At 36.4% G+C, this 144,179-nt stretch overlaps 4 protein-coding genes and 1 long non-coding RNA gene across 7 annotated transcripts; 4 read left to right on the forward strand and 1 right to left on the reverse strand.

Moving 5' to 3' along the window:
* Window positions 1–10,486: 10,486 nt before the first annotated feature.
* Window positions 10,487–14,612, forward strand: LOC109169546 (homeobox protein knotted-1-like 3). Its single transcript, XM_019318408.1, has 6 exons — window positions 10,487–11,971; window positions 12,315–12,435; window positions 13,104–13,300; window positions 13,409–13,540; window positions 13,892–14,028; window positions 14,146–14,612. Exons 1-6 carry the CDS (start codon window positions 11,234–11,236, stop codon window positions 14,147–14,149), a joined length of 1,329 nt encoding a protein of 442 aa, XP_019173953.1. The 5' UTR covers window positions 10,487–11,233; the 3' UTR covers window positions 14,150–14,612.
* Window positions 14,613–26,205: 11,593 nt separating this feature from the next.
* On the forward strand, window positions 26,206–51,123 carry LOC109169577 (neurochondrin). Of its 3 annotated transcripts, none has more exons than XM_019318451.1 (19): window positions 26,206–26,210; window positions 42,988–43,053; window positions 43,164–43,374; window positions 43,465–43,627; window positions 44,115–44,251; window positions 44,382–44,485; window positions 44,662–44,757; window positions 45,308–45,401; window positions 45,510–45,630; window positions 45,750–45,949; window positions 46,808–46,911; window positions 46,981–47,036; window positions 47,732–47,821; window positions 47,943–48,042; window positions 48,714–48,818; window positions 48,901–48,973; window positions 49,552–49,715; window positions 50,281–50,338; window positions 50,472–51,123. In XM_019318451.1, exons 2-19 carry the CDS (start codon window positions 43,051–43,053, stop codon window positions 50,525–50,527), a joined length of 1,935 nt encoding a protein of 644 aa, XP_019173996.1. In that variant the 5' UTR covers window positions 26,206–26,210; window positions 42,988–43,050; the 3' UTR covers window positions 50,528–51,123. The 3 variants fall into 3 exon arrangements, with proteins under 3 accessions (XP_019173996.1, XP_019173994.1, XP_019173995.1); XM_019318449.1 differs by lacking the exon at window positions 26,206–26,210 and adding an exon at window positions 42,266–42,535 and having other exon boundaries at window positions 42,948–43,053; window positions 43,161–43,374; XM_019318450.1 differs by lacking the exon at window positions 26,206–26,210 and adding an exon at window positions 42,266–42,535 and having other exon boundaries at window positions 42,948–43,053.
* Window positions 51,124–54,747: 3,624 nt separating this feature from the next.
* On the forward strand, window positions 54,748–58,346 carry LOC109169579 (hydroxyproline O-arabinosyltransferase 1-like). The gene is made up of 8 exons (XM_019318453.1): window positions 54,748–55,306; window positions 56,286–56,353; window positions 56,450–56,651; window positions 56,759–56,856; window positions 56,968–57,037; window positions 57,691–57,762; window positions 57,828–57,941; window positions 58,062–58,346. Exons 1-8 carry the CDS (start codon window positions 54,887–54,889, stop codon window positions 58,119–58,121), a joined length of 1,104 nt encoding a protein of 367 aa, XP_019173998.1. The 5' UTR covers window positions 54,748–54,886; the 3' UTR covers window positions 58,122–58,346.
* Window positions 58,347–58,915: 569 nt separating this feature from the next.
* LOC109169578 (GDSL esterase/lipase At1g28590-like) lies at window positions 58,916–113,628 on the reverse strand. The gene is made up of 5 exons (XM_019318452.1): window positions 113,334–113,628; window positions 112,479–112,712; window positions 111,830–111,978; window positions 59,840–60,116; window positions 58,916–59,499 (listed from the first exon to the last, which is right to left on the reverse strand). The coding sequence occupies exons 1-5, from the start codon at window positions 113,599–113,601 to the stop codon at window positions 59,285–59,287; spliced, it is 1,143 nt and encodes a 380-aa protein (XP_019173997.1). The 5' UTR covers window positions 113,602–113,628; the 3' UTR covers window positions 58,916–59,284.
* LOC109169580 lies at window positions 107,285–108,660 on the forward strand. Its single transcript, XR_002052270.1, has 2 exons — window positions 107,285–107,401; window positions 108,382–108,660. It is a non-coding gene; the product is annotated as an uncharacterized LOC109169580 (long non-coding RNA).
* Window positions 113,629–144,179: the final 30,551 nt, after the last annotated feature.

Consider the following 144,179-nt stretch of genomic DNA (forward strand, 5'->3'; position numbering starts at 1 on the left):
GACTAACACCTATAAATCTAGGACCAAAAATGGAATGGACTTATCTACGACAGATGTTGGCTTTGCCCAACAATGGATTGATCTGGTACTTTATGTGTTACTACTATTAGGTACACGGTGAATATCAATAGCGTGCTTACTGAACCTATTGTTCCATCCCGTGGTTTGACACAAGGTGATCCTCTCTCGCCATATTTATTCATATTCTGTGCAGAGGGTCTCTCACTTTTATTACACAAAGCGGAATCTCGGGGCTTTATTTGTGGCATTCGGTAGAAAAAAAAGATGGGCACCACCTATTACGCATTTTTTCTTTGCTGACGACAACCTTTTATTTTTCCATGCAAAACAGGAAGAGGCAGAGGACATTGAACAATGCTTGACTGTGTATGAGGTATGTTCTGGTAAAACTATCAATTTCTATAAGTTTGGGATATCTTTTAGTAGAAACACCCCAATAGAGACCATAGATGGACTTGCTAGTTTTTTCTCTATGAATCAGACGGAAGACTTTGGTAAATATTTAGGAGTACCCTCTGTTATTGGATTGAACAAACGACAAATTTTCAAGTTTGTTGAAGATAAGCTACGAAGCAGAATAAGGTGCTGGAATAAGAAATTTTTATTAGAGATAGAGAATAGATAATAATATTTTTACTTTTGGTCTTTCAATTTAATTTACTCCCTTTTATTGTTACTGTTTAAAAATATAAATATCACCAAACTTTATTCTATTACATTTAAGATTATTTTAATTTTTGAATTAAAATTGAAATGTTATTAAAATTAATGACTAAAATAAATAAAACAAAAAATAACAACATCACCTTGATCAAAACTCAAAAGTGAAATAAACTCAAAAATATAACATATTGAGCTTCGGTTTGATCGAAATAGTTTAACTCAAGTGCGTGCTAAAAGACAAAGTAAGATTACCATTTTCAATCTGAAAAAGATGAAAAGTCAAAGGGCGGTACAAATTTATCAAAGCTTGCATCATCTCTTCTATTTTATTACTACCATTTCTAAATTCTAATACATACTTTTCATAAAATTACCGCTTAATGTCAAGATTTTTTTTTTTTTTTTTTTTTTTACAATAGCATTATATATTTTGTAAAATTTTTATTTTATACTTTACAAGTTTTACTCTACTCCTATATACACTTTTTCATACTTTGGAAAAGAAAATAAGTAAATCACATAAATTGATAACGTGATACACAAACTCATTAACAGCACGTTTGGTTCACGGAATGAATTTTGAGGTAATAGGAATGCTATTCCATAAGGAATGGAATATGCAAGGAATAGAATAGGAATTGTATTCTATTGTTTGGTTTGCGGAAGGAATAAACTTTAAGAATTATATTACCGTGTTTGGTTGGTTTAAGGAATAGAAATGGTATATGTTTTAAAAGACATAAATACCCTTTATAAAAATATGTGGTGGCGGTGGTGGCAATGGTGGCGATGGTGGCGGTGGTGGCAATGGTGGCGGTGGTGGCAGTGGCGGCGGTGGTGGTGGCTATGGCGGTGGTGGTGGTGGTGGCGGCGGTGGTGGCGGCGGCGGCGGCGGCGCTAATGGTGATGCCAACGGTGGTGTTGGTGGTGTGTGGTGGTGATATATATATATATATATATATATATATATATATATATATATATATATATATATATATATATATATATATATATATATATATATATATATATATATATATATATATATGGTATTTTCGGTATTAGAGTACAAAAACTATTCCCAAATACTTGAGAATAGCTAATACCAGGGGGTCCCCTAGGAATGGCTATTCCCCCTGCAAAGGGAATAACTCATTCCCGGGAGTGTTATTCCTAGCCATGAAAAGACAAACCAAACAATGTAATAGGTCTATTCCCGGGAACAGTATTCCAATCCCGACCTATTCCATGAACCAAACGCGCCCCGTAAGAGAATATGGAAATCGGAAGGGGGAATATCTAGGAAGTGGATACCAAGATTTATTGAATTTGTTGTCATGTAATTTTATCACTCAAATATCTTGTCCTAATCATAATTTCTCTCATCTCTTGTGAACTCTTTTAATTGAAGAACAAATTACATGTTAATCATATTTATTAAATGATGGAATAAGAAATTTTAAAAGGATTAATTGTGGCAAACAAATGAGAATTAAGTGTGTAATGTGACAAAATTATATATATATATATATATATATATATATATATATATATATATATATATATATATATATACTTAAATGTGACAATACTACAAATTTTTTTGGTATGTCTGCAAACGGAACAAACGTCTAGCCTAAGTGATCCTTCTAGTTATGGCTCCACCAGCATCCGATTGGAGGAGATTATCCATGCCATCGGGGGGGGGGGGGGGGGGGGCTCTAGGACTGTATGCAAGAATGTCACCCACTCCAATTGACCAACCAGCCATCTGCAGTCGTTAATGAGTGGCTCCTCCCTTCACCACTCTTGGGATCGATGTTCATGCAGGAAATGACACCTTCAGAATCCATCTCAATGATGACGTTGTTAAGACGTTTCTCAATAAGAAGTCGGAGGCCCTCCTTGTACCCCATAATTCAGCCTAGAAACTAGTAGTAGCCCCAATCTTGACAACAAAACTTACGATCCAGTTACCCTTGTGATCTCTCACTAACCCTCTTGCACTAGACAGCCCCGAAATTGCTTTCCTAGCTTCGTCAGTGTTGAGCTTGACCCAACCTCTCTCAAGTGGAGTCTAACTCACCCAACGAAGCCCGCCACCCGTGACCACCCCTGATTTCTTAAGGATCATCCCTACCTCCTCTGCCAAGCTAGATGTAGTCTTCAATACTACAATAGTCAAGAACTAAAAGTAAAATTTACTCTTTTTCTTAATTACATTTATGAGTGATATGAGTAGTGTTGTACTTCAATCGAGACATGAAATCCAAATTCTGAATAAGTGTGTATCTATGGCAGAAAATTTTATAACATCAGTTGTATAGAAAAGTAAACAATATATATATATATATATATATATATATATATATATATATATATATATATATATATATATATATATATATAGGGAAGGGTTCATGTGCGGGTATAGCTTCTCGTGCGGTTAGATCTGAGCCGTTGATCTAGATTTGATCAACGGCTCAAATCAATGAAAATTTAAAAAATAAAAAATAAATAAAAAATAAAAAACGCATGTCTGGAAGAAAGCCACACACCTTAAGTGTTAAATCTTAAGCAAAAACTCACGCACATTAAGTACAAAAGCCACGCACATTAAGCACAATTTCACGCACATTAAGCACAATTTCACGCACATTAAACACAAAACTCACGCACTTTAAGTATTAACTCACAGACCTTAAGTTTCATCAACTACTGATATTAAGCACAAACTCACGCACATTAGGTACAAAACCCACGCACATTAAGCACAATCTCACGCACATTAATCACAAAACCCACACACTTTAAGTATTAACTCACAGACTTTAAGTTTCAACAATTACTGACATTAATCACTAACCTCACACACATTAAGCACAAACCCTACGCAAATTAAGCACAAACTTCACTCATATTAAGAACAAATCTCACGCAGCTTAAACACAAAAGCCCACACTTTAAGTTTTACCAACTACTCACATTAAGCACAACCCACGCACATTAAGCACAAAACTCACGCACCTTATGCACAAGACTCACGCAGCTTATATACAAAACTCACTCACATTAATCACAGAACCGCTCACATTAATTTTGACTTAGATGCAAAAATTACAAAATTGTCATCGCATTTTTTTTTTAATTTTGATAATCCTTGACGTTGATTTAAGCGAGATGAATGACCCAAATTAAACCGCACAACCACACCTGAGCACCCTAACCGCACCAAAACCTAATTATATAATATATATATATATATATATATATATATATATATATATATATATATATATATATATATATATATATATATATATATATATATATATATATAAATACAAAACGTGTAAAAAAAGCAAGGTTGCAAAAATCGCGCCTAGGCGTTAGGCGCCCGGCCGCCGCCGCAAAGAAGGCCGGAATCGGCCTCCTCCGCGGCCGGCCGGCTAGGCGGTCTAGGTGGCCGCCTAGACCGCCTAGCCGGCTGAACCGGCGCTTTAATTTTGTTTTTTTTTTTTTTTTTTTTTTAAATTTTTTTTTGCGTTTTAAATTGCGAAAAGTTCAGGAATGCATAACTTTTGACTCGGTTGTCCGTTTTGGATAATTTTTTTTTTCAAATCGCGTATGGTCCACTAACTTCTTTAGCTCTTAATTTTAGTTTTTTATGTACTTAGACGGTTTAAACAATCTTTTGAACACTTTTACAACCACTTTCGTAAATAGTTTCTAAGAAATAACTATGGAAACCTTATATTTTATTACAAAATTTTAATTTTTAATTTTATTTTTAATTAAAAAAAATTTAAAAAAAATTTAAAAAAAATTTAAAAAAAAATAAAAAAATCGGCGCCTAGGCGCCCCCTTGCTGCCTAGGGGGCGCCTAACGTGTTTTGCAACATTGAAAAAAAAGTAATAAATATAATAATTTTAAGCGTGTATTTATAAATATTTTTAATGTATAAATATTAATTATTTACTAATTTCTTTTTAGAAATAAAATGGTCTTAAAACATTTTATAGAGTTTGTTACGGAGTAATATATAAGACGTACTATAGGAGAAAACGTTTCGAAACGCTCAACTAGCACCTAATGTGTACTGCAACCATGCTAAAATCTAAATACTTTATAAATAATTAAATAAATAAAATAATATATTCAAATTCTTATAACAAATTAAAGTCAATAGTACTATAAAAAAAAAAAAAAATCTTATAACAGTTATAAATTATTTTACATGTTACTACTTAACATTAAACGGTACGACTAATGATTTATTCCTTTTAACAAAAACAACTAATATTAATTATTTATTGATTGAAAGCGTTAACACAAGTCATAATTTTCCAATCAAATATCCCTATATTACTGATTCGTAAATAAATAAATGATTAAAAAAATAGCAAGTGTCCTCTTCGACTAATTCTGGTTTGGCAATGTTAAAAAATGCATTATCATCGTCTGCCTTGCTGTTTGGGGATAGTTCCTCGGTGATTACGTCTGATCCACGTAACATGCACCTTCATCAGTATAATAACAATAATAAAAACTAAAAATGTTAATTCTATTTTTTGTCCTAAATTTATTGGTGATAATTTATTTTTAGTCTTTTTTATCAAAATATTCACTTTTGGTCCTAGTATTATTGTAGCATAATTATTTTTGATCCTCCATCAACAATATTGTTGAAATGTCATTAAATACAAGAACATTTCAATCTTTTTAATACAAAGTGCATGATCCATTATATTTTTTATGTTTATCTTTTTGAAAAAATTTATAATTGAAGACTGAAATGCCATTGTATCTAATAGCATTTAAACTAATTTTTTGACAAAGGACCAAAAATGGTCATGGTACAATAATACTAGGACCAAATGATGATGTTTTTTTTTAAAAAAAAAAATTACTAAAAGTGGACGATCATCTATAAATAAAATAAAAAATGGAATTAACTCAAAACTAAAAACAATATTAATAGTATCAGTAACAACAACAACAACAACAACAACAATAATAATAATAATAGGTACTCCGTGTGAAAAAAAAAAATGGAAGATGGAACCCACGTGCCTCGCACGATCCGCCTATACTTTAAGAGGACATTTGATTCGCGAAATGTTAGATTGCGTTAGGGGAATGTTAGGTTCCTATTTGTGGTTTAAAACTGAGGTATGTAATATAATTATGTTTGGTTGAAGAGTTATTCATTTTATGTTATGATGATTATTTCACTTGAATACCGTTAACCTATTTTATATATTTTAATAAATTTTAAAATTTTAAAATAAATAAATAAGGCAGGGAGATCCCTTGTCTCCATATCTGTTTATTATTTGTGCAGAAGGGCTCTCCTTGTTATTAAAACAAGCACATGCTCAGGGAACAATCCATGGGTGTAGAGTTGCGAGAGGTGCACCCTCTATTTCTCATTTATTTTTTGCTGATGACAGTTTATTATTCTTTAAAGCAAATACGCAGGAAGTAAATGCAGTGAAACATTGTTTGACGCGATATGAAAAGTTGTCTGGTCAGGTGGTAAATTATCATAAATCCAGCATATGTTATAGCAAGAACACTCGAGGCGAAGATAGAGATGATGTGGCACAAATTCTGGGGGTTACTCAGGCACCAAATTTTGGAAAATATTTGGGACTCCCCTCATTTATAGGAAGGAATAAGAAGACAGCATTTTCCTATATTGAAGATAAGATAAGACAAAGAATTGTTTCCTGGAATAAAAAGTTGTTATCACAAGCTGGTAAGGAAGTCTTGTTGAAGAGTGTGGCTCAAGCTATGCCCACGTTTTCAATGAGTGTTTTCTTGTTACCTATGGGGATCTGTACAGCAATAGAGCGAACTATGAACCAGTACTGGTGGGGGACGAGAAATGATTGTGGGATCCATTGGAAAGCCTGGGACAAATTGTGTACACCAAAGAAGTATGGGGGCTTGAGTTTCAAAGAGTTGCATGCGTTTAACATAGCAATGTTGGGTAAACAGGCATGGCGATTTCTGTCTAAACCTGACTCATTGGTTTCAAAAGTCTATAAAGCCAGATATTACCCGAAAGGAACTTTCTATGAGGCCACCATAGGAAATAATCCCAGTTTTTGTTGGCGCAGTATTATGGCAGCTCATGACATGGTTTGTTGTGGTGTTAGACGCAGAATTGGAAATGGAAAAACAACCCAGATTTGGGATCATCCATGGTTACAGGACAAGGAAGACCCAATGATTCATATGGATAAACCCCCTACCTAAATAATGCAACCGTTATGGGATTAATTGATCATGAGACACAAACCTGGGACCCGGATATTTTGGCAGATATTTTTATCCCTACAGATGTAGCTCGAATAAAGAAGATTCCAATATCACCAGAATATGAGGATATGTGGTATTGGCATGGAGACCAAGGGGTAACTATACTGTGAAAAGTGGCTACAAAGCGGTTGTGGGTGATCTCAATGATAATATGGGTAATGAGGATAATTGGTTACGTCTGTGGAAGCTTAAAATCCCCCAAATGGAAAACATTTTTATGGAAGGCTTTGAGTGGTATCCTCCCCACCACAACGAATTTGATTATAAAGAGGGTGGAAATACAACCGACATGTGCTATGTGTGGGGTAATGAATGAAGACACAATGCATGCCTTAGTAACATGTGATTATGCAAGTTCCATTTGGGCACAAACTCACCTTCCAATCCCCATGGCAATAACAAATATTTTTCATACTTGGTTTAGTGATCTATTGAATATTTTAGACACTAATCAAATCATTCACGCAGCTGCAATCTTATATTACATTTGGAAGACCAGAAACGGAGCGGTATGGGAGGCATGCCTACCACGACCACAGAAAATACTAGCTTCGGCCAGAGCCACGGTATGTGCATGGCAACATATCCACCCAAACCAGGCCCCCCACCGGGCTGTAACACAACAATGTGCCACTGCCACTGCCGTGTTACAGCAGCAGCAGCGAAACACGGCTATTGCCGTGTTACACCAGCAGCAACACGGCATAATTACTGTTGTGTTACAGCAGCAACAACACGCCATAACTGTTGCTGCGCTACAACAACAATCACACAGCAACATATCTACTGCCGTACTGCAGCAGCAAGAACACGGAACTGCAGCAGATTATGGAATTATTGCCCAGGATGGAATTTTGCACCCAATTCAGAATATGCCAGTCCGAAAATGCTACTTCGACGCTGGTTTTTCACCCATCACCGGAAAAGCCACGGTAGGAACAATCTTGATCAGCGAGGAGGGAGAATATACCTCGGCATTCAGTGCACCATTATCGGAATGTTTCTCCCCACTTATGGCTGAAGCGCTAGCATGCAAAGAAGCCTTGTCTTGGTTATGGAATCATGGGGAACGATCTATACGCTTATTCACGGATTGTTTAACATTGAAGCAATACCTGTCAAACGCAAATGTCTTACTACGAACGTACGTTGGCTATGCCGTAGATGCTTGCAGAGCACGCATCATCTCATTTAATTACTGCCCAGTTATTTTTATTCCTAGATCGGAGAACTATTTAGCTCATAGTTTAGCTGCATCAGCTTTTATTTACTCTACTGTTATGTATTCGGACGATGTCCCCCCAGACTCTATTTCAGAGTACTTTGAATAAATGCCAAACCGGCCACCTTTCAAAAAAAAATAAGGTAATGGTAAAATATAGAAGCAAATGATTTAAAACTGACTAACTAAGAGTTTGAACAATAAGGGGGTGTTTGGTTTGCACATGGAAATCGGAATCGGATGGATATCAAATACTTTGTAATGGTAATGGCCGGGTTTTGGTAAAAGTATTTTGCATGTTTGGTAGTAGGGTACAATGAGAATGATTATCTATATTGCGGCTTAATTATCAAAACTCATAGTAGTGTTCTAAAAACCTGTCAACCAAACAATAACAATGACTTTGATACTCATTCATAATAGCTAAACCTGTTGCTCATTCCTAATAGGTAAACCTGTTTATCAACGAGTCAATACCCCCCCCACACACACACACACACTGAAGTTCGAACCCATGACCTCCCAATTCAAAAAAATCATTTAATACCATTAGACTACAAAGTCATTACTCCCTAGCCATAATCTAAAACGTTTGAAACATACAACTTTTTTTTTTAAAATAAATAAAATGATTATTTCTCTTATTTTTTCATACCCTAACACCCCTCTTTGATACTATTAAAGCTAAAAGGATATGTGCTAAATAAAAAAATTAAATATTTATAATATTTTTATTAGTAGAAAACATTTATATATCATGTACAAAAACTTCTGTAAGACTATTTCACGAATCCTTATCTGTAAGATTGGTCGAGTGAAGACGATGAAAATGTAATACTTCGTACTAATCAGGAATAAAATGTTTGTTAATTATAAGAGAATATATGATACTTTAAAAAAAAGTAATACTTTTACATTTTGATTTAAAAATATTATATTTTGCATTATAAATAACAAACACTTTATTATCATATACATTTTCTCTTATAAGTAACAAACAATTTATTACTTATTAGTATTATATTTTTCTGTATAAGTATTACATTTTCATCTTGATCCAATCCGTCTAAAGAATAAGGATCCGTAAAATGGTATCATAGGTGAGTCAGTCAAAAAAAAAAAAAACTTGCATGGCTATATATATATATATATATATATATATATATATATATATATATATATATATATATATATAAAAGAAGAAAAAATATCAATCACTATCTAAAAGTGTATACTACAAACTTATTTTTGTATAATAATTCATAAATTACAAAGAAAAGTAAAATATTTAACTTTTGTACAATATATAATCTGAATTGTAATTCTATTTCTACCAAACTTCATTGAATTGCAATTCCATGGTTTATTGACGGGAAGGAATTGCATTTCACACTTTGTGGAGTTATAATTTCATAGTAAGTTACTATTTTATCATTTTTTAAAATTTTAGGAATAAGAGTCAAATAGGTCCTCAAACATCAATTAGGCTACTAAACTAAAAAACAGTTACAATTAAATCACTGAACAATACAAATTTATGCAATTTAACTTAAAATGACTTGTTTACTTAATACATTGACATTTTAGTTCCTTTATTTAAAAACAATTTTTTAAATTTTATTTTAATAATTTTAAATAAAATAATTGTTTAAAATTATTTAAAAAAAAAAAAAAAAAAAAGCCTCCAGGCTTGCCGGAGATGAAGGGGACTGCTTCATCTCCCGACCGGCCATGGAGAAGATTGACCCTTTCATCTCTGGCAAGCCTGGAGGGTTTTTTTAATATATATTTTTAAAGCAATTATTGTATTTAAAATTATTAAAATAAAATTTTAAAAATTATTTTTAAATAAAGGAACCGACACGTTAGCATATTAAGAGGTAAACAAGTCAATTTAAGTTAAATTGCATGAATTTGTATTGTTTAGGGATTCAATTGAAATTTTTTGAAAATAAATTTTTTTTAATTCAGTAGCCTAATTACAGTTTGATATATAATTAGATGACTTATTTGATTCTTTTTTTTTTTAATTATTATACAAAAACATTTTAATCTTTACTTATTTTTTCCTTTCTAACTCCCATCTCTATTCCTGCTTTCCTAATTCTCTTTTTCTAACCAACACCTGAAGTAAACTATATCAAAAAAGACCCCGTAAACGAGCTCCACACCAGAGTAAACGTAAGACTTTCTTTTATTTCCTGGTACTGTGATTTCTGGCCCATATATATATTCACACACAAATAGAAATAGATATGATCAAATATATACGGAGCATATCTATACACTGAAGCTTCCTCTCTCTCTCTCTCTCTCTCTCTCTCTCTCTCTACACTCTCCCTTTTTTCTTCTTCTTCTTCCTCTTAGTCAGTCATATATACATTGTTTTACTGGTATTCCATCGTCTCTTTAGGCGCTTTCTTTCCCTGAGTTTAACCGGAATGAACTGAGATCGAGTAGAACTGGGCAGGTGATGATGGCATTATTTCATCTCCGGCCACAAAGCTAGCGGGGTAGAACTGTATAGTATGTGATTAAAGCCGGCAGATCAAGATAGATCAGCGGATGGAACTTGAATGTGGGCTTTACTTTAAAGGATTGCGATTGTTGTTGAAAAACTAGAAATCAAAGATGGATCAGAACTCGAATGAGGACGTGAAGGAAAGCCGTCTTTAATTTGTTTTATACATTTGGTGTCTTGTTTTCCGATCATAGGAATAGAGCCAGAGGTTTCAAGCTAGCTTTATTCAGTTCTCCGTTAACCTTCTCGCCGGTTTCATATCTCTTCTCTTCTCTTCTCTTCTCTCTCTGTGATGTTTCTGTACACACACGTAACAAGATACACGCATTCTTCTGTGTAGATAGATAGTTTATATTCTGTATACCTGTTTCCTGGTTGTTGTTCGTTTGGTTGCTGTGACGAGAAGTGGATAGGTATCATTGTGAAGTAGTTAGTGGAGGTAATTATAGAGGGGGAAAAAAGAGAGGAAAAGTTATTGATGGCGTATCAGAATCAGTTGTCACAAGAAATGGCGAGCTTACAGCATTTCTCAGAGCAGCAGCTGGGAGAAAATTCGTCGGTATTGCGGACTATACTTCCGCAACAGCTAGGAGGTCAGTCGTCGCCGACGGGAAAGCCGGCGGAGAGCCACCAGCAGGCGCCGCCACCGACGTGGCTGAACAGCGCAATTCTGCGGCAACAAAGTCAGTATGTCGGTGATGGCTCTGGAGGCAGCGGGGAAGGGAATTTCCTAAATTCTCACAGCAACTCCGAGTCCTCGGCGGCGGCGGCGGCCTCGAATCAGTGGCTCTCGAGGTCAATTCTGCAGAGGAACGTCAGGGACGACGTGCCGGTATCGAGAGATTCGATGATCGCCGCGGCGATTATGCACGAATCGGCGGCCGATTTGAACGCCAACGACGACGACGACGTCAAAAATATCGGCAACAATGACAACCACGGTGGAGCTGCCGGCGGCGAGTTGGGCGAGAGTGAAGTCGTCGGCGGCACCGGAATCGTGAACTGGCAAAATGCCAGGTACAAAGCCGAAATTCTAGCGCATCCGTTGTATGAGCAGTTATTATCAGCACACGTGGCGTGCTTGCGAATCGCAACTCCAGTGGATCAACTCCCGAGGATTGACGCCCAGCTCGCGCAATCTCAGCAAGTCATTGCAAAATACTCAGCGCTCGGACATGGAAATCTCGGAGACGACAGAGAACTCGATCAATTCTTGGTAAATACTACTCCATAATTCTTATTAAATTTTTTTATTTTATTTTATTAAAAAAAAAAAACAAAACAAAAAAAAAAAACAGATATTTCGTTTTTACCAGATTTCTTCTGTCAAATTAAGAATTAAATTTAAACAGATGAACCTTCTAACAGTGCACATAATCTAACAGCTCTTCCTCCTAAATGCCAACTTCCTATGAAATTGAAGTGAATCTTTTGGCAGTTCGATCTTGCAATCGAAATGCTTTTAATTTGTTGAATTGGAAATTTGGAATTCTAGCCCCTTGACTGAAATATCTTTCCCTATATAACTTCCTCTTCTCTTTCGTTCTGATCTATTCCAGACCCACTATGTCTTGTTGCTTTGTTCTTTCAAAGAGCAACTGCAACAGCATGTGCGCGTTCACGCCATGGAAGCAGTTATGGCATGCTGGGAAATCGAGCAATCTTTACAAAGCTTAACAGGTAATATATACATATATATATATACATATATATATATATATATATATATATATATATATATATATATATATATATATATATATATATAATGCTTCCTTCCTTGTTCTTCAATTCTTGTTTGTGAAATTATAGTACAGTATTGCTATTTTCACTCTGTTTATGAACATTAGGATTTAGGAGCATTTTGTTTGAAGGATTCCAAATTGGAAAATACTATGTGTACCCTTATTTTCTACTATCAACTTTTACTCCAGCACACAAAACTCTTGACGTAGACATTTGTATTGGGACCCACATGAAAAAAAGTAGTCCACATGAGGGAGTAAAATTAGATTTTGGGAGTCCATTAGTAAAACTCTTTCAAATTTATGGTCCAATACCTGGCACTTGGTTGGATGACATATTTAAATCAAACTTAAAAGATTATATATGAAATTCTTAGAGCCAGGTAGCTTAAAGGTCATCCAAGTTTCTTTCTTTTATGGTTTTGCATATAACAAGTGAATGTGTACATTCTCTTTTTTACATCAAGAATTTTAGTCTTATGTACCGTGAAGAATGCCGTAATTAATTGCTTAACATGTTGGTGAGTCTCAGACTCTGTATGTACCACTTATGTAGTACTGAAGTTGATGTTTAATTTTGAATGCTGCTTGTCCAATATTCAGGAGTGTCTCCAGGAGAAGGAACAGGTGCAACAATGTCAGATGATGATGATGACCAGGTGGATAGTGATGCCAACCTGTTTGATGGAGGAGGTTTAGACGGTACAGATAGCCTGGGATTTGGTCCTCTCATTCCAACCGAGAACGAAAGGTCATTGATGGAGCGTGTAAGGCAGGAGCTGAAACATGAACTAAAACAGGTACTATACATCATTGTAAAATTAAACTTCTTTTGATTCTCTTTTCCTATTTTCTTCCTTCCTATAAGAAAAATTCACGATTTATTTGCAATGTCAAAATCCCTGTAGGGTTACAAGGAGAAGATTGTAGACATTAGGGAAGAAATTCTCCGCAAGCGAAGGGCTGGAAAACTTCCCGGTGATACCACATCTGTCTTGAAAGCTTGGTGGCAATCACATGCCAAGTGGCCATACCCAACTGTAAGTTCATTTGCATTATTGTCAATCTTCGTTGTGCTGCAACAATCTTCTTTACTGGAATAAGGGTTGATTCTTTTGGTTTTACTGCAATAAACTCGCATTATCAAATCAAAGCTGATGAAGTTGACATTTTTCTTGCTACTTACCACTAGTCCCTCGGCTTTTAGCTAATATTATGAGAAGCTAAGCTGCTACAGATTCTGTTTGTTAGAATGTTAGGTAGACTCGTTGCTTTAGCTCGATCAGGGGATAAACTACAAAGTGTGTTAGTTGCAGCTCAGAATAAAAAGCCAAAACATCACACTTCAAATGCTGTACTATTAACTGTGTCGAATTTTGTTGTGGTGTCAGGAGGAAGACAAGGCTAGGCTAGTGCAGGAAACTGGGCTCCAACTAAAGCAGATTAATAACTGGTTCATCAATCAGAGAAAGAGAAACTGGCACAGCAACCCTTCCTCTTCTACAACTTTGAAGAGCAAACGCAAAAGGTATTTTTCCTTTTGAATATATGATGCGTTCTGTGGCTCCATTCCAACTAAAAGTTTAAACTGATAGTAAGACTACACGTTTATATTTTATTTATCAAGTATATGCTCTCAATGCAGGTGAAGAAACTAATGAAGTCAACCAGTCAGGTCTTGTGGCTAATCCAGATTTACTTTGATGAGTAGCATAGATAGCATGGAGTTGAAGCCACAAGATAAGAAACACTACTGATAGATGTTCGTAGATATGCTCAGGTGACATTTTGCAGAGATGGAATGGAAGCATGCTTTTTGCAAGTTCTAATAGCTACAAGTTAATAGATACATCATATATATAGTACCAAAACTGGGTTTGGGATGGGTGTTTCCGAAATCTCATTTTTGTTGTCCTGTTTTCAACATTTGTTAGTTATTATATTATAGGAGGGAGCATAGGGGTAGTAGGGTATGGGGGTGGTGGTGGGGGTGTACAGTTCAATAATCCATTGTATGACTTTGGATGCAATTATCAGTTCAGAAGTATGTATCTAGTTTTGTAAGTGCACTATGAGAATATTTTAAATTATAGATAATTTTTGTTGTAGCTTCTTCAGTGGTGTTGTGTGAATTATACACGCAGCATGTATTTATGTACAAATGTAAAAAAATGACTTTGTAAGAATGGTTGTCAATGATCTTGTGGTCTAGTGGTTCTCTCAAATGAGAGGTAATGTGGTTGAATTTCAGTGGGAGCGGTATTGAACGATAACTATAATATAAAGTGAACTATAAAGTTTATAATTGTAAATTGTTAGGGGCAACTCCAATTGAGATGGTTAGACAGTTAACTTGATAAATACGGAATACAAGATTTCAAGTTTGACTCTTATTGGCATTTTTATTTGAGTCGGTTAGTTATGAATTGGTAACTAAATTAGTTTACCTCATTGTCCCATTATTAATTAGTTTACCTCTTGTCTCTAAATTAGTTCTTATTGCCTCACTCTGTTTGACATAACTAATTTAAAAACTAGCTTAAAACTGAAAGTTTAAATGCTAGTAGCTACTAGCTTATTTTGAAATGCTATTTAACTGTATATATTTCAAAATGAACTACCGAGTATTATTTTAAGTTCCATATGTTTTATCAAACAGAACTTATAAGTTATTTGTAACTTAAAATATCTTATAAACTCTACCACAGAGAGTTTATGTCGAATAAAGTCACAACACAAGATTCCCCGTAATCTAAGCAAATTAGACTAGAGATAACAAACCTTGTGGCTTGTATATTAGTTAGTATCACTTCTTTTTATGATGGTATGTGCTTAGCTATCACTATATATAGGAGATTTCATACTCTATTAAATTGTTTTTTTTTTCTTCTGAAATAATGATACTTTTTATTTTTCAAAAATCAATAAGACTTATAATATCTACTATCTACTATAATAATAAGAGCTAAAGAGAGTTAGGCCTATAATGGGTAGAAAAAATGACAGTCAAATTTTTTAATCAAATGAATGGCTCAGATTCAGGGCCGGTTCTAAGCATGTCTAACATGTGCGACCGCACAAAGCCCCCAATTATTGGGGGCCCCATATTTTAAAAAAATAAAATTATAGATAGTATACATGATTTTAGGCTTAGTGCGGGAGATTGGATCAATTTGTGATAGCTGAAATTGAGCCCAATTGACAATCTATCTATCTATATATATATATATATCTATATATATATATATATATATATATATATATATATATATATATATATATATATATATATATATAAAAGTAAAATCCTCCTATTTCATTTTCCCGCCCAAACTTTTGTAGTAAAACTTATTTGGTAACTAAATGTAAAATAGAAATTAATTAAAATCTATTAATTGATAATATTGTTTCCATATTCACGTATTAACCTAATTGGTAAATCTATTAATTGGTAAAAAATTTTCCTTATATTTATTTATTCATTCTTTTATATTGAGTAAGTATATATAGAGATATAGATATGTATACTAACATACAACTGTTACGGTTCCAACGTTTATTCTTGCCCAGGATATTTCTCCATTGAAGACTTGCAGAGCTATTAGACTGCAATTGGTGCGCACCTATATGAAGTCACATAGAGAAAGGGGAGTGAATCCATAAAATCTAGAGAGTGCATGCTTCACGATCAAGAGGTATTTTTTTTTTCAATTTTGCTTTTTTTATACGACTCCAATGTTTATTCTTGCCTAGGATATTTATCCATTGAAGACTTTCAAAGCTATTAGATGGTGATTGGTGTGCACCTATATGAAGTTCCATAGAGAAAGGGGAGTGATTCCATAAAATCTAGAGAGTGCATATTTCCCGATCAAATAGTATTTTTTTTTTATTTTGCTTTTTTTCTAGAACTCGTGTTGTATATGAAATTGGGAAAAAAATGCATTAGAAAGTTGCTTCCTATACTGCAAAAATAAATTGCAAAATAACACTTTTCTTTTTTACTTCATTGTAGGAAACTTCATGCTCATATACCAAGGGAACATGTTGGTAAGTACTGTAAGTTTTTCAAACAATGAAAAGTTTATGCCATTAAAATTTTTATGGTGATAAGTAATTTCTATATTTTCAAAAAATGCACTCATTATTTTATGTTGTAATTCCACTATGCTACTTTGGTTAAAGAATATAAAAAATGACAACTTTTCTAGACAAATTTATTTATTGAAATCATTTTCATCTTTGAAGTCTGTAGATGATAAACAATTCGTTGGTAAGTGTCATTTACAATTTTAATCTACATCTGAATTCTTTTTTTTTTTTTATTAACATGTTTGACGTTATTGGTAGGGTCGTTGAGATATACTCCCCATTGGATAAGATCATTGCAGGGAAGCTTTCTTAACTTATTGATTTTCTAATTGTACGTGGATACAAAGTAAATTATCTAATTTTGTTATTTTTATTGTATTTTGTATATGTATTTTTTATTATGAACTCCGTAGTTTATTTGTTTATAGGGACAATCAATTGAAAGCTACAGTGTGGGATCAACATATACCAAGGCCAAGAGTTGAAACCTTTTTTTTTTTTTTTTTTGAAATTCTGGCCTTGCAAATCCTATTGTTGTTCTTATGCAATTGTGTAGAGTTAAAAATGATACGAAGAGTTAATCTAAACACAAGTATTTTAATTTTTCTTTATATTTGAAAGTGTTTGAATAAGGACAAGTAATGAATGTTCTTTTTGATTAGCCAGTTATGTCAAGATATGTAACTTTTGATACACAGCTACTTTTCAATCAGGATTTCCAGAGTTTTGTGATTTTTTTGGAAAGGTAAATTTATTATGTTTTAATCATTATCATGATGTTTTTATCATTTATTTTTGTACATATTTTGTTTATGATTGTCATTTTTTTTTCAGTTTATGTGTTGATTAGACCCCTCTAATAAAAATTATGGATATTTATGAGATGATTGAGGTAAACAATAGCAATAATTTTTTTTTTTTAAATTGATGCAGTGGCATGAAATTAGAAAATCATCTTTTGCCACTTTTTAAAATGATTTATTAGTATAAATTGTCACACTTTAAAATGTATTTTTTTTAATGTTAATAAATAAATTAGCTTAAAATAATACATTAAAATCTAAAGGATAAGCAAAGTATAATTTAAAGTATAAAATAAAGCCAAAGTTGTACATGTTTGCAAAGTGATGGAGCATTGTAATAGTCTTAGTGCATCCAAATAAAGGCATCATTTAACTGATTATTTCTTTCTTATCTCACATTAAAGGTTCAATACTGCAGATATATATAAAGTATTAGTAATGACATTGGTACTGCTAAATGTGTATATAACTAATTATTTATTGATATAGGATCAAAGAGTGCCCTATATGATCTTAGAGCTCAAATTTTACTTCCAGATATATTAGTTATATTCTATAATATAATAATATTTTTGGTAACATTATTGTTTGCAAATTCTCCATATTTTTTTACGTATTTATAATATCGTGTAGAAAAGACATTAATTAATTAGGTAATAACATAATAGCATAATTGGTAATATTATGTATGGTATTACCGTGTAGAATTTTTGGATGTTTATCACCAACTAATTTTATACAACTTATTTTGTAAGCAAATATAAAGTAGAAATCAACTAAAATCTTGAGAATATTGTTTCCATATTCAATGCTCTCACATAACATAATACCCTATATAGCAAATTTAAACAATTTATAATATAACCAATTCATCATATATATATATATATATATATATATATATATATATATATATATATATATATATATATATATATATATATATATATATATATATATATATATATATATATATATAGGCTTCGAATCCGGTGCACCCCCTCTAATAGATGAGTCCATGAGGCCTCATAATATTCATTGATTCAATTTCCATGAATGGTTGAGATTATAAGAAATTATGGTAGTAATTAATGACATTTACCAATGCAAAGGTTATATTAGTAATTGTAATTGTAATTTAATTATGGACATAATATTATTGGAATCTGAAGCATTATTTTAGGGATTTGTGGATGGAAATTAATAGTTTCAATTATTACAAAGCTTGAAGAAGTGAACGTGGCATGGACAATGTTAAAGGAGAACACGAAGTGGTGGGAGGGTATGAACAATACTGGAGCACATTTCTCAAATGGCTAGTAGCAGTAAGTGCATTTACATGTCAACGTTTGTGCATATGCTGAAGAATGAGTTTTTTTTTTTCCTCGATGGGGGTGAGAGGGGGGGTGTGGTTGTTGGACGAAGTAGTAGTCCATTGACGCGCGTAGCGTGTTCGTGTTCAGGTGGGTGCGTACAGGGTTATTTGTTTGACCGATAGGATGGCGGGATGATGCGTAGACAGCAAATAGTATATGCGTAGAATGTTATAATGTTGAATTTATGGTTTGGTCAAATTTTTTTAAACTATAATACGGGGATTTGGTTGGCCGACTAAAGTGAGATGACTATTGTTTGCGTGAGTTAAAGAACTGGAACAGTGTGGGAGGGTAAGCACGGTGATTACAACTTATATCACTGTATTGATGAAAGTTACAGTGTAAAGTGTGTATGAGGATATAGGCCTGTGCATATAGGCATTATAGATGATTAGGCACTATGTCAGTGCATAGTCGTGCGTTCGCGTGTGCGTAATACCAACATTTCCCAACATTTCAGAAGAAGATGGGTACTAGCAGCACAGGTATTTGCATTACCGGTTTCGGCCTGTGCATTCGTAGATGAATGTGTATTTTTTTTGTTGGTTGTGGGTTTTGTGTACTAGAAAAAGCGTGGTAGAGGGTAGTCTGAATGGTGGTAGGGGTGGGTGCGTAGGGGCAGTTAAGCTTATGCAAACTTTGAATATTAATCTGGCAACGATAACGGTGAGCTACTGTGGTAGGTGCACAGACGAAGTGTAGTATGTGCGTATCTGAAGCAGCAATGGTAATCATATTGATTTTTTTTTTTTTTTGGCATTTGGATTTTTACGTATGAGATATTTTTAATTGGCAAACTCAAAGTTAGGGGATGTGTGTGCGTAGAGTATGGTTTGATAAAAGTGTGAAACGAAAACGAAAAGAAAAAATGTAGACGCTGGTACTCTCAATGGTTGTAGTAAGGACGTACTGGTGAATGCATGGGGGCTGTTAAGCATGTGCAAACTGGAAAATACTAATCCGTCAACGTTACATATGCAACCGACAGAGATTCGGAATTTATGAAGTGTGAAAAGGCATGATTTTGTTGATCACTACATATTATGGCCCTGTTTGGTAAAAAATTGGCCTATAGGTCAAATTTGGCTTATTTGATCACTATTAATTGTTTGATTTAGTTAAAATATCAATATAAATGTTTGGTTAATTAGTTTTTTACAACTCCAAAAGGCTAAAATTCAAAAAGCTACTCCAAACAACTTTTTCAATTAGCTTTTTGAGAAAAGAAATTATACCAAACAGCTATCAGCTAACAGCTTATTTACCAAACACTTTTCTACAATCAGCTAATGTTATCAACTATTTATACCCTCTAATTAACACAATCAGCTAACAGCTAACATCTATCAGCTAACAGCCATTTTACCAAACATGGCCTATGTGAGTTTTGATTGAAGGTGCGTATAAGAAGATGAGTACGTGCATAACGTGTGGCTACGTTCAGGATTTTGTGGGTGTTTTTTTTTTAAAACACAATTTGGTTGTTAAAAACTTAAAACGTTGTAATTATGTTGGGTGCGTAGTTGTATGCAGGTGAATGCATTACACGGTAAACAAGAGATTTTATTAAATATTAAAATGATGCATATGCAGCCCCGCCCACTGCTATGTGCGTAGCAGGGCACCAGTCGGTGCATACCGATGTGGCTTAAAAAAGACATGTGTCACGCGTGTGCATTAGTGAATAGAAGTTAGTGCATGGTATCTGTTGTATGTGTGTTTTAATTTTTAAATTCAAGCTAGATTTCTGAAGAAACCCATGTTTGCACGACCGTGGCATTTGTGTTGCTTTAAAATTATGCTTTGTGCGTAATTGTATATAGGTAAATGCATTACTGCGAAAACAAGAGCCATTATTAAATAATAATATGGTACGTATGCATCTCTGTGCACCGCTATGTGCGCAGTAGGACATCAACCTGTGCATATCGGGGAGGCTTATGCATGCATGTATCGGTGTGAGCATAAGAGGATCAAAGTCAATGCATAACGCTGTTACAGTGTTGGCGTTATTCTCCTGATTTGAATTTTTTTCCCCAAGTAGCCATGTTTACACGAACTTTTAAAAAACGGAGAGGGAAAAAAAAAAAACAACCACACACTGTAAGTGAAATATGGTATACATCTGTAACACGCAATGTTGACGTGAAAAAACATAAACCTAACAAACATCGCGGAACAAAAAATAATGCCACAAAAAAATATTAATTAATGTGAGGGGACAATGTTAAAAATTGAGTACAAAATTATGGCCTTCAACGAGCCGCAGCGCTGGACCGCATAACACAGTCGACATTCGAGAGGCGATGAGTGTTGCTTTGAAACATCTACATATCATACACGAAGCGAACACGTAAAGCCAGTAACGCACGCGCGTCACCCCTACGAAGGCCACAGTCCCATGAAGCATAGGACTAGCCAACACAACACTCCATGTGACACATCACAAACACGCCACAATCAACTTTGTTCTTTGCATCACGCCATGGTAATCGAACCCTACGATGAATTAATTGTGAGACCTTCAAAAATAACGCCAACAAAAGACTCATAACGCACCCACTTAAATGGAAAAAAACACCCATGATGCACAAGCCCAAATTTCAAACCCAAACACCAGAAAATATCAACCCCATGACCAATTACCAAAGCAAAATACACAAACCCCAACCCCAAATAGCTACGAGCATAAAATAAATAGCTGATTAATTGTTCTCAAGCTTGATTAATCACCATAATAATGAGTATGAGACTGAAACAAATCACTAAACTAAGACCATAGACTATTCTATGACAAAGAAAGTCAATTTATACACTGTATCCTTACCTTGGCTTTTGGAGCTAGACGAGCCATGAGAGCTACTGTTGCATTGCCTGCATTGTTCTCCTCAATGAAACTAATGGTGGAGTTTATCACCAGCAATGTAATAATCCCACACAAAGTCCTGCCAATATGGGGGCCTTCCCTGCAAAATTGAAGATATATTCCAATGAGTCCAAACTAACAATTTAAATAAACAACCAATTCAACTAAATTTGAACAAGAGCCTCACCCCTCCATTTGCAAGTGCGATTGCCATAATTGCTGCAGCTTCCATCACCCACGAGAGAGGATTCCACATGAAAACATAGCTGGAGCTTCCATAATTGCTGCAGGTTCCATCCCAAAACATAGCAAACACGCACTGCGAATACAAAACCAAAAAAAAAAAAAAAAAAAAAAAAACAGTTTTGTAAACAAAACCAACTACCTTAACCCTCACATAGCACTAAGAACACAAACCCAGACAAAATAGCACTTTTGACATCAAAATCAACACAACAAGAAATTATATAATACAAACAAATAAAGAAATTATATAATACAAACAAATAAATTATATAATACAAACAACTAACTGTATTAATAAAGAAAAACAACAAAAAATTATATAATACACACACAGAAATAACCTTCTAAATCCCCTGGAAAAAAGAAAAAAAAAAAAAAAACACAACAAAACAACCAGAAAACCACAATCCACCAAAACCCCAAACATGCAGAAATTCCTAAGCCCTCAAACCCACGCCAGTCCAAACCACCACCCAGGCCGATAATGAAAAAAAAAAAAAAAAAAAAAAAAAAAAAAAAAAAAAAAAGCGAAGAACACTCCCTAACATGCAACCGAAACCAACCCAGGCAATCGAATGTCAAAAAAAAAAAAAACAAAAAAAAAAAACAAACAAACAAACCCTAGCCCAGAAATCGGAGAACAATGCATATCACGCCAGCCACGCCACCCCCCCCCCCCCCCACCAAACATCACCAAACCAGACGAAGCATAAAACCAAAAACACACCAGAGAAACCCCTAAAAATCCCCTAATTCATAATGCAAACCAAAAACACAACAAAACCCTAAATCCAAACCCAAAATGCTCACCGCAGAATTGCAAAACCCCAAACACCCACACAAAAAAAAAAAAAAAAAAAAAAAAAAAAAAAAAAAAAAAAAAAGCTAAACACAAAATGAAAGAAACGGTGAGAAGAATACCGGAAGTGGATGCAGAGGAAATACCCCTAAGCCACTTGGACTGTCTCTTGCTCAACGCACCATGGCAACCAAAACAAGCGAAGATCGGCGGGAAGAAGAAGCGTCTACGACAAAGGGAGGAGAATGGCTACTACTGTGAAGAGAGAAACAAAACAGTCCTTTTTAATCAAGACACCCGCTGCAAAACTGGCGGATATCAATACTTGTCATAATCAACACTATTATTGAATTACCAAAATCTCCCTGCCCCACTCACAAAAGTAGCGCATGTGGATTATCAAAACCTACCATCTGGACCGTTCAAAATAAACAATCAACGATCAGAAATATTGCTCACGAGCTCGGCTAAATAGGGGGTGTGCACCTGATTCAAAATCTATATATATATATATATATATATATATATATATATATATATATATATATATATATGTGTGTGTGTGTGTGTGTGTGTGTGTGTGTGTGTGTGTGTGTGTGTGTGTGTGTGTGTGTGTTTGTTACAACCTCACGGTCAAATCTATACTATAATTAAAAACAAAATCCTATTTATTTGATTTCCTGTCCAAACAATAGTAAATAGTAAAGGTAAATTAAAAAAAAAAGAATGAAAAAAGGAACATAAATATTTCACAATAATATTCTACATCATCAATAAAAAATGGAATGGAAATTAGGTAAATTAGAAAAAGAAATGAATATTAATAATTTACTGAAAATTAAAAATGAAAAAAAAGGAATTGAAGTTAGGTTAATTGGAGAAAATTAAAAAAAAAAAAAAAAGGAATTGAAGTTAGGTTAATTGGAAAATGAAATGAATATTAATAATTGACTGGAAATAAAAATGATCCATAATTGACTAAAATGAAAAAGGAAATGGTCAGATCATTGCATTTTAATTTTTCACAATAATATTATACAGTATAATACATCAAATTACAATTATGTCATAAATCTTTCACAATGTTAAACAATAAAATGGAAATTAAAAATAGAACGAAAATATTTTAATAATAATATTCTACATCATCAAGTAAAAGTAAATTAAAAATAAAAATGAAATATTTACATAATAATATTCTACATTATCAATAGTAAATGCATATTTTAAACAATAGTAAAGGTAAATTAAAAATGAAACAAAAATTAAAAATGAAACCGGAATATTTCAATAATAATATTCCACATCATCAATTAAAAATGGAACAAAAATTAGGTAAAAATATCACTGCATCTGATATTCTAATTGACTAATTGAATGAAAATAAAATAACATAAAATAAAAAGAATAATTGGCTGAAAATGAATATGACATTACAAATTGACTGAAAATATAAAAAGAAATAAATACTAATAGTTGACTGCAAATAAAAAAATGACCCATAATTGATTAATATGAAAAAAAATAAATGGTTTGATCATTGCATTTTAATTAAAAATGGAACGAAAACTAAAATTTGACGAAAATATTTCAATAATATTTCTACATCATAAATAGTAAATGCATATTTTAAACAATATTAAATATAAATTAAAAATGGAATGTAAATATTTTAATAATATATATATATATATATATATATATATATATATATATATATATATATATATATATATATATATATATATATATATATATATATATATTGGTGTCATTTCAATAATAATATTATACATCATCAATTAAAAATTGAACAAAAATTAGGTAAAAATAACACTGCATATGATATTCTAATTGACTAATTGACTAAAAATATAAAAGAATAATTTGCTAAAAATGAATTTGATATTACTAATTGACTTAAAAATATAAAAGGATCGCTAACTGACTAATACTCTACCATTATATATTTTCACCCGAGTCACCTATCTTGATGGACTGCAGGTGTTAGCTCTATACGATGATGGACATGATTGTTTTGCTACAACCAATGTCATCTACAAACAGATTTCAATAATGTGTAAATACAATCGTTGATATTATGTTTTTTTAAATGACAAAATTGCTATATATCTAGACAAATATATATATATATATATATATATATATATATATATATATATATATATATATATATATATATATATATATATATATATATATATATTTCATACAAATAAATTAAGATAGCAATTCATTCCTATAACTGAGTTCCTAGAGAACGAACATATTTGCCTAATTTATAAAAAAAATAATAAACAATGATAAATAAAATCTCCAAAGTTACAGCATCGCATGCGTACATCTACACATTAACTATTAATTTGAGCAATTATTTGCTCAAATTCAAACAATGATAACATCAAAACACATAAATAATTCAAAACATATCTTCAATTGCACTGTATAATATTTGATATTCTTATTTAAATAATTATATATCAATCCAAATATTTTTAATATATTATAACAAATCCATCCCGTGCATCGCACGGGCGAAAATACTAGTTACATTAAAACCCAATATATATATATATATATATATATATATATATATATATATATATATATATATATATATATATATATATATATATATATATATTCTAATCCTTTGATTCTCTTCCCTGCTTTTGGCAATTCTCCATTCAAAATCTCAAATAACAATTAGCATTTTCGGTCGGGACGTTCTGCTAATTAGCAATTACTATTAATTTTATTTTTTAATTAAATTATATTCCCAAATCTCAATGAACAGTGTGCAATAGTGATATTAATGGAAATGTAATGTATATTGATTTAAAATTGCTTAAAGAGATTTTATCGAAAGAAAAGATATGAGCAGTGAGTATATTGAATTCAATGAAACAAATGGGTTGTTTTCTAAATGCTAATATTACATATCGAATATTATTGACTATCCCAATTATTGTTGCCTCTGCATAAATGAGTGTTTCAAAATTGAAATTGTTGAAATCTTACTTACGATCAAATATGTTGCAAGAGAGAGTCAATGAAATAGCTTTATCTCCATTGGAAATAAGCTTTTGGAATTAGTTGATATCAAAAGCTTGGTATCAATGACTAAATTTGATACAAATTACGTAGTCATACATTTAATTTAAAAATATTAATAATCAATGACTAAATTTGATACATATACAATAATCAAGAGATCAAAACCAAAATTTTTTCTCAAATTTATTACAAAGTTCATTATAAACACCAAAAATAAAGTCCAAATGCCCCAAAAATCTAAATCCTAGTTGCTAAAACCTGAACTCCTGCCATCCTGCGTCACCATCTCCATCTTCCACTTTCTATTGCTAAAAATAAAAAAACATCATTGGAAAATCACTACCAAACCTCCAACATATATCACCCCCATTAGCATTGCCCAACCCCATCACCTCACCGACCATCCTTTGGCATTTAACACCTCCAACATACAAATTCATCATCAACTATGTTGCCATTCCCCCCACCTCCCCAGGAAATAAAAAAAAAACGCATTCGTAAAACTACCACTATTACTCACCTTTTGTTGTGATCATAGGATTGATAGCCTTTAGCTTGTAGCCTCATCGGAGAAACGGATTGCATTCATAATAGAAACAATTCAAAGGAAAGGAAGAAGAAGATAATGTAGAGAGAAAGTGACAGCAATTTCCATTCATCATCCTTAAGTACATTTATACATGATACATATATATAATAATACTATAAAGGAAATGGGGGGGGAGGGAGGGTTGGGGCGGTGGCCGGAATGGGGTTGCCCATGGATGGGGGGTCTGGGATTGTGGTGGGCATGGTGGTTTTGGCCGGTGTTACGGTGGGCATTTGGTATATGTTATTATTGTTTTTTTTAATTCGTGGGGGGGGGGGGGGTGGGGGGGATGGAAAGGGTATTTTTGTCCGTGTGTTCTGTTGTCCGGTGTGGGTACCTATTAGTTTTGTACGTAGCATCAAATGACACAACATCTCCGAAAACACTATACTGCTTTCTTGCCATGCCATCTGCCCAGAAAACACGTGCCAACTGGTCATTCTCGTTTGCCTCGTATTCGAAATACATATCGTCATAGTCCGATTTGAGATCGAGGTATTTGGATATTAGCATTTGCGCATCTCCTCCTTGCATGTACGCCAAAATCTCTCTTCTATAGTTCTTGAAGTCTTGTTGTGTCGCTCCCACGTTTTCAACTCCTCCCACCATCTCGACGTACAGGTCATGACTTTTACTAGCCCCAATATTGACTTTTGAGCAATTCACGATGAATTATTGGTGGCCAATATCTAGTTTTCTGTTCCCTTTCAAGAAAGGTTTGTAACTCTCCTCGCACAAACAGTGGGTGTGCCCCTCTTCAAACTTCTTCACCACGTACCTTCCCGTACTGTTTCTTCTTAAAACTATTTTGGCCATGCACCCAACCCTGTTAGACGGGCGTCGTCGTTTTGTTTGTGTGGTGGTATTTTGTCCAGTTGTGGTGTTTGGTTTTGCATCCTTATACCCTTCACGATTGCACACTAGTTTCTTTTTCAGGATGATCCCGTACCTGTTCTTAATGTCGGAACTCTTGCGCACATCAAACCCAGTTACGGATGCATATGTCTTGTAGTACGCGATTCCATCTTCCAATGTATCAAACACCTGATCGACAGTTGGTTTTATCGATGGGTCACATTCCGTCAACCAAATGCTCGTACCGTTTTGGGGTTCATCCATCACACAGTGTTGGCTTTTCCCTCATTCTTCCATGCTTATGTCACCTGCGTAAGGATTCGTATTATTCGTACTGGAGTTTAAAACCATAACAGTACTCACGCACCCGCTTCGTATTATTTCAGTCCATACGTAGGCTAACAGTTTAAAAAACATAATTGACACATTCGCATGGAATTAAGGCATCATGCACGGATTTACAGCATACGATGCACCCACTGAAACACAGCTAAGTATACACTAAGATCGCATTTATGTCAACTCATTATAGGCATGGTGCACAAGGCTAAAGACTATCACGCAATCACCCATATAACACACAGTTCAGTATATACTAAGACCAAATTGTGGATGACTCATGATAGGCGTGGTGCACAAGGCTTCATACTGCCGTGCACCAGCCACCACAATCGGACTCGGCCTCTCCGTTTACTGACATAGTATCATGGATCAACCAATACCAACGCAATTGAGGCAATACGCACAAGTATAAATACTCTCGTGCAACCATGAAACCACCCATCGGCCCTTAAGTTATACACACATGCACAAACATACATAGACACACGCATCCACCACATTTCATCCAATAGGTGCTAAACGGCCACATTTTTTTACTACTGGGTGTTTGTCCTTTGCAAACTAAAGGACAAGTTTAACCAACAACATTCGGATAATAGAAAGCCAAAACCAAAAACGTCAACAACCATAAATCGAATACACAAATTTAAAAAAAAAAAAAAAAAAAAAAAAAAAAAAAAAAAAAACCTCTTCCCATTCATACGCATCTGTACTGCGGGTTCTAATATTCATACACAGCAGCTCACATTCACATTTGTCACATTATTCCCATCATTTTGCTCAACATATTATACTTCTACGCACTCACCACTACATACCAAATTATCCCCAAACGGCCTCCCTAAACGTCAATGGTTGGTGTATATGTTGGTTTCCATACTCGTCGCAATCTCATATATACGCACAAACACACATTCAGTTTGTTGGGTTTTTAGTGCTAAAACTTTGTAACTCGCAAGCCAATACAAAAACAATTACAAAAGCTAGACACGCACAAACCGTGTACCTGTTATGAACACACCTGTGATGGTAGACGTTTGTTTGTGCAACCTCACCGGTCCGGCTTCCAACATGGAATGTCTCACGCGTTTTTTCTACCCTTCCCATGTGATGTATCACCCCATATATATTTCCTGTATTAATATCCCTTAATTCATGCTTAGCTTCCCATAATAATTTTAACCATAATTAGGCCAACAGGTACAATTACTGTTAACACCCTTACTTAATGACCAATCTTTATTTTATTCTACGAGATCTCATGATCTCAACCATTGATTGGGAATCAATCTATGGATATCAAGATATCTCACAGGATCATCTAATTAGGGGGGTGCACCGGATTCGAAGCCTATATATATATATATATATATATATATATATATATATATATATATATATATAATAAAACACTCTTCCTTGGACATTATTTGACTATGATCTTGCCTTGTTAAAAACTTGTTAGGAAAACTCAGTGGGAAAACTCTAGACAAGAAAAGAGTACAAGGTATATGGATAGTATACATTTGAATACCTTCATGCCTCGTTAAAAACTTCACTAGGAAAATCACGTGGGAAAAACTCAGTTGAAGAAAAGAGTACATGATATCTGTAAAATCATATATTGTACTGATTGCCTCATTAAAAACCTTAACTTAAGAAAACCTCGTGGGAACAAGAGTACAATCATAAGCCTTTTAAGGCATAATCTTCAGGATTTGGGAGTTTATCTACTTTAGCATTTATTTTGCAACTTTTTCCCATTGACATTACTATATCATACCCATGCCTCGTTAAAAACCACACTAGAAAACCCCAATGGGAAAAACCTAGTGAGGAAAAGAGTACATGGTATGTATATATTGCAAAAAGTACAATTGTTAGTCTTTTAAGACCCAATCTACGGGATTGATTCGAGTGAATGTACTTTCCTTCTCCCCCTGAAGATAACAATCTTCAAATTCTATAAAATTATTGTTTCAGAAGATGTAGGGACGAGATATAATACAATCTTCAAGATTGTCACTATAGTTAACATTTTATACAATTATTTCGTGACTCTTCCGGAGTTTACATGGGTTGAGTATTTATATAACTTTGTCTTTAAACATACCCACTTTATAAATTGTAAGATAAACTTTATTATCCTCACATAGGACAACGGAGGTAAAACAAAACATAACTAGTTTTGGATTTGGCACCACGGGGATCCAAAATAATACCCAAGTAGTCTACGAATACACATATCAGTATATCGCATAATTATCAAAATCCTTTATAAATCAAAGATACTGGAGGATATTTGAATATTATTTCAGTATTTGATTATATAGGAGGAGTCCTAGGTGTTATCGGTATTTTCATTATAAGGACAATTGTCAGTTTTTATGCAATCATGGAATTTCTGGTTCTATAATTGTATTCCAATAACAATTGAATTGGACTTCCAGTCCTAAATTGTCCTCATTTTCTTTTTCGGGTTTAAATGGTCATTTATCTACTTCAAGAGATTTGGACAACTGTTAATGTGATAAGTCAATGATACTTATCTATAAGAATGCGTCAAAGACATTTTTCTAAAATAGTTTAATTGGTGTATAAAATTTCTTTCAAAGAAATACCCAATCTGCATGTCGAGATACTACTTGATTTTCCAAGTCCTTTTGTAACACCCCACTTTTCTTAAACTTAATTACAGTTCTAAAACCAAAATCAAGATAAACTAAGTAGCGGATAAACAACTTAAATAATAAACTAGTGGGAATGTCACCGCCACAACCACCTCTCCACGGTGATTGCACATGCTAAGGATGAAACTAAATCATTAAACCAAACTCACATTCAAATTACTTAACTTAAAGTCACTTGGGGAAAACACCATGATGTCTATCATCGAACATAAGCATCATAAGTCTACAATCCATCATCAAACATCATAATAATAAAGAGAGTTTAGACTACTAGATCTACTAAACTAGTCTAACTCGATCATCTCTCAAACGCTGGGCCCACCTGAAAGGGGTTTTGCAAAGCAACAAGTAGACAAGTAGGAAAACACCCGTTAGCACGAAGCTAAGTATAACCACACTCAACCCTGTAAAGCACTACAGTATATACTTTGGAAAAACATTTGTTCACAAACTCAATCAAACAATCTCAACACTTAGACAACTTTAGATACATCACAGACTTTCTATATACTCGCAACCTATAATATCAACAGGCATGCTTCAAATATAAATAACTCATCAACATAAATACTCCAACACATATTTCTCATAACGAACTCATGCTAACAAGAAATTTCATACTATCAATCAATACGAAATTATCTTCATGCTTTCAAGTTCTCATCTTGCAAACTAGATATAAAAGACATCAAAATGCAACTAAGCAATCATGCTCAATATACAATCTCGGTTAATCATTCTCATTATGCAATCTAGTGCAATACTATACTCAAACGCAATCTCGTGCAATACTATAAGTATACTCAAACACTCGTTTGTAAAATAGAATACTTTTCTGTGGAGGTTTCTTAGAGCCACAAGGACTCGCTTGCTTTCTTTTCTTAGAGTCGCAATGACTCGCTTTCTTTACAAATGGACGAGGTAGGAACTTCACCGTAGCGTGAACGAACCTATCCGGGCACGGCGTCTAGCCGGCCTAATACTCATCTCGTCCACCGAACCACTCTCTTGGTTCTATGCTCAAACTCTGTGGAATCAGGTATAGAACTATCAGCGTGCACACCCCCTGACCAGGATTCCAAGCCTGGCGGACAGTTTCCAACCTCGTAACGTGGGAATACGCCGCATTACAAACGGGTCCTCCAAAACAAGATTTTCCCCACCATAGATATATATAGATATATCGCTCATGCATCTCATATATGCAACACTTAACTTATGCAAAAGACATGCACATACTTCTCAATTCATTCTCAAAGACAAGATACAGATGCTCTACGTGGAATGAGATTTTTGGAAAATAATACTTAGGCTCACGTTGGCCACTTATGCACTTTTAAAACATGATTTACTTGGAATGCAATTTACTGTACAACATGCTTCAAATTTATCTATCACAGTGATCTCTCAAGAACACAATATCATGTTTGGTTTGTAACATATCAAACTCTGTATATTTCTACCATCAAAATATACTTCGAATTCCATTGAACATACAACACATTCTACTCATGCTTTTCTAACAATTCTTATTCACAAACTGTTCATGCTTCTTTATTCAATACACAATTAGCATCAGGAGGATAAAACAAAGCAATTCCCAAAACAGTGAACTCAAATATCATTACTGTGAAGCATTTCATCACAAATTCTACCATAACATGCTCATTTCTAATCCAAATTCAACGAAATCAAAGTCAAAACGTGCGTCAAGACAGCCTCGAGGTACCGAGCCACAAGGGCCCGTGACACCTGGTCCGAAATGACACGTAGCTGAGCCACAAGGGCCCGGCCACTGCACAGGAGCATCTCACAGTCCATGGGGCGGGGCTCATCAAGGCCCGCCCCCACAAGGCGCTGACTTGCCGGCCCTAGGCAACGGCCCTATCCTAGGGTCATTCCCTAGGCCCGGCTGGCCACGGCTCTAGCCAACGGTCCCCTTGTTAGGCCGTTGGCTGGGGCCGGTGCCTCTACTGGTGCACACTGCTTGTGCACCAGATGATTTCTTTTCATCTGTTAAGCATTTTTAGGCAAATCTAACACATCCAAAACATCAACAACACATCATAGGCAAGTAATAGATCACTTAATAGCTCAAACACTTCAAGAATCTAGCATTTCTACTCATTTCTATCCATAAAACAATGGTTTCACAGAGCCAAACATAAGATGGGAGTCCATGGGGTTATACCTTTGTAGCTTCTCTTCTTGCTTGGACCTCAGCCTCCTCTCCACTCAAACTCCACCACTACCTTCACCACCTAGCACCCCAAACAACAACACAAGCTAACTAAGAGAAGACTCAGAGAAAGGGGCTAAGGAAACAATACTAGAACAAAGTGAAGGAATGGAAAATGGAGGAGGAAACTTACTGTGATTGTAGCTCTCTTTTATCAGACAAGGTTTGGAGAGGCAAGGGAATGAGATCAGGGAATCAATGCGGGAATAAGGTGAGTTTCATAGGGTGCAAAATCCTAGGAGATTCTGTGACACCCCGTAAATCCAAACTCTAATCAAGGATTAATTAGAGAATTAATCCTAGTCTCTTTGTTAATATATTCCTAAAAATCCTGAAATTCAATAGTCGAGGGACTAGATTTTGACTAGTCACTAAAATCAAAGGGGTTGTACCTTGTGCTTCTTGAGTTGTGCCCTTGTTCCCTTGTCTTTCCAACTTTAGTAAGGGTATGGATGTCTTTCTACCTAAGGTTTATGGTTCAAGCTAACCTAGCAACACTCCTTCATTTCATTCACCCTACAATCTAAACACAAAAATCTCTAGCTTCTCTCTAAAAAGGTGTAGCTTCTTCTCAAAGCTAGGACTTGAGCATTCCAAATCTTGCAAGTTGTCTCCCAAGATTCCTACTTTCTTCATCTTGATCATAGGGGAGGGTAAGATCCTTGGTCTTTTGGTGTTTTTAACCTCCTTTTAGGTGTCTTTTTCTAAAGATAGAATCTTTGTTGTCTTTTGGTTTGTGTATGAAGTTGGTGTGGAAGAGGAGCTTTAGGAAGGGCTTTCTAGGGGTGAAAAGAAGAAGTTATTAGGCTACAAAGGTAACCCATGCTTTACAAAACCTATTTTCTTACTTATATGATGATCATTGGCTTCTACTTGTGATTCTTGTGTTGATTTGTGAGATTTGATGCATTATCTTGTGGTGATGCATGTTTAGAGCTTGTTCTTAGGGTTCTTGAATGCCATTGCTTGGCTATTTCTTGGGTTCAAGTCATATTGTTGTTTTGTGTGAGATTTTGGGTGTTTTGGACTTGAATTTGGACTTGTTGTTAAAAATCTCTGAAGGGATTATTTTGGTGTACAGGGCGAACCCGCGGGCGGAATGGCGGGCAGGGCCCTACCCGCCGCCCCACCCGCGGGGAACAATGCTTCGTGGGTTGGTGTACCCGCGGGCGGAACCGCGGGTGGTTGTCCACCCGTGGCCCCACCCGCGGGGAACACTGTTGGACGATGTCAGGGATTTGTTCCCCGTGATTCTTTTGACTCGGTATTGATGTTTTGACCTCCCGATGTTGTTTTATTGGGCTATTTGTGAGTCTTCTTGATGTTTCGTATGTCTAGAACGGTATGTTAGGAATCCATGTAGGATTTGGTGTCTTGAATCGTGCTAAGGGTCTGACTTTGTGATTCGTTGGACTATTGTGTCTTGAATGTTCTATGGAACTACTTTTGGTTTACCCGTTTGATAAGCATGTTAGTTTGATGTTGAAATGCTAGTATGTGCGGTTTGTTCTTTCTTATTGGGATTGGCAACTTGTGTTGACCATCGTTTGGTGTTGGATTGTGATCCTTCGTTGTTGAGTATAGTTTCATGTCTTTGTTGTGATCCATTGATTGATTCCTATGATATGAACGTATGTAATCGTTGTACCCTTTGATTGATACTTGATTAAGGTTATTGTGGAACCTTAGTCTTCTTGGTAATGATGATGACTTGTGTGATTATGATTGAGATTGGTGGTTTGTTACTTGAGCTTTGCTCACGAGTTTGGCGGTTTTGTGATCATGAAATTAATGGTACCCTCGTGTACTGAGAGTTCGGCGGAAATGTTAGTGGATGTTGGTGGGGGGACGACGGTCCCCGGAGGCAAAAGGTTGGACTCAGACGTACAGGGGTTACTTGGAGGTAATGGTTGGAACTGAAATAAGGCCGGGGGTAGCCATAAGGTTGAAACAGGGCATAAGTTTGGAACTATGATACTTGTGATATGTAGTTGTCACTGTGGCATGTAGTTGTCGTTGTGTGAATGTGCATTCTTTGCTATTGAGCATGTCTTGATGTATCATACTTTGTGATCAGTAGAATGCATCTTGAGTTGTATTGTCCTTCATGATTCTTGTCTTGTTATTGTCGTAAGGATGGTGATTCCTTTTCCTTTTGAGAGTGTGAATGAGTCCTTGAAGTTGACTTCTCTCTATGGTTTTGAAATGATATATATTGTATTCCGTTTCAAAATGGTTTTGACTTATACTTATCTATATATGTTATTTAATGCGTATTGATGGGTTACCAGCAATATTCGCTGACCGGGTGTCATCCCCATGTTATGTTTCATTGTTCTACAGGTTTTGAGTAGATGCCCGAGAGCGCTAGACTTTGAGGGTTAGATAGCTTAGTCACCTTGTCTAGACGTTTTGTTGATGGCCTGTGAGCCTTTTGAGCGGCCTATGTGCCTTGACTCTTATTGACTTGTTTTTACTGTTTAGTTTTCCCGCCTGTGCATCTTTAGTACTGTAAGATGTGGCAAATACCCCGGTTTAGGCTTGCTTCTGCTTTATGTTTAATGGATGATTAGTTGCTTTTCTCTTGCATTTAAGTTTTAAAAATATGGTAAAATCGGGGGTGTTACAGATTCTCTCATGATTGGTGGATGGCAAAATGGTAATTTGCTTAGCCAAAAAGATGAATCAGGGAAAGGTTTTGGAGGAATGTGGTTCACCAAGCTTCATGAACCATAGTCTAGAAAGGTGATTTTTAAATTGTTTGGGGTAAAAATAGATTTTTCCAAAGATGATTTCTAAACAAACGTTTGGTTCAGATGCCTCCCGGTCTCACTCAGATAGGTTTCTCAGTTTAAAACTTGGTACGCGAAGTACCCGGAAAGTTAGGATTTTGGAATTAAAATAAGTTCCGGTGTTGAATTAATTTAAAATGTAACGCAAAATAATTTATTCAAACACCAATTTATCTAAAAAAAAAAATTAATGGAGTGAAAATGGCTATTTTGGAATTTCTTAAAATTGGATTTATAAAATTAAATTTTGGGTTGTTACACCTTTATTTTACAATAAGCCCCTTAATAAGTACCTAATGGTACATATTCATTTTGATAATTTCTTATTTTAAGATGAATTTACTTAATCAATTGCATTACTATTTTAAGTTAAGTAAAGCATTTGTACTGCAACAACAAACATGTTGTGATATTTACGTTCTTTCATTTTGAGAATTATAAATCCATCAAGGATTTTTCAGATAAATATTAGTGTCTAATGACCCATAATTTCTAGACCATGACTTTAACAAGCTAAGCTGCATATCTAAATTTATTATTTTACCAATTATGTAGCGGAACTTTTAATGATATTCATCATGAGAGAGTATACTTGATTCTGGGTTTCTGCGTGAACCCTTAGGCTACAGACTCGCTTTAATCTCACCACCTTATCATTCTTGTTTTTTCCTTTATACAAACATCATGTGTAACCTACAAGGTTAATACTTCAATAGTGTATAAAAAGCATATATTAGTCAGTTGAGCTATATATGCCTTTTAATTGCTCTCTTTATACGTTAATCAATCTAGGTGCTTCTGACACCTAACTCTGGATGTGATAATATGAACAATTTTGAAAGACAATTGCGTTGTCGACAACATATAACATTTTTCAAGAATTTCCCCCCCATATATATATATATATATATATATATATATATATATATATATATATATATATATATATAGGGGAGGCTTCAAGTGAGAACCTTTTGTTAGGTAGGAACCTAAGAACTAATTTAAGCCATTCAAAAATTGGTAATCAATGGACAAGATCATATTACAATTTAATTAGCCGTATAACCATAATTAATTACAAGGTTAATGATGTAATTCTCTTCAACATCCACTTAAAAGGAAAGATTTGATCTTGATATTTTCCTAGATTTTAGGTGCCGAAACTAAGGAAGTGTTAGTTAGGAGTTTGGAATCAATTAGGAGAATACATCTGGATTGCGTGCGTAGGCGTCGACATGAATGATCCTCTCTTTCCATTTGGGTTTGGACTCACCACTGAAGTATAGGCTAAGGCCTAAGGGGTTAGAGTTTTAGCATTCATTATAGTTAAAATAGTATCATGTAATACATAATGAGCAGAATAATTTGAGTTAGTTTACAGTGTGCTTTTGGGTTAAAATGTGTGTGCCATAATGAGCAGAAGTAATGTGTTCATAAAAAGATATAAAACAGTTTGATGTGGTAAACTACGGTATGCACTTGGATTGTGTTGTGTGCACTTGGGTCAACGAATTTGTGCATATGCACCAAAACCAGATTGGTATTAAATACTATGTTGTGCACTTGGGTTAAACTGTGTGTGCCGTAACGTCAATAATGAGTATGTGGATTAAAAGACGCAAAACAAGTTGGTGCGCACTTGGGTTGAACTATGTGCACTTGGATTGATAGATTAGGGTTTGCACTTGGGGGTTGAACTGTGTGCACTTGGGGGGTTGAACTATGTGCACTTGGGTTACACTGTGCGAGCCATAATTTGAAGAATTAGTTCGAATAGTTCGAGTATGAAAAGATGTAAAACATTGTGGTGTGCACTTGGATTGTGTTATGTGTGCCATAATGTGAAAAAATACTGAAAGAATGAATTCACGAAAATCAGATTGATGTTAAAGACTATGTTGTACACTTGGGTTAAACTGCATGTGCCATAACGTAAATAATGAGTGTGTGGATGAAAAGACGTAAAACAAGTTGGTGTGCATCACTTGGGTTGATAGATTAGGGTGTGCACTTGGGTTACATTGTGTATGCCATAATTTGCAGAATTAGTTTGTGTATGAAAAGATGTTAAACATGTTGGTGTGCTGGATTGTGTAGGGTGTGCACTTAGATAGAACTGTGTGTGCACTTGAGTTAACGAGTTTGTGTCATGATGCTCAAGAAAACTGATATACGAAATATTGTGAGGTTAGCGAATGTGTGCATGCACTAGTATAGGACTGTGCATGCACCAATACCCCCTAAACATGTTTAAAAGTAAACGTGTGACAAACGTTAATGATCAATCATTGGTATGCGAATAAATACCTAGGGTACACTCAAAAAATTAAAAAATAAAATAAAAGTCATGTCATCCTATGAATAGTAAACGTGTTTGTATATGCTACATTCAGCAAATAATTAATATATTACATTATTATTATTATTATTATTATTATTATTATTATTATAATAATAATATATAATTACTGTAACTCTGTAAGTCATCACCTTTATCCAGATCATCATCTTCAATCAACCAACAACAACCCAAAATCATTTTCCTCAAATCTCCAACCATCATCTTTATCATTCATTCCAGGCAAACATCTTCGTCCAATCACAACACCACCGTCTTCAACTATACCACCATGCCATCATCTTTATTCTTAATCACCTCATCATCTTTCATAAAGAAGACGACCATTTGCTGAGCCGTTCTCCGTGGTCTGCTACTCGGAAAAGATGTTGGTAATAACGAAAAAGCAGCAGCGATAGCCCACTTGGCTAATAGATACTGCGACTAGATAGATAAGGATATCGGCTAGTTTCTTCTCTCCAACGCAATACAAAACTAATGTTCAAATGGGAAGAGAATCCGTTTATCAGTCACCCACACTAACCGATCAGGACTAAAAAGCCTAAACTACCCTGTATTATCCTTAAATAAAACCCCTCCGCGTAAATTAACCCCATTAAATCTATTAAAAATATGAACCATTGATTAATCAAGATTAAAGGCTAAGATTAGTTCCTTGGTTCCTACCTAAAAATGGGTTCTTATATGAATCTAAGATATATATATATATATATATATATATATATATATATATATATATATATATATATATATATATATATAAAAGTAATTTTCGAAGTTAACCAGATTATAGCCATTTCCCAATGTTATTTATATCTGGTTGTTTCGCAACCCAGTATTATGATTATTTGGTGCACCTATAAATTTACTGGGTTTTTCTCGTCATCTGGACGATCGTCTTAAAGATTTAAGATTTTCAAGAGCTCTAAAATTTTTCAAGAGTGACAAAAATTCTTTACTAGATCTAGTTGTTTTGTGGATTCTTTATTTTTCTATACCAATGAATCTCCCGCACTTCTGGCGTCAATGAGTATCGATAGATATATATGGTCCAATTTTGGGGAAAGTGTATAGGACCTAGTCACTCTTTCTGAACTTCTAGTTCAATCTAATTGGTACGTGGATTTAATTTTTGAAGATCATTTCGTTTCACAAAAATTTCTTGGCATTCTATTTAAATTTGATCATATCTCCCCCTAATGCCGTGAACCGATCTTCATGCAGTCAGCATATCCATCGTGTCTCTCTCAGAGGCTTTCAATATTGGAGACAACAGATGGAGGTTTATATGGATACACTATGGTGGTTACATAATAGAATGGACTGCATTCATAATAATAGAAACGCAGATTGGGAAATGTTTGATTTGAAATCACGTATTAGATGTAAGCGGAGAATAAGGATATGCAGTGTGCCGGATTTTTATAATTAAAGCATCAGCATGAATACTGCATTTCCTCAAGAATATCTGGCAAGTTGGATTTTTGAAAAATAATGTTTGATGCTACGCCTTAATGCTCAATGTCATATAGTAATCGTCGAAAAACGGACGAAGTTAATTGGATAATCCTGGAATTGCGCATTCAACTTAATGATTTGGCTCATGAATTTCACAAATGCCATGTTTCGAGGGGACATCAGGCACACATGTGTCCATCGGGTGGAAGCATCGATGAGGACCATGAAATGCCAAAATGGTCCAGAGGAAGGATGAATTGGTCCACAAATATCACCCTGTGATCTTTGCAAGAAAACATGGGATTCAAAACCAATCTTAGGACACAAGGGCTGAACAATAAGCTTTCCCTTTGCACAGGGAACACAAGTGTAATCTTGTGGAGAAAGAATGTTCATCCTAAGAAGGTTATGTCCAGTCGAATTTGAAAGTATCTGACTGATCATAGATTGCCCAGGGTGACCTAAGCGGTCATGCCACATACCAAAAGAATGTGTATTTTTAAATTTCACTACGAGTGCAACACATGAGTTCTGCGCTCTAATATGTGAATAATACAGGCCTGAAGAAAAGGAAGGAAGTTCCTCAATCAAAAGAACGTTGCTTAGTGCCAATGATATTCGGTCCAACGGTTTCCAAGAGGGTAGAGGAGGGCTTTTTCGATTTTTAAACAAGTACCCTTAGGTAATATGAGTGACGCTCTTCCGGAGCCCACAATAGAAAACCCTTATCAAATGGAAAGAAGAAGTTAGAGGTTTGTAGATAACGATCAAACATTGAGCTCATGTTTCAGTAGATCAACATCATTACCAACAAGAGTGTTTGCTTCAGGCAATGCAACATGGTTGGATTCAACCTTGTGCTTCTCATTATCGCGTTTTTACAATCCGTTGGTAATTTTCAACAAAATGCTTCGGGGTGTGGCACGTACTTGATCAGTGCCATGTACACCCGCACTTGATGCATACTCGCTGCTGGGCTAAAGTTCTAATTGTATGAAGGTGGTTGTCCTCGACGAGTTGGATCATTTTGCTGTGTATTATGGTTTCGGGAATTATTGTTGCCACCTTTGCCTTGATTCCTATCGCGACCTCTTCCTCGGCCCACTTGGCGTTGCATGACTGGGCAACATTGTGAGCTTTGGGTAATGGTGCAGAGTTAAATTGGGACACAATTTTGTGTAAAGCCAAATTATAATCAGTTACTAACTTTAAAATCTTGAAATTTCAAATTAAGTCAGTCAAATTGTGTCTAAGGAAGGGCTAGGAATATTCGCAAGTTAAAACTATCCTCCAGGGATTTTTATAAGGCATATGGGCCCTTTTTCAGAAAGATATTCATTTTTTTGGTCATGGTTCAGATGGTGGCGAGGAAAAAAAAGGAAAAATTATGACTTTTAGCTTTCCAGGCCTCATTGCTCTTGAACTTCTGATTAATTGCTCCTGTTGAAACCAAGCTCGGTGAATTCACACTTGGTGATAGCAGCCAAGATCGAGATTTTTTTTTTTAAAAAAAAACTAAATATACTATGACTGACTAAAAACGAGGGTCCAGCTCTAAAGAATAATTTGTAATTCACATAATTAAAACTATAGATTATACTAATAAGACAGAATATGCATATGAATTCATCATATTATCAAAATAAATTGCACAAAATAACAATTTAATATATAAGCATATTCAACAATAAAAATTCAGATAATAGGCCCAAAACACTTTATACATTGATATGTATATCATAAAAGACGCAAATTATGCTGTGCAATCGTGTGCACCATACATGGTACACACGGTTGCAAAAACGACGTCGTTTTGACTAAAAATGCGCGTCCCACTTAAAAAAAAAAATCAGGTTCGATTCCCGACAATAGCATTTTTTTGTGCATAATTTGAATTATATATCCACAAATTCATAACAATATATCCACAAATTCATAATTATATATCCACAGTGAATGAATAACACAAAATCCAGAATGAATGAACTAAATATACACAATGAATGAACCAAATATCCACAATGAATGAACCAAATATCCACAATGAATGAACTAAATATCCACAAATTCATAACTATATATCCATAATAATTCATAACTATATATCCACAATAATACTGTTGAGGTAAATTGAAACTGATTTTTTTTTTTAAAATGAGACAGCGCGTTTTTAATCAAAACAACGTCGTTTTACAACCTTGAACAACATAACTATTCCATAAAAGATTAAAGGGAAAATGGCACTTTTTCCCCCTGTGTTATATACTTATAGCACTTTTTCCCCCTATATTATTTAAGTGGCAATTTTCCCCCCTGATATATTAAATGGACATATTTACCCTTAAAATAAATATTTCCTTTATTTTACTTCTCCAACAAATTATAACCACAATTTGAAAAAATAAAATACATTAATTGTTGAATTTAGAATACTTTAAAAATAAAAAAATAAAATTTTAAAATAATGTTTGAACCAACAGTTCAAATTGGATCCGAAATTGTGAAACAACGATTCAAAATAAAAACCAAATCGCGATTATATATACTTATATGTGAGAGTCAATATAAATGCGAAAAAAACATACACTATTTGCAAATATTATAATTCTAATTTTAAGCTATTACTAGTAGTTGTTCCGATTTGAACCTCTGGTTCACGGTTCAGAATCTATTTTTTTCCACTTCACAATTTTAATAAACGGAAACCCAAATATTGGGTTATGTTATGAATCATAACCGAATTTTTTTTTATTTGATTGCTATAGTGTTCGGTTCAGTTCGAACCGAACCGTGACCATCCCTACGTATAAACAATAATTTGTTGAACAAGAGAAATAAATAAAATATGTATTTAAGGGTAAAAATGTCTATTTAATATTATCATGGGGAAAAACCGCCACTTTTATAATAATTGAGGGGACAAATGTGAATGCATGAATAACTCAGGGGGAAAAAGTGCTATAAGCATATAACATAGGAGGAAAAAGTGCCATTTTCCCAAGATTAAATAATCATAAGCCAAAACATATTAACATGAAACTGGATCCAAAACCAATTAGAAGAAAGGAATTAGGTCATATTTTAGCCCAAAAAACCATGACCCATTTTATATTATTCGGATTTGGGCCTAAAAAAACCCGAATTAAGCTTTTTAGAAAAAAACAAGGGTGAAAACCCTTATTCAAATCAGACCAGAGGCACGGCAAAAAAAAGAAGTGATCGCAGAGCCGGAGACGCCGCCGCCCTCAGCCGGAACTCCACGCCGTTGCCTCTGCCGGGACGCCGATCGCACAGAACCGCCGTCACCATCGCCATCACCTAGCAGCGCCGGCCATTCGCGAGCCGCCTTCTGCTGCTGTCGCGTGACCACTGTCGCCGCCGCGCCTACCGTCCTCCGCCGGCGATGTTACAATCTTCACCGCCAAAGCTACACACATAAGAAAAACCTGACGTACACTCTCTGTCTTGCTTAGGTTTAATTTCAAACAATTGGAAGTTCATTTCTACTTGAATAGTTTCTAGCAACGAGTCTAAACCATATGTAGAAAATGTACTTTATGCATGTTGTTTGAATACATAATTGCAATGTGTGTGTTGAATGTCGACATTATTACTACGAAGCTTTGAGATTGCAACAATGAAGTCGGAAAAACAGGTCGTCTTTGTTGCAACAATGGAGTTTAGGAAGGAGCAATGACGTCTTGTGAAAACTAAAAGATCGATTTTTAACTTTTATATACTGTGTGAATTATGGTCCACGTAATAAAGATTGAGTAAACTCTCTTAGGCCCAAGACCAAATATAAGTTCGGCCCAAGAAATGCTAAATAATTTAATGGATTGTACTCTTGAATCTTACAACAGTTACAAGGCAGGAGAACATTTTGCGTTTATTGCTCCCCAGTCCTCCACGGGTTCTGGAACTCCCTTCGCTGCCAGTTTGCTTCTTCTCCGATCACTCTCTCCAATGGTAACTTCTTTTCCTCTCTAGCTTACATATATCATATATGCATACTATACAGTAGTATTCTCTGTATCTTTACAACTAAATTTGGGTTTGTTTGTTTTACTGGATAGCAGGAAATCCAAGCTTCGAGCAGTGGAACTTCATCTCAGTCTCAGCAACCGTCGCTTAACGATTGCCTGAAGCTCTTGAGAGGTGAGAGAGACGAGCAGCGGTTAGCCGGCCTACTTCTGGTAACAAAGTTCTGCAGTAAGGATGACCACGCTGCCATTCGGAAGGTATACGATGCCGTTGGGGCTCAATTCCTCTACCGCCTCTTGCGGACTGGTAAGTTTCAAGTTTATACAATTTGTTTTCGTAGCTGAAATGTAGTCAATGATTTCCACTCTATCAAACACTTAATTTTGTTGTTGATAGGGATGGGGAAAGGAGAAGCAGGCGGTGGTCGAAAGGAGAATCGTGATGCTTACTTGCAGTTATCTATCACCGTGTTATCAGCATTTTGTAGGGTTCCAGAGATTGCAGCCTCGGAGGATGTGGTCACGAAGATACCTCTCATTCTGGAGGTTATGTCCCAAGAGTATGGTTTCAACATACCTGATGCTATGTGTGTACTTGAGTTCAAATTCTACTATTGATGTGAATATGAGGAGAAGCAGTTTAGCAATGATGATTAGGTGATATGGATTAATGAAATTTGGGGGACTGCTGTTTTTGCTGTCCAAAGGTAGTAACTTTCATGATTGATGGCAGCTAATGAAGCCTAATGAATGAAAAGAAAAGATGGTAGAAATAAGAAGGAAAATGCCATTGTCTTGTATAGAGATGTTAATACTTAATAGATAATGCTAGGTTATTTATCAAGGAAAGTTATTGTCAGCATATTTCTCTCTGGAGAATATTTAACTCACTCTGGGTATGGATGGGTTTTTATTGAGTCATAGCTTTTAGATACCTTTTAATTGATTTTGTTTTTTGCTATTTCTGCTTAATTGGAAAGGGTTTTTTATTTTATTTTTTATTTTTTTAATAGTAATGCAGAATGTGGTGTTTGTTTGTTCTTGAAGGTCAGTGCCACCTCTCCTAGAAGAGTGCTATGAAATTTTACTTTTAGTATCGAGAGCTCATGAAGGATCAGTCATGACCTTATATACATCTGGTATCCTGGAGGTTCTAACATTGCAAATGCCCTCTTTCCCAGATGGTATTTATCTTGACCTGCTATCAGAATGTTAACTTCCTAATGGAAACAGTGTGCTTCTAGGTACTGCATAGTCTGTAGTGATTAAGCCTTTAGAATATTTGATATTCTAATTGAGGTGATTTTTCTTTAGGTTCACATTTGATGGAGCTTGCCATGTTACTCATTCAGTTGATTGTTAGCAAGCTTCCTGAAGAAAGAGTTTACTCCGAACATGCAACAGAACTGTCATTGCTGGTGAGTCCTAAAGTGGAGTGCCACTTGATATTTGTATCAACAGCCATTTCCTACCATATTTGGTGCTTACTTTTTTGTTTTTTTTTTTTTTCCCTTTTTCATTTTTCCTTGAGTTACATATGTATTCATATGTCTGTGTTTGTTATTTATTATTGATCATTGCTGCTCATGTGCAGGTGGTTGTAATAGCAAAGCAATTTGCTATGCTGCAAAATGCCCTGAAATTTGAAGCACTCTACCTCCTATCATCAATCATGTCAAATAAGTATTCTGTATGTGAATTTCTTCCATATTTGCCTCTCAAAAGTATTTTTGTCTACATAGTACATTGTATGCTGTGTTCTAAGAAGTATGTTGTATGTTTTCATGTCACTATAGAGCTTTGATTAATTTTCCCTGTATTTGTGGAAAATCAAGGTCCTTTCATGCCCTTATTTTTGTTCTGTATGTTGATTAGTTTCTCTTGTATAGTCTATGCTTTCTCTAAATGTTTGTTATTTTTAGCAATTGACTTTTTTGTTTATTGAGGACTTAATTTCACCTTGCAACATATTTGGTGAAAGTTGAAACAATTATATATGAGCTCATCGGTACTATGTCTACATTACCTAGTTCTACTTATACAATTTCTCTAGAATAAGTTGTTCACTCCAGAACCAGAACTCAACCAATTGGTGGTTATGAATTTATTATCTGCATGAACATATTAAATTGTAATCCAGTAATTACTCTTCTACTGTTAACTTTGACCTAAGTTCCATTTGGGGTGGCCTTGGAAGTTATCTGGAATCTTATCCTGCCACTGTATTATGCTATTTTCAGGCACCAGTGCATGATGCTCTTTGCTTAATATCTAATGATGCCTGGCCAACTAACTTGCGAATTGGCATTGTGGATATTTTGCAAAACCGAGTTGGTATGTTCCCTCAATGTCTGTGTATGCGTACTGAAAGATTTTAAATACCTACAAGATGGCCCATGAAATTGGCTGTGCTCTTAATTTTACCTTTTTTTGGACATGTAGCACCTACATCAAAGTTTCAGGCACTTGTCTTGGCTGAGTGTGTCATGTCTATCGTCGGTGAAGGGTGGCTTATTGGGGAGATGAACTTACCTAATGCTAAATATTCTCTTCCTGCAGATAGGTAACTCTGAAATTCCTGGTGTAGAACTTGTACTTAGTTTTCTTTTTTCAAATTTCTTCCTGCAAATTATTCCCCATTGTCAGAAAGACTGATTTGCATTTACCTTTTCTGCTTTTCAGATGTGTAATGCTTGTTTTGGAGTCAGCTAGGGTTGAAGTTGATGTTATCCTAAATGAGCTTGGATATTTGAAATATGAAGCCCCCAAGGATTCTTTGTCAACAGCTGAGGACATTCTAGTTAAACAAAGGAATCTTGGTGTTACTTTCTCTTTGTTGGAAAAAGTAATCAAATTTGTATCATCTTTTGCTGAAGCTGAAGGTACTAAATTTCGCTTGCTAATCCATCTTAGGCTTCATTAACATGAAAGTAAAGATCAAAACTTGCTTTATAATTTTATTTAAACTTTCTAGATAGTTTCTCATCACAAAGGCCATCCAACTGTCTTGTAGTTTTTGGGAATACCTTATAGAAATCCCTTTCAAGAAGTCACTAATATGGTGACATGAATATTGGAGAAGCATAAAATGAAAACTGAAAGTTTCTTGCCTGAGCAATGACAGACCTCTCTGGTCTTAACTTTCACTGTATTTGAAGGTTTTAGTACATGGTTCTCTTCTTCCTTTTACATTTAGTCATATTGATTGTTGGAGATCGAATTTGCTCCCCACATCCATCTAATTTCACCTGCTCTCTCCCCTTGGATGTGCATGTGATTCATCCCATGTAAATATAAATTCTTAAGCACTTTAGAGTAATTCGATACATCTGGGTTTTATTATCTGAACAAAAAGCATCTCATTTAGCTTACTATACATATTTTGTTGCCTCTGACTTTTTGGTTCACCATCTTGCTACATCAAAGTATTTGCGAGTGCTTGTTTAACCCATATCCATCTACTCTAAAAAGCATAAATTGGGTCAAATACTTAAAATTAGAAAAAAAAAAAGCTTTTCCGGCTTGATAAGAATTAATAGTGTCTTTTTAAGAAGCCCAAAGTTCAGGCTTTTCAAACAACTACTTTTTTAAGAAGCTCAAGTTGGAACAAACAAGATGCCGCTAGTTGTTTGCTAATTCCTTGTGCTTTTGCGTATTATCATGCTTCCTTTTTTCTTCTTTCTGATTATAGCAAAGATCCAAATGTCATTGATTTATTTTTTATTCTGTACTGTCAACAGAGCCACATATGAATTCCATCATTAGTGAGAGTACTTTCTCAAAGATTATTTTTGGTCTCAACAAGACAACTGATGTTGTTCTAGACTACCTGAAAGATGCCAAGGTAATAGCTTCTATCAGTATATCTGATTCGTTGTCATTGCCATTGTTCACTTACAACCATGGTCTGTAGGTGCATGAGCTGAGGAAAGGAGATGATCTTTTAGCCTCGGTGCGAATTATTGGGAGGTAGTAGCTATGCCCTTTATTGTATCCTTATTAAACCATTGAACTATAAGTGAGGATAGATAAAAATAGTCATTTTGCACAGATGAAAAACGAGAACTGAAAAAATAGTTGAGTGTAATGCATGTGGTCCCGATCTTCTAGTTTCTCTCTATTTTAGACTTGTTAATTGTATTCCAATATGCAAAATTTTGTCATTTCGTATTCCCTTAGTACTTTCAAAAGCTGCATGGAGCCAAGGATGTTGTCGCATGACTTTCATTTTTGATAGAGTAATATTTAGTTTCATTGTGAGTTACCTAAGACACTTCTGGTACATTTCTATGACTTTTGTCCTTAAATAACCACTGCTATGTTAGTTTGTTTCTAAGCTGGAATCATGCCGTGATGCTTTCTTACTGCAGATCAAAGATAACTTATCTGACTTTTTCTAGGTTAATTGACATCAAAATACTTTCTAATGCAAATTAAAGATGGTTTGCTTGGCAGGGGAAGAGTTAGATGTTTGTCTCAATATGCAAAAGAGATCCTGGGTCCCAGATAGTTTTGCTAATACAATGATTATTTAGTAATTTGTTTAGTTAATTATTTTTAAAACTAGTTTTGCAGAATAAAGAAAATGTTAAAATTTAAGCAGCAGTTAGTGAAACTAATGCCTTTGGAAAGTCTGGGGAGTTGATCCAGTTATTTATTTTCAGTTATCTTGCAGAAGCACCTGATGCATGCAGAGAAAAAGTCATTGAGCTTTTAGATTTCATGCTCTCAGTTGAAGGGGAAATGGAGCATAGGTTTGAAAATTTTGATGTTTTTCTGAGTTTTTTCCTACTCTAGATCTTTTTTTACCCACATTATTTATGTCATTGGATATATATACTATCTGATAGGGAAAATCTTACTTTATTATTGCAGCCCATTCTACTCCATCTGCTTCTTGCTTCCAATGCTTTGTCAATTAACTGTCAAGACTGCTGGATGTAAAGTTTTAACTTCTTCTGGAGCGTTTAGATCTGTAAGTCTGCAAATCCCTAAAACTGAAGAGGTGGAGTGTGTCCACACACAAACACATTCTTGTTTAGGTCTAGACTATCTATTATAAAGCTTCACATCACCGACAAGAGAGCAAGAAAAAAGAGACTGATAAAATAGCAATTGAAAGAAGAACACTGGGTTTGCTTGAGACCCAAAACTCCCTTGTTCCTTAGTTTAGGGTTAAATTTTTGCTTGTTTATTATTCCAAATAGTACTCCCTTTTGTAGGGCTGATTACAAGGATTCCAAAACTAATAATAATTGCCAAACTTTCCTAATCACTACTAATAGAAACTTAAAGGCACGACACTTGTTTACTTCTGTTACAACAAGGTAACTAGCTAATTTAATTTGTCAACTTCAATATCAACTTCTGAGCCTTGTGTTCTGCTTCCCCAAAATGCATCAGTTTCTCTTCATATTTCTTACTGAGATTCAATATAGTTGTTCGGACTTATTATTGCTTTATTCATCTTTAGTTGCTGTTTTTTTCATAACCCAATGTGTTGACTTTATTAATGAGTTTCTGTTTTACTCCTATTATTAGTTGTGACATGAATGTTGAAACACACAGAGTAACCTTTTTTTTGAATGGAAGTACCTTTTTCATTTCTCTCTTGAAAAGATAATGATAATTTCTGTTTATCTGCAGATTGTTGGATGCCTCATAATTTTGGTTAACAAAAAAGGTTACGAGAATGAGGATGACGGTTCCATACTTTTGGCATGTGATACCATTTTAAATGTTCTTCTAAAGGTTGTTCTTCTGTAGTTGTGCTTAATAAGTCAATAATGCTAGAATGATGTAACTCAAATATTTTCTTCTCTTTTTATGCTAGAGGGAGCAAATTCAATTTTCATTAGATGACCCCAGCTTTGTCAAACTGTTGGAAGCATTGTCGTATTGGACAGGTAATATCTCGAGTCATCTTACTACAAATTTATCAAATAGAATATGGGTAATAAACTGGATCTCTAATATCTCTTTCTTTTTAAAGTTAAATGTGCCTCTGCTTTCTTGTTTGCACTGTCTACCTGTTTTAGACTCCGGATTTTCTTCCTTTATTCTTTATTATAAAAATAGGAAAATGAAGTGCTTGCCAAGATAGCGAGATTGATTTGGAAGACGTATAAATCATTGCTTAATTATTCAGTCCAATCCCTTCTACCCATCTTGTCAATTGTCATCCATAAACATGAAACCAAGGAGTGGAGGGAAATCACATTGACATGAAGAAATAGTTGTTTACTACCCATGTAAAACTTGTATTAACAAGATTAGCTAGTCACACCTATTCCAAGTAAAAGATGACCATTGAAACTGTCTGTCAGTTTTGCTACTAACTTGCCCCATCATCTTTGTCGGTTGCTTGGTGTTGAGCTGTCCATATGGGTGACACATTCTATAGTATTCACAGGTTTACACTGAAAGGCAGCTGTGCCATTTCAATTTGAATTTTATCTTATACTTTTTCGAATTTGTAATCCAGAGGATTCAGATGACCAACAGAGAATTATGATGGCATCAAGCATCTGCTCGCTTATACTTGGTGCAACATCTGAGGCAGCTCTTCTTAACCATCCAGAATTTGACATTGGCAAGCTAAGTAGTCTGTCAAAGCTCATCAAAAGAAGTTTGACTTTGTGTGGTCAGGTAGCTTCCATGAATACATTAACACTTTACCACGTTTATGATGTTATTGACTGTGTTTTATGCCTTATTGTGGCTTTGTAACTCTGCAAGGAGTAGTAAATACTTCCAGTCTTTATCTCATCCCCCCTCCAAAACAAGGGAAAAACAACCTTTAAAGTGTGGAGTACAAAAAAGTGATTTATGAGTAAAAAATTGGCTGCTCTTCACAAGTCAACAAGGTTAAATTGTAGTCTCTCTGAAGTTGGGCATGGATTATGAGTTCATTTATATTTTTGAATGCCATTGAGGCAACAACAATGAAGTGGATGTAGTAATGTGTGTTAGGTTAAATGGCAGAAAGAGAGAAGAGTCTGAAAGACCCAGCTTATGTGTGTCTTTGCCAAAGCTTTTGAATCCAAATATGGTCATTTGTTCTTTATGCAGTTTCTATTGTGATTGTGTTAGAGTTTGGCTTTTTAAGCCCCTCCAATTAAAGCCGCCTTATTTTACTAGTTTCCAGTGTTGTATTATTATTATTATTATTCAAATGACAAGTTTAGGTAATGAATCTGCGGAATGGATTCAGGGTATGACATCTAGCTACTCCATAACAGCAATGGATCTTGATCAGATCATTAGCTCAGGCATGCTTCCTTCAATCTCCCCTTCATTAATAACGATATGATTTTCCTGTGCGGTCCTACATCTCTCATTCTAATGTTGGGAGACTTAGGAAATCAGTTGTTGATCTGATTGATTTCCATATGCTTGCTGCAGGATATTCGCAATGGGTTGACCGGTTTCCCCATATTAGAGAAGCCGTGGAGAGTTGATCGTTTATTTTCCCTTGGTTCAGTGAGTACGCTTGGTTCCTTTTGTGTGGTATCTATCTTTAAGCTGAAGGAAATTCTGTATGCTTGCAAATATCATCTTGAAAGTAGTAATACAAGCAAAAGCTCCATCTCATGTTATAGAATGTTCATGTCACTACAAATATGTAGACAAGACAGGTTTCTGAGATAGATGTTGGTTGGGGACTTGATCAGATTAGAGCAAAATACAAAGTTCAGGTACACCGAATGCACTGGTGAAGAAACTAAAGCTTTCAGGAGCGATCTAAGAAGCTGATTGGCCAAATGTGCTAAAAGTCGTAATTTATATTAACCATCTTAGCCTTTTTATCTGAATGTGAAATAGATTTGTTATGATATATATTGCTTGATTTTGGCATTGGTTGAGTGAATTAGGGGTGTTTACAAAGAGCTTGTCTTTTGGACATTGTTTTATGCTGAGACTAGATGTTTAGTGAAAATGGAGAGTAGTTTAGATTTGTATAAAATAATGATAAGAGAAGCTTTTTGGCAGCTAGAATTAGTTGAGAAATGTTTGTCCATGATTGAGTCGTTACTCCTTATCTGTTCAATGATTTGCCCATTTTGTCATTATTATGTTCAAATGTATGACAAATTCTATTGTGGGTAGAGATTATTACAGTTGGAATTGAATGAAAAACCGTAACTAAAATCGTATAAGTAAATCGGAACTCGTAAGTGTGTTTAAAAAATAAAGGAATTGGAACTGTTTGTTCCAAGTGTGTTTTAAAAATAAAGGAATTGGAACTGTTTGTTCCAGTTTCAAAATTTTTTTTTTTCCCTTAAGTAGAAGAATAGGACTAAGTGTTTATTATTATTAGGAAAAATGTACAAATAGGCCATTGAATTATTTGGGGATAGTAATTAAGTCATGGAACTTGAATTCTTCAAGTTCATCCATGAACATTTGGGTTGACATATGTATATTTTATTTTATATTTTATTATTTTTATTATCCTACTAAGCATTTGACCCTCTTCCTAATGCCATGATTTCTTGATTTTATTTCTTGACGTGTCAAGTATTGTATTTAAAAATAATTTTTTAATTTTTTAATTCATTTTAATAATTTTAAATAAAATAATTATTTTCAAAAAAAATAAAATAATTATTTTAAAATTTACAAAAAATAAATAAAAATAAAAAACAGCCTTGGCAGAGACGAAGGGAACCCCTTCGTCTCCGTGGCCGGCCCTTTATCTCCGTGGCTAGTCGGAGACGAAGCGGTGGGGATCGCCTCGTCTCTGACCAACCATGGAAGGTTTTTATTTTTATTTTTATTTTTTTTAATTTCAAAATAATTATTTTATTTAAAATTATTAAAATAAAATTTTAAAAAATAATTTTTTAAACAAAAAAATATTGTATTATTTTTAAATATAGTAACCAACACGTTTGGAAATAAAATCAAGAAAACATGACATCCAGGAATAGGGTCAAATGGTTAGTAAAATAATAAAAATAATAAAATATAAAATATACACATGACAACTCAAACCTGTTGTTAACCTGCTAAAAATGCTAATTGCATTTTTTTCCAGATTAATAGATGAATTTGAAGCTTATTTGAGTTCGGCGACTTAATTGCTATCTCCCAAATTGTTCAATGGCATATTTGTACCTTTTCCCTTATTATTATTAATTTAAAATTTTAAATGTTTGATTTTTTATTATTCCAGAATTAAAAATCTCTTAAAATTTGAACTTGGATAATTTTGAAAATATAAATTGAAAACTTAAAAGAAATTTTTTTTTGAAAGCAATTAAAAGAACTATTTAAAAATTAAAAATAAATATAGGAATATGAATTAAATAGGCTATTCAACTATTTGTCAATTTGAAGAGTCGAATAAACCAAAGTGACATGTTCTCCATGTTTTTGCTAATATGGCAGTTAAATCAATTTAAAAATAAAATTTAAATTTATTTTTAATAAATTAAAACTTACTCCTCATTGCTTTCGTCTAATCGTCTCCGGACAAAGAAATGGTCTTCTATGGGGAGAGTGGACTAGTATGAGTGGAGCATAATAGACAAGATTTGGTTATTGATAAGCTTCAAAAAAATTTACATTGCGATTTTTAGCTAAGTAGATAACTACCTAGATAACTTGGTTCGAGTATATTATTGAAAAAAATATCATCTTTAATCTTACGGTAAATGTACCATTATTTAAGTTAGTTCCATGAATGATATGATCCAGTATCAAAATAATACTACTTTGAACTAGGGCTAAATGTGGAGGAAAAAATGAGGGAGGGAGAATCAAGGATGAAGAGGAGAATGTCATATTATCAAGAGTGAAAGGGAATAGGGAGATTATAGACGTAATAGAGAGAGAATATGAGAAAAAATATTTCTTGAGCTCAGCAATAGCATCAACATTGCTTCCTTTGATGCAATCCACAAATCTTCTATGTACAATATATGTAGGTGGTTTTATTTATTTATTTTTTTTATGATGAAAGAAATTCGCAATTTTATTTAAGGAAGTAGATGAGATAAACGCCGCTCTTATGTAATATCTCACAAATTACAAAAAAAAAAAAAAAAAATAGTAATAGTAAAACTATAATAGGTGCATATGGCGTTTGGTTGAAAGGAAGGAATTAAGGGTAAATGAATTGTAATTCGGTGGAATAAAGTACGAATTCAAATTACGTTGTTCGGTAGAGAGAAATATTAGAATTGAGAAGGAAAGAAGTGTTATAAAGACTAAAATACCCTTGTGTAATAATAATAATAATAATAATAATAATAATAATAATAATAATAATAATAGTAATAATAAACAAGGGTAGTAGTGTTATTTCATCTATTTTTCCTTTCTCATATCCATTGAATTGCAATTCATTCCAGCCAAACAATATAATTGAAGTATCCATTGAATTTCAATTCAATTACAGCTAAATTACAGTGAACTGAACACCCTGTAAGACCTTCTGTCACAAATTCAACGGAGAAGATATTGAAAGAAACTCGTGATCTTAAAAAATATACTATAAGTGAAGCTCTAAATTGAGTTTAACATAAAAGGGAGAAACAAATTTTCCAAAAAACAAATACACCAACTACTCAATCTTCTTGGGCTGTTAGGTGTACCTCTCTCTTCAGTTTTCACTCAAATTCATAGATGCCATCAACAAACTTTCAGATATCCTTATTCTTAACATCACATTTCTGGTTTATAAGGTCACATCATCCACAAACAATCTCAATCTCATCACTTCATCCTTACAATTAGGCATCTTAATAATTAAACTTATTTATGACTAATAAATGAATACTTGTCAACATCCTAATTAATATCATCTCATTAATTATAACTCAGTATTATATATATAGAAGTATTATAATGTCCTAGCCTCCTAGGTGGTTTTAATGCATCTTCAATTGAGGATTTTTTTTTTCCAAATAAATCTTTTAAGTCACTTGACAATTTAAAAAGAAAAATTGCAAGTGTGAGCACACTTGCCAAAGAAAAAAAAGAAGTTGAAAGTTATGCATATAAGCACTGACCGTTACATCTGCTGCGTGCAAGCAGGCATAGAACATTTTTATCTTGTGGATCCAGTCGTCCAGACAAAATTGTTTACATTCAAAATTTAAGAGAATGAAGGAATAAAATTCAAATTGGCCACTGAACCTAACCTAAAAATGTAATTAGGTCACTGAACAAAAAAAAAGTGCAATTAAACCATTGAACACTCCAAAAACGTACAATTAAGTCACTGAACACTCTAAATGAATGCAATTTCATTGGATAGCATGTTACGATCAATTTTAGCAGGCTACCTGTTTATGTGACAGATGAGTTGACATTTTTTTAATAATTTTTAATAAATTTTTAAAAAAAAAAAAAAATAAAATAAAACGACGGCGGAGACGAAGGAAGAGGGGGTGGGGGAATTTTAATTATTATTAGAATTTATTAAAAATTATTAAAAATACTAACTTAGCTGCCAGGTAACCTGCTATCGGTTAAAATTGCATACATTTAGAGTGTTCAGTAGTTTAATTGCTTTTTTTGAATGAATAAAAATTGTGAGTAGAATTTAAAAGTATCTCCCAGTAATACGTAGTTAGCTAAAGGAGTAAAGGTAAGGTAATGAGCAAAAAAGGTTGCATTTGTACAATATAGAAATAAATAGTGTTAAATATATATAAGCAACTAAATTATACATTGTGGGAAGCTGAAGAAGAAGAAGAAGAAGAAGAAGTCGATCATCTTCTTCTTCAACCGCCCCCATCCAATATTCAAATAGCAAGTCAACCTATACATACAAATACAGAGCAGCGAGAGAGAGAGAGAGAGGGGAAATGGGGTTGGGAAATTTGTTCTTCACGGCGGTGGTGACCTTCTCAGCAGCATTGGTGACCTACAACATTCTAATGTCAGCCAATACATCTCTGAAGCTAGAACTTCCGGGCTCTCCTGACACTTCTTCTTCTTCCTCTACCGCGAGAATTTTCCCAAATTCTGACCACTCAATCATCAAACTGCCATTGGAGAAGAAGCCTTCAGGCAAGAAGCTGTTCCACACGGCCGTCACCGCCTCCGACTCGGTCTACAACGCCTGGCAGTGCAGAATCATGTATTACTGGTTCAACAAGTTGAAGGACGGCCCCAATTCTGGAATGGGTGGCTTCACTAGGATCTTGCACTCCGGCACCCCCGATAGGTTCATGGACGAGATCCCTACTTTCGTTGCCCAGCCTCTCCCCTCAGGAATGGATCAGGTTTTCATTCCTTTTTTCTTTCTTTTATGTGAATTTGCTTCAGTTTCCCAATACCAGCCAGTTTTGTGATTACCAGGAGTTTGAATAGTTTAGAAATGTGATTAGCCTAGCCATTTTTGTGATTAGCAGGAGTTTTTATAGTTTAGAAATGTGATTAGCCTTTATTGACCAACAATTCCCCACCCAGCACCTACCAGTCTTAGCTGCATTTTGATACCATTTGTTAGATCAAGCGCTTACCACTATGCAAAAAGCAAGTTACGGCATGTTTGGTTCACGGAATGAATTTTAAGGGAATAGAAGTATTCCATAAGGAATGGAATAGACCGGGAATAGAATAGGAATTGTATTATATTGTTTGGTTCGCTGAAGGAATAGAGTGTAGGAATGTTATTACAGTGTTATAGTTAGTAGCGAAGTCTCAACTTTATTTTCTTATAGAACGCCATCATATTTTCGAGAGGCAGGGTGTTGACGCCTGACGGCCTCCGCCCAACAAAATGTGGCTAAGCTAGCTTTGAATTTAGGTAACTGTTTCCTGATTTTTTAAGTATCAAATGCTATTGGAATGCAAAGTGGTTCTTAGGAATTAAAAATGCGGTATTTGATGTGGAAAACCAGGTAAACCTATTGATAACTATCCATCATAAATGGTAGGTTCTGATGTAATGTTAAAGGATAGATGACTGTATATTAAAAAACAAGCTCTTTGTGGACAAAGATTATCCAGGGGCAGGCATAATGAGGGATGAAACGAAATCATAAGATGCCAATGGTGAATAAAAAAGGTTTAATAGCGTGTGTGGATTAAAGTTGCACAAAAATACAAAGTAGATCACAAGTTGCAATGCCCTGTGGTTTCAATTCCTTTTGTGGAAGTATCATTGTGTCCAGGCTCCTCTGCAGGATAACACAGCGTTATTTATGTTGGCGGTGCTATCATATATGGATTAATATATATGGTTTTCATGAATTTCAGGGCTATATTGTCCTTAACAGACCTTGGGCTTTTGTTCAATGGCTTCGAGAAGCAGACATTGAAGAGGAGTATGAACGAAATCTCCATTTGATAGAATTCTAATTCCTTGAGCAGCTAGCTAGCTAGCTTTTAGTCATCTCTTACCTGCCTTTTCTTTTATACAGCTACATATTAATGGCGGAGCCAGATCATATTATTGTGAAGCCTATTCCAAACTTATCGAAAGATGGCCATGGAGCTGCATTCCCATTCTTTTACATTGAGCCCGAGAAGCATGAGTCTGTTCTAAGAAAGTTCTTCCCGGAAGAAAAGGGACCAATAACAAACATTGATCCAATTGGGAATTCTCCTGTCATTCTTGGGAAGGTACCCATACTTTATAGCTATCTTGTTTAATTTGTTTCCTTGTTCCTTCCGCTTTTATTAGTTTTTCTATTTATTTATTTATATATATTTGGTTCTATGGGTCTTAGGAATCTTTGAAAAAGATAGCTCCAACATGGATGAATGTTTCATTGGCAATGAAAAAGGACCCTGAAACAGATAAAGCTTTTGGCTGGGTACTTGAGATGTAATAAATTTCAAATCTAGTGATTTTATTCAAAATATTTCATTTCCCATATGTAAAAGGGAACAGAATTAACTTGAACCTTACTTCTATCTTATGTTCTTGTATCTACAGGTATGCTTATGCTGTTTCATCTGCACTGCATAACGTGAGCAACATCTTACACAAAGAACTTATGATTCAGGTATAACTTTTATTATTATTATTATTGAGTGTATAAGTTTTTGCTTCATTTTTATTACTCAGAAGATAGAGAAAGATTGCCTGTTAGACATTAGCACTTGGCTTTGGATGATTAAATTATAACATCTCTTCTTCCTTGCTTGGATGACGAGGGAAACCTCACAACCCTTTTAGGTGTGAGTAAACCCCGTCCTGTGACTCTAGCCGGTAAAGGACCACAAGGAAGTAAACCAGCTAGGTTACCCATAGCTGACCGGCTCAAACCAAGGGGCCAAGGATTCGAACTCATGACCTTGTGGTTACAAGTGTGGATCTCTTGCCATCTTGGGTGGGGTTACCCCCATCTCTTCTTCCTTGCTGATTCCCGTGAATGTAGGGGGGTTATGATAGCCAGGAGAAGAATTGAAACGGGGGAAATTAAACTTGTTGTGGAAGGAAGGGAATGGTGTGAGGAATAATACCCTCTGGACTAGACATACTAAATGCGGGAACCAAATTCCCATTCCCATTCAATTTCTGCATATATAGTAATAAACCCTAAAACAACAAACGACTCCGATTCATCAGTTGCTTCTCGTTTGTTGTTTATAGTGTGAGTGGAAATTAAAGTTTCTTCATTGTTCTAGTTTTCATGTTTTGTTAAATGCTTTCCAGCCTCCTTGGGACACAGAAGTTGGCAACGCATACATAATCCATTACACTTATGGATGTGATTACGACAAGAAGGTATCTCTTGAACCGATGAAGATCCAATGCCCTGTGATAGAATTTAACAAGTAAACGTTTTTCAGGGTACGTTGACCTATGGAAAAATTGGAGCATGGAGATTTGACAAGAGATCATATATTAACGTCTGGCCTCCAAGAAACCTTCCACTGCCACCACCTGGTATTCCGAAAAGTGTGGTATGGTTTTAGCTTTAGACCTGATTGCATATAGAAAGAACAAATTTTGTCTAATCATAACCTGATTTATGGGTTCAAGTTAGTTAAGTTTTACAATCAAATACGAACGAATTCTGGCAGGTTACGCTGGTGAAGATGGTTAATGAAGCCACTGCTAACATTCCTAACTGGGGTTCATAGGATCATACATATATTACTCTTCACAATCATGTCTTCAGAAGATGAAGGTATAGGCACTGTAAATTTTTACTGAATGGTTGCACACACACACACACACTCATTGAATCTCTCTCTCTCAGTAGAAATTTCTGCTCAATTAATCATCCTTTCTCTACTTCTTCATGTAATAATGGTGTATTTCTTTAGATCCAGAAGGTAATAAAAACTGCAGTATTCTTTACTTCATATGACCTCCTAAATCCTAATATGCATATGTGATGTGGCTGCCAAGTCAAGTTGTGCCAGTGTCTTGCAGACCCCCTAATTTGTTAGGGTGTGTTCGGAATCGGAATCGGAATAGGTATCAAATACTTGGTAATGGTAATGGGTTTTGGTGAAAGTATTTTGCTTGTTTTATTAAAAAAGCTAGGTTGAATCGAATCAAAATTAAACCGAATCGTAACCCTCTATTTAGAGCCATGGCTCATTCCTACCAACCGTTATACCCATGGACTTGGGTCCCGAGTTTAAAATACACAAGTTATATATCGAATATTTACAATTTACATACTGAATGTTCACAATGTAAATTGTGAACATATAGTATGTAAATTGTGAACATTTAGTATGTAAAATTTTGAACATACAATATGTAAATTCTGTATATTCAATATGTAAATTGTGTATTTTTCAATTTGGATTCACCTTGCAAGGTAAACTCAGGTCCACCGAATAATTTGCCCATTCCTACCCCTACTCTAACTTAACAAACCAAGGCTAAAATGTATTCCTCAGCATGTTTGAAAGTGAAATAGTAAAGCAATTAATTGGGAATTAACATTGACATTCATTGAATAGGGAATTTTAGTAATCTAGAACACATTGGAAAAACACTTTATTTTAAAATATTGAGTTGATACATCCAACGGTCCTCTATGTTTTAAAAAATAACTATTCGTGGTCTTTTTAGGATATCTCGTGGTCATTTTAAACTCGAGATTTTTTATTTATTTATTTATTTATTTATTTCTTGTTTAAGAACTAAGACCATGAGTGACTATTTTTTAAAACATGAAGGACCATTGAAGGTCATTTAAAACTCGAATGACCACTCGAAGGACCATTGAAGGTATTAACTCTAAAATATATATGGTTAAATGTAGTAGGTGGATTTTTTAAATGAATCACAAAGTGTTGATGGATGGACTTGTACAAGTTCCATCTAGTAGAGCCATGGAAACTATTTTATTTGCTCTATCTGTCATGTGATCTCCATCCCAATCAATATAACGCCATGGTTCAGGACAACTCTTTACTCGTATGTTGCCACATCCCACATCTTTATTCAGATTATACTTCCCACCTACACCACAACAAACTGCAAGGCTTGATGTGAATCCTGCACATACATTAAAGTAGTTTTTTCGATCAACTTTTTGAGAAAATTATTTTGCATGTAATCAATTAGCTATAAGGTAACAATTAATTTACCAAACGCTCTTCTACAATCAGTTAATGCTATCAACCAGTTAAACCCACTAACCCAATCAGCTAACAACTATTTACCAAACACCCAGCTATAACTTATAAGGTAACAACTAAGTTACCAAACACTTCTCTACAATCAGCTAATGCTATCAACTAGTCAAACCCACTAACCCAATCAGCTAACAACTATTTACCAAACACCCCGAAAGTTTATTATATTGTAAAATTTAACAAAATATAAGTTTAATTACCATATTTTCGAGGATGACGATAAAGCTCGATACTGGCATTGTAAATGTCAGCATAGATTATGACAACATGAGGGTTATGATGTTGAATGGTGTTGAGTTGTTGTTGAAGATGTTGATTGTGGTACTCACACAATTCATTCATCCAAATAAGACAACCAGTATCAGGCTCATAATCTTCCTTCTTCTCACTTTCAAATTGTGTGAGGACACTGCCTAGACAACCATCTGGTGATATGCCAGGCACCATGATTGTTGTTGCGCCAAATTCAATCAAATCCTGCATACATTATATTTGTTTCTTATTAGTTATTACACTATAATTTATCATTATTATATTTATTTTTAAAGTATAATTGTGATTGTGTAAATTAAACGCATGCATATAATAATATATGGCCTTACATTGATAGCTGTGGTAATGACATCAATAACAACAGGGACATATGATCTTATCTCTTCTATATCTTTTCCATAGCCTAGTGCACGGCGATAGTCGTTGCTCCCGAAAGGTCCCAACACAAATAGTGAGGTTTTGAGCTTTTCCTTACATTCTACAACACAATTAAGAATAAAAGAAATTTGTTAAAACTATTTTATACATAAATTTGTCAATGTCATATTATTAACTACTTACAACACTTTATCTTCGACCGATAATATAATATTATATCAAACAGAATTATTTCTTCATTGTAAAGTTGAATAGAAAATTAAAACTTGATCGGGTGTTTGGTAAGATGGAATTGTAATTCCATTCATACCAAACTTCATGGAATTACAATTCCAAAGTTTGGTTGGAGATTCCCTCTAACCATGGAATTGCAATTCCTAGGGTCCCCATAGGAATTGTAATTTCACACTTTGTGGAATTGTAATTTCTTGGTAAATGACTATTTTACATTTCTTTTTGTTATTATATTATATTACTATACAAGAGCATTTTAATCCTTATTTGCTTTTTTTTTTTTTTTTTTTTTTTTTTTTTTTTTTTTTTTTTTCTTTTCAATTCTCAATCATTATATTAATGTCTACCAAACAAAGTAATTTAAAAAATTTATTTTAACATTTATCCACCGAATTAAAATTCTTTTCATCCTTAATTCTTTCTCCTAACCAAACACCCGGGGAAGAAATAATAATAATAATAACCTGATGGTGTGGCACAGAAAATTGGCAACAGTTGATTGAGCCATCTCATCTGAACTCTGAGGGAGCAATTTGTATCCACATTAACTATTCCTCTTTCTTCATGGAACGCCGAGTCAACTGCCGCAGCTCCGGCGACAGCGAAATTCACACCTCCGTCAATATTTGACCCGCTTCCGCCGCCATTCATCATAACACTAGCTGATGGAGGCATAAATGGCGTCCATAGTACTCCGCTGAAATATCATCACAATTTAACATGTAACTTTTCACTCTTTTTTTGTTGAAGGTCAAAATTTTGACATTCTAACCTAAAGTCAAAAGTTGCTACCACTTGACCAAAAAGTTTGGACTAATTTAACATGTAATTTAAAACCCTCAAAACCAAAACTTAATAATAAAGTTATTTGCATTAGTAGTTTTTCACAATTTTTAAGGAAAAACATTCCTTAGTTGGAAGTGAGAGAGGGATGAGAGAAAAGATCTTGGGTCTTCTTGCAAGAGGAAGTTTTTTTTTGTGAACCCGTCAGGGGAGAGAAAAGGAAAAAAAAAAAGTCATTTGTGTGTGTAGTGCACGTGCTTGACGGCTCGTCAAGACTTACTTTATTTTGTTTTTATTTTCTTTTGGGATGGCCGTTTTTTTTTTTTTTTTTTTTTTTTTTTAAATATTTTATTTTCTTTCTTCACTCTCCTTCCTATCTCTCTTAGTTGGCACCTCAAAAACCTCACTATTGAGGATGTCCTAAAATCAATTTCCAGCATATAGATCAGAGTGCAATATATAAAGTTATCCGGTTATTTTTGTTTAAAACTTAGCTTATGTATAATATCTTTTAACGAAAATATAATATTTTCATATAAGTTTATAACTAAGACATTTTCACTGATTCGATCTTGTGACCATCCCATTTAAAATGGTAATAGATGTGCTATCACATTACATAGTAGTTCGCAATTGGTATTAGTGCATAAAATTTATATATTTTAAAACTACAAAAAAAAAAATACTACTATTAGACACATAATATAAAATTTAAAAATTATATGAAATGTTAAAGAAAATAAGTGAGAAAGAAAGTTGGTTTGAATATAAATAATAAACAACATCGGTAAAATGAGAGTATTGCATTTTCACTATAAACTAATAACATTGTATATTTGACATTATTAGGTCATGTAAGATGATTTTATATGAATTTTTGTAATAATAAATACCTATAAAATCTATGATGAGACGACCATCGGAGCAGCGACCGGTGGGATGGTGAAAAAAAGTTTCTCCATAAGGTGGATTGCCCATGTGAGAGTGGTTAGGGTAGAGAATAACCCTATTTCCAACATCTATAAGAGTCCCCAAATGCAAAGATGGATGTGTAGGGGCAAGCGGCTATGGCTATGGGTTTTGGAATTATAAATAGAAGGAATAAGGTGGAAATAATTGGTGTGAATTTGAACGCAAGGGATGGGCAAGCCAATGCCATTGGGATATGTCATGTGTGGCAACACCAAACATGGAGACTCTTTATATAGGAATTATCTTTTTCTTTTTTGGAATTTTTTTAGAAGAAATTTCAATTTTGGTTCTATGACTATAGGGGTTTTATTAATTTCAGTCCGTGATTTTTAAAAGTGTCAATTTAGTACTTTCATTATGCAATTTTTATCAATTTTGGTTACTCTGACTAAATTGCAGCCAAATTTCGTCTTAAAATTTTAATAGTTAAATAATAAGAATATTTTGATCCTTTCACGTCTCTTTTCTTCTTTTCCGCTGAGTCCATCCTTTTCTCTCCCGTTTCCCCGCATTGGTTCCATTGCACACTCGTCAAACCACCGTTACTGCAACTGCAAACTTTAAACCAACCCCCTTATTCCCTAATCAAACCTTCCCGCATAAATTTTCGCACTCTCTACTTTCCTCAAACATTCATTTCTCGTTGCCAATCGATCCCTTTTCGTAGAATCTCAATCTCTGCTCCCCCGAGTTGAGTAAGATGGAGGTGGAGCTGCCGCCGAATTCGGCGATGACGTTCGATGAAGTTTCAATGGAGCGAAGCAAGAGTTTCGTCAAAGCCTTACATGTCAACTTTCTTTCTTTGAGATCAGATCTGGTTATGCTTGCATATTTTGGTAGTTAACACTTGAATTTCCCATTAAAGTTGAAGTAATCATGATTACTCCTCATTACTTTCTTTGAGATCATTGCACTCGCCGAAAACGGGAGAGAAAGGGATGGACTCGCCGGAGAAAAAGAAAAGGGACGTGAAATGATCAAAATATCCTCATTATTTTAATTATTAAAATTTTTAGGCGAAATTTGGCCGTAGTGACCAAAATTGACAAAAATTGCATAGTTAAGATACTAAATTGACACTTTTGAAAGTCATGGACTGAAATTAACAAGACTCCTATAGTCATAGGACCAAAATTGAAATTTCTTCTAAAATTTTATTGAAATTAAAAAAATATTGTTTTTTTTAAAAAAAAAATAAAAATCTTGGATAGTGTATTTAAAATAAAAAGTTATTATGTATGTTTTTTTTTTTTAAAGAAATTTATTCAATAATACATATGGTATATCAATTTTGAGCCAAACACAATTTAGCAATGTGGTTGGCTCCCATCTAAATGTCTACACCCCATCAATCAAATAATTTGAACCATCCTCTCTAAAATAAACAAAACAGTTAATGTTACGTGACGCGTTACGTCAATGAGACTAACACTAATTGATGCATTGCATCGGGTCGGTGTCAAGTGGACAGTAGGGAGGCTCCCTTAGTTTAAAAAGAAAAATTTATTGACGTAGGTCGGATCAGTCTAATTAATGCAATTTGGCTAGACTATATTTTGAATCTTATGAAGTGTTTCTAGGTCCAAAAGGGCAAATTATATCGTGCACCAGGGTGCACAATGCATTGTGCGCCTTGAGAGTTTATATGTATTATGTTAAGAGTTTATGTGTATTATGCTAAGAGTTCATATGTATTATGCATGTTAAGAGTTTATCTGTATTATGTTAAGAGTTTATGTGTATTTTACTATACAATTATGTACATATATACGAAACAAATGATTTATTATGTGCACTGGTGCATGATATAACAATTGGTCCAAGAGAAGATAAATTGAGACAACATCAAACTGTACACTTTTGTGTTCAAAGAGTCTAACCTAAATCTATTGAATTTCTTATTTTGAACGGTCAACTATAAACAACTTAAACTGATATCTTGCCGTATCACAAAATAAGCTTTAATTTACTCAAAAGTCACATATGCATATTATTACTTTTGAAGGGAATAATTAGTTGATGCCAAATTTATTACAGTGTCGGGCTAATATCAGCTTACTGACAACCACCTATATATGAATCACCATGCACCATGGTTGCATCCAGCAACCCCCGGTCAGTTTGCAACCACCACAATTTCGTTGCGCGTGTCAGATCTCTGTGATTTTAGCAAACTTTGGACAATAGTTACTGCGACACTAACAATATTTTCATTGCTTTTAATTAAATTGAATGAAATTATTTATTATAATTTAATTTTTATAATCTAATTTGTTATATTTTTTGAAGGGATCTAATTTGTTATTGATAAATAAGATTTATAAAAGTATAATGATATTGGTTCTACTCGATGTACCTATATATGATGTATGTATGGTTGTATTGAATGTGACTACTATCATAAAAATTTGCAAACAAATTCTACATTTAAAACAACATAAAATAAATTTACTCAACTACCAAATATGTGATATAAAATGGTATTGAGAAACTAGGACCATGTTTGGTAAAATAGTTAGCCTATAGTCACTTCGCCGGCCACCCACTGGCTTTTCCCCACCTCGGAATGTTGGCTTCCCCGTTTGATGTTTCCCCGACCTTCGTGGTGTCCCAACGGACTCCGTTTATCGTGCCTGAGTCTAGTTTTATATTTCGAGTACCGTTCGTAAGATAAAAAGAGTCTTGTGTATTATTGCATGCTAGTTGAATTGGTACCCCGTTGACCTAGGTGAAAGAAGTATGAACCCCTTAGGATTATTCCTAGTACGTGGATGACCACGCATAGGTTTCATTATACGTTTTCTCCCCTTTCCCAATATGTTTATGTGGGTTGCATGAGCTTGCTATGTGTTATGTGTGCGTGATACCCCAATATTGGCTGCGGTCAAATTGGTTATACATGAGCTGCGGTTCATAAACTGGCTGCGGTCAGAACTACACTTTTGGGCTGTGGTCCAACGTTTGGATCGCAAACGTTTTACATGAGCTGCGGTTCATTTTCCTGGCTGCGGTCAGAGATTCACTTTTGGGCTGCGGTCCACCGTTTGGCTCACAAACGGTTTGATGAGATGCGGTTCATCAGTTGGCTGTGGTCAACCCCTTCATGCTGCGATATGAGGCAGGGTACTGCGGGGCCGTGTTAGCGCTATATGCGCTGACCCTCATGTATGGGCATGCGATTGGTCCTGTGGCGCTACCAAAGTGTGCTTACGTGATAAAGATATTGATTGAAAGATGATATGAATAAATTAACCTGTGACCTTAGGATATGTGATAACGTCTTTATATGCTTGTTTATAACGGTTGAATGTGTTTATCCCTACTTGTCGAGTCTATTCCTGGTTTTAAAAAGCTAGTGTCTCATAAGTATATATCTTCCTGCTTCAAAATGGTTTTCCTATATATATATATATATATATATATATATATATATATATATATATATATATATATATATATATATATATATATATATATATATATATATATATATATATATATATATATATATACCTACCTATATTGTATTTCAACGCGTTGGAGTGGGTTACCAGCATCATTCGCTGAACAGATATATTTGGTTTTCAGGCACAGATGATTAGCTACCGGAGCGCGCTAGAGGACCAAAGGCTTAGATAGTTAGATTTCCTTTCGGCCTGCGTGCCTTGATGATGTAATGGCATTGTTTAAAGTTAATTAATTAGTATAGCCTGTGCATCTGAGTTCTCCAGCTCAGATGTGGCATGACACCCCAGACCCTTATGTTTAGAATGCTCTGTTTGGGATTATTTAATAGAATTGCTTTCCTATTATAAGATTAAAAAGTTTTAAAAATTTCGGGGTGTTACAGATGGTATCAGAGCCTAAGTTTGACCATAGGATAAGACTTTTAAGACCAGACTTTAGGACATTAGGCTTGAACTCTAGGTATTTAGGAACATAGGATTCAGGAAACTTAGGACGCGCGGTGAGATTGTGAGCCTACCTATCATCACATAACCTTCCCTCACTTTATCCTTCATTAATTTAAAGAACCTCCCCCCCCCCCCCCTTCGCTTACCGCATCAAGGTAAGGGCGCAACCCACTAACTTACCGTTACAATAAATATTGGTCCTGTAGACCATCAGCATGGCACCAACAAGACGTCAGTCAAGGACCCCCGAACTTCGCTCACGAATCTACAACAACTAACTCGGGCCGCCCAGGCACTAAGCGACACAGTCCTCCGTAACAACAACCGACCACCACCGCCACCAAACGGAAACTCAGATGTCACTCGGCAAGTTTCAAACCATCGCCCACCCACCTTCTCAGGAAAAATGTGTATTTTTCCTGACAGTTAGAGTGCATTTTTCCAGTTTGTCAGTGTGCATTTTTCTAGTTTGTTAGTGTGCATTTTTGGAGGAAGTATGAGCATTTGTTTGTTTGCAACCGAAATAGATTGATTGAATTGATTGCCGAAATTAAATATGGCATCTGTGCACATTTGATATGGGCATTTAGAAACAGTTGACTGTTCTTGGATTGTAGTTTTGTGAGTATGTATTTTTCCAAAGTGATAGTGTGCATTTAAGTAGCATATCTCCTAAACAACGAAGTTATATAGTATGGTGTTTGGTAGTGTTTTTTAAACTATTTATGGAGGCAATGTAGTAGAGTGCATTTAGAGATTTAGCATGGGCATTTGTTGGTTTGCAACTGGACTAGGTTGTGTTGTGCATTTCTGTGTGTTTTTTTGTGGGTGATAGTGTTAATTGCCACGTAAAGCGGTAACTAAATAAATATGAGACCAATTAAAGCAAATAAACTACTCTTATTGATCACAATGAAGGCCCTAAGTACAATCTACTTGGTTGCTCTGAGTACCGACTAACTGCGGTCGGGATTCTCTAATAACAACCTATCGATCGTCGAAAAGTCCCTCACACTATCGCTATCGCGGGTATTTATAGCCGCGGAGCAGGAGACACAAATCCGGCCGTCCGGCATGCTTCCCACGTAGCAACCACGTGTCGCCGTCCCGGGTGCCCTGCCTGTCAATGCGTGGAGCCGCTACGTGTCCCTCGTCAGCTCTCTCGCTAAAGGGCTACCACTCGGTGATCGACACTGCCACTCGGGTAACTCCCGGTCGGATCCCGACCGGGTTCTTCACAAGAAACCCGACCTGTTACCTGCAAAGACAAGAAGAAAAGGACGAAGGCACACCGGTCGGGGTAACGCTATGTCGGTCGGGGTATTCCCTACCAAGAGCCCCCCAGCCCGGGCCTTTTTGATCGTCCGGGAAAAAACGGGACGGGATGAAGAAGCCCAACCGTCAGCCACCAAACCGACCGGCCAGCTGTCATTCCCCCCTCGCCACGTGTCGACGACTGCCGGTCTCTGCGACTGCAAGGGTCGCCTCGAAGTCAGCAATGGTCACGTCGCGCAAGTGGGTTGGTTTCCCGCCCAAACGCTCTCCTATAAATAGGCCCTTGAGGCCTTCATTTGAACTTTCCTCAATCATCTGATTCAATCGGCACACTCAGAGAATCCCGAGCGAGCACCTCAGCAGATCAACCGAGCAAATCAACTTCAAGCTTTTCAAAGTCTCCCTGATCGGTAAGCTCTCTACTTCCTTGCTTTGCTTTTTACTTTAAGTTTTGCATAGTGGTAGGATAAGACTAACTCCGACCTGATATGAACCTAGTCCAAGATTCAAATAAGATGAGTATTGTCCCAAGAATGCTCTCAATGCAAAGATAGAGATGAATCAAAATACCTTAAAGCTCACGAGAAACCCTTTGTCTTGAATCCTCAAAGACTTGGAAGAATCCCATTGTAGCTTCAAGTACCTCGATGATGCAATCTTCAATCAACTAGAGTCGGATCTAGTTTCCTTCGATTCAAGAACGAGTCCACGAACCTAAATCTAAAGGTTGAAGAAAGGAAGATTGATTCGAGTACACGAATCAATTTGCTAGTCGAGTCCACGACTAGCCACTAATTGAGTCCACAATTAGCTATAAGGTTTCTTACACAAGTGTAAAGAAAAACTTACGAATTTTATTGAATTAAAGCTTTTTAAAACTGATATGGATGTGCCCTATTTATAGGTATAGGGCAGCATTGTAATCTAAATACAATGGGAAAAAGAGTCCTAAACCTAATCTAGAAAACAAGTAAATAGAGTTTTATTTAGAATAGGATTTAAGGAATCTTTTCTAAATACAACTAGTGTTTTCTCTTTTATGCCAAACAATTAATGATGACCAAATATAATAGGGCTGATTTGGGCCTAATTTAATCACCAAAATCAGCACTTAAACAATTATAAAAAAGCCTTGAGTTATTCTTCATATTTTGCAAATGGGCTTGACTTGGATTTCCACCATCTTTGAATATCACCAATGAAGAGTTGCCTTAATTGTTTGGACTTGGGCCTTGTGATTGGCCCAATTAGTATTCTTAATGGATCTTCATATGTTGGGCCGCATCATCCTCCCCTTCTTGAAAATGATTCGACCTCGAATCTTGTAAGCATTGTCTTCGATCCATGATATCACTTGAAATTGGCCACTATAATATTTTCCTCTATCGAATGGACTTATTATTGGTCTTTGTTGTTTCTTCCACCAATGATGTTTTAAGGTCGTCGTTATGGGCCTTGTGATGAGCCCACTATTTACCCTTTCTGGATTCCATGTGTACTGGTTCCTATTATTCTCCCATTCTTGAAAAGGATTCGTCCTCGAATCCAAATCTTCAGTGAAATACAAAGTAGCAAGCTCACTTTCTGTTTTATCACGCTCATGGAACTTTTTCTTGGGATGCTTGACATGAGTCGCTCCAATCATCATCCTACAATCAACAAGTAAGGCAATTAAGTCTAATGACACATCAGGGAATTTAAACATTCTGGATGGTAATAATTCAACAAAATGAGACATATTAAATTTATGCATCTTGTTTGAATTGTCAATAAGCACAAAATCTTTCCGCCTAGAGCTTAAGGCTAAACCAAACACAAAATCCATGAAAATATCAAGTAATGATTTAGATGCATTGTGGTGGTAAGTAGCACAATTATGAACATAAGATTCTACATCTTTTTTCTTCTTTGGCCAATGAAAATATCCATGCAAAACATCATCACTCTTTGGAAAATCAAATTGTCCCTTATGTGAATCAATAATTAAATCATTGCTCAAATCCAAGCAAAAAGTGCCAATCCCATTGACTTTGAACGAAAACCCCTTGAGCAAGTAGTATTTCACATAAGAAGTTTTCAAATGTGCCTTATAACTTCCCAGTGATTCCTTATCTCTATCAAATAAAGTTTTAGTAAAATCAAAATTAAGGAATCTCGGATGTATGGGCGCAAACAAATTTCTAACACATCTAGCAAGGAGCTCATTAATAGAAACATGACAAACAAATCTAGAGAATTTTAATGCATGCTTTTGAAATAAAAATGAGTAAATAGTTACTCCCCTTATTTTCTCTTGCTTAATATCCTTTGTAGTTACCAAGAGAGGTTGCACTTTGACACCTTGGGCTGGTCCTTTCCACTGTATCACTGATTGTGGTCCCTTTGTTTGGCTACAAACCGAAATAGAAGATTGGAGTGGTGATTGCAATTCCAAACATGGAGGTTCCACTTTTCTCTCTTTGATTTCTTCCTTTGATGCTGGTTTGAGAGCTTGCATCAATGTCAATTGAATTTCTTCTACTTGTTTAAGATACAAACGAGGCAAGACATATGTAACTCCATTCATGTGAAACACATAAGTGTTCCTCATTCCATCATAACTTATTTTTCTGTCAAATTGCCATGGTCTACCTAACAAGATATGAGCATCCTGCATTGGGATATTATCACACAAGATTTCATCAGAGTAACTGTTAATAGATAAAGGAATAAGAGCCTGTTTGGTTACTCTAGCTTCTCCTACATCAGTTAACCATTGCAAACAATAAGGATTTAGATGATTAAGCAAAGGTAACTGAAGAAATTTAACCATAGTTGCACTAGCCACATTTGTGCAACTTCTAGAATCTATTACCATAGCACACACATTCTCTCTAATTGACCCTTTAGCACAAAATATATTTTCTCTTTGAGACTGATCTTCTTTTAAAGGGTGAACATTCAAAACCTCCTTAACAACAACAATATGACTAGACTCACTATCAACATATTTAGAATCAGAATCTAAAGGTATGGATGGTTCTCTCTCAACATGTTCATTGGGGGTTTCAAAATGGTCACAAACCTCATCCTCAGATTTATATTCAAGACAAGAAGTAAAATTTTCAGATTGTGTTGTTATCTTAACTACCCTCTTGTTAGGGCAATCACGAGCTATGTGGCCTCTCCCATTACATCTATAACAAATCAATTCTCTATCATGTTGAGGCCTTACTGCCTCACTTACCTTTTCCTTACCTTTGTCTCGTGAATCATCTCTTGGAGGAGGATGTTCATCACGCCTTTGAGGGGTGGAACAAGTGTTGTTCCATCTTGATGCACCATTTTTGGACTTGTACATTTTCATCTCTTTGATTTTTGCCTCAGATTCACGTGCAGCATACAGGGCATCATAAAGGGTGTCATATCTCTGAATACTCATTCCACACCGAATTTCTAAGTTCAATCCATGTACGAAACAAGCAACAGTTTTTGTCTCTTCTTCATGTATGTCTCCCTGTTTAAGCAAAATACTTATAGTTTGGTAGTACTCATCAACTGACTTATTTCCTTGCACCGTTCCTTGCAATTTTCTTTCAAGATCATTGAAAAAAGATTTAGGACGAAAGGTTAGGCGCATATCTTCCCTCACTTGAACCCAAGATTCATAGGGAATAAAATTAGCAACTCTTTCTATATTTCTTTTTCGCCACCAAGATAATGCATACCCCGCAACTATCCTAATTTTTGTAAGATCAGAATATTGCTTTAAATAAAAAAGAGTTTCAACAGCATTCTCCCATTCTATGTATTCGGTAGGTCCTTTCTCACCGGTGAAGTTAGGAATTTCATGTTTAATGTTTCCTAACTCCGCATTACGCTGCTGGATCCTTTGACATATAGGATCCACTCTTCCTACTGGTGGCAGGTGTCGCTCATCATTATGTGGTGGTTGCACTTGCTGTGAGCGTTGCTCCAAATTATTCATTCGTTTGAGTAACCTGTCTATCTTTTGTTCTAATGTCTGGGGAAAGTTTGGAACTTGATCAGCCATCTGTATAGGAAAAAAAATATCTAAAAAAAAAAAAAAGATGTGTGAGTAATCACGTTAGTGAAACCAAAAAGTTGGCTCGCTCCCTCACTATTCTCAGCTCGCAGGTAGGAGGTGGATTATATGGCTCTGGTGGTGTACTACACACTCTTACAAACACACACTCCACTCGTGTATCGCTCAAGGTGGCAGATACTCTCACAAACCTTTTTCCAAAAAGGAAAATTCTAGTCCGGTACTCAAGTTGATATGGATTCAACCTCAAAGTTCAAGAAAACGTACCTTGGAAGACTTCACAAGCCTTTGAGAGTAAGGGTGTATCGTGAGATAGATAATAAAATTGAGAGAAAGAAGCAAAGAAAAAGGACAATACGAGCAAAGAAACTAAATAAGATTTGAAAGAAAAAGGAAACTAAAGAAGGAAGTATGGCAGAAAGATATGCAAGACCAATATCAAAAGATAGAGACAAATAGAATATAAAATGGATTCACGTGTACCACAACCAATTAGGAATCATTAAAAAACTCCTTCCAACCTTATACTTTTCCCCTTCCTTGTCCCTCCAAAATTCTCCTACCAGCCAAATTCTTTCCCCAACCTTATTCTTCTTCTTTATTGCTTTCTCTTTTTTGTTTTTTTTTGTTTTTTTTTCAACTTTCTTGATTTTTTTTTTGATTTTTTTGATAAATAACCTCCAAATAATTACTGTAAATATCACCAAAAATTTCAGACCAAGTGGTTCCACACAAGCACTTCAAAACAGAATCAAGAATTTCAAGAATCACCCAAAAAAACAGAAACGATGCCCTTACTTCGAAGATCAATATCTCAATGACCGTAAGGAATTAGCAAGTTTATAATATATCAATAGAACGCCCCAGAAGAGATCTACAACATATCCAAATTTCAGATAAAACTAACCAGTGGATCTCGAGATATAGGTAATTCTTTGAAACTGGTCACAGTTCGCGGAAATCTGGACAGGGTGTGATTGAGACGTGATTGCGCGTAAATGCGCTTTGGATATAGGTAAGGGTAAGATGGGGTTGTTTTCTTGACAGAATATGTGGTAATATGGTGATTAGGAGGTGTGAGGTCTCGTTGATATTGGACGGGAAAAAGGGAAAACACTTTCGGGATTGTTTTTCAAGAAACTGGAGAACATGTATCAAGATTCAAGAACACAATCAAGAATGCAAAAGAAAATTTTTTTGGGGGGTTTTTTTAATGAATAAGACACGAATAAAAGTAGTATGTAAGATAAGAATGAGATAAACCTAGGGAACCAAAGAAACCAAATTTCCAATGATAACGAGACAAACCTAGGCTCTGAATACCAAATTGATATGAACCTAGTCCAAGATTCAAATAAGATGAGTATTGTCCCAAGAATGCTCTCAATGCAAAGATAGAGATGAATCAAAATACCTTAAAGCTCACGAGAAACCCTTTGTCTTGAATCCTCAAAGACTTGGAAGAATCCCATTGTAGCTTCAAGTACCTCGATGATGCAATCTTCAATCAACTAGAGTCGGATCTAGTTTCCTTCGATTCAAGAACGAGTCCACGAACCTAAATCTAAAGGTTGAAGAAAGGAAGATTGATTCGAGTACACGAATCAATTTGCTAGTCGAGTCCACGACTAGCCACTAATTGAGTCCACAATTAGCTATAAGGTTTCTTACACAAGTGTAAAGAAAAACTTACGAATTTTATTGAATTAAAGCTTTTTAAAACTGATATGGATGTGCCCTATTTATAGGTATAGGGCAGCATTGTAATCTAAATACAATGGGAAAAAGAGTCCTAAACCTAATCTAGAAAACAAGTAAATAGAGTTTTATTTAGAATAGGATTTAAGGAATCTTTTCTAAATACAACTAGTGTTTTCTCTTTTATGCCAAACAATTAATGATGACCAAATATAATAGGGCTGATTTGGGCCTAATTTAATCACCAAAATCAGCACTTAAACAATTATAAAAAAGCCTTGAGTTATTCTTCATATTTTGCAAATGGGCTTGACTTGGATTTCCACCATCTTTGAATATCACCAATGAAGAGTTGCCTTAATTGTTTGGACTTGGGCCTTGTGATTGGCCCAATTAGTATTCTTAATGGATCTTCATATGTTGGGCCGCATCACGACCCAAACGTCCCGGGCCCTGTACTAATCCCGACCGACCTTTAGGTAGAAAGAATGTCGGACTCGGAGAGCCAGAACGTCTCGGTCGCAGACTACGACGACGAGGTCGAGCAGGTTAGCGAGGAGGTGGAAATCATGTCCTATTCCCCAGAGGTCGTTCAACGACCGCAACAAATCCCCGAGCGAGCCCCCGAGCAAGAAAGGTCCTCAAGCTCGTCTGGGACGTCGGGGTCGAGCTCTAGCGGATCGGGGAGCTCGAGCGAGGAGAGCGGGGAAACGTCCACGAGCAGGCGGAATTCCCCAGCTGAAGGTGTTCGGGAAACGCCTACGAGGGTAATTGGGGATTACCCTCAGGCTGAGCCCCAAGAGGGCAATCGGGTAGACGACGCAGAGCCGGTCGAGGAAGACCCGACCGAGCCGGCGGCGCCAGGCGGGGACGGGTTCGAGTTCCTCAACAGCGAGAGCGTCGAGACCCAAATGAGCAAATTAACCAAGGGCGAAGCAGCCAAAATCGCCGCAACACTCGCCGGTCGGGCCGAGTTCGGCACCAGCAGGCAGCTCGGGAACATCATCGAGCGACATCGGGGAAAGTGGCTCGGGATGCATTACGACTCCCTTATAGCCCCGATCACTTTCCCTTACTTAGGCCTCCTCACCGCGTTCCTGGGTTACTACCAAGGATGCGGCCACCAAAATATCCGGCGAAATCTACGAATACCGGATCTTCAAGACTCCCGAGAGCTATGAGGCGGCCGACCTGCCCGAGCCAGTGTACGACGTGGCTGAGAAGTACAAGCCCGAGCCGAGGGGCGTAATGATTGCAAGGATGCCCGCTTAGGGCAAGCGGAAGGGTAAAGGTCTAACACTAACCATTCCTCCTGACCCTAACACCCCGAACGACCTTACTTCCCGAACTAACTGCCTTGTTCTTTTTGTTTTGCAGAAATGGCAGGTCTTGGAGACGACGAAGCCCCTCTTCCCCCGGTTGCCAAGATCTCGCTTGGCAAGAAGAAGCCGAAGACCAAGCCAACCGGGCAGAAGGAGGTCCCGCTTGCCCGACCGATTGGCACCTCGACCGTCACTACGGCCGAAGGCTTCGTGGTCGACGCGACGGACGTCTTGGTTACCCGGGTGGAGGTCGCCAAGGGGAAGGAGAAGGTGCCCGAGAAGGGCGTGGCGGAGAGCGGCGGTCTGAAGCGCCGCAGGGAGCAGCGCAGCCCGAGCCCTTCGGCCGGGGTTAGCAAGGGCGGTTCGTCCGTCCTCGTCCGGATCAGTAATGCCGGGCCAGCTCGGGAAGACCTAAACAAGCTGACTCCGACCCAAGTGGCCGAGAAGATCGGCCTCGACTTGGCCGAGGTGAAGCCCTTTCCCCCTTTTCTTCTTTATGCCAAGTACTCCCAATCGAGCTAACATAATGTGCCTTGCAGATTTCCCGAGCGGCCCAGCTCCTTCAAGGTCGGGCCATGCTGGCCGACGAGGCCGATCGACACAAGAAGGCCGCCGCCCGACGACTTCAGGAGGTCAAGGACATCCAGGCGGAGCTGGAGAAGGTCCAGAAGGACCTAAAGAAGAGTTGGGAGGATCAGGAGATAGCCGAGAAGGTCGTGCAGCTGGCGATCGGAGAGGCGACCGAGTGGAAGACGGCGGCTGAGAAGGCGACCAAGGAGGTCGTGGAGCTGAAGGCCCGGCTGGATAACCTGGACGAGCTGGCCCGGTTTCTTTTTCAGGACAACGAATCGGGCGCGGCGTTCCTCAAGGCGGTCCGGAAAACGAAGATCGGGGAAGAGCTGATGTTGTCGTTTGGTCGGTGGGCTTTCAAAGCCGGCTAGAGGAAGATGATCGAGAAGACCCAAAAAAGGATGGAACAGGCGCTCGAAGGAGAAGACCTTTAGCTGGTCCTGTCCGCACTTCCTCCGGATCTTCCCGACCCCGGTCTAACTCCGTTCGAACCGAAGGAGAGAGCGGCTGAGCCAAGCGGGTCTGCTGCGGCCACCCCGGGCGAGAAGGAGCCTTCAAGGAAGCAGTAGATTAGCTAAGAACGAGCCTTCAAGGAGCCTTCAAGTGACTCTAATCGGGAGCCCGGTCCCGAGTTTGTACCGGGCACTTTTTTGATAACTATAACTTGTTTTTGCTTAACTTGTTCCATTCGTCCTTTATTTGTACTTCTACTTTCAATCATACATGCGCCGAACCCCTAATACTCGACCTCGTGGCCTTTTGGCCTGGTCATGCATTTTTCGACCCACTCAATGCCCGACCTTGTGGCCACGTGGCCCGGTCGTGCACCATTCGACTCATCCGACCTGACTGGTCTAATACCCGACCCCGCGGCCTTACGGCCTAGTCGTGTATCATTTGGCCGGAATTTCGATGCTGAGCTGGCCTGCCCAATCAGGTTTATCCGATCTCTTGGCCTTGTCGAAAATTTTGAAAATTGGTAAGCCTCCACGATCGGGGTGTTCTCGAGCGACGGACCTACAGCACTTCCTTCATCCCAGCCCCCACACTATTGTGCCCTCGAGGCACGAGTGGGTGCGATAGTGGAAAGAAGTTGGACGGATCAGGAAATTATGCTGGGAGCTCTGGCTTTCCCGATCGGTGGCATGACCCAGATGTCCGCCGAAGAGGAGCGCATGTGACCGGTCGATGGACTCGCCCGGTCGAGTTAACTTGATGAAGATCCAACCTGCGTTTAATGAAGGTAAGGAAAAAACCGATCAGGCAGCCGTATGCAAACGGTCGAGCAATCACCGATCGTATATACATTAAATCTTCCCGCTCACAGGCGGTTAAGAAAATATTTACAACTCAGAAATAAATGACGACCGATTCCAACTCGCAGGTCGAGCCCCCACTTCGTCTAAAATTACACAAAATAGGCTAATGCCTAAACATAACGAGGTGCTCAGAATTCCAAGTCCCCTCGATTACCCGACCGGTTGTTGTCTCCAGTCGGTATGTCCCCGACCGTATGATAGCACTGATGATGTACGACCCTTCCCAATTCTGAGATAGCTTTCCACCTTCCAAAGGTTGACTGGCCTCCCGTCATCGTAGAACGTAATCTCCCACCTGAAAATAACGAGGGTTGACCCGGACATCCTTCGAACTCTTGACTCTCTTTTGATACTCGGCCATACGCCGAGCGGCTAGCTCTCTTTTTTCCTCGACCCCATCGAGATCCATGACCATCGAGTGTTCATTCTCCTCTGCATTGTAGGTTCGTTCTCGGTCGGTCGGGATCCAAGCCTCGATCGGGAGTCGGGCTTCTGCTCCGTAAACAAGGGCGAAAGGGGTCTCCAAAGTAGCCTCCCTCGGGGTCGTCCGATAAGTCCACAAAACATATGGCAACTCATCGGCCCAACTACGACCAGCCGAGTGCAGCTTCTTTTTAAGACCTTCCAAAATCGTCCGATTGGCATTTTCTACTTGCCCATTTCCCTATGGGTAAGCCACCGACGACCGGACATGGGTCGTCCCGATCGTGGCCAAGAAGTTCTGGAAATACTGGCTTACGAATTGGCGGCCATTGTCGCTGATGAGATGCACGGGCACACCAAAGCGGGAAATCACATTGCGCCATAAGAACCGAGCACACTGCTGAGAGGTGATCGTGGCCAACGACTCGGCTTCTATCCACTTGGAGAAGTAATCAATGGCGACAATTACAAACTTTCTCCGACCGGAGAGTTGAGGGAAGGGTCCCAAAATGTCCACCCCCCACCTAGCGAAGGGAATTGCAGTCGTGACCGGTTGGTAGAAGGTAGCTGGTCGTCCAGGCATCCGGGCAAATAATTGGCACGTCTCACATTCCCGAGCTAACTTCTCACAGTCTAGCTGGAGGGACGGCCAATAATACCCGATCAGCATGATTTGACGAGCTAAGGAACGGCCTCCTTGATGTGATGAAAAAATACCCGAGTGCATTTCCTTCATTACCAGATCGGTCTCAAATGCGGTCAAGCAACGCATAAGAGGGCCTCCGTACGATCGCCTGTAAAGACGACCGTCCAAGACTTGGAACCTCGGGGCTCTAAGCTTGGCCTTCCGAGCACGCTGGGCATCGTCTGGAAGTCGATCGTGCTCGAGGAAGTCTTTCAGATCGGTGATCCAATTGTCTTATACCGGTTGGATTGGATTGACCGGCAAGCGGTGTATGCTGTGTCTCGGATCACCAGAATCCGAGCAATCTTCGACATGTGTCTGGGGCGTCTTGGGCCAATTTGGACAAGATGTCCGCATCGGCATTATCCAATCGGGGTATGTGCCAGACGGTATACCCCCGGATTTGGGTAAGCTTCTCCATGGCCAGGTCTCGGTATAGCTGTAGGTGTTCTTCGTTCACTTCATAATCCCCGAGAACCTGCCCGACCACGAGCGCGGAGTCTGTTTGAGCTCGAATGTATTCAGCCCCCAAGTCCCGAGCACACTGTAGGCCGTTAACAAAGGCCTCGTACTCGGCTTCATTATTGGTCGGATAGAACTGATACATAAGGGCAAAGTACACCTTAAATCCCTCCGGGCTCGTTACAACCACTCCTCCTCCTGCCCCTTTCTTGCTACTCGACCCGTCAGTAGCCAGCGACCACCACTCGGCCTCGGGATCCACAACCTCGGGGGGTCGGGTATCCCGGGCGGTGCACTCGACCAAGAAATCTGCAAGGGCTTGACCTTTGATGGCTAGTCTTGGTCGGTATTCGATCGCATACTGGGCCAGCATTAACGCCCATTTGACTAGGTGACCAGATGATGAAGCAGTTCGGAGGACTGGCCCGATCGGCTGATCGGTCAAAATGCGAATTGCTCGACCCTGAAAGTAGGGAGCTAACTTCTTCGCAGCAATGTACAAGGCATATACGACCTTCTCTAACCGGGAGTACCGGAGCTCGGGACCATGTAGCGCGTGGCTTACATAGTACACCGGTCGCTGGAGCCCTTCCGGATCGGTTCGGCACAATACTGCGCTTACTGCACGATCGGACACGGCGAGGTACACGTCTAGCTCTTCTCCGAGCTCGGGCTTCGACAGGACTATTGGTGACATAAGATATTCCTTCAGCTCGTCGAAAGCCGCTCGGCACTCGTCGTCCCAGATGAACCCATTAACTTTACGCAATACCTTGAAGAAAGGTAAAGCGCGCTCGGCTAATTTAGAGAGGAACCGGCTGAGAGCTGCCAACCGACCGGTCAATTGCTGGACTTCCCGAACGGTAGAAGGTGGTTGCATGTCCAGAATCGCCTTAACCTTGGCCAGGTTGGGCTCGATTCCCCTCTTGGTCATCATGTAACCGAGGAATTTCCCGGTCTGAACCGCAAATGTGCACTTGGTCGGGTTCAGCCGCAACTGGTACTTCCTCATGATCTGGAAGCACTCCCAGAGATCCCGAGTGTGGTCGGATCGGTCCCGACTCTTGACCAGCATGTCATCCATGTACGCCTCCATCGTTCGGCCTAGCAGATCGGCGAAGAGCATATTGACCATCCTCTGATAGGTCGCTCCCGCGTTGCGGAGGCCGAACGGCATCACTCGGTAGCAATACAGCCCGTCCGGGGTCACGAAGGCTGTTTTGCTCTCATCTTCATGGTGCATCATTATTTGATGATATCCCTTGAATGCATCCATGAAGCTCATCAACTCGGTCCCGGCCGTCTCGTCGACCATTTGATGAATGCTCGGTAGAGGATACGGGTCGAGCGGACATGCCTTATTGAGGTCGGTAAAGTCAATGCACATCCTCCAAGCTGGGGGCTCCGGAACAAGGACAATGTTGGCCACCCACTCGGGATAAATTACCGAACGGATGTGCTCGATCGCCGCCATCTTCTTGACCTCTTCTCTGATAAACTCGCGGCGATCGAAAGAAAGATGCCGGGTCTTTTGCACAACCGGCTTTGCTGCGGGATCGACTGCTAGCTTGTGACAGATGACCGTTCGGTCGATCCCGGGCATATCTTCGGGCCCCCATGCAAAGATGTCAGCGAACTCTCGGAGTATTGTCAAAACTTGCGCTCGGAGCTCGGGGGTGAGCGCCCGACCAATCTTGATCCTCCTGACCGGTCGGTCTTCGAATAGGGGAACTTCCTCTATTTCCTCGGAAGGCTCGGGTTGTTCCTTCCGGTCTTTAGACTCCTCCTTGGCAATAGTGTTCACCCGGGAAGACGGACCGGAGTCACGTCTATTGACCGCTCGGGTGTAACACTTCCGGGCGGATTGGACATCGCCACGGACTACACTGTAACACCCCGAAATTTTTAAACTTTTGAAGCTTATATAATAAAAGTAGAATCTCATTAAATCCCAAAGCACAATACAAAGAGTACGGGGTGTTATGCCACACCTGAGCTGGAGAACTCAGGTGCACAGGCTAACTAGCTAATATCCTTAATAAAGAGAATGCATAACATGGCACGCAGGCAAAAAAGAAAACTATCTACTTCTATGCTCCGAGGTTCTAGCGCGCTCCCGTGCCTACTCTTCTGTGCCTGAAAGCCAAATATATCTGTTCAGCGAGAGATGCTGGTAACCCACTCCAACGCGTTGAAATACAATACATATAGATATATACATAGATATACGAAAAGTCATTTCGAAGCATGAAGATATATCCTAAGAGACTCTAGCTTTCAAATCAGGGAACCGACTCGACAAATAGGGGTACACACAATCAACAGTCATAATCAAGCGTATATAATTCTCAACATAGGGCACAGTTATAGATAAGCACAACCAATAATCACAATTAGGCATGCATAGTTTACTAGCAAGAGTCCTATGGTCACATTTCCATAACCGCCATAACATCAATCCTTCTCATCTCATCACATAGCACACTTTGTTGGCGCCATAGGACCAATCGCATGCCCATACATGAGGGTCAACGCATATAGCTCTGACACGGCCCCGCAGCACCCTGCCCCGTATCGCAACACGGAGGGGTCGATCGCAACCGACCGATGAACTGCAGCTCATCATAGTTTGATCGCAACCAAACAGTGGACCGCATCCCAAGAGTATGTCATCTGACGGTAGCCAGGAAAATGAACCGCAGCTCATGTAGAACGTTTGATCGCAACCAAACGGTGGACCGCAGCCCTATATAATATTTATATACCTGACCGATCGCAACCGGTCTGGTTAACAGTTAGTATGGTTCTCAACCCATCCAACTGCCCGTATAGCCAATTTGATCGCAACCAAATTGGGGTATCATGCACACATAACACATAACAAGCACATGCAACCCACATTAACACATTGGGAAGGGGGAGAAATCGTATAAAGAAACCTATGCGCCCTGGGAACCTTTGTGGAACCCGAAACGATGCTTAGACACTTTCAAACGCAATCGACAACGATACGTAAACAATTAACGAATCACAATCAAGAAATATGCGGCACATATCCTATCATGCTTCTCTAACATAATTAACACCCAAACATGTGAATTCCCGCCCAATACACCCAGAAAAATACCACACGAGTTTCACGATGCAACCTAGGGTTCTAATCCCTTTTAAATCAACACGGACACAATTCATCTTTTAATATCAGCACCCCCCGACCCCAACCACGAACGAGCCGAGCGTCGAGCCCAGGAAGTGGGCTGATGTTGCGGCTCTGCATGTGCGGCCGGGTATACTGGAGGGGCAGCGGCTGGAGCCGTGTACGCAGGCGTGAAAGGTGGGTATCCAACCGGTGGTGTATAGTACATCGGTTGACCGGGCCTGTACCCGTACGGTTGAGGTGGGACCGGGTACGGATAATGACCGGGATATGCCATCTGCTGCTGCTGGTACTGTTGACCGGGTGTTGGGTATCCCGGTTGGATGTAGTTCACCGGCTGTTGGGCGGCCGGGTATGTGTTCGACGGGTGGGGTGGTGAGAGATTGAGATTAAGGTCCATCGTCTGACCTTGCTGCTGTGTCGCCTGGTGGTCGGATGAACTTGTTGCATCCGCCTGGTCGTCGGCGAAGTTGTTGTATGCCCACGGATACATGATTGGTAGGAGACTGGGTGCTCGTCTAGACGGTAGCTTTCTTGCACAGACGGCGCCAAAATGATAGTGTTAATTGCCACGTAAAGCGGTAACTAAATAAATATGAGACCAATTAAAGCAAATAAACTACTCTTATTGATCACAATGAAGGCCCTAAGCACAATCTACTTGGTTGCTCTGAGTACCGACTAACTGCGGTCGGGATTCTCTAATAACAACCTATCGATCGTCCAAAAGTCCCTCACATTATCGCTATCGCGGGTATTTATAGCCGCGGAGCCGGAGACACAAATCCGGTCGTCCGGCATGCTTCCCACGTAGCAACCACGTGTCGCCGTCCCGGGTGCCCTGCCTGTCAATGCATGGGACTGCCACGTGTCCCTCGTCAGCTCTCTCGCTAAAGGGCTACCACTCGGTGATCGACACTGCCACTCGGGTAACTCCCGGTCGGATCCCGACCGGGTTCTTCACAAGAAACCCGACCTGTTACCTGCAAAGACAAGAAGAAAAGGACGAAGGCACACCGGTCGGGGTAACGCTATGTCGGTCGGGGTATTCCCTACCAGTGGGTGTATACTGTGAATGTTATTATTATTATGTTACATTGTTGTGTTACATTATTATTATATTGTAAAGTATATACTTGTGTGGTGTATATTCAGTTGACTAGGTAAGTCTATTTGATAGGAGTTGCTAGAGTTGTATTACGTTAATATCTTTTGCATTCTGTTTCTGTTTGAACTGAATGAAAAACTTTCTCTAATCTGGGATCAGACAGGTCTATCGCTTCCTCCCTATCTCCACCGCAAACGTACCCCGCTATACTTTGAAAGTCCCTACTTCCGTCTACACAAAACACAACCTCCATACACGTTTCTACGAGTCTTCGGATGTCGGTGCTATCCCTATCTTCGCCCTTATAATCGGCACAAGATAGAGTATCGGTCAGCACCGTGTGTCTTCCTAGGTTACCCGTTGTCCTTTAGGGGATACAGATGCATTGATCCAATAAGTGGAAAAACCTATGTCGGCCGTCATGTCCGATTTGACGAGTCTATTTTTCCGTTTTCTACAGGATCTCCGACTACGGCCTCTACACCGTCCTCTGTACCTTGGGCCGCTGGGCCTATTGTGCCACGGCTTTCTCCGTTAGTAACAGATTCGGGACTAGGACCACAGGCATCTGGGCCTGAGCCCACACCGCTAGCCCGTGAAACACCGCATTTGGCCATTGAAGAACGAGTCGCAGTCAGGGCTCGCCCTAAGCGAACACGTGCCCGACCTCAGGAACATGCGCATCCGCCACATGACTCAGGGCACCGACGATCCCTTTCAGGCCCTAAATGCGACTACTGACCCAACATGCTATTCTCAGGCTGTAGGGCACTCGCAGTGGCGAGAGGCTATGGGCCAGGAATTCAATGCTTTACTACATAATCACACTTGGCGCTTGGTCCCACCAGAACCACACATGAACATCATATGGTGAAAATGGGTTTTCAGGACGAAACGTACAGCTGATGGCTCGATAGAGCGTTACAAAGCGCGACTGGTCACCAAGGGGTTTAATCAGGTAGCGGGGGAAGATTTCTTCGACACGTTTAGTCCGGTTGTGAAACCTACTACAGTCTGGATGCTTTTCTCTCTTGCCGTGTCCAATGGGTGGACGTTACATCAGTTAGATGTATACAATGCCTTCCTGAATGGTCACTTGGCGGAAATTGTGTATATGAAACAGCCACCGGGTTACGAAGACCCAACTTATCCTGGACATATCTGTCATCTTCAACGGTCGCTTTACGGTCTGAAATAGGCACCCCGCGCCTAGTTTAAGAGACTACATGATTTCTTACTGTCTCTTGGGTTCTATGCTTCGAAGACGGATGTCTCACTCTTTTATTACTCTTCGGGCAGTTCTAGGATCTTTTTGCTAGTCTATGTTGATGATATCATCATGATGGGCATGGATTCGTCTCTGGTTTCTTTTATGCTGCAGCGCCTGTCCACTGCCTTCAAGATTCGTGATCTCGGCACACCGAATTTTTTCTTGGGCATTGAGACTATTCCTGTTAGTTTCGACATTATTCTTTCTTAGAAACGGTATATGACTAATCTCCTCGATCGCTCTGGGACAGAAGACTGCAAGCCGCTTGCCACGCCCGCAACTGTCACACAGCCAGTGACTCCTTCCGATTAGCTATTTGAGAATCCGACACAATACCGTCGCATCGTGGGGGCTCTTCAGTACTTGACTATTACTCGTCCGGATTTGTCTTATGCGGTTAACCGCCTATGTCAGTTTATGCATGCACCGACTGTGGATCATTGGGGCTTAGTCAAGCGTGTGTTACGCTATATTAAGGGCACTATCAATTACGGGTTGCGTTTGGAACCATCATCTTCTGCTGCTATTCATGCTTTTTCGGACTCTGACTAGGCAGGTTGTCCCGTTGACAGAAAGAGTACCAGTGGTTATGCTGTTTACTTGGTTACGAATCTGGTTTCTTGGCTGTCCAGGAAACAGCGTATTGTGGCTAGGTTGTCTACTAAAGCCAAGTATAAGGCTCTATCCGATGTGTCTACTGAGGTAACTTGGATCGTCTCACTGCTTCGTGAACTTGGATTGCATTCTGGTGAACCCTCGACTTTGTGGTGTGACAACCTTGGGGCTACTTATCTGTGTGCTAATCCTGTCTTTGATGCTCGCACCAAACACGTAGAAATTGATTTTCATTTCGTCCGCAAAAAAGTGGCCGCCAGGGACTTTGTCGTTAATTTTGTCTCTACTAAAGATCAGCTGGCAGATATCTTCACCAAACCGCTACCGAGTTCGAGGTTTGTTCTGCTACGAAACAAGCTCAATGTTGTGGCGCATCAACCTTGTGTTTGAGGGGGTGTGTGAATGTTATTATTATTATGTTACATTGTTGTGTTACATTATTATTATATTGTGAAGTATATACTTGTGTGGTGTATATTCAGTTGACTAGGTAAGTCTATTTGATAGGAGAGTTGTTAGAGTTGTATTACGTTAATATCTTTTGCATTCTGTTTCTGTTTGAACTGAATGAAAGACTTTCTCTAATCTATACGACAATGAATATAGTTTCCCGAACTACTGATCTTGCATTAGCCGTACAATAGGATGATTATGTAGGGAGAATGCATGTTAACAACCCATGCATGTGTTATATCCGTATGAGTAAATTCAGGACTATCAGTTTGCATTTGTATCCATACCTAGTAAGTTGGTTCATGTACATGCGAGGTGTGATTTTATTTAATTTGTGTGCACCTAGATAGTAGTTTGAAGTGTGTCTCTGACATTGTTTTGTATTAATGATCATTTGCAGCAACGAAATATAAAATGTAACCAACAATCAGGCGCAAGTGCAACCCGTTGGGTGATGACGATTTTGTGTCTGAACCAGTGTAGGTATCCAGTGTAAAAATATTTAAACATAAACTAACCTTCATCCATAGTTATTTTTAGTAGACTGCCTTGTATTGCTGTGAATTGCCTTAGTTATTGCTGTATTTTTCAGTAAGGTGTATCCCACTTTCTCACAGATTCAAAATGATGGCGTATAGAATGTCAAAATGACAGTAATCTGTGCAGTGGAGGACCTCTCCTTTTATAGTCTATAGACTTTGTAACGTTTTTCTGTTAGGAACAAGTGTATTTAGGTTTTAATGATATCAAATTGTCTAGGAATGTAGACCCCTATTTTTCTCTATAGATAAGTCTCTTGTGACAAACGAGAGTTGTTGTAACTCAACGATTGATCCACACTATGAAGTGTACGAATCTTTCGTAAGTCTAGCATATTAGGTCTACATGAAGACTTGAAGACGACAAGATGATCGAAAGATGCCTCTAGGCGAAAGATGGATTGAGCAAGTCTCGGATAGACTCCTTTTGACAAAAAGGATCTCTCGTAAAAAAAAGGACGAAAGATGAGGTCAATATTTCGTTCCTCATCTCCGAGTGAACAAGTCAAAGTCAGACTTGTTAAAGACAATATTCATTCAAGTGAAGCAATGAGAATGTTGTCTATGACCAAGATGGGCAAATCATTCGGACAGGAAGTGTCCTAGGAATGATCTTCACAAAATACAAGGAGCATTAAAAGACCTGTACTATCTTGTCAGAGAACAAGGACAAAAGCCATAATGCTTTTGACTCCAATGGCTACACAGTACAAGTGCATTAAATGCCCTATGCCCACTGGTTAATACTCACTGGTTGTTAGGTTTGAAATTTTCATATCCCTCCAATAGATGAATTTTTCCACCTATAAATACCTCTCTTCACCGTTGAAGAAGGTGCTGGTTAATTCACTCTTGCTATCCAAAGAAAAGCTCTTCAAACAGTTCCATCTCCTAAAACTTTTCATAACCAGTGATCTTGTGAAGTTTTTCAAAGACATATTCATCTCCATACTTCACAACTTGAAGCAGTCTTGTAATTTCTCAAGTGAAGATTCATCCAGACTTCAAGACAAGGCTTCAAACTGTTGGAGAAACATCAGATTATCCTTCCAACATCTCAACTTAGGAAGAAGTTGATAGAGGCGGAGTAAACTCGTGGAGTTGAAAAACCTTTCAAGTGGCTGTCCAGCTTAGTGATCAAGGAAGCCAGCTTGAAGTAGTTTGTACTAGGAGTGATAGTGCAAACCCTTTCATGAGTTGTGGAAGAAGAGTGGAGTAGGTTTCGTTAACAACCGAACCACTATAAAAATCTCTCTCTCCATATCTCTTTACATTCTGCTATATTACTTTCGTGCATTGCATATCATATCGACCAAACGCTAAGTTTTCAATTTAACGAAAGTGTGCAAAGAATATCTAAAACAAAACACTATTTCCGCTGTGCATCGCTTCGAAAGGAGTCAATTGATCCAAAATACTTTATACCAAAACTCCTATTTTATCAGTTTCAAAATAAAATTATTTTCTAATTTCTACTCCTACGATGATTTAGCCAAAAATGTGTATAAATAAAATATTTTAGCCTCATATTTCAAAATGATTCATTACGAACTATTTATATATTTATTTATAGTTTTAAAAATCTTATTTAATGGATATATTTATTTATCAAAATCTTGAACCAAAAGTCTATCTGAAAAGACCCTAAAAAAACCTATGAATATGATAGAATTGTTTTTAACCCAAAAGTGATTTTAAAATGAACCTAGCCGAATTTTATGATTTTAAGTTATATTTATATCCGAACTTGATCCAACTTTTAACCCAAACTTTCAACCCAAATATTTCAGCCCAAACCCACAAGGTACTAGGATGTTTATTTATTTCTTTAGAGACCCAATCAACCAAGTCTCTCTCTTGTTGACCTAGGGTTTAGAGTATATAAAAGCCACATTGTTCCCTTGTCTTCCACCATTCTTTCCCGTCACATTCCCCATCATCCAAGTGTAGAGCAACGTAAGAAATCTCAACATTTGCAGTAAGCCTCTCTGTCTCTTTTCTCATTCTTCTTCATTTTTCTTCCATTTCCTTCCTTCATTTTCCTACTATTATGCGTATGTTTATATGTATATGTATGTTGTTGTTTGTGTTGTTTGGTTGGAAGTCTTAGAAGATGGTGAAAGATGAGACCTAGCTTGAGGATAGAGATGGATAAATCTTGAGGTTAAAGCTAAGAAATTTAAAGTATAACTCATGAAACCCAAAACTCTCATTTTTATCCCAAGTGTTGTTATTATGTGTTTTGTGTGATAATGTTGGTAGATGATATGTTTGTGAGTGATGAATGTGGTGTATTGATGCTATGTTAATGTTTTATTTGTGGTCTTATGTCTTTGGTGTGATTTGGAGTGCTTTGTTGTGGATTTGGGGTGTTCTGTCGTTGCTTTAGGAGAAAAACATAGGAGGATGGACTTCTGCTTCATCTTCCCCTGATGTGCTAGCGGGACTCACGGCATACCTAGGAAGGTATGCGGCGAAGCCCCGCCAGTTCGTGGCAGGGCGTGAAGGGCAGGGCCTTGTGCCCTGGCAGTCACGTACTCACGTCCAATACTGTGCAGGGCCTGCGGCGGGGCTTGCAAGCCTTGCCGCCTAGTCCTGCGTGGTATAGGGCCTCGGCTGAAATTTTATTTTTTCCTCTTGGGTCCGGCCATGGTTCGTTTTCGCGGGTCCAGATGACTCGTGTGGCTCGGGACTTGACGTGTTCGGGTCAAAAATATTGAGTATGACTATTTGTGAAACCATTTTCAAAATAAAGTTAGTTCACTATTTTTTTTTTTTAAGTTACTCAAAGTGTGATTATTAAAATGTAGTGGGTATGATTATTTGGGGAGTATGCGAGTATTTGATGTGTCCATTGATGATATGTGATGATTTAAGTTGTCTTACGAAGGTTATGATCATGAGTTTCAACCATTCTATGTATTTAAAGTTTGTGAGCATCCATTGGGCCATCCTTGAATTATTATTTCCCTATTTCCAAATCTATGATTTTTAAAATTTTTTTTTTTGGTTTAATTAGTCGAAAATGCTCCGCATCTTCCGCTAATCGCCGATTGTGTTCTCCGATCAATCTTCCGATAGTGGCCCTCTCTTCATCGTGAGAGAGTGATCTCCCTAGAGCTCTAGGGTTCCCCCACGCTCTCTGTTTTGATCTTTCTGTCCTCTTTTAAACCATGTTCATGCAAGCTCTCCTGATATGCTTGATCTACATACACACTCATTGGATTGCGATGGATGTTAACGATATCACAGCGGGTTGTGCGGCGTTTTCGCTGGCGGAGGAAGACAATGGAGGGATGGACGTCCCCGACATCCAGGATCTCTCCAAAGCGATCCATCACCACGATTTGGTTGGGCGGTTTCTCACTGAGCGGCCGATCAAATTCGACCACATGCAGCAAGTCCTTGCGTCTGTTTGGGGGCCGGTCATGGGTATGCGCGTTCTCCTTCTGGACGAGAATTTGTTCCTTTTTCAATTCCCACACAGGAAGGATCGCCAACGTGTGCTGGACGATGGCCCGTGGTCCTTTGAAAACAACATGCTCATCTGTAATGCGGTTCCGTTCGGGGGCAATCCGGAGGAGGTGTCGTTAGATGCAGTCTCGTTTTGGATCCGAATCCATGATTTGCCGGCGATTTATGCCTCGTCGGATTTCATCGCTCGTGTTGGCAATTATGTGGGCACATTTCTGGCTATTGACCCCAACAACTTTGGGGGTTCACGTCACAGCTACAAACGCATTCGCGTCAAGCTCGACGTCAATGCCCCAATGAAACGAAGACTGAAGCTCTGTCGTAAGGATGGTTCCGCTCAGTGGATCACCTTCACATATGAGAGGTTGGGCACCTCTGCTTTTGTTGTGGGATGATGGGCCACTCCGACAAATTCTGCAAGAAGGTTTATAATAAGGAGATGGATCCAGAGTCGTTTCCGTACGGTGCTTGGATGCGGGCGGGGACTCGACGTCAAGCGAAACCTGTGGGTGAAAAATTGTTATTATCAGATATCCCCATACCAGATGTTGCGGCACCTACTAGCGTAACCTTGGCTCCCACGTTAACGCTTGCGGAGGAGGAGGAGAATGGAGCGCTGCATGGAGATTTGAAGCGCCGTAGGGATGACAACACACATCCAAGTGACATGATCATGGAGGGACATGATACCAATATTACTCCGGCGGGTCTGTTGGTCCAGATCTGCCCAGATCAATGAGTGTATTCAGCTGGAACTACCGGGGGATGGGTAGCGATCGGACAGTTCGAGAACTTCTAGACTTTGTGTCCAGAAAGCGACCCAGCTTCGTTTTCCTTATGGAAACGAAGGCAATGCTATGTCAAGTTGAACGTGTGAGAGTGGAGTTAGGTTTTGAGGGTTTGGTGTGTGTTGAACGGTCAGGTATGAGTGGAGGCCTCGCTTTGTTCTGCCGAGACTCGGAGATGGAAACTTTATTGAGCTATTCACCCAACCACATCGATGTTATGATTACGCTTCCGAATAAACCAGAGTGGAGGTTAACCGGCTTTTATGGCAATCCTGATAGAGCAGATCGCCACTTGTCGTGGGATCTTCTACGACATCTGAAAGGCCAATCACATCTCCCTTGGTGTGTTATAGGCGACTTCAACGAATTATTGTGTCCATCAGAGAAACGAGGTACGCATTCTCATCCCAGGGCCCTAATCGAGGACTTCAACGACGCCTTGGAAGACTACCAGCTTGTCGACATGGGTATGGTGGGCAGTCATTTTACATGGGAGAAGGGGCGTGGTTCTGCGACGTGGGTGGAAGAGCGGCTAGATAGGGCGGTCACGACGACGGACTGGCTGGATATGTTCGAAGAAGCAATGGTATACAACCTATTAACAATGTCTTCGGATCACACTGCTTTACTGCTCGATGTGGAGGCGAGAGCTGTTCGTGCGTCCAAAAGGAGGTTCAAGTTCGAATCTGCCTGGCTTATGGAGGAGGGCTGTCGCAAGGTGGTGGATAATTCATGGCGCTGTTCTTTAGGGAAGAGTTTTCAACAACGCGTGGAGGTGTCTGGACGTCAGTTGTGGTAGTGGGGTGGTGAGCATTTCCGTCGGTTTGGGAATCGCATAAAGCTTCTCCGCAACAGATTGGAGGTTCTTAGGGACTCACGTGTGGCACATGATGTTTCTGAATATATAAATCTTGAAGGGGAACTGCGAGGGTTGCTGCGACAAGAGGAGTTATTTTGGAAGCAACGTTCCAAGCAATTGTGGTTACAACATGGCGATCTCAATACCAAATATTTCCATAAAGCGGCTACATCGCGGGGCCGGAGGAATCTCTTACTACGTATTAAAACGACCAACGGGGAGTGGGTGGAGGGCGAGGGGATGCATAACGAAGTGCTGCGATACTACAATACTATCTTCCGATCGGAAGCCACATCGGCCGACTTATTTCAGCAGGTCCCGAGTCGAATTACTACTGTGATGAACGAGATGCTTCTATAACCTGTTACCATAGCAGAGGTTAAGACGACTTTGCTCTCAATGGCCCCGGAAAAAGCTCCGGGCCCGGATGGTATGTCGCCCGCTTTTTACCAACAGTTTTGGCCTTTGCTAGGCCATGACCTGTTCATTTTCGTTCATAATTGCTTTGTGAGTCGTTCCCCCCCGTAGGGCATAAACGACTCCAACATCATTTTAATTCCCAAAAAAAGGTCCCGGAAAAGGTCTCAGACCTCCGCCCAATTTCTTTATGCAATGTTGCTTACAAGGTTCTCGCGAAGGTGCTAGCCAACCGCTTGAAAGATGTTCTCGAGTCGGTTGTCTCGGCATCTCAAAGTGCCTTTATTCCGGCTAGACTCCTTACTGATAATGTGATTGTTGCTGGGGAGGTAGGTCATTACTTGAGACGGAAATATGCCAGGGTTATGGGCTGGGCTGCTCTAAAGCTCGACATGGCCAAGGCTTACGCCCGGATGGAATGGGGCTTCCTTAAAGGGATGCTAACGGCCTTGGGCTTTGCAGATGATTGGACTGAGCTCCTGATGATGTGCGTGACGTCAGTCCGGTATGCCATTCAGATCAATGGCGATGAGGTAGGGACGGTGCTCCCTACGCGAGGTATTCGCCAGGGGGACCCGTTGTCCCATTATTTGTTCATCCTTTGTGCTGAAGGGCTCTCTATCCTTTTGCAACAGGCGGAAGCCTGCGGAGATATACATGGGATCAGGGTGGCCAGAGGTGCCCGCCTATCTCGCACCTCTTTTTCGCGGACGACAACTTGTTATTTTTCAGAGCCATGGAGTCTGAAACTCTCTAGATTCGGGAATGCTTGGAGAACTATAGTGCAGCCTCGGGACAGGTAATCAACTCTGACAAATCTAGTGTCATGTTCAGTATGAACACCCCGATATGAGAAACATAGTGTCCACTGCCATGGGGGTTCCTATAACTGCCGATTTGGGGCGTTATCTTGGACTACCCTCAGTATTGGGCCGTAACAAAACGACCACTTTCAAATATATTGCACAGAAGATTCGGGAACGAAATGGGAGTTGGCAACAGAGATTTCTCTCTAGGGCGGGGAAGGAGGTTCTGCTTAAAAGCATTGCCCAAACCTTGCCCATCTTTACCATGTCTATGTTCTTGCTACCGCTTCGGGTCTGTGACTCGATCGAGAAAGTGTTTAATAGATACTGGTGGGGGGGGGGGGGGGAGGGTGGTGGAGCTAACAATAAAGGAATCCATTGGTTAAGCTGGAGCCGCCTTTGTGCACTAAAGGATTAGGGGGGTTTGGGTTTTAAAAAATTGCATGAATTTAATCTGGCGCTTTTGGCGAAACAGGGTTGGCGGTTGTTGATCTATCCCAACTCTTTGGTCAGTCGCATCCTGAAGGCGAAGTACTTCCCAAAATGTGAATTCCTCGATGCTCAGTTAGGTAACAATCCGAGTTACATCTGGAGAAACATCATGGCTGCGCAACCTTTACTGAGATTAGGCACTGCTCGACGAATCGGTGATGGCAAGTCTTCTAAAATCTGGGCTTGGCCCTGGTTGGCTGATTCATCTTCCCCGGAGCTTCACATGCCAATCGTGGATGAACTCAAAGATGCTACGGTGCATGGTCTGATCAACGCGCAGGGTAGCTGGGATGAAGAGGTTCTCCGTGATATTTTTCTAGAGAGCGACTTTTCCAGAATTCTAGCAACGCCAATCTCACCTTTATACGAAGATTCTTGGCGGTGTAAGGGTGACATGAGAGGTATGTATTCTATTCGACAAGGTTATGAGTGGCTTACAAAACCGCAGCAGCATGCCGTTACACAGCCTCTGTTTACCGCTTGGACCAGACTCTAGAAGCTGCCGGTGCCGCCCAAGGTGCGCATGTTCTTATGGCGCTGTGTCCTCGGGATTGCGCCCGTTAAAGAGACCTTGAAGCTCCGACGGCTGTGGATTGGGGGTGGCTGTTCGTTGTGTGATCATCCCTACGAAACTTTGGACCATATTTTATGTGCATGCACTGTTGCACGCAAGCTGTGGGGTGAGGAACTTGGACTGACCGTAAACACCGTGCATGAGTGTCTGGAGACGGTTCTGGGAGCCAACGTCGTTGACCAAGCGATTCACTTAGCAGCGGCGTTCTGGGTATTGTGGTCCGCACGCAATGCCTTCATCTAGAGGAATGAGGTGTGAGTTCGCTCGACATGTTACGCATGCAAATCCTCACTTATCGTGACCTGTGGAAGGCCACGTACAAACGCCCCAGAAATACGCCATTAGTGGATGCTTCCAGTAGTGCTTGGGCTCCGCCTTCGCCTTGGTGGCTCAAGTGCAACGTCGATGCAGCCCTCTTTGCTAACAGGGCAGGTTTTGGTGTAGTCATTCGTAATCACGATGGAAGCTTTGTTGCAGCGCGGAGTGGTTTGATTGGCGCCATACAGGACCCTCTCATGGCTGAAGCGGTTGCAGTGAAAGAGGCACTCACTTGGTTAAAGAGTCGGAGCCTTAATAATGTTATCTTAGAGACGGACTGTTTAAATTTCTCAGTTGTTTTTAATCCGCGTTGTTTAGATTTTTCTTGTGTGGGTTTGATTGTAAAGCAATGTCAATTGCTAGCTAGTGACATCGGGAACATCAAGGTTCACCATGTCAAGCGGTCAGCGAATCACGTGGCTCATGTCTTGGCACGGGCAACGGATTCTGGGTCTGTCCTAGGGTCGTGGGATGTTTGTCTACCCCCTTGTATCTCCGCTTTGTTGATTTAATATATGGTTTGTTCTTTTGCGTTCAAAAAAAATTCTCGTAGAGCTAATTTTTGGCTTCTTTAATTTTGCCTTATAAATTGTAAAGTGTGAGTTTCAAACCTGAAACCTTGGAGTTTATACATCAAGCTTTCATCTATCTCACCTACACAGATTATTGATTATTGTAGCATTCTCCTTGATGTACTTCTTTCTTTCCATAGATGCTTGATCTCCAAGATTACTTCATGCAATTTCGTTTGCTTCTCTTTTCTTCGTATGAGATTATCAGTATGACTTTTTCTTTGAGTTGGGGCGTGTGGGCTTATTTAAGTATACATATCATATGCATACATCTCATTCTTCTTCTTCTTCGTATTTTTCCCCTTTTCTATATTTGTTAATTTTCCTTTCATGATCTATGACACGCCTAGACTTAACAAATAAAATTGGGGATTCTAAAATACAATTTGACATATCAAAATCTATTACAATATATTCCTAACACCTTGCAATGTGGATATGATTACAAAATTGTTCATAATTATGAATATATAATTCAAAATTATAAACATATAGTTCTATAGTTATGATCATATAGTAGAACATAGAGTTGGGATCATAACTATAAAAATATACTTCTGTAATCATGAATATAGAGATTTAATAATTGTGAATATGAAGTTCAAAAATTATGAATATATCTACAATTTTAATAAGAGCCAATAATGTTAGACCACTAACGTGAACTAAAAAAATGTTAGTACTATATGTGTTATAAAAGATTGTACCTTGTGTTCTTTTTATTGTACAACATCCAATTAAATTCCTAATCTATCCTCATTCTTTTTTAATTTGTCAAATAATTTTCGTCAAATTAAACAGCCGCTGTGACATAAAAAAAATTATATAAATTTCATTATTATTGACCAACTTATATGAATTAACAATCTCTCTCTAGATTCTCTCTAGGGTTTTTGCGATTCCTACTAGGGTTTTCCTAGGTTTTCAACGGTGATCGGTTTCTTTCTGTCCGGACGATGGCCGGGGACGTTGCTATGGATGACGAATTGCTTGGGCGTGAGGAGGAGACGAGAGCTATGGATGTACGGAACGGGGGAAGGCTGCCGGATGGAACTGAGTTGCGCCAAACGGAAACTGATTTGCGCCAAAAGGAAATTGATTTGCGCCGAACGGGAGAAGGAGGGATGCGGTGTGTCGGTGGAGGAAGTTCGGCAGGGAAAGAACGCTAGAATAATAGCGTGCTGCATGTGGAGAAAGTGCAACGTGAAGGGGGGGGGGGGAGGAGGTAATAGCGGTGGGCAGTATCGGCCAAGTGTTTTGAATGGGGAAGGTGGCAGTTTTGCATGTGATGGTGTGGGCGGTGTGGATGGAAGGGGGACGGCCAATAGGGGGCAGCGAGGGAGGGAGGAGGGGGGGGGGGGGGGGGGGACAGTACGGCAGCCGGGGGTGGGGGCGGGTGTGGCGGAGTTGACGGATAGGTGGGCGGATTGGGCACTGCTGGAGGAGGAGGGTGCGGTGTTTATGCCGGAAGGGGAGGATGATGGGATTGAGGGAGGCGGGGAAGGTGAGGAGGAGACATGTAGGGTGGTCGAGCGTTTTTTGACGCAAAAGTTAATTAAACTGGATTTTATGAGGCAGGTATTAGCGTTAGTTTGGCAGTCGGTGCGTGGGGTACATGTAACGGAGATTCAGAGGGGTTTGTTCTTGTTTGTTTTTTTCCATAAAACAGATATGGACTATGTTCTGAATGGGGGTCCCTGGGCTTTTGAGAATAATGCACTTGTGTGTCGTGAGGTGTTGGACGGGGTGAATCCTGTGGATGTAGAGCTGGATATGATTGACATGTGGGTACAATTGCATGATATGCCGAGGGGATACACGTCACATGCAATTCTGGAACAGGCAGGGAATTTTTTGGGCTCTTTTGTTAAGCATGATGAGCGATTTTAAGGGGCGCCATGGCTAACTTTTCACCGTATTCGAGTGTCAATTTCGGTTGATAGGCCGCTTAGAAGGAGGATGAGGTTGATGAAGAGAGATGGGACTACAGCATGGGTCAATTTCAGGTATGAACGGCTGCATAAGTTTTGCTACTTTTGTGGTTGTATGGGGCACTTGCATACTTTCTGCATACACGCTAGGGAGGCTGGAATTCCGGTCGAAAGGTACCTGTACGGTCCGGATATGCGAGCTGGTGGGTCCCGGAGCGCTCCTAGAGCGGTTGGGGATAGCTGGCTCGTGCCGGTTGGCGGGAAACCACGACCACTGGGAGTCAAGCCGCGTGTTGTTGGGTCAGTGGATGGGGGACAGGGAAGTGGGGGTGTCACACCCACGAGTATGTCTGAGGATGAGGTGGTGGTGGCTACGGCGAAGCGTCGTAGGCATGGGACGGAGGGGGGAGAGGATAGTGGAAATGATGAGGTAACAATCGCTGCTGTTTCAAAAAACTTGTCCATGGCGGGAGCTGGTGCCCAGCCCCGCCCATCAGCATGAGTACTTTGAGCTGGAACTGTCGTGGCTTGGGCAATCCATGCACAGTTCGACAGATTGTGGGCCTAGCGTCCAGTAAGAAGCCTGATTTTGTGTTTTTGATGGAGACCAAGGTGCCACGGGTACATGCAGAACGGATCCGTGTTACGCTTGGGTATGAGGGTTTGTTTTATGTTGATAACTATGGATTGAGTGGAGGAATGACGCTTTTTTGGAAGAAGAATAATACGGTAAGACTATTAAGCTACTCGCAAAGTCATATTGATGTGGAAGTAAGCTTGTTTAATAAGTTATGGCGCATGACATGTATCTATGGTATCCCCGAACGAAATAGGCGGGAGGAGACATGGGATTTACTTCGCACTCTGAAGAATAGATCCTTGTTGCCCTGGGTGGTGATAAGGGACTTTAATAATCTTCTATATTAGCCTGAGAAGAAGGGGGGAAATCCGTATCCTAATAGTCTGTTACGAGGTTTCGGAGATGCTGTGGATGACTATGGTTTGATGCAAATGCCAATGAGAGGCCACCAATATACGTGGCAAAAGGGAAGGGGGACGCCGAATTGGATAGAGGAAAGGTTGGACAAGGCTCTAATAACGAATGATTGGGGTCTGATGAATGAGAATGCATGGTTAGAGAACACTCCGGCGGGAGGAGAATGGAGCGCTGCATGGAGATTTGAAGCGCCGTAGGGATGACAACACACATCCAAGTGACATGATCATGGAGGGACATGATACCAATATTACTCCGGCGGGTCTGTTGGTCCAGATCTGCCCAGATCAATGAGTGTATTCAGCTGGAACTACCGGGGGATGGGTAGCGATCGGACAGTTCGAGAACTTCTAGACTTTGTGTCCAGAAAGCGACCCAGCTTCGTTTTCCTTATGGAAACGAAGGCAATGCTATGTCAAGTTGAACGTGTGAGAGTGGAGTTAGGTTTTGAGGGTTTGGTGTGTGTTGAACGGTCAGGTATGAGTGGAGGCCTCGCTTTGTTCTGCCGAGACTCGGAGATGGAAACTTTATTGAGCTATTCACCCAACCACATCGATGTTATGATTACGCTTCCGAATAAACCAGAGTGGAGGTTAACCGGCTTTTATGGCAATCCTGATAGAGCAGATCGCCACTTGTCGTGGGATCTTCTACGACATCTGAAAGGCCAATCACATCTCCCTTGGTGTGTTATAGGCGACTTCAACGAATTATTGTGTCCATCAGAGAAACGAGGTACGCATTCTCATCCCAGGGCCCTAATCGAGGACTTCAACGACGCCTTGGAAGACTACCAGCTTGTCGACATGGGTATGGTGGGCAGTCATTTTACATGGGAGAAGGGGCGTGGTTCTGCGACGTGGGTGGAAGAGCGGCTAGATAGGGCGGTCACGACGACGGACTGGCTGGATATGTTCGAAGAAGCAATGGTATACAACCTATTAACAATGTCTTCGGATCACACTGCTTTACTGCTCGATGTGGAGGCGAGAGCTGTTCGTGCGTCCAAAAGGAGGTTCAAGTTCGAATCTGCCTGGCTTATGGAGGAGGGCTGTCGCAAGGTGGTGGATAATTCATGGCGCTGTTCTTTAGGGAAGAGTTTTCAACAACGCGTGGAGGTGTCTGGACGTCAGTTGTGGTAGTGGGGTGGTGAGCATTTCCGTCGGTTTGGGAATCGCATAAAGCTTCTCCGCAACAGATTGGAGGTTCTTAGGGACTCACGTGTGGCACATGATGTTTCTGAATATATAAATCTTGAAGGGGAACTGCGAGGGTTGCTGCGACAAGAGGAGTTATTTTGGAAGCAACGTTCCAAGCAATTGTGGTTACAACATGGCGATCTCAATACCAAATATTTCCATAAAGCGGCTACATCGCGGGGCCGGAGGAATCTCTTACTACGTATTAAAACGACCAACGGGGAGTGGGTGGAGGGCGAGGGGATGCATAACGAAGTGCTGCGATACTACAATACTATCTTCCGATCGGAAGCCACATCGGCCGACTTATTTCAGCAGGTCCCGAGTCGAATTACTACTGTGATGAACGAGATGCTTCTATAACCTGTTACCATAGCAGAGGTTAAGACGACTTTGCTCTCAATGGCCCCGGAAAAAGCTCCGGGCCCGGATGGTATGTCGCCCGCTTTTTACCAACAGTTTTGGCCTTTGCTAGGCCATGACCTGTTCATTTTCGTTCATAATTGCTTTGTGAGTCGTTCCCCCCCGTAGGGCATAAACGACTCCAACATCATTTTAATTCCCAAAAAAAGGTCCCGGAAAAGGTCTCAGACCTCCGCCCAATTTCTTTATGCAATGTTGCTTACAAGGTTCTCGCGAAGGTGCTAGCCAACCGCTTGAAAGATGTTCTCGAGTCGGTTGTCTCGGCATCTCAAAGTGCCTTTATTCCGGCTAGACTCCTTACTGATAATGTGATTGTTGCTGGGGAGGTAGGTCATTACTTGAGACGGAAATATGCCAGGGTTATGGGCTGGGCTGCTCTAAAGCTCGACATGGCCAAGGCTTACGCCCGGATGGAATGGGGCTTCCTTAAAGGGATGCTAACGGCCTTGGGCTTTGCAGATGATTGGACTGAGCTCCTGATGATGTGCGTGACGTCAGTCCGGTATGCCATTCAGATCAATGGCGATGAGGTAGGGACGGTGCTCCCTACGCGAGGTATTCGCCAGGGGGACCCGTTGTCCCATTATTTGTTCATCCTTTGTGCTGAAGGGCTCTCTATCCTTTTGCAACAGGCGGAAGCCTGCGGAGATATACATGGGATCAGGGTGGCCAGAGGTGCCCCGCCTATCTCGCACCTCTTTTTCGCGGACGACAACTTGTTATTTTTCAGAGCCATGGAGTCTGAAACTCTCTAGATTCGGGAATGCTTGGAGAACTATAGTGCAGCCTCGGGACAGGTAATCAACTCTGACAAATCTAGTGTCATGTTCAGTATGAACACCCCGATATGAGAAACATAGTGTCCACTGCCATGGGGGTTCCTATAACTGCCGATTTGGGGCGTTATCTTGGACTACCCTCAGTATTGGGCCGTAACAAAACGACCACTTTCAAATATATTGCACAGAAGATTCGGGAACGAAATGGGAGTTGGCAACAGAGATTTCTCTCTAGGGCGGGGAAGGAGGTTCTGCTTAAAAGCATTGCCCAAACCTTGCCCATCTTTACCATGTCTATGTTCTTGCTACCGCTTCGGGTCTGTGACTCGATCGAGAAAGTGTTTAATAGATACTGGTGGGGGGGGGGGGAGGGTGGTGGAGTTAACAATAAAGGAATCCATTGGTTAAGCTGGAGCCGCCTTTGTGCACTAAAGGATTAGGGGGGTTTGGGTTTTAAAAAATTGCATGAATTTAATCTGGCGCTTTTGGCGAAACAGGGTTGGCGGTTGTTGATCTATCCCAACTCTTTGGTCAGTCGCATCCTGAAGGCGAAGTACTTCCCAAAATGTGAATTCCTCGATGCTCAGTTAGGTAACAATCCGAGTTACATCTGGAGAAACATCATGGCTGCGCAACCTTTACTGAGATTAGGCACTGCTCGACGAATCGGTGATGGCAAGTCTTCTAAAATCTGGGCTTGGCCCTGGTTGGCTGATTCATCTTCCCCGGAGCTTCACATGCCAATCGTGGATGAACTCAAAGATGCTACGGTGCATGGTCTGATCAACGCGCAGGGTAGCTGGGATGAAGAGGTTCTCCGTGATATTTTTCTAGAGAGCGACTTTTCCAGAATTCTAGCAACGCCAATCTCACCTTTATACGAAGATTCTTGGCGGTGTAAGGGTGACATGAGAGGTATGTATTCTATTCGACAAGGTTATGAGTGGCTTACAAAACCGCAGCAGCATGCCGTTACACAGCCTCTGTTTACCGCTTGGACCAGACTCTAGAAGCTGCCGGTGCCGCCCAAGGTGCGCATGTTCTTATGGCGCTGTGTCCTCGGGATTGCGCCCGTTAAAGAGACCTTGAAGCTCCGACGGCTGTGGATTGGGGGTGGCTGTTCGTTGTGTGATCATCCCTACGAAACTTTGGACCATATTTTATGTGCATGCACTGTTGCACGCAAGCTGTGGGGTGAGGAACTTGGACTGACCGTAAACACCGTGCATGAGTGTCTGGAGACGGTTCTGGGAGCCAACGTCGTTGACCAAGCGATTCACTTAGCAGCGGCGTTCTGGGTATTGTGGTCCGCACGCAATGCCTTCATCTAGAGGAATGAGGTGTGAGTTCGCTCGACATGTTACGCATGCAAATCCTCACTTATCGTGACCTGTGGAAGGCCACGTACAAACGCCCCAGAAATACGCCATTAGTGGATGCTTCCAGTAGTGCTTGGGCTCCGCCTTCGCCTTGGTGGCTCAAGTGCAACGTCGATGCAGCCCTCTTTGCTAACAGGGCAGGTTTTGGTGTAGTCATTCGTAATCACGATGGAAGCTTTGTTGCAGCGCGGAGTGGTTTGATTGGCGCCATACAGGACCCTCTCATGGCTGAAGCGGTTGCAGTGAAAGAGGCACTCACTTGGTTAAAGAGTCGGAGCCTTAATAATGTTATCTTAGAGACGGACTGTTTAAATTTCTCAGTTGTTTTTAATCCGTGTTGTTTAGATTTTTCTTGTGTGGGTTTGATTGTAAAGCAATGTCAATTGCTAGCTAGTGACATCGGGAACATCAAGGTTCACCATGTCAAGCGGTCAGCGAATCACGTGGCTCATGTCTTGGCACGGGCAACGGATTCTGGGTCTGTCCTAGGGTCGTGGGATGTTTGTCTACCCCCTTGTATCTCCGCTTTGTTGATTTAATATATGGTTTGTTCTTTTGCGTTCAAAAAAAATTCTCGTAGAGCTAATTTTTGGCTTCTTTAATTTTGCCTTATAAATTGTAAAGTGTGAGTTTCAAACCTGAAACCTTGGAGTTTATACATCAAGCTTTCATCTATCTCACCTACACAGATTATTGATTATTGTAGCATTCTCCTTGATGTACTTCTTTCTTTCCATAGATGCTTGATCTCCAAGATTACTTCATGCAATTTCGTTTGCTTCTCTTTTCTTCGTATGAGATTATCAGTATGACTTTTTCTTTGAGTTGGGGCGTGTGGGCTTATTTAAGTATACATATCATATGCATACATCTCATTCTTCTTCTTCTTCGTATTTTTCCCCTTTTCTATATTTGTTAATTTTCCTTTCATGATCTATGACACGCCTAGACTTAACAAATAAAATTGGGGATTCTAAAATACAATTTGACATATCAAAATCTATTACAATATATTCCTAACACCTTGCAATGTGGATATGATTACAAAATTGTTCATAATTATGAATATATAATTCAAAATTATAAACATATAGTTCTATAGTTATGATCATATAGTAGAACATAGAGTTGGGATCATAACTATAAAAATATACTTCTGTAATCATGAATATAGAGATTTAATAATTGTGAATATGAAGTTCAAAAATTATGAATATATCTACAATTTTAATAAGAGCCAATAATGTTAGACCACTAACGTGAACTAAAAAAATGTTAGTACTATATGTGTTATAAAAGATTGTACCTTGTGTTCTTTTTATTGTACAACATCCAATTAAATTCCTAATCTATCCTCATTCTTTTTTAATTTGTCAAATAATTTTCGTCAAATTAAACAGCCGCTGTGACATAAAAAAAATTATATAAATTTCATTATTATTGACCAACTTATATGAATTAACAATCTCTCTCTAGATTCTCTCTAGGGTTTTTGCGATTCCTACTAGGGTTTTCCTAGGTTTTCAACGGTGATCGGTTTCTTTCTGTCCGGACGATGGCCGGGGACGTTGCTATGGATGACGAATTGCTTGGGCGTGAGGAGGAGACGAGAGCTATGGATGTACGGAACGGGGGAAGGCTGCCGGATGGAACTGAGTTGCGCCAAACGGAAACTGATTTGCGCCAAAAGGAAATTGATTTGCGCCGAACGGGAGAAGGAGGGATGCGGTGTGTCGGTGGAGGAAGTTCGGCAGGGAAAGAACGCTAGAATAATAGCGTGCTGCATGTGGAGAAAGTGCAACGTGAAAGGGGGGGGAGGAGGTAATAGCGGTGGGCAGTATCGGCCAAGTGTTTTGAATGGGGAAGGTGGCAGTTTTGCATGTGATGGTGTGGGCGGTGTGGATGGAAGGGGGACGGCCAATAGGGGGCAGCGAGGGAGGGAGGAGGGGGGGGGGGGGACAGTACGGCAGCCGGGGGTGGGGGCGGGTGTGGCGGAGTTGACGGATAGGTGGGCGGATTGGGCACTGCTGGAGGAGGAGGGTGCGGTGTTTATGCCGGAAGGGGAGGATGATGGGATTGAGGGAGGCGGGGAAGGTGAGGAGGAGACATGTAGGGTGGTCGAGCATTTTTTTACGCAAAAGTTAATTAAACTGGATTTTATGAGGCAGGTATTAGCGTTAGTTTGGCAGTCGGTGCGTGGGGTACATGTAACGGAGATTCAGAGGGGTTTGTTCTTGTTTGTTTTTTTCCATAAAACAGATATGGACTATGTTCTGAATGGGGGTCCCTGGGCTTTTGAGAATAATGCACTTGTGTGTCGTGAGGTGTTGGACGGGGTGAATCCTGTGGATGTAGAGCTGGATATGATTGACATGTGGGTACAATTGCATGATATGCCGAGGGGATACACGTCACATGCAATTCTGGAACAGGCAGGGAATTTTTTGGGCTCTTTTGTTAAGCATGATGAGCGATTTTAAGGGGCGCCATGGCTAACTTTTCACCGTATTCGAGTGTCAATTTCGGTTGATAGGCCGCTTAGAAGGAGGATGAGGTTGATGAAGAGAGATGGGACTACAGCATGGGTCAATTTCAGGTATGAACGGCTGCATAAGTTTTGCTACTTTTGTGGTTGTATGGGGCACTTGCATACTTTCTGCATACACGCTAGGGAGGCTGGAATTCCGGTCGAAAGGTACCTGTACGGTCCGGATATGCGAGCTGGTGGGTCCCGGAGCGCTCCTAGAGCAGTTGGGGATAGCTGGCTCGTGCCGGTTGGCGGGAAACCACGACCACTGGGAGTCAAGCCGCGTGTTGTTGGGTCAGTGGATGGGGGACAGGGAAGTGGGGGTGTCACACCCACGAGTATGTCTGAGGATGAGGTGGTGGTGGCTACGGCGAAGCGTCGTAGGCATGGGACGGAGGGGGGAGAGGATAGTGGAAATGATGAGGTAACAATCGCTGCTGTTTCAAAAAACTTGTCCATGGCGGGAGCTGGTGCCCAGCCCCGCCCATCAGCATGAGTACTTTGAGCTGGAACTGTCGTGGCTTGGGCAATCCATGCACAGTTCGACAGATTGTGGGCCTAGCGTCCAGTAAGAAGCCTGATTTTGTGTTTTTGATGGAGACCAAGGTGCCACGGGTACATGCAGAACGGATCCGTGTTACGCTTGGGTATGAGGGTTTGTTTTATGTTGATAACTATGGATTGAGTGGAGGAATGACGCTTTTTTGGAAGAAGAATAATACGGTAAGACTATTAAGCTACTCGCAAAGTCATATTGATGTGGAAGTAAGCTTGTTTAATAAGTTCTGGCGCATGACATGTATCTATGGTATCCCCGAACGAAATAGGCGGGAGGAGACATGGGATTTACTTCGCACTCTGAAGAATAGATCCTTGTTGCCCTGGGTGGTGATAAGGGACTTTAATAATCTTCTATATTAGCTTGAGAAGAAGGGGGGAAATCCGTATCCTAATAGTCTGTTACGAGGTTTCGGAGATGCTGTGGATGACTGTGGTTTGATGCAAATGCCAATGAGAGGCCACCAATATACGTGGCAAAAGGGAAGGGGGACGCCGAATTGGATAGAGGAAAGGTTGGACAAGGCTCTAATAACGAATGATTGGGGTCTGATGAATGAGAATGCATGGTTAGAGAACACTCGAACCCGGGCCTCGGATCACTCGATCCTTTTCCTCAGTATTAATGCGATTTGCATGCCAAGGGGAAGGGGGCCGCGGAGATTCAGGTTTGAGATGGCTTGACTGTTAGATGAGGGGTGCAAAGAAGTAGTAGAAACGGCCTGGCAAGAGGGGAAAACGGAGGGATTGCTGCATTGTCAGCAGTTGTGTGGGGAGAAGTTAATGCGGTGGGGGGGAGACCAGTTTCATAAATTCGGAAAACGAATTAACCAGCTACAGCAGAGGCAAGATGCCATACGGAATAGGCGAGATTTGGTGGCGCTAGCCGAGTACCAGCAGATTGAGAATTCCCTGAAACGAATAGAGGCCCAGGAGGATGTGTTCTAGAGGCAGCGAGCCAAGCAGCACTGGCTACGCGGGGCTGACGCAAACACAAAATTCTATCACAGGTATGCCTCTGCACGTAGGAAAAAGAATTTTATTTCTAGTATTAAATGTGATGCTGGTAACTGGGTGGAGGGGGATGATATGCATTCCACTATACTGAATTACTTTGACAATATTTTTGCCTCTAATGGATTGAGCTGTGATGATCCGCTATTTGGGGTCCTAACCCCACGAGTCACGTTAGAACAGAGTATGATGCTAGACCGCCCTTTTGAAACTGATGAGGTTAAAGAGGCTCTTTTTTCAATGTATCCGGATAAGGCACCGGGTCCGGATGGGTTAAACCCGGGTTTCTGCCAGCAGTTTTGGGAGATAGTGGGAGGAGATGTATCTGGCTTTATAACGAATGCGTTGAACTCCTGTGTATTCCCCGAGGGATTAAATGATACTAACATTGTTTTGATCCCTAAGAAAGAGATGCCTGAGACAGTTGCAGGTTTAAGGCCGATTGCGTTGAGTAATGTCATTTACAGAGTTATGGCCAAGATGATAGCAAATAGGATGAAAACACTAATGGGAGGATTAATATCAGAATCCCAGAGTGCTTTTATCCCGGGAAGGCTAATCACTGACAACATCTTGGTAGCGGCAGAGGTGGGGCATTATCTGAATAGAAAGCAATGTGGTGTAGTGGGTTGGAGTGCATTGAAGCTAGATATGTCAAAGGCCTATGACAGAATGGAGTGGAACTTTCTAGAAAGGATGCTGACTGTTATGGGTTTTAGTGAGAAGTGGATAAAGCTCATTATGCTGTGTGTAACGACTGTTAGTTATACTGTAATGGTCAATGGTATAACAGGGGGCGTGTAAAACCAACCAGGGGACTCAGGCAGGGAGACCCTCTCTCTCCGTATCTATTTATTATTTGTGCAGAGGCTCTCTCGATGATATTACAGTATGAACAGTTGGCAGGCTCTATACATGGATGCAGAATAGCAACGGGGGCACCGCCTGTATCACACTTATTTATTGCGGATGATAGTATCCTAAAGCAAATATCCAGGAGGCGGGAGTTATAAGGCAGTGCCTTGCAAGGTATGAGAAATTGTCAGGCCAGGTGGTGAATTATAATATATATAATATATGTTTTAGCAGAAATACCCAGGAGAATGACAGGGCACAGGTAGCGGATTGTCTGGGGGTGGTGCAAGCACCCAATTTTGGGAAATATTTGGGCCTACCTTCCTTTGTAGGGAGAAATAAGAGAGCTGTTTTTTCATATGTGGAGGAGAAGATCAGGCAACGAATTGGTTCGTGGAGTAAAAAGTTACTTTCTCAGGCTGGTAAGGAAGTATTGTTGAAAAGTGTAGCGCAATCTATGCCTACCTATTCAATGAGCGTCTTTTTGTTACCGGAGACAGTTTATCAGTCAATTGAGCGAACTATGAATAAGTATTGGTGGGGGAATGGAAGAGACAGGGGAATACATTGGAAGGCTTGGGACAGGTTGTGCATACCAAAAAAGTATGGTGGTATGGGTTTTAAAGAGCTAAGGGCTTTTAATCTAGCTATGCTGGGAAAACAGGCATGGCGTTTTTTGACGGACCCAGGAACACTCGCAGCTAAAATCTATAAGGCAAGGTATTATCCCACAACCAGTTTTACATATGCAACTATTGGTAATTGCCCACGTTACTGTTGGAGAAGTATAATGGCAGCCCATGCAATGGTAGTCTCAGGGGTGCGAAGGAGGATTGGGAATGGACAGACAACTTTAATATGGGGGCATCCGTGGTTACAAGATAATCCTAGCCCATTGATTCAAACAGAAATGCCAGAGCAATTGAGAGAGGCACAGGTTGCAGGATTAATTGATTTACAGACTCATACCTGGGATCCACATATTTTGTCTGACTTGTTTATTCCTGAGGATGTGGAGCGAATAAATACGATCCCTATTAGTCCTGATTATGAGGACTCATGGTATTGGATGAGTGACCCAAAGGGGACATATACAGTCAAGAATGCCTATAGGCGTATTGTGGGTGACTGAAAATAATCCCACGATTTTCAATAAATGGATTACAATGTGGGAAGTAAAAGTCCCCCCCCAAATGGAAAACTTTCTTGTAGAGAGCTATATGTGACATTTTGCCAACAACCATTAACTTGATATTTAAAAGGGTGGAGGTGGACCCAACATGCCCAATGTGTGGTTTAGATCATGAAGATGTGTTACATGCTTTAGTGCTCTGTGAATATTCTAGACTTGTATGGAATATAACACAATTGCCTATCACTAATATTATTGCAGACTCTTTTACAACATGGCTAAAAGGGGCTATGGCGGTCTTGACGGAGGAGCATACACGGTTGATGGTAGCAATATTATATTATATCTGGAAAGCCCGGAATTCAGCTGTTTGGAAGGGATCAATGACGCGGCCTGCCCAGTTAGCCAGAGCAGCAACCGTAGCGCTACAGGCATACGGCGCTGCCCAGGCCAGCCGTACGGAGCCAGCAGCGGCTTCGGAGCATTTAACTGAACCAAGGGAGGGCGGTCTACGGTGTTATGTGGACGCGGGTTACTGACACGACACAGGCGAGGCTACGTACGGCATGTTGATAATAGCGCCAGATGGCTCTTTTGTGGCAGCAAGGAATGGCAAATTATCGATTTGTTTTTCACTACTTATGGCGGAGGCCCAGGCATACAAGGAAGCACTGTCCTGGTTACTTGAACGGAACAACACATCAGTAATTTTACTCACGGATTGCATGGAATTGACTACGATTATCCGGCACCAACACACACCGATCCATTCGTACGTTGGGGTCACAATTGACCAATGCAGAACACTTATGTCTTTATTTAATCGTATTACTTTGGATTACATCTCTAGACAGGTTAATTTACATGCGCATACTTTAGCTTCGTTAGCTTTTACACAGGATCAAGCTATGTACTGGGATACTATCCCACCTGACGCTATTTCGGCTTTGATTCATTAATACAATCGCAAGATTGACCTTCAAAAAAAAAACAGCTGCTGTGAAGTTTAAGTGGCGGTGGAAATTTTGTAGTTTAGGTGAAATCAGATGGCAATTTCTAACTGCTGTTCTTCTTCAAAGAAATTAGGGCAGCAACCTGCTATTCTCTCTGCGGATTGGGAAGAATTCTCTCAGCTGTCCTTCAATTTTTCATCATTCTGCAGACGCCAGAGAGGTAATATCAAAGTCATATACTGAAAAATTGTTAAATTAAAAAGAAGGTTTTATTTAAAAGTCGATTGTAGTGATTATATATAACATTGAAAATTGGACTTCACACCAAGTGTTTGAGTTATTACCTCAAAGAGAGGCTTCATTGTTGGTGCTTAGTTTGAATACTATTCTAACAATTCTTGATTTTCTTTTCTGATTTTGACTATAGCTGCTTGTGTTATTATTTTATACAAATTGTTGCCCTGAAAAAGTATATGGGCAACTAACAAGTGTTTTTATGGAATTAATTTTGGGCACTAATCCAGTCTGTGTTTTCTGTTTGATTTTTTTTTTTTTTTTTGGATACTATTAGATGTTCGGGATTGCACAATGTAGATTTAATGCACTTTGGATACTATTAGATGTTGTTTTTGCAAAAAAATGTAATTGTTAGTATAATGAAGGCATGAAGCTGATGTTTTGGTGGTTGTTTGGTGACTAATACATTCAGTGAGTGATATTCTTCCATTGTTTCCCTTAATAGATGTGAATTGTGAATTCCACTTTGGACCTAACTGGTTTGTGGTAGTCTATTGTTTAGATGATCTTGAAAGCTGATAGACTGTGAAGAGGTTTTGCATTACCCTGATTTAGTTTTGCATGTTCACGCACACATAGATGTTGACAGGAGACTAAAAGCAATTATGCATGTCATCCTTGAGAATTGTATTTTACCTGTCCTTGTGCAAAGGCTAACGTCTTTTGTTGGCTTAGTGAAGTTATTCTCGAAATTTAGTGAAGAATTTGATGTTGTTTCCCACTTGATGATATATTGGTTGTGTGGATTGGGTGATGTGTCCATGATCCACCATTAGCCTCTTAAAGTTGAAGCTTTTAAAGTGTGATAAATGTACATGCTCTTTCTATGGTCTGCATATTATCAATATCATTATTCTCCTTGTGTTTTATTTTGTTAAACAATTTTGTATATGTATTATGCAGGAAAACGTGCTGGCTGAATCCAGAATGATGATATCCGATTGCCACAAGCGTCTAGAAGCTGCACTGACCTTAAAGGAACCTTGGTACTATATCATTTACCATTTTCTTGTTTAACAATTCGACTAAGATATATGCTAGATATCTTGTGAAATTTTATTTTGTTTGTCAATGGAATCATTGCCTGAAAACCATTCGCCTCTGCCCATTACCCAACAGTGCTGCGCGATGGATCTCCTTACATTTATTTAATAGAATATTAGAAGCATTTCCATTCATTAATTGATTTTGCTGTCAAGTTTCCAGTTTAAATTTTAATAGCTAAGAAGATTTTAGTGGAACTATTAGACAAATTTTCTTATGGATTTTAGCTTTCTGACCAGTTTTATGTATGGTGTTTTCCAGCTTTATTATTTTGTTTGTCTTTGCAATTCCGGTTCACACGACGCAACTTTTAAAGTGTAGACCGGGTAAACCTCGCCTTGTCTTTGATAGTAGCATTTCACTTTTCCAGTTTTCCATGTTTGGTGGTTTTTATCAATGTTTCTGCAGGTAGTGTTGTGCATTTTTTAGTACTGGATCATTTCTTGATAGTTTTAGAATAGTTTTGTTGGTCAAGTTACGATGTCCTTAATGTTGTTTACTCATGATTCCTTTTTAGAGTTGATAAGTTCTGGTCATATTGATGAAGCGTCTTAAGGTTTCTTAATTATGATGAGAAAGAGATTGGCTTTTAAATGTTTAATTACATATGGAAGTGGATGCCTTAGCTTGTTGCATCCGTGTTTGGGAAACAGGAAATGTGCCGAACAACTATTACTCTTAACCAGTAAACAAGTTATGCAATTAGAATAATATGTACTGCTCCTCTTCCAACCCCAAACACTCATGTTTTACATTAAATTAACCTATGACTAACTACATATGCATCATGTAGGGTTTTTAACAGCTAAAAATTTGAACTATCAATAACCGCTTACAAGATGAAGAATAAATAATACAATTGAAGTCTCAATCTTATACACAACAAGGCAAAGACATGGTATCATATACCATAGCATCATTGCACGAATCATTCTCATTCACTACCACCAGTAACCAAGATGTAATAAAGACACAACCAACAAAAAGGAAACTTATCATTGCAAGAATCATTCTCATTCACTACCACCAGTAACCAAGATGCAATAAAAACACAATAACCAACAAAAAGATATAAAGATGGAAAAGATGAAGACAATTTCAAGCCTCAACAATTATATTAACTAACATATTATTTCAAAATTAAAATGAACTTTATTTACCTATTAAATATGTGTGGCAATATGGATTAGTTTGCTATTTAATATCTTATTGAATATCCTATTTGGTGTCACAAAATTTTACAGTTGCAATAGCTATATGTGCCTACATTGTGTTAAACTTATGGTTAAGTTTCCTTGTGTACCGTTCCTATGGGAACAAGAAACAATGTGAATAGTGTTCGAATATTTCTACAATTTAAACGCCACATCCACACTATCCTACTATTACAGATTTTTGCATTTTTCGCGCTTTCATTATTATATGAATACTTTAACCAATTAAAGAACACTAATCTAAAAATACACATTGGACATTGGTCTAATCGCGCAAAGCACGTTTGATAACTAGTAACTTTATAATTATGAACATATAGTTCTGTAATTGTGAATATAGAGTTTAATAGTTATGAATATGAAGTTCAAAAATTATGAATATATAACTTTATAATTATGAACATATAATTTAGTAATTATGAACATAGAACCGTGTCCACCTTGCAAAGTGCACATGGTTCCACAACATAATGATTGTACCATGGACTCGGGTCTCGAGTTCAAAATACACAAGTTACATACTGAATGTTGACAATTTGAATTGTGAACATTTAGTACGTAAATTGTGAACATTTAGTACGTAAAATTGTGAACATTCAATGTATAAATTGTAGCATTTAATTTGTAAATTGTGTATTTTTAAATTTAGATTCACCATGCAAAGTGAACCCAGGTCCACAGAATAATTTGCTCATTCCTACCCTACTCTAACTTAACAAACCAAGGCTAAAATGTATTCCTCAGCATGTTTGAAAGTGAAATAGTAAAGCAATTAATTGGGAATTAACATTGACATTCATTGAATAGGGAATTTTAGTAATCTAGAACACATTGGTAAACACTTATATTTTAAAATATATAAGGTTAAATGTAGTAGGTGGATTTTTTAAATGAATCACACAAAGTGTTGATGGATGGAGTTGTATAAGTTCCATCCATTAGAGACATGGAAACTATTTTATTTGCTCTATCTGTCATGTGATTTCCATCCCAATCAATATAATGCCATGGTTCTGGACAACTCTTTACTCGTATGTCACCACACCCCACATCTTTATTGAGATTATACTTTCCACCTACCCCACAACAAACTGCAAGGGTTGATGTGAATCCTGCACATACATTAACAAATAATATCTAATTAAAAGCCTATTATTTTCTTTAATTCAATCTAAGAAAATTTATACTATTTGTACTTTCAACCAATATTAATGAGATAAAATGAAAAGATAAAAGGAAAATAGAATATAATAGAAAAAATTAAAGATTGTTGTCCGTATGATCCTTCAACATATTAGAAATAAAATAAAAGCTCTGGCCTGTTTGATAATATAGTTAACTTATTAGTCAATTTTAACTTATTTGATTACTATTAGTTGTTTGACTTAGTTAAACAATCAATACAAGTGTTTTATTATTTAATTTTTTGTAACAACTTATTATTCTAAAATATTAATATTCAAAAAGCTAAAAGTAACTTTTTTGATCAGTTTTTGGATAAGTCATTTTGCATGTAATCAGCTATATAAACTAACAACTAATTTATCAAACACTTTTCTACAATCAGCTAATGTTATCAACTAGTCAAACCCGCTAACCCAATTTGCTAACAGCTATTTACCAAACAGCCCGAAAATTTATATTGTAAAATTTAACAAAATATAAATTTAATTACCATATTTTTCGGGATGACGATAAAGCTCCATAGTAGCATTGTAAAAGTCAGCATAGATTATGAGAACATGAGGATTATGATGTTGAATGGTGTTGAGTCGTTGTTGAAGATGTTGATTGTGGTACTCAGACAATTCATTCACCCAAATAAGACAACCAGTATCAGGATCATAATCTTCCTTCTTCTCACTTTCAAATTCTGTGAGGACACTGCCTATACAACCATCTGGTAATATGCCAGGCACCATGATTGTTGTTGCACCAAATTCAATCAAATCCTACATACATTATTTTTGTTTCTTATTAGACTATAATTTATCATTACACAATTAAAAAATCACTTTTTTTTAAAAAAAAAAATTATAATTGTGATTGTGTAAATTAAACTCATGCATCCATATAATAATATATGGTCTTACATTGATAGCTGTGGTAATGACATCAATAACAAGAGGGACATATGATTTTATCTCTTCTACGTCTTTTCCATAGCCCAATGCACGACGATAGTCGTTGCTCCCGAATGGTCCCAACACAAATAGTGAGGTTTTGAGCTTTTCCTTACATTCTGCAACACAATTATCAATTAAAAAAAATTGTTAAAACTATTTATACATGCATAAATTGGTCAATGTCATATTAGGGCATCCACATTAGGTGCTTTTGTTGGTTTTTGCAGATCTTTTTGTCACATGGAAGAGAGAGAGAGGGAATTGGGTCTCCCGACAAAGACCCAAGTTTTTTCAGAATTGTGGGTCCCACAAAATCAGTGAAGACAACCTCCTTTTCGTGTGAGGCGCACAACAGGCGACGTGCACGCGCCAGGCTGGGCGCGTATGTAATTAATGTTTTAATTTTTTTTGTTTTTGTTTGAAGCTTGTTTTTTTTCCTTTTTTTTTTTTGCACATTTTCCTCTCATCTCTCCTATCCAAAAATCCTGACTATAATATAATATCATATCAAACAAAATTATTTCTTCGTTGTAAAGTTGAATAGAAAAATAAACCTTGAAGAAATAATAATAATAATAATAATAATAATAATAATAATAATAATAATAATAATAACCTGATGGTGTGGCACAGAAAATTGGCAACAATTGATTGAGCCATCTCATCTGAACTCTGAGGGAGCAATTTGTATCAACATTAACTATTCCTCTTTCTTCATAGAACGCCGAGTCGACTGCCGCTGCTCCGGCAACCGCGAAATTCACACCTCCGTCAATACTTGACCCGTTTCCGCCGCCATTCATCATAACACTAGCTGATGAAGGCATAAATGGCACTCCATAGTACTCCGCTGAAATATCACAATTTAACATGTAAATTTTTACTTCTTATTTTTTAGGTACAATTGAAGTGTTGAAGGTCGAAATTTTGACATTCTAATCTAAAGTCAAAAGTTGTTACCACTTGACCAAAAAGTTTGGACTAATTTAACATGTAATTTAAAACCCTCCAAACCAAAACTTAATAATAAGATCAATTTCCAGCATGTAGAGTGCTATATATATATATTCGGTTAGTTTTGTTTGAAACTTATGTATATCTTTAACGAAAATATAATATTTTTATATCAGTTAATATTTTCACTGATTCGATGGTGTGACCACCCATTTGGAATGATAATAGAGGTTTTATCACATTATATAATAGTTGGTAATTGGTATTAGTGTATAAAATTTATATATTTTAACACTACAAGAGAAATACTACTATTAGACACAAAATATAAAATTTAAAAATTATATGAAAATGTTAAAGAAAATAAGTGAGAAAGAAAGTTGATTTGAATATAAATAATAAACAATATTGGTAAAATGTAAGTATTGCATTTTCACTAGAAACTAATAACATTGTATATTTGAGATTATTAGCTCATGTAAGACGATTTTATATGAATTTTTGTGATAGTAAATACCTATAAAATCTATGATTAGACGACCATCGGAGCAGCGGCCGGTGGGATGATGAAAGAATGTTTCTCCATAAGGTGGATCGCCCATGTGAGAGTGGTTAGGGTAGAGAAGAACCCTATTTCCCACATCTGTAAGAGAGTCCCCAAATGCAAAGATGGATGTGTAGGGGCAAGCAGCTATGGCTATGGGTTTTGGAATTATGAATAGAAGGAAAAAGGTGGAAATAATTGGTGTGAATTTGAAGGCTAGGGATGGGCAAGCCAATGCCATTGGGATATGTCGTGTGTGGCAACACCAAACATGGAGACTCTTTATATAGGAATTATCTTTTTCTTTTTGGAACTTTTTTATTAAATAAAATTTTATTGAAATTCAAAAAAGATTGTTTTTAACTTTAACATTTGGGATAGGTTAATGTGACCGTAAGATTGAAAATTTGATTCAAACCAAATTCTGGTGAATGATAATAGTGAACTATTGGATGATGCATTTAAATTAAAGAGTTATTATTCTTTCGTTTTTTTTTTTTTTTTTTTTTTTTAATTTATTCAACAGATATGGTATAAACGTTTTACAATTTTGAGCCAAACACAGTTTAGAAATGCAGTTGGCTCTCATCTAAGATGTTTACACCCAATCAATCAAATAATTTGAACCATCTATCCTAAAAAAAAACAAAAAAAAAAAAATAATATTACATGACACGCTACATCAGTGAGACTAATACTAATTGATGCATTGCATCGAGTCAGTGTAAAGTGGTTAGCAAGGAGCCAAGTGTTGAGTTTGGCTCCCTTAGTTTAAAAAATAAAATAAAATAAAATTATTAACGTAGGTCAGGTCAGTCTAATTAATGCAATTTTTTTTTTTTTGAAAATTAATTAATGCAATTTGATTAGACTATATCTTGAATTTTATGAACTTGCTCCTAGGTCCAAGAAAATGTAAATTAAGATATATGATATCAAATTGTACATTTTTGTGTTCAAAGAGTCTAACTTAAATCTATTCAGTTTTTTATTCAATTTGAACGGTTAATTATAGACAACTTAAACTGATTTCTAGCGGGATAACAAAATAAGCTTGAATTTTTTCAAAACTCACATGTGCATAGTTGATGCCACATTTTTTAGTGTCGGGCTAGAATCAGCTTATTGACAACTACCATGGTTGCATGCTGCAACCCCCGGTCAGTCAACCACCGCAATTTTGTTGCGCGTGGCAGATCTCTGTGATTTTATCAAACTTTGGACAATAGTTACTGCACCACTAACAATATTTTCATTGATTTTAAATTATTGAATGAAATTATATATAATTTAATTTTTATAATATCTAATTTGTTGTTGATAAATAAGATTTATAAAAGTATAATGATATTGATTATACCCGATATACCTATATATGATGTATGTGTGGTTGTATTGAATGTGACTAGCGCTAGCTAGTATCATAGAAATTTGTAAACAAATTATACATCTGATCTAAAACAACATAAAATAAATTTATTCAACGTCTTAACTACCAAATAGGTGTTCTAAAATGGTATTGAGAAACCAGGTCTTCTTCTTCTTATTTTATTTTATTTATTTATTTTTTAAATAACAAGAAAACTTGCCATCACTATCCTAAAATATACAGTAGCTCTTATGAATGTAATAGCCTTAAAAAAAATAGAAACTAGTTTTTTGTTATGTGCTTTAATTTTTCCACAAAACAACAAAGAAAGTTGCAGAAGGTCTAGCCCATTTAGTCTGCCCATCCCCATCCCTGTTAAGGGGACCACCTAAGAAAATGCCATGTACAAAAATACAAGATTTTTTAAAATCTTCTAGTAGTGTGTTTCTCTGTGTATATATATATATATATATATATATATATATATATATATATAGGGTTGCATTCAAATACAAATTCCCTTAAAATACAAATCCCCCTTAAAATATAAATTTGAGCTCGTGCACACATTAACATACTTACATGCACACAAGGCGCACTGCCAATAATTTCTGAGATTAGCTCGTGCTCACATTAACATACTCACATGCACATAGCTCGTAGGAGGAAAAATCTCAACCATCAATCAAAGCTCATGCACACATTAACATACTTACATGCACTCAGCGCGTAGGAAAGAAAAATCACAACCATCCATCTAAGCTCGTGCACACATTAACATACTTACATGCACACTTGGCACACTGCCAACAATATCTGGGATTAGCTCATGCATACATTAACATACTTACATGCACACAGTTTGTATTTTAAGGGGGGTTTGTATTTGAAAATATATATATATATATATATATATATATATATATATATATATATATATATATATATATATATATATACTCAAATGAGGACATGGCTTTCGGTGCGGTTGGTGCAAATTGCACCATTAGATATACATAAATGTAGTACACATTGTTCGGAAATGCACCAAACAAATGCACCACACTTAATAGTGCATTTTTGTCTACTTGCGTGACCACCACGGGAATAACTGTCCGCACGTCAACCTGACCCTTTGTGTATGTATGTATGTATGTATGTATGAGGGAGGATTTAGGTAAAACACCTCCATTGTAAAAAGTTTTAGTAATAAAAATTTTTAATAGTCCTCACAAGTACATTAATTATGTAGTTACACAGTGTGCAAAAGTAAGGGTTGATTTTATGAGGAATCGTTCATAACTCAATAAAATAATTAGACAATCAAAAAAGATTTATGAAAATTAAAGAATTAAATCAATTCCCTAAATTACTTAAAAGGAATGGAATTCAAAAATCAAGCTATTAAGCAGAAGAACGCCGACAAGCAATTTAGCAATGAAAAATACTAAGAATATAAATTCATTATCTAAATTAATCTTATATAGTTTAACAACTTTTATTACGGGTTCATTTTAAGTATTACCAGATCACTCACCCTTTTAACTTATAGAGCATGGAATTAAATAGCATGACATGTATTCAGATAATTAATTATTACGGTAACTTCATCATATTCTTATACCAGAGATTTCTCATCATAATTCTGATCCAATTGAAAATAACATTGCGAAAGCAAAAAGATTAATAAAAACCAAAATACTTAATTAATACTTGATAAACAAGTGGTAATGCGTATAAAAAGAATTGAAGATGAACAACTGCTTAAATTCTTTTCTTAGTTATATATCGTTTGAGAAGGCTGAACAAATTTTTCTGCTTTCCTTTGCTCTACCATGGTAGGCAAGGATCATCCTGGATGATTTTGTCGGGACCGCGTCCACCATAAATCGGGTATTGATGTATATAATAGAGGCTAGGAAAATATATATTTTATTACTCAAGGCGCTAGGCCCCAAAAGAGTATGTACAAAAGCTCGAGTTACCGACCTAAAGAATAATAAATAGTATAAACTATAGTCCAAGTAAAGGACAAGGAATAACTCAAGAATAATATTGTAGATAGCTGGAGTTAATTGTTGGATATTTCGTTGACAAAATCCTATAATAATCCTAAAAAATAAGGATTATTATTTTCAGAAAAATTGGGAAGGAAAGGGTGAAGAGATAGGCTCGGGTTCGGTGTAGGTTGTTAGCACGAGTCAAGCGAATTACACTTTTCTTAAAATCTTATTTGCTAACTCCCACAAGTGCTAGGAGTGTTGTAGCCTAGGTCTCTCAGGATAAAACGTGCTATGATTCAATTGTTTGAGCATCCAAACAATGAACCCGGCGAACTAGAGTAGAGTTTAGAACACAATTCGGCTAAAGAAAGGAATAGATGCAGAGAGTTTTGGAGCTGGAAATTATGCTTTCTTGTTATGAAAATTTTTGCTACTCTACCCTCTCTTATATAGGGCTTGAGGATTAAATAGCATTTAATTTGGCATTCAAGACTGATTCAAAATCAGCTTGTAACACCTGAAACAGAAGGCCACTAAGTGAGATTAAATTCAGAATTTAAAAATTGGAATTAATATAAGATTAATTCCGTAACGGATGAATTTAATCTCACAACAGTCAAACTCTTGTTATTCCGCCTGGCTCCAGCTCTCGTTTCGACTGGGATGTGGTTTGCACCTCGCACGCGAGAGAGAGAAAAAACCTATATGCTATATAATTCAATAAGCTTTAGAAAGGTTCTTGTATAAATAGTGGTGCAAGTCCACTTCCCAAACTAATGTGGGACAAAAGCTTCACTTTTTCCCTTCATTTTTGCAACTCAATGGGTCTACTTTGAGAATCAATATCTCATTCACCCATTATCCGTTTTGAGCGTACAATATATTGATCTCTTCGTCTCACTACGAAGAAGCCGAATCCATTTTGACCCGACCCAAATCGGAAGTGGACCCCACTGATAATTGTACCACAAAATAGCCACTTAATATGCCATTTGAAGCTATTTTTTCCAACAATCCCCCACATGAATGAAAAATTGATTTTCAGGGTATTTTGAAATCAGAAACAACCGTGTTCAACGGTCGATCCCTGCATAGGATAGGTAGGTGTTACCCTTTGAACCTTTTCCTCGTGAAGATACATTTACTTTACTAGTTGTACGGTAGAACACGATGTCTTTGAACCTACTGCCGTTTGTGTAGACGATGACATATCTCACACAGGAACCTCCCAACCATGCTCTGTTCTCATGACTGTGCCCGTTTTGGTCATGGGTCACCGTTCTTGGTTCTGCAAGAGTTTGTGAAGAATTGAGCCTGGTTCAATTCTCCTTTGAAGCGACCCTCACTTCTCTGTCACATAGGTGATTCTTTACCGAGTATCCCGCATACTCACACATGTCAACCGACATTCGAATCATTAAAGCATCAACGTGCTAACCTCGTACAGGAATCACTGTTTTAACGAGGAGTGGTAGGGAGTCAAAGACCCCTACAGTGACACGTTTCGTTCTTTAATTTAGTTGTCCCATTGAACCTAAGTGCTAGCTAGGTTGGGTATCTATCCACTATTGAACTTTTTAGTTCAAGGGCTTTAGACCCATAATTCCTCCTGTCAGCTTCTCCACAACTTCTTTTCCTAACCCTTTGGTTAGCGGATCCGCTATATTGTCTTTTGACTTTACGTAGTCAATCGAGACAACACCAGTTGTGAAAAGTTGTCTAATGGTATTATGTCTACGACGCATGTGTCTAGACTTACTATTATACATATGACTCTGTACTCTCCCAATTGTGGCTTGGCTATCGCAATCCACACATATTGGAGGTGCCAGTCTTTCCCAATTAGGAATATCCTCTAGAAAATGGCGAAGCCATTTGGACTCTTCACAACCTTTGTCCAAGGCTATTAGCTCAGATTCCATCGTGGATCTAGCTATCGCGGTTTGCTTAGAGGATTTCCATGCAACAGCTGCACCAGCTAGTGTAAACATGATAAGTGCATTTACGTCCATATTTTTACCCCCTGTATAGACATATTTTGAGTGACAAACACTTTGATTTTATGCAAAGAAGGGCCTTAATTCCTTTGTTTATATCTTTTGATGCATAAATTGTAGAGTTGCAGGCAATTGTGTGCTTTTGAGGCATTTTGGATGAAATTGGAGTCAATGAGAGCCAAATATGAAGCTATGGAGATGGATGCAACACTTCCAAAGGAGTCTGGGATGGTGATTTCAATGGTCTTAGTCATTTGGGCAAACCAAAACAAAAGAGAAGCAAAAGATCAATGCATTGCAATTCCCGACCTGCACGTCGACATCATAGTCTTTGGATCATATCTCGAGCTACAAACGTCCAATTGAAGTGATTCGTGTGTCATTGGAAAGCTAACTTGAAGGGATACAACTTTGATGAAGACCAAAAACGCTAATTCAAAAGTTTTGAGGGTGAAAACTTTCCTAGAAGACGAACTCAGTGCACATGCAGTGCACATTGCCTGTGGCCACGGGTCTGGCCACGGCCGTGGCCACACCCGTGGCCAATGGGCAGTGAGCCCTGCATTTCTGGCCACGGGTGAAGCCATACCCGTGGCTACACCTGTGGCCAGCTCTCTGCAACTCATAACAGCCCATTTTTTTTCACTTAAAAGAGGATTTTTCACCCCCAAAACACATCTTTCACTTCCTTTCATTTCCTTAGCTTAGATTAGTCTAGTATTTCATCTCTAACTCATCTACAAAGCTTGTAATCATGGATTGGAGTGAGATTCAACTACAAATTTCTCATCTTCAATAGAGAAGCTTTCTAACTCTTCTTTTTAAGCTTTTGTGCAATGTTTATGATACTTTCTTGTGCTTTGTTGTTATTTATGCTTATGAAGTGTGAGTAGTTCATTTTTTGCCTTGGATTAGGGTGATATTGCCAACCTAGATGCTAAATAGGTGATTATTGCATAAGGGGGAAGATATCTAACCTAGGGTTCATTTGTTTGAAATGGATTTATGTTGAATCTTGTTAATATTTGGTACGTAACTCTTATTAGCTTGCTTTTGGATAGTTATTCTCCACAATGAAAGTTGGGTGAAGAACTCAAGCCTCTCCTTTCTCAAACCCATTTTCTTTCTATGAAAATAGGGAAGAATTGGGGGCCTAATTGCTTTTGTGCTTTAAGAGCTAGGAATTGATACACCACGAAAGTAGGGCGATCCTTTCTCTAATTCTTGTTCTTTAGCTTATGAAAAATGGCTTTAAGCTAGGATTTTTATGTGCATTGCCTTTATGATCCTTTGGTTGATGTTCTCCCCTAATCCCTAAGTTGTTAAAGCATCTAGAAGGCAACATCCCCTAATTTGAGCCCATCTTTTATTATTGTGTTTACTTGTGTTTAATTTGCATTGTCTTAACTAGATTTTTAGCCTTTAATTGTTGACGTACTCAACCATGAATTTGAACTTGCTTGGATTCTTGTGGGTTCCAATACTTTGGTGCCTAGGACTTTAGTTATCACTCAAGTACGTTCCATAGTCCCAATCCCTAGCGGAATGACAAATTTACACCCGTTTACTCACCACCTCTTTCCCATAAATGACAAATCCCTAGTCTACCATGCGACAAATTGGAAGACTCAAGCAAGTAAAAAGAATTAACTTTACTTTTATTCATGACAATAGGCATTACATTGAGCTTAAAAAGCCCATCAGTTACATAACCTTTGCCTACAAACATTCCTAACTTAGACAAAAAAACCTTGTCTGAGTCGAACACCATGCGGAACCCATGCTTCTTCAACAGCGAGCCAGACACAAGATTCTTCCTCAAGTCCGGAGCATACAACACGTTGTTCAACGTTAGTTTCTTCCCGGAAGTCATCTTCAGAACCACCTTGCCCACGCCTTCCACAACAGACTGAGCAGAGTTTCCCATCCAAACCTTCTCGCCCTCAACGGTCTCAAAGGTGTTGAACATCTCTCGGTTGCAACATAAATGTCTGGTTGCACCAGTGTCGATGAACCACTCTCATGGTTTAGAGCCCACGAGGTTCACTTCGGTCACCATAGCTGAAAGGCTAATCTCGACATCCTTCTGGGTTCTTTCTCCAACCATGTTGGCTTCAGAACTCTTATTCTTCTTCTTTGGAACCTTGCATTCAGAAGACTTGTGTCCAGGCTTGCCACAATTGAAGCACCATGAAACTTTTTCTTGGTAATGCCTCCATTCGGACCTAGCTTTCGCTTGTCCTTCTTGTTCTTATTGTAGTTTTTACTGTGCTCCACAATGTTGGCCTTAGCGCCATCAATGACAGAACCTTTCCCGTCATTCGTCCTGTTCCCCTCCTCAATTCTGTGTCCCCTCCTCAATTATGTGTCCCTAGATCAAGTCCTCCAGGTTCATCTCCTTTCGCTTGTGCTTAAGGTAGTTTTTGAAGTCCTTCCATTCTAGAGGCAACAAGTGGATCACAGATCCACTTGGAAGGCTTCACTCAGCACCATGCACTCGTCAGGGATTTCGTCGAAGATTAGTTGTAAATCTTCTACCTGACTTAGCACAGTTTTGGAATCAACCATTTTGAAGTCGAGGAATCGGCCAACCACAAATTTCTTTGAGCCGGCATCCTCGCTTCGGTATTTATGATCTATAGCTTCCCAAAGCGCTTTTGATGTGCTTATCTTTCGATATACATCGTATAGCGCATCACTTAATCCGTTCAGGATGTAGTTTCGGCAAAGAAAGTCAGAATCATTGCAAATGCCAACCGCCAACACGGATTGAGCATCTTGTTCCTTCAACTCATGAACTTTCTCGGTCAAGAACCTTGTCAGGCCGAGAGTTACTAGGTAGAACATCGTCTTTTGCTGCCACCTCTTGATGTTTGATCTGATACCGGTGAACTTCTCAGCTTTTCAGCCAATCCGTTCGGTACTGAAGGTACCCGAGTCATGGGAATGTATCCCTCGGTGCTCCCACCATATTGTGAACCTAGGTTAACTAGTGGTGCCTGGAATTCGCAACATTGTTGCCATCCCCACCACTGTTGTTCGCAACAACATTTTCCTCCCCATGGATTGGCAGTACGGGGTGCTCCATTTTCCTTCAAGGAAATTAGGAGACAAACAACCAACGGGAAAACAAGAAATAAGGTTTTAAAATTGTTGGATATTTCGTTCGCAAAGCCCAATAATAATCGGATTATTATTTTACATAAAAACTGAGAAGGAAAGGGTGAAGAGATAGGCTCGAGTTTGGTGTAGGTTGTTAGCACGAGTCAAGCGAATCACTCTTTCCTTAAAACCGAATCACTCTTTCCATAAAACCTTTTTTGCTACCTCCCACAAGTGCTAAGAGCATTGTAGCCTAGGTTTCCCAGGATAAAACGTGCTACGATTTAATTGTTTGAGCACCCAAACAATGTACTCGGCGGACTAGACTAAAGTTTAGAACATAATTCGGCTAAAGAAAGGAGTATAAGCAGAGAGTTTTGGAGCTGAAAATTATGCTTTCTTGTTATGAAAATTTCTGCTGCTCTACCCTCTCTAATATAGGGCTTGAGGATTAAATAGCATTTAATTTGGCATTCATGACTGATTCAAAATCAGCTTGTAACACCTGAAACAACAGGTTTAAAAATTACCCTTACTGGGAGATACCGGCGTACACGAGTTTAAGCCCGAATCAAGCCTTTTCAATCTTAGTTTGGGATTTGATTTGCAGCCAACCCCCTCACGGGCGCAAGAGAGAGCCTCTATGCTATACAATTCAATAAGCCTTAGAAAGACTCTTGTATAAATAGTGGTGCAAGTCCACTTCCAAAACCAATGTGGGACAAAAGCTTCACTTTTTCCCTTCATTTTCCTAACTCAATGGGTCTACTTTGAGAATCAATATTTCATTCACCCATTATCCGTTTTGAGCGTACAATATATCGATCTCTTCGTCTCCCTATGAAGAACCCGAATCCACTTTGACCCGACCCAAATTGAAAGTGGACCTCACTGATAATTGTACTACAAAATAGCCACTTAATATGTCATTCTATGCCATTTTAAGTTATTTTTTTCAACATTAATAAATCCTGATATATGGGTTGAAGGTAAGGACCAAACACCACGGGCCACTAGGAGTATTATAATGTTCAATGTCTTAATGAGAGACAAGTGTAAAACCCCCATTTTAAAAACTGGAATATTTAATAAAAATAGCATTTATTTATTTAAAACATGAAATTCAAACGCAAAAGTAAAAATAACATTTTAAAATACATGGGATCAAGTGACTCTTCCAATTGGGAGATTATGGGATCAAACTCCAGTAGAGACGGTATTGACTCTTTGTGCTTCAATAAGTTGAGAAAATATATTTGAACAGATACTACAATGTAACAAAGTCAGTATTACTAAAAAAAAGTTATTATCCTCAATTCAGTTAATTATCAGCACCCTATACATTCAAATTCAAGTGGATTAGTCAAGTTACATCACTTTGTTTTACCCCATCAACATACATGAAAGAGATTGATGACCAACTCTTCTATTACTACAAACTAGTATTTGCACCCGTGCGATGCACGGAATGAATTTGTTGTAATATATTAAGAATATATGAATCGATATAAAATTATTTAAATTAGAACATCAAATATTATATAGTGCAATTAAAGATATGGTTTGGATCGTTTATTATTTGATGTTATCATTGCTTAAATTTGTGCAAATAATTGCTCAAATTAATAGCTAATGTCTAGATGTACGCATACGGTGCTATAACTTTGAAGATTTTATTTATCATTATTTAGTATTTTGATAAATTAGGTAAATGTGCTCGTTCTCTAACAACTCAGTTATAGAAATGAATTGGTATCCTTATTCATTTGTATGGAAGATATTTTTTTTTTGTCTAGATATATAGCAATTTTTTCATTTAAAAAAAAATTAATATCATCGATTATATTTACACATTATTGAAACCTCTTTGTAGACGACATTGGTAGTGACAACACAATCTTGTTTATCTTTGTCTAGAGCTAACACCTTCAATCCATCAGGACGGGTTACTTGGGTTAAAATATATATAATGGTAGAATATTACTCAATTAGTTATCCTTTTATATTTTCAGTCAATTAGTGATATCATATTCATTTTCAGCCAATTATTCTTTTTTATTTTCAGTCAATTAGTCAATTAGAATATCAAATGCAGTGATATTTTTACCTAATTTTCGTTCCATTTTAAATTTATGATGTAGATATTATTATTGAAATATTTCCGTTCCATTTTTAATTTACTCTTACTATTGTTTAAAATATGCATTTATTATTGATAATGTAGAATATTATTATTGAAATAATTTCCTCCAATTTTAATTTTCATTCTATTTTTAATTAAAATGTAATGATCTGGCCATTTTTTTTAGTCAATTATGGATCATTTTTTATTTGCAGTCAATTATTAATATTCATTTCCTTTTATATTTTTAGTTAATTAGTAATATTAGATTCATTTTCGGTCAATTTTTTTTTTATTTTCAGTCAATTAGAATATAAATGTAGTGATATTTTTACCTAATTTCCGTTACATTTTAATTTGATGATTTAGAATATTATTAATGAAATATTTTCGTTCCATTTTAAATTTACATTTACTATTTTTTAAAATATGCATTTACTACTTGATGATGTAAAATATTATTATTGAAATATTTCCTTTTCATTTTTAATTTTTCTTTACCTAAACAAAATAAATAAATAAATAAAACTTTCGACTTCTCACTATTTGCCCACATTGATGGGCAAGCAATTATGTTTGTAAACATTTTCAAGAGCTCATCTTTCCAAACATTTTCAATGTGAGATCAAAATGATCCCACATCATTCTTCTTACTTTTTTCTAATTTTAATTTTATTTTGTATATCGTTTTGTTTGGATGATGATGATGATTGTTATTATTATTATTATTATTATTATTATTATTATTATTATTATTATTATTATTATTATTATTATTATTATTGACGATTTAAAAAAAAAAGTTGAGATTGATAAATTCACCAAAATTTTAACAATTTATCTTTAATCAAAACACCAAAAATATTATTTAATAACTCAATAATTTGCTATAAACTGCTAAAAACTAAAACAACACATACATTTTGGATTAATCTTTCCCAACCCCCACTAATAATAAATAAATAATAAATAATAAATAATAAATAATGAAAAAATAAATAAAAACTAAAATAAGAAAACAAAGCTAAGGTTTCTTAAATAAGAACTTTTTGACTTCTCAATACTTGCAACATTGATGGACAAACAATTATGTTTGTACCTCTTATATAGAGGAGCTCAAGAGCTCATATTTTCAAACATTTTCAATGTGGGATCAAAATAATCCCATATCATTTACAAAGGGAGCCCGTGGCTCCCCTTTGTCTTTTTTTTTTTTTTTTTTTTTTTTTTGGGTTAATTTTAATTTTATTTTGTATATAGTTTTGTTTGGATTATTATTATTATAATAATTATTATTGTTGTTGTTGTTGTTGTAATTTGATTATTTAGCAAATTCGACAAAAGAAATTCGCATGTTTAACATTTTATATTTAATTAAAACACCAAAAATATTATTTAATAACTTAGCAATTTGCTCCAAACTGCTACAAACTAAAACAATACATGTACATTTTGTGTTAATCTGTCCCAAACCAACTAATAAATTAAAATAAAATTTATATATTAAAAAAAAAAACTAAAATAAGAAGCCACTAAGATAAGACTTATTAAATAAGAACCTTTTGACTCGTTGGGTTTCAATAGGTTGAGAAAGTTTATATGAACAGATATTATATGTAACAGGGTCAATCGAATAGTTATGTTGTGGAATCGTGTCCACCTTGCAATGTGGACACAATTCTATGTTAATAATTACTGAACTATATGTTCATAATTATAAAGCTATATATTCATAATCTTTGAACTTCATATTCAGAATTATTGAACTCTATATTCACAATTACAAAAGTATATGTTCATAATTACTGAACTATATGTTCATAATTATAAAGCTATATATTCATAATTATAAAGCTATATATTCATAATTTTTGAACTTCATATTCACAATTATTGAATCTCTATATTCATAATTACATAACTATATGTTCGTAATTATGTTCACAACACTATGTTCATAATTATAGAACTATATATATTTATAATTATGAACAATTTTGGAATCGTGACTACCACGCAAGGTGGACACGGTTTAACAACATAATTTGCCGGGTCGATAGTACTCAAAAATAAAATAGGAGCCTTTGGACTTCTCAATACTTGCCCACATTGATGGTCAAACAATTATGTAGTGCTCCTCTTATATAGAGGAGTTCAAGAGCTCTTCTTTCCAAACATTTTCAATGTGAGATCAAAATGATCCAACATGACCAACATCATTTACAAAGGGAGCTCGTGGCTCCCTTTTGTCTTCTTCTTATTATTTTTAATTTTAATTTTATTTTGTATATCGTTTTGTTTGGATTATTATTATTATTATTATTATTATTATTATTATTATTATTATTATTATTATTATTATTATTATTATTATTATTATTATTATTATTATTATTTGATTATTGATAAATTCGTAAAAATTTTAATAAATTCGTCATTTTAAGATTTTAACTTTAATCAAAACACCAAAATATATTATATAATAACTCAGTTGTGTTGAATTGAAACTGCAGTGTATAGAAAATGAAACTGAAGAACAAAGTTGTTTTTTTTTTTTTTTTTTTTTTTTTGCGGAACGGCGCGAAACATATTCCGTTTCTTTTCATTAAATAAAACGACGTCGTTTTGATGCTCGGTGCATAATCGATTATGCATCGCAGTGCACGATATAATTTGCCTCTTTCTCAAACCCCCTAATAAATTTAAATTTAAAAAAAAAAAAAAATAAGAAGCCATTAAGATAATGCTTCTTAAATAAGAACCTTTTGACACAGTTCAATGATTAAATAGACCGCCTAACCGGCCGGTTCGGCAATTTTTTTTTTAATTTTTTTTTTTTGAAAATGTCGGAAAAGTTTCGGAAGGCATAACTTTTGACTCGGTTGTCCAATTTGGTCCACTAATTTCTCAAAAAAATGCTTCTTTAGCTCTTAATTTTAGTTTTTTATGTATTTAGATGGTTTAAACAATCTTTTGAACAATTTTACAACCACTTTTGTAAATAGTTTCTAAGAAATAACTATGAAAACATTATGTTTTAGTACTAAATTTTGAAAATTTTTAATTTTAAATTTTTTTTTTAATTTTAAAAAAAAATAAAAAATCGGCGCCTAGGGGGCGCCTAACGTGTTTTGCAACATTGATATATATGCATAAATTTTTAACTTCATATTCGTAATTATTGAATCTCTATATCCATAATTACATAACTATATGTTCATAATTATGTTCACAACATTATGTTCATAATTATAGAACTATATGTTCATAATTTTTGAACTATATATTCATAATTATGAATAATTTTTTAACCGTGTTTATCTTGCAAGGTGGACACAGATCCACGGCATAATTTGTCAGGTCAATAGTACTAAAATAAAAAAATAAAATAAAAAAGTCTTTGGGCTTCTCAATACTTGCCTACATTGATGGGCAAGCAATTATATGTTTGTAAAGGCCCCTCTTATATGGAAAATTATGTTGTGCATACGGATGCAAAAACGACGTCGTTTTATTAAAAACGCGCGTCTCACTTAAAAAAAAAAAAATCAGTTTCGATTCACAGCACAACATAACGATCCCTCTTATATAGAGGAGCTTAAGAGCTCATCTTTCCAAACATTTTCAATGTGGGATCACAATGATCCCACATCATTTACAAAGGGGAGCCACATTTGTCTTCTTCCTATTTATTTATTTATTTTAATTTTATTTTGTATATAGTTTTGTTTGGATTATTGTTGTTGTTGTTGTTGTTGTTATTATTATTATTATTATTATTATTATTATTATTATTATTATTATTATTATTATTATTATTATTATTATTATTATTGTTGTTGTTGTTGTTGTTGTTGTTGTTGTTGTTATTGTTATTATTTTAATTTTAATTTTATTTTATTATTATTACATTATTGCATAGGATTTTTATTATACTTGAACAATAATATTATCAATTATATTATAGAATATAATACCATACATAATATTACCAATTAATAGATTTTATTTAATTTCCATTAGACATTTACTTACCAAATAAGCTTTACTACAAAAGTTTGGGTGAGAAAATGAAATAGGATGCTTTTGTTTTGTTTTGTATTTTTGAAAAGGGATGATTTTGTTTTTATTTTATAATAATAATAATAATAATAATAATAATAATAATAATAATAATACATAATATATATATATATATATATATATATATATATATATATATTAATTATTACCCTAATACTTAATTTATAATTCTGACTTTAAAATTCTTATTATTATTATTAACATTAACATTTGATTAGTTTTATAAAAAAAAATGTAAATTATAAATTTTGTATGAATAAATTTAAACTCTAATCCGACGCATTTCCTTATATGATTGTATAATTCATTGTATATACACATAATATTTGTTAATATGTATATTGGAAAGTTCTATAATATAATTTCATTAATTATAATTTATATTGATAGATTTGTAATTTAAAAATGTAAAAAGTAGCATTTAAATTTTGCATGATTATTATAGTACATAAGTGTACGTACGCATATTTTAAAAATTAGAAATATTCATTTTGTTAATTTAATAATTTCATTTCTTTAATTATATATTTCATATTTTATTAATTGTAATTTAATGAAATTGCCACAATATTTCTATGGAAGAAATCTTATATTCCTCAATTTCATTAATTATATTAATTATAATTACCAAATATTGTGGCAATTACCATAATAATCTCATTAATTATATTGATTATATTAAGTATAATATTTGTTCTAATCTTTTCCAATATTTAAATACATTACCATAATAATTACACAAAAGAATGAAAGACAAATTATCAGAATAATTACCTTTAATAAAAATAAAGAAATTATATTAAAAACTCCAATATTTAAATACATTATCATAATAATTACACAAAAGAATGAAAGAAAAATTATCAGAATAATTACCTGTAATAAAAATAAAGAAATTATATTAAAAATTAATTATATATTAAGGTAAGTATAATTTATTTCATGCCAATAATATTATATATTAAGTATAAAAATATATATGTATATAAACTACCATAATAATTACACCGAAAAAGGTAACAATATATAATTATTATATAATTGTCTTACTAATTGATTCCATGCTACTATGTATAATTCATACATTTGAAAACTTTTTAAATCTAAATACCTATTAATTGCCTTAATAATTAAGATAATTGTTAGTCAATCAATATTCAATAGTACTAAAAGTATTATTTTGAATTTTTATACATAAGATATAATATTATTAAATCGAAATAATTAAAAATAATGTGTCCATATTACAAAAAAAAAAAAAAAAAAATTATAATAGTTTTTATTACTTAATAGAATTTGTCAATTATTAAACATTGTTTATGGTAATTATTATATGACATTTAATACTAAAATTATTAGGTAGAATTGTTATAATTAAGGTATAATATTATCACTGCTAATTTTCTCTCTAGACTCTAGGATAGCATTTTTGTATGTAATTACATTGACAACAAACTCAACAACCAAGTTAAAAGAATTTCAAGATTAATTATGATTACTGAATCCTAGTGTCACGGCACAAAATTTTCAAAAAAGGTATAATATTATTAAATCAAAATTATTAAAAGTAATGTATTCACAATATAAAATAAATTATACTTGTTTTAATAATTATTTTTTTAATGCTATTGACTCTATTACATTGTATTAATATAAATTTACAATAATCTCGAAGTCAACATACCTAATCTAAGTTTCATAAAATCTTACAAAATTATCAAAATCACCATCGTTATCATCCTCGATCGCATCTCTACACTGTTCCATAAAAACTAAACCATTAGGGTTCTGTTACCAAGCATCTTCCTCCTCAATTTCTTTTTGTTGAAACCCATTCACAGTAGGCTAGAGGTCCTGCTTTTTAATCAGGTAACCACAACACAAAAAATCACAATAAATTGATGAAAACAACCAATCCAACATGCAGAATGCAACACTTTGATCTCAGGGTATTTAAAAAAAATGTCAAAATCAAATAACATATACCCCAAATATACACACATTTACACCAGTAACTAAACAAAATTTGGACACACTGTAACAACATATCCTGATATACAAACCCCTAACAAATCAAAATAAAGATGAAAACGTGAACATAGTTTACACCTATCGGAATCATAATATTACCTTGAAATGAACTATGAGATCTGAGCCCCTAGCTTTGCAGGCTACATTCAGAAACAACCATATAAAACTTAGAAATCAAATGAAATCATGAATAGAGAACAATATAGAGTGCAAATGAAAGTACAATTTGTATTTATAGGTGGAAAATACTAATTCAAAAGGAAAGTACAATAATTTGTAATTAAGGTAATAACATTATTATTATTATTATTATTATTATTATTATTATTATTATTATTATTATTTTTATTTTTATTAAATGAATGATATTACATAAATGCCCCTAAGTTTTGGGGGGAAAACTTGGCTAGGAGGATTTTACTTTTATATATATACTAGTATTTGCGCCCGTGCGTTGCACGGAATGAATTTGTTATAATATTTTAAAAATATTTAGATCGATATACAATTGTATAAATTATAACATCGAATATTATATAATATAATTGAAGAATTGAGTTGCACCGATTATGTTTTATGATGTTATCAATACTTGAATTCGAGTAAATAATTGTCCAATTAATAGCTAACGTGTAGATATACGCATTCGGTGCTGCAACTTTAGAGATTTTATATATCAGTGTTTAGAATTTGTATTAATTGGGCTAATTAGCTCGTTGTCTAGCAACTCAGTTATAGAAATTATTTATACGGAAGATATATTTTCTATGTAAATATATAGCAATTTTGTCATCTTTGTATATAAAAAAACATAATATCAATGGCTTGAATTATACATTATTGAAAATCTTTTTGTAGACGACATTGGTAGTAGTAACGGAATTTTATCCATCCCCGTCTAGAGTTAAAACCATCAAACCATCAGGATGGGTGACTCGGGAAAAAGTCACATACAATTAACCGTGATTAAAGACTGATTTTTTTCAGTAATAACTCAACGTGAGTTAGTGTTTGACCCTGACTTTTGTTGATAGTCATGGCATATGCGAGCATCAACATGAATTGTTTTCGTTAGAACTTGAAGGGCAATCTCGTATCAAAAGGGTGAAAGACATTTTAATTAAAGATTTTACTTTTATTAATAGTATAGATATAGATTGGTGTAAATAATATTTAATAAATTATTATTTTTTGAAGGTATATTTAATAAATTATTATTTCTTTATAAAATTACATAGAATTTCAAATGAATTTTCCCATATATTACGCATAATTTATTTCCGTTTTTTTTTCTAGATATATAGCAATTTTATCATTTAAAAAAAACATAATATCAATGATTGTATTTACACATTATTGAAACCTCTTTGTAGACTACATTGGTAGTAGCAACACAGTCTTGTCCATCAACGTCTAGAGCTAACACCTTCAGTCCACCAGGATGGGTGACCGGGGTGAAAATATATAGTTGTAGAATATTAGTCAATTAGCGATCCTTTTATATTTTAAGTCAATTAGTAATATCAGATTCATTTTCAACCAATTATTCTTTTTTTTTTAGTCAATTAGAATATCATATGCAGTGATATTTTTACCTACTTTTCGTTCCATTTTTAATTGATGATTTATAATATCAATATTGAAATATTTTCATTCCATTTTTAATTTACCTTTACTATTATTTAAAATATGCATTTACTATTTATGATGTAGAATATTATTATTTAAATATTTTCGTCCAATTTTATTTTCTGTTCTATTTTTAATTAAATGCAATGATCTAACCATTTATTTTTTCAAATTAGTCAATTATGGATCATTTTTTATTTGCAGTCAACTATTAATATTCATTTCCTTTTACATTTTCAGTCAATTAGTAATATCATATTCATTTTCAGACAAGTATTCTTTTTTTTATTCAGTCAATTAGCCAATTAGAATATCAGACGGAATGATATTTTTCCCCAATTTTTATTCCATTTTTAATTAATGATGTAGAATATTATTATTGAAATATTTGCGTTTCATTTTAAATTTTCGTTGCATTTTAAATTTACCGTTACTATTGTTTAAAATATGCATTTACTATTGATGATGTAAAATATTATGATTGAAATATTTCCTTTTCATTTTTAATTTATCTTTAATTGAAGATGTAGAATATTATTATTGAAATATTTTCTTTCCATTGTTTAAATTGTGAAAGAGTTATGATATAATTATGATTTGATGTATTATACTGTGTAATATTATTGTGAAAAATTAAAATACAATGATCTGACCATTTTCTTTTCCATTTTAATCAATCATTGATCATTTTGTATTTTCGGTCAATTATTAATATTCAATGTATTGTACAATCATATACATATTAATGTATTGTATGAAAACATCATATTAATAGAGATATATACAATTTGTATTGAACGACTCGTTTTTGCAGGTCTTATTACTCTAAGTGCGTGAATCTATTTTCGCATATCTGAAAAGTTTCATACCCCATGTGTGTTTTCCTTGTGTAAGTCAAGTTCATGTTGGAATGTTGGATATTGGGGTATAGCAACAATGGTAACAATATAAATCCTTTTTGTTTCCTGTATAAACTGCATAAACTTCTTGTTTTATATTATTCAATTTATTGCATTAAGGTGATATCAATATTCATCTCTAATTTTTCAACTTATGTTTGTGTAAAAATGTGCGATAAAAGAAGTGTTTTTTATTTAATCTCTAGTCTGGATTTAACTGGTACTTGAGCATCGTATTATTCGTATATAATTGTATCTTTACTAAACATGAAGAAAATAGAGATAAAAAGCATTTAAAAAAAAAAAAAAAAAGATACATTGTGATGTTACCTTTGTTCTCCAATCGATGTTTCATCTTGTTCCTCTTGTTAACTTCTTCGTGGCTGGTGAACTGTTTATTTACTGCTTAATCTGCTGGGATCTTAGAGCATTCATAATAGTTAGATTTCATATAAAATTTTGTTACCAATTATGATTTATTATTTTTTACTAATTAATTAATATTCATATTAATTTGGGCTGTATTGTTGTAAATGAGGATTTTCGTTTTATTAAAGTCATTTCACTAAGGAAATTAAAACTAATTAAAGTAAATCTAATCATGCTATATTTATTTGTAATTGTATATTAATTTCATTTTGAAATCATTGGTTCACATATTTGAATTATTTATTTTTTCTTTAATTATTCTCGTTGTAAACATAAATGATATTGCAATAATTAATTTATGATATTTATCAAATTGTATTTTTTAAAATATAAAATTTTCTCATGTTTAGGGATTAAAAAATATTTTAAAATTATTTTGTATTAGTAAGTATTTTTATTTTTAAAATATTTTTCAACAACTCAAACACTCCCTTAGTCTCTAATAAAAAACTGAAAAATAAAAGTCATTTTATTAAGAAAATTAAAATTAATTAAAGTAAATCTAATCATGCTATATTTATTTGTAACTGTATATTAATTTCATTTTGAAATCATTGGTTCACATTTTTGAATTATTTAGTTTTTTCTTTAACTATTATAAACAAAAATTATGATATTTATCTAATTGTATTTTTTTAAAAATATAACATTTACACATGTTATGAGGGGTTAAAAAATATTTTAAAAATATTTTTTTATTTTTTTATTTAAAATAATTTTCAGGCAACTCAAACACTTCCTTAGTCTCCCATAAAAAAACAGATAAAGAAAAGTCATATCATTAAGGAAATTAAAACTAATTAAAATAAATGTAATCATGCTATATTTATTTGTAATTGTATATTAATTTCATTTTTCCTTTTTTTACTCCTAACAATATAAGTAAATTATATATCCTTTTGTATTTTTCTATTTTGTTATTATTATTATAAATCTTTAATTAATGAATTATTAATTATTAATTGTTTGGGTGGAAGAGTTTGGGCAGAAAAACACAAAGAATAATTTTATTTTTAATAATAGTATAGAGTATAGATTAAGTGAATTAGGGATTATTTTTCATTTTTCCTTTTTGACTCCTAACATTATAAGTAAATTATAGATACTTTTAAATTTTTAAATTTTATTATAATAATAATTATTATTATTATTATTATTATTTTTTAATTAATATATTATTAATTATTAATTATTTGGGTGGAAGAGTTTGGGCAGGAAAACACAATGGATGATTTCGTTTTTAATAATAGTATAGATTTATAATTTTTTTTATTCAATTGACTCATTTATGAATTTGTTTAAAAAAAACCCGCGTAATATTAGCATAATATTATGTCCATAATTAATTAGTCTATATTTTGGCATATTCTTCTGCAATATGTATTAGCAAAATTAATGATTCCATAGACTAAATATTTTTAAACCAATTGACTCATTAAGAATTATCCGGTACTACATACTTATAATTAGAATTTCATTACCATATTTTAATTTTTTTTATTCAATTGACTAATTAATAAATTGGTTCCAAAAATTTCATTTAATATTACCATAATAATATGTTCATAATTAAATAGTATATATTGTGCCTGATTCAATTCTTCTACATTTTGTATTACCATAATTAATTTATTCCAGAGTGTAATTATTTTTTTATTCAATTGACTCATTTAAAATTATTCGGTACTACATATACTTATAATTAGAATAGTTATTGCCATATTTAAAATATTTTTTTATTGAATTGACTCATTTATGAATTGGATGGAAACATTATGTGTAATATTAGCGTATATCAATTTCCAAAATTAATTAGTCTATATTATACCATATTCTTCTACAATGTCTATTAGCATAATTAAATATTGAATAATCTTAATATTTTTTGTATTCAATTGAGTAATTTTAAATTATCGGAAACTACATACTTATAATTAGAATATATATTACCTAATTTAAAATATTTTTTATTTAATTGACTCATTTATGAATTGGGTCAAAGCATTTGGTGTAATATTACTAAAACTAATTAATATTTCCAAAATTAATTATTGTATATTCTGGTACATTCTTTTACAATTTGTATTAGCATAATTAATTATTCCATAATCTAAATATTTTTAAATCAATTGACTCATTTAAAATTTTCTGGTACTACATACCTATAATTAGAATATATGTTACCTAATTTAAAATATATTTTATGCAAATTTATGATTTGGGTCAAAGCATTCCGTGTAATATTACTAAACTAATTAATATTTCCATAATTAATTACTATATACTCTGGCATATTATTCTACATTTTGTATTACCATGATTAATTATTCCCTAGTCTAAATATTTTTTATTCAATTGACTCATTTAAAATTATCCGAAACTACATACTTATAATTAGAATATATATTACCTAATTTAAAATATGTAAAAAAAGTTGACGTATTTATGAAATGTGTAAAAAATTGCGTGTAATATTACTAAAGTAATAAATAGTTCCATAATTAATTAGTCTATATTTTGGCATATTCTTCTACAATTTGTATTTGCATAATTAATTATTCCATAATTAAAACATTTGTAAATCAATTTACTCATTTAAAATTATTTGGTACTACATACTTATAATTAGAATATTCATTACCATATTTAAAATATTTTTGTATTGACTTGACTCATTTATGAATTGGTTAAAAAATTCTGTGTAAATTATTTTAATATAAGCAGTGGAAAATTAGTGAATTAGTTATAAGATATATAAAATTAGTGAAATAAATTAGTCAATTAGTTATAAGGTACATAAATTAAAATTGGTAAAATCGAAACTATATTCCTAAAATTGTATTCTTAAATTATTAAATAAACTATATAAATATAAATTAAATTTGATTAAATTGTTAAATCGTAAGAGGATGATCTTAATTCGCAAAATAAAAACATAGTGTGCAATAGGAGTAAATTAAGAATTAAGAATATATTAAAATAAGAATATAAATTAAAATAAGAATAAATTAAGGATATATGAAGTATAGATTAAAAAGTGACAAATAACAATAACGAATAACATAACAAAAGCAAGATTTTAATAGGTTAAATTGTTGACATATTCCGCATTATTCATCTCTAAACAGACTCGTCATTATTTGATTCTTCTTCATTGGTAAGCAAAACAATGTAAGTAAGCAATAGACCACCTCTTCACAGAAAGTCCCCTGAAATTGAAAAAAAAAAATAAAATAAAATCATATGCATCAACTAAAATTTTAAAAATACAAAATATTAAGATTAAAATTATAGTAAAAAAAAATATCTCTATATCATGTACTACACACTCTATAGAGTTTATGATTTCAGAACTACCTCTTGTCTCTGGAAGACGAACGACACGGAGCACTCTAAACCTGATGGAATTCCAGTGGAGTCAAGGATGAAGTTGTGTACTAACAATCTCGGTGTAAAGTTCAGCCGCCATTGAGAATTGGGAATCGTTGTAAATAAGAGAGTACAAAGGCAGAAACACTGCACGTTGGAAGCTTACAACTTTGGGATTTGGGTTTAGCACAATGAAGGGTTTAAATAGCAAATTGTTATGTTATTACCATAATTAATTATTAGGTTTGATTGTAAGTTATTATTCTTACATGAGTATTCATACATTTAAGAATATTAAAATACTAATGCAAAATATTATTACCATAATTAATTTGTTTTGCATTGGTTTAAAATATCATTCTTACACGTGAGTATCCATCCCAAACAATTCTTGTATATAATGCAAAATATTACTATCATAATTAATTTGTTTTGCATTGGTTTAAAATAGTATTCTTACGTGAGTATTCATCCCAAACAATTCTTGTATATAATTTCTTTAATCAATTAAATTTAGATATTACACAAATATCCTTAAGTTTTGGGGGAAAAATTTGGAAGGAGGATTTTACTTTTATATATATATATATATATATATATATATATATATATATATATATATATATATATATATATATATATATAGATATATTATTATTATTATTATTATTATTATTATTATTATTATTGTTGTTGTTGTTGTTGTTGTTGTTGTTGTTATTGTTATTATTTTAATTTTATTTTATACTTGAACAATAATATTTTTATTATACTTGAACAATAATATTATCAATTATATTATATTATAGAATATAATACCATATATAATATTACCAATTAATAGATTTTATTTAATTTTCATTTGACAATTACTTACCAAATAAGTTTTACTACAAAAGTTTTGGGGGGAAAATTTGTTAGGAGGATTTTACTTTTATATAGATATAGATATAGATATAGATATAGATTTTGAATTAGCTAGAATTGTTCAAACTTTAGAAAAATTGTACATCATTGATTAAACTGACCAGTTCATTCAACCCTATATGAAAATATATAGCTTCTATTGATTTTTTCTTTTTCATCCCCAAGGAGCTATCATGTTTCGTTTATCTTATTTTCTATGGATGGAGTATAATATAATGTCGTCCACCTGTGCTGTATTATTTCTTAACTAAAAATTAGCAAAAATTAATTATTGCACACCCCAATCCCCACACCTACGATACTTGTTTATTTGTCCGCGTGGGCAGCTCAACTGGTTATAAGGGTGAAGTTTGAGAAGAATGACCAGGGATTGAGTCTCACCAGCGGTAATGTGCAATAGTTATGCTGTGCACCATGCAAAACGACGTCGTTTTGACTAAAAATGCGCGTCCCATTTTTAAAAAAATGCAGTTTTGATTCTCCTCAACAACATTATTTAGTTCATTCATTATCGAAACTGCATTTTTTTTAAAGTGGGACGCACGTTTTTGGTCAAAACGACGTCGTTTTTGTAACCGTGTGCACCATGTATGGTGCACACGGTTGCACAGCATAATTTGCGGGCAATGTGGGAGTAACCTTTCAAAATGAGGGGGGCTCCTTGTGCGCAGTAAGCAAATGTCTAACCTCTATGGTTCACCATTATTTACATCCTCCCAGATGCTCTATCGGACCCTTAGAGTTGGGATTCAACCATTTGAGAAGAATGATACTTGCTTTTTTTTTTTTTTTTATAAAATTAAAATGTTCGACGTGTGACACCTAACACCTTTCTTTTATCCCTGTCCTCGTGGTTAGGGGTGTTCAATCGGTTAACCGTTCGGTTAACCGAACCGTTTTAACCGAACCGAATTAACCGAAATTTTTTTTCCTTTAACCGTTAACCGAACCGAAGTTTGCTCTACCGAATTCACCGAACCGAAATTTTTTTCGGTTAATCGGTCGGTTAACCGATTAACCGAACTTTTTAAAGCTAAAATTTAAAATTCTAAAAATAACACCTAAAATAATAAATTCAATTAAAATAAAATACATATCATAATAAATTCATAATAAAATATACAAAAACATTAATAATAAACTCCAAACATCCATAACTTCAAATTAGTATTTATATTTATATTATTATTTATATATATATTAAAAACTTCGGTTAACCGTTCGGTTAATTCGGTTAACCGACCTTTCGAACCGAATTAACCGTTAACCGAAATTTTAAAATTTCTTTAACCATTAACCGAACCGAAAAAGTTCGGTTCGAAAACGGTTAACCGAACATTGTCGGTTCGGTCGGTTAACCGAAAATTATCCGAAGTTTGCACACCCCTACTCGTGGTATTATATACAACGTAATAATTAGCTTATAGGTGGAAAAATCTAATGTGTTATATCTTATAGATAATAATTATATTCAAAACTTTTAAATTTAGTAATTTTAGAAGTTTACGTTCAACAAGAAAAATAAATATTTTAAAATTTAACCCAGTGTAAGCTTCAAAGATAGCTATTAGGAGGCATTAGATCTGTTGTCAAGCAATAAACAAGCTGAAACGGCTGAGATCAAATCAAATATTTTCAAGGTCAAATATTAAAATTGAATAAAAATTCGAATTGGATATGAAATTATCAAAGAGATTTAAATATTATAGGGAGAAGTGTCAAATAGGCCCATGTACTATTGTCAAGTGCTCAATTCCCACCATGAACTAAATTAAACGCTAATTAACCACACTTACCTACTAAATTTGTTCAATTAACTTTTTATGCAGGTAATTGACTTGTTTTTGCATGTTACCAATTTAGTTATTAAAAAAATAATTTCAAAATAATATAAAAATTATTAAAAAAATAATTAAAAAAAATACAGCCACCGGCTGTCCTCGCCGGACAGCCACAGCTGTCTTTGAAATGGCAGCCACCGGCTGTCCGGCGAGGACAACCGGTGGCTGTATTATTTTTTATTTTTATTATTTTATTTTATTTATTTATTTTAATAATTAAATAGATAACCTGTTATTAACCTGTAAAAAAAGTTAATTGAACAAATTTAACTCGTAGATGGACCTATTTGACACTTAATTTAGTTCGTGGTGAAAATTGAGCACTTCGCAGTAGTAGATAGGCTTATTTGACACTTGTGCCAATATTATATTATATAATATAATAATTATTGCCAAACATAAAACTTTAAATTTAATTTTAAATTATAAAATGAATGTCAAGGTGCAACATTGACATCAGGACATATGACATCGACTTGCTACACATAGAGGTGAGCATTGGTCAGTTTTCAATTAATAACCAAAATAATCAAAAGAATAGTAACCTTCGCATAACCGATCGAAATATTCGAGGTACTTCTTATAACCGAACCGATCGAAGCAGTAGTAAAATCTACACTACTGCAAGTACAATCGTTATGCCATGGAACCGTGTTCACCATTCATGGTGAACACGGTTCCAACGGTGTTAGTACACCGTTATCTTTTTTTGTTTTTGTTTTTTTTTTTTTTTGTTTTTTTTTCTTTTTCTTTTTCTTTTTCTTAATTAATTGCGTGACTTTTCTTTTTCATTTTCACATTTCGCGGTTCCACTTTAATTTGAGGTGAGCAATGATTTCGGACATTCATAAATTATGAATTCATGCCTGCACATTCACTTTGGAACCATGCCTACACATTCCCGTCCGAAATCACGGACATTCATAAATTATGAATCCATGCCTGCACATTCACTTTGGAACCATGCCTACACATTCACTTTGGAACCATGAGATTATGAATTTTCTGTTATAAGATTATGAATTTTCAGTTATGAGATTATGAATTTTCTGTTATGAAATTATGAATTTTCTGTTATGAAATTATAAATCTACATTACATTCATAATCTCATTCTCATAACAGAAAATTCATAATCTCATAACAGAAAATTCATAATTTAATAAATATTTTACTTTTATGCGATTATGAATTTTCTGTTATGAGATTATGAATTTTCATTACATTCATAATCTCATAACAGAAAATTCATAATTTGATCAAACGGCGCCGTTAACTCCACATCCGCGATTTTTTTTTTTTTTTTTTTTTTTTTTTTTTTTTTGCGTAAAAACGACGTCGTTTGGACTTGTGTTCACCATTCATGGTGAACACATTTTCAGGGTATAATTTGCGAACGCAAGTAATTGAGACTTCGAGCATAATAAATTTATTTGTATTTCTGGGATTCTTTATGATCATAACCTGTCAGGACTCATTCGCATATGTTAAATCACAAACCAATAGAGACATCATGCATTTTTTTTTTTTTTTTTAAGAAATTAACAGTACAGTGGCTACCAATAGTACTTAATTAAACAGTGGCTACAAATATGAATATTTTTTCTTGTCTCAAATCCCAAACGTAGGAGTAAACACTTTCAATCAATAATATTAAGTTAAAATATATTACAAAATTACTAATTTTATTTTTTCACTTGTTTAAGCATCAATTTTTCGGTCTGTCATCAATTTTTTTCAAGAAAATCGATAACCAACCGAAAAATCGAAATAACCAAAAATTTTTGAACTAGAAAACCGATAACTGAACTTTTCGGGCGGTTCGGTTATCAGTCAACGGTTTTTCAATCGGTTTGGTTTTTTTTGCTCACCCTTAGCTACACATGCAAAAGTACAGGTAGCTTTCTTATTATTTTTTAAATTTCATTTTAAAGGTTAATTTTTTTAGTTTTGGAAATTTTATTTGATTTGAAAAATAAATAGCATTAATATTAAATACAACATAATTTTGGATCGAAACTATAGGATAAGCAAATAACAATGGGTATTAAAAAAAAAAAAACGAAAACTAGGAAAAAAAAAAAACAAGAACAACAACGACTATAACAAATAAATAAGTAACGTTTGCATTTTTAGACTATATATAATACAAGAAATATAGGTCAAGATCATTAATTTATAGTGATGTATGCCTGTGTATTAACTTATTTGGGATAAAATAGTTATAATAATACAATAATATCTAAAAACATAATAAGTGTGAATGAAAGTTATATCCCTGATTTATATCCGTTTTTTTCATTAAGTTTTTTTTTTTTGTACATTATGCTATAAAGGTTGTACATTAAAATATTTTGGACAAACATACCCCTACCGTTATAACTTCTGTTATCTTTTCCACTATTATTACCATGCACATGCATCCACCATATATTTTCTTACTTCTTCATTAATAATAATATGTAAACATTATATATTTGAGTTATATGTTAATTATTACATAAAATATAAATATCAAATTTATAAAAATGATTTACATTATTATTATTATTTAAAATAATTTAAATATCTAACATTTAAATAAATTTAAAATTTTAATATAATGTATTAATATTGGACACCTATATTTTGCGCATCGCGCATACAAAAATGAGTTAATACCCAAAATTGTCCTCGACTATAGTGGTTTTTCTTAATTTCGGCCTAAACGACTTTGGTGACCTAATATAGTCCCAGACTTTTGTGTTTTGCTCAATTTAGTCCTCCGTTTGTTATTCCGTCAAATTGGTGTTAAATAAAGGGACAATTCAATAATATCAATATTGACCTCTCTTTACTTTCAACTTGCGAAGTGAGAAATCTCTCTTTCTTACATGAATTACACCCAGAGTTACTCTCAGACCTACGAATCAAATTTTATATTCGCAGCTTTAGAAGTGATTCTGGGAGTAATTCGTAAAAAAAAAGAGGGATTTCACACTTCACATGTCTATGAATAAAGAGATGCCAATATTAAAATTACTGAATTGTCTATTTATTTAACAACAAATGGACGGAATAACAAATGAGGGACTAAATTGAGCAAAAACACAAAAGTGTGGGACGAAATTGAGTAAAAACACAAAACTCTGGGACTACATTAAGTCACCAAAGTCGTTTAGGACAAAATTGAGAAAAATCACTATAGTCGAAGACGATTTTGGGTATTAACTCATACAAAAATACTAGTTTAGACAATATTCCGCAATTGTCGTAGCAGCTACTAGCATATATAGTAATTGCAAGGAGTAATGGCACATTTGTCCTAGCCACCCTTACCCTTGCAGTGATTAGCAAATTGTTTATAAGTTTGAATTTTAAATTTAAGTGTCTCTCATTATATTACTCATAATTTGTATCTTCGCGTTGTGCTTTATAGCGGCAAATTATATTGTGGGAACGTGCCTCCAAGGTGGGCACAATTTCAGATTCATAATTTCTATATTGTAGATTCATAATTTTTTAATTAAAAAAAAATTGTTTTTCACTTATCATTAACGGCGTTTTTCTCGTCGCAATTGCATTGTTTCGTCTTCAGTATGAATCTACAGTGTAAAAATTATGAATCTACAGTATAGAAAATTATGAATTTACAGTATAGAAATTATGAATTTACAGTATTAGACTATTAGGTTTGTGAACATGTAATAGAGCTATATGTTCATAATTTTATAAATATATGTTCATAATTATAGAACTATATTTCATAATCTTCAATACTCCCAATTGTTGAACTTTGTATTCACCCATAATTTGATAACTATACAGTTCAGAAATTATGAATTTACAGTACAAATATTATGAATCTGTAGTATAGAAATTATGAATCTACTATATTTAAATTATAAATCTACGGCATAGAAATTATGAATTTACAGTTTAAAAATTATGAATCTACAATATAAAAATTATGAATTTGGAACCATGCCCACCTTACGAGGTGGGCACGGTTCCACAACATAACGTTCCCTTTATAGCACTGTCCTTTTTGGTTTTATACCTAACTAGTATTTTCACCCGTGCGATGCACGGAATGAAATTGTTGTAATATATTAAGAATATTTAAATAGATATATAATTATTTAAGAGTTAATTTCACCAGAGGTCGTTTATCTTTCCTGACAATTCCAAATTTAATCCTAGACTATAGTTATTAATTATTACAACTTACTTTAATATTCTTACTATTATTATTAACACTTAATTACTTTTAGATATTATTATTACCACTTATATTATTATTATAATTTTCACAATACAAATAATAACTAAGATAATTACATTTGGAAAGCAAATTTCAAATTTTGTATGTGTAAATTTAAACTCTAATTGAACACATTTTTTATATGATTATATAATATATAGCTATTTTATTTTTCAAAAGTATATTTTTTATAGGGAAAATGGCACTTTTTCCCCCTAAGTTATATACTTATAGCACTTTTTCCCCCTCAATTATTTATGTAAGCACATTAGCCCCCTCAATTATTTTAAAAGTGGTGGTTTTCCCCCATGATATATTAAATTGACATTTCTACCCTTAAAGTAAACATTTTATTTATTTTACTTCTCCAACAAATTATTGTGTATATGTAGCAATGACCACGGCTCGGTTCGAACTGAACCGGACACTATAGCAATCGAATTAAAAGTTTTCGGTTATGATTCAGATCTAGAATCCAATATTTAGATTTCAATTTATTAAATTTATGAACCAAAAAAACTGGATCGTGAACCGTGAACCGGCGGTTCCGGATCCGGTTCGCGATTTTGAACCGTCTTTATTTTAAATTTTATTTTATTTTTTATTTTAAAATAGTCTAAATTCAACAATAAATGTATTTTATTTTTTCAGTTCGGAACATGAACTGACCATTTCGATTTGCGATTTTAATAAACTCTAAATATCGCGTTTTGATTCTAAATTGTAATTGGAATATTTTGATTTGGTTGCTATAGTATCTGTTTGGTTTGAACCAA

The sequence above is a fragment of the Ipomoea nil genome, unplaced genomic scaffold (genome assembly GCF_001879475.1).
Source record: "Ipomoea nil cultivar Tokyo-kokei standard unplaced genomic scaffold, Asagao_1.1 scaffold3314, whole genome shotgun sequence".
In the NCBI taxonomy this organism is placed as follows: domain Eukaryota; kingdom Viridiplantae; phylum Streptophyta; class Magnoliopsida; order Solanales; family Convolvulaceae; genus Ipomoea; species Ipomoea nil.

Bases quoted from the DNA above. Each gene is read 5' to 3' on its own strand.
- LOC109169579 (XM_019318453.1), top strand. From the start codon at position 54,887: ATGGGGTTGGGAAATTTGTTCTTCACGGCGGTGGTGACCTTCTCAGCA. The intron at 55,307-56,285 runs GTTTTCATTCCT...CATGAATTTCAG, and splicing joins TCCCCTCAGGAATGGATCAG to GGCTATATTGTCCTTAACAG. The intron at 57,942-58,061 runs GTATGGTTTTAG...GAATTCTGGCAG, and splicing joins CTGGTATTCCGAAAAGTGTG to GTTACGCTGGTGAAGATGGT.
- LOC109169577 (XM_019318449.1), top strand. The intron at 43,628-44,114 runs GTATGGTTTCAA...TTGTTCTTGAAG, and splicing joins CTGGAGGTTATGTCCCAAGA to GTCAGTGCCACCTCTCCTAG. The intron at 45,631-45,749 runs GTAACTCTGAAA...TCTGCTTTTCAG, and splicing joins TATTCTCTTCCTGCAGATAG to ATGTGTAATGCTTGTTTTGG.
- LOC109169578 (XM_019318452.1), bottom strand. From the start codon at position 113,601: ATGGCATTGGCTTGCCCATCCCTAGCCTTCAAATTCACACCAATTATT. The intron at 112,713-113,333 runs GTATTTACTATC...GTGATATTTCAG, and splicing joins TCTAATCATAGATTTTATAG to CGGAGTACTATGGAGTGCCA. The intron at 60,117-111,829 runs GTAAGACCATAT...TAATGTATGCAG, and splicing joins TCATTACCACAGCTATCAAT to GATTTGATTGAATTTGGCGC.
- LOC109169546 (XM_019318408.1), top strand. From the start codon at position 11,234: ATGGCGTATCAGAATCAGTTGTCACAAGAAATGGCGAGCTTACAGCAT. The intron at 11,972-12,314 runs GTAAATACTACT...GATCTATTCCAG, and splicing joins GAGAACTCGATCAATTCTTG to ACCCACTATGTCTTGTTGCT. The intron at 12,436-13,103 runs GTAATATATACA...TCCAATATTCAG, and splicing joins ATCTTTACAAAGCTTAACAG to GAGTGTCTCCAGGAGAAGGA.